The 144,179-nt window shown below is 46.7% G+C and overlaps 3 protein-coding genes across 6 annotated transcripts in view; 2 read left to right on the top strand and 1 right to left on the bottom strand.

The window, feature by feature from the left end:
- The first annotated feature begins 999 nt into the window (after positions 1-999).
- On the top strand, positions 1,000-3,043 carry LOC144119482 (uncharacterized). The gene is made up of 4 exons (XM_077652079.1): positions 1,000-1,244; positions 1,309-1,476; positions 1,661-1,838; positions 1,929-3,043. The coding sequence occupies exons 1-4, from the start codon at positions 1,099-1,101 to the stop codon at positions 2,988-2,990; spliced, it is 1,554 nt and encodes a 517-aa protein (XP_077508205.1). The 5' UTR covers positions 1,000-1,098; the 3' UTR covers positions 2,991-3,043.
- Positions 3,044-55,400: 52,357 nt separating this feature from the next.
- LOC144122204 (uncharacterized) lies at positions 55,401-133,566 on the bottom strand. The gene is made up of 3 exons (XM_077655789.1): positions 133,288-133,566; positions 81,442-81,657; positions 55,401-55,616 (listed from the first exon to the last, which is right to left on the bottom strand). The coding sequence occupies exons 1-3, from the start codon at positions 133,345-133,347 to the stop codon at positions 55,434-55,436; spliced, it is 459 nt and encodes a 152-aa protein (XP_077511915.1). The 5' UTR covers positions 133,348-133,566; the 3' UTR covers positions 55,401-55,433.
- Positions 133,567-140,864: 7,298 nt separating this feature from the next.
- car (vacuolar protein sorting-associated protein 33A) overlaps positions 140,865-144,179 on the top strand; it is a gene marked incomplete at its 3' end in the record, with an annotated part of 181,399 nt that continues 178,084 nt past the window's right edge. For 2 of the 4 annotated variants that reach the window (XM_077655788.1, XM_077655785.1), the window contains 1 exon segment: positions 140,865-141,140. Coding sequence is in view for 2 of the 4 variants with exons in the window: in XM_077655785.1 (XP_077511911.1) it covers positions 141,039-141,140 (102 nt within the window). 4 annotated transcript variants of the gene reach the window in all.

Raw genomic sequence — 144,179 nt, 5'->3', positions numbered from 1 at the left:
ACAAGGTGACGATTGACAGGCGATTGTGTCGCGGGGCACCTCACCAAAGAACATTAGTTCATGCAATTACTGCTTAAGAGATTGGCAAGTGTGTCTGGTATACTGCAACCCCTTCAGTGCAGCAAGCAATAATTAGAATGCTTTCAAGAGTATGCCAGCCACCTGGAAATTGGACTTGGAAGGATAGCTGCATTGCAGTATCTGTGGGTACACACCTCAATTCGCGGACGCTCTCTGAAAAACAAAGGTCGATTGACGCAGGAAAGTTCAGGCTCTGAGAACACCAAGGGGACTGTGTCACTGTCCGCTCGCCTTCACCTCTATCAAAACAGTTCGCAAATTCACGGTCACGTGCAGGAGTTAACTTTTTATACACGACTGTTTGTTTATACACCCACAAATATTGTTGCAAGGCACCACTATATTTGTCGCATCTTGTACTTACAGTCGTCAGCACACCTATTTAAAGCGCTACAGCGCCACCGTGTACCACAAAGAAAGTGAAAGTTTTGAACCTGTACTCGGTTGTCAATATTATGCTGGTGCTAGACCGAAGGCGCACTGGCACGCTGTGCGTCCTGTCGACTGCACTATACAGTTATAGAACAGCTGAGCCAATATTACTTTTATGGTTACTCGGCAAACCGCTCCAGCGCCCGCCAGGCTTGCTGACTGCACTTGCCTCGCACACGGTTAAGACAAGCATGAATCGGTACTCACGTCTGGGTTCAAGAAGCGACGACTTGCCTCGACGGACGTCGAGGCAAAACACCGCGGCAACACCTTTGCCACAAGCACGACAGGTGCCACGTCGCGTAGCAGAAGCAGGACAAGGGCCTGTGATACGAAAAGATGTATGAGAATTCCGTACTGAAATGGACAGCAATTGGAAGTGCTCAGCAATTACGTTCTACTTTGACGTTAACGCATATCGCTTGCGGACTGGCATTATAGGCTCGTAGCGAACGTCGTTCCCGCGCCGACTAGGGCGCCCCTCACGGCGGCGAGCGCACACTCGGAAGGATACGATCGGCCCGCTGGCGTTCGGAAAGCCTGTTTGGTCTCTGTTTCGCGCGTAGCTGTTGCCTTTTCAGAACAATGCCGAAATGCAACACGAATTGCTGCGTCGTGGGCTGCAACAGCACGTACACCAACTCACCAGGAACGAAGTTTTATAGGTTTCCGAGCCGACCGTATGAAATAGAACGGCGTCACCGCTGGATCGCGCTCGTCCGACGGCAGAAGTAAGCTGTTTTATGTTCCGGCGATATGCGAATTGCGTTAACGATGAATGTGTTGCTTTTACAGCGATGACGGCAGCAACTGGAGACCTGCAGTGCATAGCAGGATATGCAGCAAGCATTTCGTCGGTGGTGTGAAATCTAATGAAGAAGGCCACCCTGCTTACCACCCGTCGATATTTGCCGCTGCATATAAAGCGACGAGTGGGCCTCTGTCAAGCGACCGCTATACGAGGTAGAGCATATATTTTTTGAATTTGCCCTCAGCTTGACGTATTGTTGCTAATGCCACCTCATTTTGTGCATTGACAGTTGATTTGGTTGCGTGATCGCGGTGCTTTAGTGAACCAATATTGTTTGGCTGTGACTACCCCACAAATGCAAAGCGACGAGGTCCTTATTTATTTATTTTTTGCCAGAAAAAGAAAGCGCCAGAATCAAAAGATGCAGGAGGAGCGACAGATATCCAGTTATGACAGTCAACAAACAGGGTGTGTCTCAAGCCCCGAACCACAGATTTCAGACTGCCCGCTTTACAGTGACAACGTAGTGGCCTCCGTCGGCGGCCAGTCTGCAGATGACGCACATCGTGTGGATGTAAGCAAAAGTTTACTGCATGTAATTTGTGCTTTTCATTGCATTTAATTTGACTGGTGTGCTAAGCTAATTTTAAAATGCTGGTTTCAGGCCTCAACAATGACTGAAGACGGCAATGTTACTTTCAGCGTGAACTTCACATTTATGTCAGAGTTGTGCGATGGAAATGCTTCATCCTACATAAGTCACAAAGAGGTGTGCAACACAAGCTTGGGCAGCTCATGCAGTCCAGGCTTTTCGGACAAAAGCACTGGACCAGCGTGCAAAGAGCCTTTCTTCGCGGGGTTCAGATCTCTTCAACACGATGAAAACGCCTTTCATGCGCTGACAGCGATTAATGTTTCATTATTTGCTCTGCTTTTAAGCATACTGCCACCTGCTCCAAGAAAGTTGAATGAGTTGTCCATTGAGAACAAGATTCTGTTATTTCTGATCAAACTGAAACATGGGCTGCCATTTTCTGTTCTCGCTGTTCTCTTTGGCGTCCACAAAACAACGGCCTCTCGCATCTTCAAGGGTCTACTTGTAAACATCCATGCTGCAACAAGGAAATGGTTATACTGGCCATCACAAAGAGCCGTTCTGGCCACATTACCTCCATGCTTCAAAGTACACTATCCAAAATGCAGAGTTGTTATAGATTGCACTGAACTTGAAACTGAAGTGCCTCCAGGAATTGAAAAACAAAACCTGTGGTATTCAGACCACAAAGGAAGGCACACCATCAAGTACCTTGTTGGAATAGCTCCGAACGTCCTTATAACTTTTCTTTCAAAGGGGTTTGGAGGTAGAACTAGTGATACTACGCTAACAGTTGAATCAGGTTTTTTGTCTCTTCTTGAACCAGGAGATCTCGTCTTAGCCGATAAAGGATTTCCAGGCATAAAAACAGGTGTTGGCTCGCAAGATGCAACGTTGGTGATGCCACCTTTTGCTACCAGTCCACAATTCACGGAGTCTGAGGTGGATGCCACATATGAAACTGCCTCCGTGCGCATTCATGTGGAAAGAGTAATTCAGAGGCTGAAAATTTTTGATATCATTACACGCAGGATACCACATGAGCTGACTGGTTATGCTGATGAGATTCTTCATGTACTAGCAGTGCTAACAAACCTGAAGGCGCCCATTTTTTCCAAGCCACCGAAATAATGAGGCTGAAAAGGGAAAAAATTTATTGCACGTTTTTTATATACACAAGAAGGGTCAAAATGACTGCCCTTACTGCGACATATATGAGGCTTTACATGTCACTGTATGAAAAGTGTAGAAATTAAATAAAGCAGTTCTCGTTAACAGGCACTGTTTTCTGGTCTCTGTTGGTGATGGGACGGCGACACTTGTAAAATGATATTGCCTCTACACGAACAATATTAAAATAAGTAAACATCACATGTCTGTACATCCATGCAATGCCCTGAGAAAGTGCTCAAAATAAAAGTTTCGCAGTTTGGGCACAGCAGACGACAGGAACTCATCATTTCTTTTTACATGGATTGTGAGTGAGTCCACTTCTGTGTGTACATAAAAGTAGCAGCGCTGCAAGCCTAGCACATGCAAGCAGATTTGTATTTGTGTGAAGTACGAATGGCTGCGTCTTAAATCCAGAATGTCTTCACCGCACAGGTATTTCAGCAGGGGTCTCTTGGTCAAGCTCTGCTGTCTTCTTGAGAATGGACACTTGATTTCAAGTAGCACTACGCTGCCGTCTTCATCCCTGAAAGTTAAACTTTCTATTTGGAAGAACAACCCGATAAAAGTGATCACCTGAAAATGCTGTCGGGGGAGCACGCAAGCCACGGCTCTCCAGGACAAACTACCAGGCCGAATTGGGCGACATTCACGTCGTGCTTCTTTTCAAACGCCTTACGGGCTGATGGCTCCTTTAACAGCCCATACTGCACCTGGTAGCCATTGTACGGCACCTCGGTAACAATGCTCTTTGCACGCTCGGAGAGGCTTTTACAGCAGGTCAGAATCCTGTGTGCCTGCAGAAGACAAAAGGCAAGATTAGACCACGTCTGCCTTAGCGTAATCAGTGTCAGGGTCAGAAAATTGATCAAGCTGCAAGATACTTCTCTGTACCTTTGTAGCAGTAATTCTCGGAAACCTTTCATTAGCCCAAAGACTACGATCAAGCGCCGTCCTAGCTGACAGGTCAGGTACATCTTCAGGCGACACAGCGACGTAGCGTTCATAAATTCGTCGCTCCGGGCCTGACAGCCTTTGTGGGGAGGGGGGGGGGGGGCATAGCGAGCCAGACACAATAGCAGTTACTACATCTTTGTTTTAGTTAGGTTCTCTTAGAGAAGAAAAAATACGAATACTGAAGTACTGTACACTAGGGTACAAACCTCTCTAGGAAGTTAACTCGTTTAAGAAGTATTTTGTTTCCACACTGCATGACAGTAAAGCTGTGGAACTCTTTCTCGATCCTGTCCCATTCAAAAAGCACCAGGGCTTGCGGAGAGCTATGAGGAGGGGTTGTAGCGGGCTCAGCTAGCATACACTCTTCTGCGCTCAACATATCAATTAAGGGGCAGTTGAGGTCACCGAAATATTGTGTGACATGGTTCAGTGGAACCTCCTTTGCACGCACTGAAAAATCGCAACATAAAAAGACTCGAACTTTCAGCAACTTGCGCGAAAATATTTTTCCAGAGTAAACACAGCTGGTAAGTTCCTCACCTTTTTCTTTTTTGGGGACAGCAACGTTAGAGTGCCTCGGGTATGCCTTACGAGACGCCGGTACGCCCCACGATCGTGGATGAGAGGTTTTCGAGTCGCATTTGCCGTCTTGTATGTACAGGGCAACTGCCGCGGCGTGCTTGCACTTCCCTGCGATGCCAGCACGGAAATCGCAGCTCCCCGCGAAGATTCGTCTTCTGCCGTCGATCTGCAAGCATTATGTCATCTATAATTCCATGCTACCACACGGTAAAACGAAGGTACTTACGCTGAGCTTCACGCATCTCGCCGGTGCGTTGATTTTCGTCTGCGGTATGCACCTAGCTGTCACCTCCGATCCTTGCGAGTCGAGCAGTTCCCTCACCTCGTAGACGTGCCCCGCTTCAAATAGAAGTTTTCCTTTCTGCAAATTCTTTCCACGAAAAAAGCTGTCAAGGTCGTGTAGCTCCCGAAACCCGGCTAAAATTAATATCGGCACGTTGTTTGCCGCCATCACTGGGTGTCAAACACGCAGCGCGAGCAGCTGACTGCGGGAGTAATCCTGCCGCATTTGAGCAGCTACTCCCCAGATGGCGCCAGAGGTCCGAACGACGGGGCGCCTCCTAGCACTTGCAACTTGCCTATAGGTTGCAAGAGTGGCAGATCGGGCTAGTTGGTAATTTTCCATAATGCGATACAGCGCGAATAAAGACGGGGACGAAGCGAGACAAGACACCACAGGTCATTCCCTCCTACGTGAAGGATAACAAAATCTGCGGGCTTGAGATTAAGGCGCCACACAGCGCTTGCGAGGTGCACGGCGTCGTAGCCTCCGAAGCTAAACATACAGGTCTCAACCGACGGGCATAAACGTAGGCGACTTCTGCACAATCGCTTGAGTTGACTGTCGCCGACAAGTACGCCCCGCATAGCAATAATGCAACCAATGTGGCCTAGGGACTGTCAAGCCCTAGGTTCAATAAGTAGAGCAGCTAAAAACGCTAGGCTCCACGCGCTAGGGACACTAGAGGGCTGGTGTACGTGTACGAGTGGTAAGTCATGCCTTATGTGCATAAAGTCGCCCACACCATCAAAAAGGTCGCCGGAAAGCAGGGCGTCAATGTTGTGTTTTCAGCTCCCTGCAAGCTTTCACGCCTGTGCTCACGTGTTGCACGTAGCAGGACTTATCGGCCGGCTAGTTTGACGCAACATGAAAACCGCTACGTCAACTGTGCCACAGGTGTTGTTTACAAAATTCCGTTGACCTGCGAAAAAGTGTACATTGGGCAAACAGGCCAATGTATTAATGACAGACTAAGAGAACACCACAACTCTCTGTCCCCTACTGACGGCGCTAACTTGCCTCGGCATTGCCGGGAATGCGGTTGCTACCCGCTATTTTCCAATGTTAGTATTGTCGGCAGAGGCAAGGGAAAAGTTGAGTGCGAAATCCTCGAAGCGTTCCTCATTAGTATTCAAGGAGATGAGTGTATCAGCAGTCCTTCTATCTACCTCATGCAGAAGAAACTTATCTTCCTTTCGCAACGGCGTTAGATTACAGCTTATCTTTTGATGTAGATTGTTGTTAACTGAGCTGCGCTAACTTTGCCACTTTCCCTGGGAGTCTGTTTTCTTCTAACAAGCACAGTTGCTAGTCCAGTCGTCGTGTGTGTGCCTCGTCTCTTCGCTGTGTCCCGTCTTTTGACTGGTTTTACTCCTGAACATGTACCAACTGACCCAGATTTCAACACTACTGCAATGCCTTTCTTCTTCGCTGGGTATCTTTCTAAGTGTGCACGGTCCCGAGAATCAGGCAACGGTTTGTGTCAGCGCAATTGCCATCATCACTTGCCGGGCGCGGACTCTGTCCCATTGCCTCAGGGTGAATTCGGCGCCCAAAGAGCTCGTCGCGTTCTTCGGCCTCTTGGAACCATCGTCGGGGCATTGGAAGTGGATAGTCAAGATTTGGAATTCCGAGTGTTGGAGGCAGGTGAGACTATTGCATGATTGGCTTCGTGTTTTGTGCTACACGGGACGTGGTGAACTCCCCGGCTTTCGCTGCCTTCACGAACACCGACGTTTGGCAGCCCAGGCAACTAAGGCTTACTGGAATCAGGTTCGGAGGCTCTTGCCTAAAAAGGAACGGCCTAAGGTGCACAGAGGTTCTGTCACTTACCTCAATGGAGCATCAGTGCCCGAAGAAATCGATCAGCTTCTACAGAAAGGGCCTAAGTACCGTTTGGAACCAAGTGTCAGCAGCCACGAACTTCTTGCTACTGCACACCGTGTAGCAGAGAAAGCCGACAAAGATGAGAAGCAGAGGATGCCTTTCTGAAGGTATAGACGCCGTTTGCAATGCAGATGGAAAGCAGAAACGGCACAGTAACCACATTCTTCACCGAGTTGTGGACTACTTCACAGAAAACGAGTTGACACTTCTTCAGGCGGATAAAGAAGGCGGTTTTGTGGTGCTTCCCACGGGCGCGTTTGGTAAGAAGGCCTTGGCGGCCATTGACAGGAACTTCCAGCCTGCGAAGCGCAACTCCTCGAAATTGAAGTCCGCAGCTGTGAGACTTCTGTTAGCCAACAACCTGGACAGCCTGTCTCAAAGGGTGAAGAATTGCAAAGGGAATCGCCTCCGCGTGTTTTTCTCTGCAAAAACGCACAAGGCTGACTGCCCTTTGAGAGCCATTGTGACAGAGGCAGGCACATGGCAGAAGTTAGTGGGCCAGGATTCGCAGCGACATCTACAGTCCATCACTGTTCAGGACCCTTACTGTGTTGCGAGCGCGGCTGCAGTGATTGAAGTTCTGGACAAAGGCATCCCTGGAGCCAACAGTGCGTTTTCCATTGACATTGAGGACTTGTTTTACAGCATCCCCCATGGTGATCTATTTGTTGCGGTGCGTGAGCTAATTGAACAGCAGGGTCAAGTCGCCTTTCAAAATGCTTGTGGCGTTTCTGTGGGTACGTTCCTTGAGCTGTTAACGATTTATCTTTCTTCCACAGGTGTTGATCTTAAGGATGGCATGTACGTCCAGAAAAAAGGAATCTGTATTGGGGCAAGCGTAGCACCAGTACTGTGCCATATATATTTAGCAAAGTTTGACAACACGTTGCAAGGCGTTCTTTTTGACAAACATGTGTGCAGAATTTTTAGACATGTTGATGATTTCCTGATTCTTTTGAATCTTTCACCCAGTGACTCATTGCATGTGGTTGTAAACCAGATTTTGACAGCTTTTAAAGCTTGCTCGAGTGCCCTCAGTTTTACATATGAACTACCCGCTAACCACTCGATTAGATTTTTAGAACTTCAATTAACATTTCGTGACGATGGCCATGTTTGCTGGTGCTTCATGCCTAGAACTAAAAAGTCCTTATTACCGTACTCGTCAGCTCATTCCAAGATTGTCAAGAGGGGGATTGCTACTAACTGCTTCCGTAATGCACTGCAAAAGAGTTGCCACCACAGCATGAAGACTAGCTTCGATGACCAGTATGAACGTTTGGAGGCGGCCGGTTTTCCAAAAGAACTTCTGAGGGCAGTGGCCGAAACGCTCTTGCAAAAGATAAAGGTTCGAGACGTCAAAAGGGTTGACCCAAGGACAGTGGAAAAGAGAAATGTTGAAGTCATGCCTTATGTGCATAAAGTCGCCCACACCATCAAAAAGGTCGCCGGGAAGCAAGACGTCAAACTTGTGTTTTCAGCTCCCTGCAAGCTTTCACGCCTGTGCTCACGTGTTGCACGTGGCAGGACTTATCACCCGATTTGTTCGACGCAACATGAAAACCGCTACGTCAACTGTGCCACAGGTGTGGTTTACAAAATTCCGTTGACCCGCGAAAAAGTGTACATTGGGCAAACAGGCTGATGTATTAATGACAGACTAAGAGAACACCACAACTCTCTGTCCCCTACTGACGGCGCTAACTTGCCTCGACATTGCCGGGAATGCGGTTGCTACCCGCTATTTTCCATTGTTAGTATTGTCGGCAGAGGCAAGGGAAAAGTGGAGCGCGAAATCCTCGAACCGTTCCTCATTAGTATTCAAGGAGATGATTGTATCAGCAGTCCTCCTATCTACCTCATGCAGAAGGAACTTAGCTTCCTTTCGCAACGGCGATAGATTACAGCTTATCTTTTGATGTAGATTGTTGTTAACTGAGCTGCGCAAACTTTGCCACTTTTCCTGGGAGTCTGTTTTCTTCTAACAAGCACAGTTGCTAGTCCAGTCGTCGTGTGTGTGCCTCGTCTCTTCGCTGTGTCCCGTCTTTTGACTGGTTATTTATGTGTCAAAAAGTACCTGGTCATATCGCTTTCCTTTCAAGCGAGTTAACCCCGCGAACTTCGAGCGTGCGACCAAATTGGCGATTCTTTTCCTCTCGCTGTGCTAGCTGTCGCTTCCAGCGTTTTAGTGCCGATTTGCAGTGGCGTTGCGCGGGGCACGCGTCAGCGTCATCCAACTGAAGCGATTGTGCAGGTCCCGTCTGCGGTGTTTCCCGTCGGTGGAGACGTGCAGATTCAGCTTTGGTGGCTACGTACGACGTCGTGCGCATCAGTCTGCACCCTGCAGATTTCGCGATTTTGTATGTGGGGGGCAACGACCTGACGAGGTCCAACGCGAGTGCGCAGTTTACAAGCGACAGCATCAAGGTATGTGATTTTACAATGCGCCGAACTTCGGCAAATTTATGTAATGAATTCTTATTTATAACTTTTCATCACAGGCCATCGTCTTGCATCTGCTGCTCGACGTGGCCCCTGTGGGGCTGTCTTCAGGATCTTGCCATCTTGCCCGGCTGGTTTGCCATGGCAGACGTTAAGGCGAGCCGTCGTTGGCTAGACCGCTGTCGCTTGTTCAACCTCAAGTTGACGGCTACGACCCGGACGTCAGTACCCGTCTCATGTATGTCTTTCTATACGCCTTTCGAGTGAACAGAGCATAAAAAGGCAAGTAAAAGGAAGACCGGACGAACACAGCGCTGACTTGCAACAACATTTGGGAATCGACATTTGTGCACGGCAAACAATTAACAGTCGAGGAAGGGTAGTTTATAAGGCCTGTTCGTGCGAACTGGCATGATCTCGGCTATCTGGGCCTTGCCCAGCGGAACCGAACGTCTTTTGTTTGAACGACTGGTCGCCGCGCGATACTTTTCCTTCATGAATTTTCCTGACCAGACGGGTTTTCGTTGATACAGTCTTTGCTTTCTTCTGCAGTCACCTCAGCTTCCATACTTTCTTGCGTCTGGTCATCTTTGTTTCGGAGGGCGAAACAATCCACGAATTCAAGTGTGCGTCGACAGGTAAAAGAATGCAGTTGCAATTCAAGTCCAGCTTTCACCATGACGGCACTCACACTCAACATTTCATAAGAGTGGCTACTGTTGCAAGCATGCTAACTGCTTAATTGCTGCACGAGGAAGGACTGCAGTATACCACATAGTCTACACACGAGTGACTTCAACTCATCATAGCACGTGGCAACTTAGCTACTATGGGGCAGAAATATAGAGGCTAACAAAAAGGGTTCAACTTAAATTCAGGACAACGCAGTGAGCTATGAAAATGAAAGTGATAAATATTACATTAAGAGACAAGAAGAAAGTAGAGTGGGTCAGGGAGCAAATGCAGGGTAACAACATACTAGTTGAAAACAAGAAATGGACTTGCACAGGGCATGTAATGTGAAGGCAAGATAACCGCTGGTTCTTAAGGGTAAAAGATAGGGTTCCAAGGAAAGGGAAACACAGCAAGGAGTGGCAGAAAGTTAGGTAGGCTGATGAGATTCGGAAGTCAGCGGTGAAACGGTGGCCGCAGCTGGCACAGGACAGGGTTAATTGAAGAGATGTGGGAGAAGCCCTTGTCTTGAAGTGGACATAGTCAGGCTGATGATGTTGATGGCCATTTTCGCTCTCAGCGCAACACGAACGGGACACAAGACGAATGACTAGCACAAACAGGCGCTGACTATCAAATGGCTTTTTATTGAAGAACGAAAAGCGTATAAATACAAACAGTGAACTACTTATCAATCAACAAAAGTTATCTGGAAGGCACGTGGGAGCCTGGAAGAAGCCTGCTGTGGGAGCCTGTGTGAGACAGGGGGTCATTTTTCCTGGTGTTTTCATGCTCCATCAAGCGTTCGTTAACGCACCTGCCACAGCAGGCAATGCCAATGTAGGCATGAAAAGGATCATGCAGAAAGGAGAACTAAAGGGGACCCCCTTGCCCAGGCGTCTTTCCAGTGCAAAAAGTGCCAATGTGTTCCCGATTACAAGAATACGTACATCCTGTTCCGACAAAACAATATATTAACACGCGAGGTAATGGAAGCATTTTATATTCACCACAACGGCACAAAATGTATCAGCAGCCCTTCCATAACGCTATCCGAGAGGGAATTGAGCTATCTGACCTCCCACGTGCCTTCCAGATAACTTTTGTTGATTGATAAAAAGTTCACTGTTTGTATTTATACGCTTTTCGTTCTTCAATAAAAACCAGTTGATAGTCAGCGCCTGTTTGTGCTAGTCCTTCGTCTTGTGTCCCGTTCGTGTTGCGCTGAGAGCGAAAATGAACACTTACCAACTCGCCCAAATTTCCGCCTTGTTGATGGCCATATCATTAGAAGAGTTAACTGCTGGGCTAGTTGGTGACCATACATACTAAAAAGATTTTTGCGCCAAAACAGCACAAACAGGAAAGACGACTACACCACAGGCCAAATCATAATTTGCATGTTCCCTGAATTTGGCCTATTTCTGAGCAAATTCTATTTTCTTTCCAGCTTCGTTTCTTGGGTGCAGAAAAAGCGCAGAAGAGGCAACTTAATTTTTGCTGGTGACAGGTACGACCTGTCGGCAGGCAAATGAATTTAGGAGCCAGCCAAAACCCTCATGAGAGAAATGGCAAAGGTATACGTAACAGGCATTCTTGCACCTTCGCCAGCCAGGCAGTTCCTTTACCACTGCCATCACTGTGTTGCCAAGGGCCGCCAACACGGGGACTCCTTTGAGTACCAGAGGCTGTAGAACCTGAACTTCTCCGTGCATTACTCATAGCAGTGGATACTGCAGTGACAGTGAGGCCTCTTTCTGATGTGTTTCTGAGCTGTATATACTGCTTGGAATTTGTTCATTTCAACTGGGGCTCTTTAACATGCAGTGGCATCCCACAGCACACAGGCATTTTTGCACTCGGCGAAGCTGCCCGCATTTGTGGCCAAAATCAATCCGGAGCTCCCCACTCCAGCATCGCATGTAGCCCATGCGGACCTTTGGGACGTTCAGCCCATGTGACAAGGATTATTCACATTGACTGATGTTGTGCTGTCCTCCTTCAGAATTTCTACCAATGGCAAGTTAGAAATCTTGGGTGGGAAGAATAATTGTGAAGGACATGAAGTGTGTGGACCTTTACTGCTCTGTAAGCTGCGTCCCTGCAAATGGCAAGGTGTTTTATTTAATTTATGGTGCAGCCATGTCTTTATTGTTTAGAAATAGCAGCACTCCACAGACTTGTAGCGCTGCGTGTTGGCACTAGTCGGATACTTTTCATGCAGCCATAGCACTCGCAGAGCTTTGTGGTGTCCCTTCGCCAACATCGTCACCTCTGTATGTGGAGTGGAGCCTTCCTGCTGGACATTTTGCGTCAGTGTACTGGTATGAGTCCAGCCACACACACAGAGCGCTTATCCTCGGTCGTCACCTTTGTCACAATCTGCACAGACCTTGGCCTGGCTCCCCATTACATACAGTCTCAGTGAATCTGCAGGCCATCGTACTCGTATGAGCCGTCATAGTAACAGCCATGTGAATGCCCCTTTCAGCCTCGTTTGCTCAAGGTGATCAGTTCTGAAGTTTTCTTTTAACTGAGGGTAATATCAGACATAGCCATGTACCTCTGCTGCATTTCTAGTCCACCAAATCACCTCAGCACAGTGAATGTGCCTTGTGCTATGAAGTAAGCTTGCTGCTTAGCCATTTCCCCGTGTATGGCGCACATGCCTTTTGTCCAGGCCAGTCTTGATTGACTGACACTGCATCGGGTGTCATGGTGAGGGTTGCCTAGCATCTTGGTGGTGCCTAATGAAACATTGCACAACGACAAACCGGTCCCAGAAAACATGTTGTACTGTGTTGGCCATGTGGGTGCTGTGAACATACAAAGACATTCTTCAGTAGAGGCCTGCTGCTTGCATTGTGAACGCTGATGTACTCAGTCATTTACTGGTGACGTCGTCTCCAACTCTGAAGTCTGTCCTGCAGAAGGGTTCATTCTAGAGGAGTCCCACCCAAGGGTGTTGCCTGCCTGTGCTCTGGTTGAGAGAACGGTAAATATGCAAACCCTAGTGAAGCTTTTGGATAATTTTGCCTATACAGTGACTCATTTCCAAACAAACACAAAACCTCCTCAAAATCTCCCAGAAATATCCCATCAGGACATTTGGAATGTCCCCAGGAGGTTCCCATTTTTCCCGAAGACGTCCAAAAAACATCCCCACAACTAGCCGTGTCCAAAAAGTTGTGCGTCCCAGGGACCGCCATAAAAGGTTAATGCTAGATTGACGAGATCCTGTCATCGTGAAGCTCGAGGAAGGGAATCTAAAGTCTGACGATAACTCGTCTGGTCGGGTAGAAGATTCAGGTATGAAGAAAAAGCAATGCCGACCAAAAAGTTGTTGTTTAAAACGAAGACGTTTCGGCTTCCATACGGAAGCCTTGATCACTGGGCGGAAAGCCCAAAGCACAAAGCTTAAGTGCGTCGCAGTAATCGCCCCAAGCATCTTGCGTATGTAGGCGGGAGATTGCCTGCGTTGTGGTTAAGGGTTTTGTCTGTTGTTTGGATTGTCAGGGATTCCAGATATCGACGTGACAGCCAATTCTTTTCTCTTGCGATGACTGATGCTTCTTCCCAAGCTATATTGTGCGTCGCGGCTTCCACTTGTTCCGCAAGTGCATTAGATCCAATCTTTTTGTTCCTGACGTCGTTCTTGTGGTCCCTCACTCGCCTTTCGAAATTCCCGCTCTCGCCGATATAGCAGTAGTCGCAGTCTGCGCAGGGAATCTTATAGATGACGCCAGGAAACTTCTCTTTCTTTATCTTGTCTTTGGCTGCCACCAGCTCATGCCTCAGCTTGCACGCAGGAACGTGAGCGACGTGCACACCGTAAGTGCGCAAAACGCGAGCCAAAGACTCGCTCACGCCCGGCACATATGGGATAGCGGCTCGGGCACGGCAAGGAGGACCAACTGGTTCTGATGGGCGTGAAGACCGTTGAAGAACAGAATCCACGAAGTGCTTGGGGAAGCCGCATTCACTCAATTCTCGGCGCACTTGGCGTAGGTCAGCAGCCCGATCTTCTGGTCTTGGGCAGATGTTTTTGGCACGTCGGACGAGGGAAGCCACGACGGAGCGTTTGTGGCAAACCGGGTGGACAGAATTAAAATGAAGATACCGGCCTGTGTGGGTTTCTTTTCTATAAACTTTGAAAGAAAGGCAGTTTCCACGGCGTTCCACCAAAACGTCCAGAAAAGGAAGACGGCGTGCAGCGTCCTCCTCTACAGTGAATTGAATGGAATCTTCCATGCTATTGATGTGATCTGTGAAATGACCTAAAGCATTCTTTTTGATAATACAGACACAATCGTCGACGTAACGCACAAAAACCTTTGGGCGCGGCTCCAAGGTAGCCAGTGCGCGAGCTTCTGTTGCTTCCATGGTAAGGTTTGCGGTTGTCACCGATATAGATGCGCCCATAGCAGTGCCATGAACTTGTCTATAGACTGTACACCGGAAAACAAAAGTGTTCTCAAGGCAGAACTGCAACAGCTTCAGAAGATCCGATGCTTCGATAGGGGTTCTTTCACACAATCCGTCGTCATTCTGCAGCGCTGAGCGGCACACCTCCACAGCCAGATCCACGGGTACGCTGGTGAACAGCGATTTACCATCAAAGGACACCAAGACCTAGTCGTCCTCCACCGTGATATCACGTACTTTTTCAATAAAATCGAAAGAGTCACGTATGAAAGTCGAGCCCTTTCCAACGAGTGGCGCAAAAACCTTGTGTAAGTAGCCCGACAAGCGGAATAAGGGCGACCGTGTAAAGTCAACTATTGGTCGCATCGGGACGTTTGGCTTATGGATTTTCGGGAGACCATACAAGGCGGGAGCTGACCCATTGTGGCAGAGGAGATTGAAATAAAGTCATGCAAACCTGGCCACTCTTCAATATACTACCTTCAAGCAAATTGGCAAGCACAATGCTTTTCATATAATTTAATCGAATTACCTCCTTTAGAATCTTGCTTGCAGGAAAGAGCAATGATACAATAGTTGGGTATTTACACATGCACTCCACAGGCATGAACAGGAGCAGTTGCACCCACTGTTGCACGGGAAACATCTAGAGACCAAATCAGACGTTGCGTTTTCCTCTGTTCCTTTCTGGTTGAGACGCCCTAACCAAGCACTTCAGGAATTGAGAATAAATAAGTAAAGTACTGTAAATGTTCAGATACACTAAAGGCGGCCAGTGCACCATTAAGTGGGAGATTTTGTTCATTTGCAATCCTGTCTCTTTTAAATGAGATGGATTTTTTTGTACGTACAGGAAAGCATTCAGAGGACAGGGTCCAGCCTCATATCCCTTGAATGAAGGGAAGACCTGGAATGCATCACGAATTTATCTTTATTATCTTGTAATTAACCATAACTGTACCTTTTAAAGGGGTGCGGGGCGACTTAGCTTTAAGAGTTGAATTTATTTTTCTGTCACGAAGGGATGCCAGTTGGCACAAGTATTGGGATGTGAACTAATAAAACGAATACAAATTCGACCAGTTTCGACAGTACAAACTTTTATGTGCTTTACTGCTGTGACATTCCGTGTGTGCTACGAGGATCCACGTTCGACGGCGCGGCGTAGACGGAGACCCGTGACAGCGGCATCATCAATTACCCAGCCATGCTCTTTGTGTGACGACCAGAACAACCGGACCCGCCGCCGCCCCGGGGAAACAGGCTTTATCCTCCCCAATTTCCGGGCACATTCCAGGACAAGGGAGCTGTCAGCGGGCCAGAGCGCGCCGTACCACAGCCGACGCTATGCGCTACCGCGAAGACAACATTCTTTCCCTCCTTCCCCTTTCGACGTGGGCTATCGCCGGGAAGGCACCCACAGCTTCCCGCCGTGCCTCGTGAACAAAAGCGCATTCCCAGAAGGGCCGTGACGGACACCTGTCATGGCGGACAGGCAGTACTCGCCAAGAATGTGGAAAGACAGGCGCTAGTGAATTAGCTCCGAAGAGAGAGCCTGTGTATACTCTCACTTGAGAGAGAGTGGTGGCGTTTTTGTTGTTTATTTAGTTTGTATTGTTAACAGACTCTGGGTTCGAGGCTAAGCCCAACCCAAGGGGTTGTCCCCATCTCGCATGTTATTTTGGATTGGAGAATTGATGCTTTGGGCGGGCCACTGGAAATGACCGCCCTTAGTCCTTTGTTAATCAAGTGCTTAAAAGCACATGTAAACGGATGCAGTCGAGTCGGAGCTGAGGACGACATCGTTCGCCAAGAGGGCCTTCAGCGCCGAAGCCCGACGGCGTGCAGCTTCTGCCAGCAACCGCTCGAGCCCAACTCCGGAGCCACTCCATCGCCCCCATGAAGTCGTCGGCACGTAAGCTCGGACGCCCCAGCCTCTGATGTATAACCTTAATCATGTGTAATTATTGAATATACCTGTTTGTTTAAACTGAGCCATACGGTGTCTCTTTGCCTCTCCGTCCCGTGTGGACCTGCGCATTATGGGGGTCATCACACTGGTGTCAGAAGTGGGGTCTCAAAAGCAAATGTCCTCTGAATGCTGCGACATTCATGACTTCAAAATTGTAATCAAAAGGGAATCACGGGACTGATTGTGGGACTTTTACCCCCATTTGAGAGGCTTGAGGCACCGGAGGGCTTGAAAAAAAAATGTCTATCTGAGGGAGCTCCCACTCCACAGCCGTCGCTCGGAGCAAGCATGCTGGCATTAGGAAGCGTCGTTCCGACGTTTACAGGAGATAAGACAGGGGTTCCAATCTGCGATTTCTTTTCCATGCTAGAAGAGATTGGGAAAATGGGGGGATGGTCCGATGCTCAAATGCTGGGAATGGCGAGGTGTAAGATGGCAGGAGCTGCTCATGATTTTGCATGGCGAGACGAAAAAGTAAAATCCACAAAATCATTTGCGGAATTTAAGAAGCTCGCGTTTGAGCATTTCGACACGGAACCACGTCACGTGCGGGTACAGAGGTTCCGTGACGCCGGACAGATGGTAGGGGAGGACGTGCGAACATTTGCGTCGCGGCTTCAGCGCCTAGCGCACGATACGTTAAGCAGGGAGGAGGAAGGAGACCAGCTTAAGAAGAAATACGCGGAGGATATACTTAAAGAGGAAATGACCGCTTTGTTCGTGGCTGGTCTGCAAGACCCCGTGCGCCGGTTCGTGCTCTCGCGCAAGCCGAGCAATTTCGACCAAGCCGTGGAGGCCGCATTGGATGAGGAACAAAATGAGGCGTTAACGACAGCCGCAGCGAGAGTACGCGTCATAGAGAGAGCGGTGCTCAACCCTGAGGTTGCTCTCTTGACAGAGCGGTTATATCGCTTAGAACAGCTGCTATCTCAGCAGGTAGAATGCCAGGTTGAAGCGCGCGCTCAACAGCGCCCATTCGCTGGAAACCGGAGACCGCCACAAAGCTACAGGCGCGGTATGCGAGATTTTGAAGAAATCGTATGCTTCGCTTGCCAGGGTCGCGGACACATCGCCAGGTTCTGCCAAAACGTGCGCCGTGGGGAGCCACAAAGAGAAGCAGGCGAGACACGCCCTAAGCAAGCCTACAGCGGGGCTCCAGATACCGAGTCAAAAAACTAGTTAGTCCTCCCCAGCCTGAGGAGCGTGGGGAGTGAGCAGTAGATGATGAGGTGGTGGTAGTTTGTGTGGCCGACGAGGCATGCCCTGTTGTGCGTTGCAAGTTAAATGGTTGTTGTATGGAATTGTTGATAGATACGGGGTCAAAGGTGACATTGCTTAAGGAGAGCAGTTTTAACACGCTTCGAAGGAAGGGGGACCGCGAGGTGTTGGAAGCGTCTGGTGGTATGGCAACCAAATTTGTAGGCATAACGGGGGATCCTCTTGGCATAAGTGGACTCTACCGGTTACACTTCTCTCTCGGCGGAATTGCATTGGAGCACCCCTGCTACGTATGCCCGGACACGGTGTCTCTGCCAAACGGAGTGTCAGGTATATTAGGGCAGGATTTTTGAGAAAAGGGAAGGTAGTAGTCTCATTCTCTGAGGAAGAGGTTAATGCGGGCGGCTCAAAAGTTCCGTTTTTGAACAGGAGAGGGGCTGAGATTCGCATTACCGATATTGACACCCGTCAAACAGTGGGATCATTGGAGAAGGTATATTCGCGGGTTGCCGTCCGGCTGGTCGAGGAGGCGGTCGTCCTTCCTTGGTCGGAGCACATTTCGTACGCGTTTGTGCCTTCAGATGTAGAGAGCGGCGCCGTGGGAGTGCTTGAGCCGGTCGACTCTCTCAGCAATGGCCTGAAGGCAGCCGCGTGCCTCGTGACAGTTAATGACGCCCACAGAGTGCCCCTACGGGTGGTTAACTGTAGCCAGCAGCCACTGAGCCTTCCCAAGAACAAAACATTGGCTTTCTTCACCTCTGCGATAGAGCAACGTGAGCCCACCGATACGGTACTCGCAACTGTAGAGCATGCTAGTCCTTCGGCTGCTCCAAAGGTGTCGTTCGATCTTTCTCACGTAAATTCCAGGGAGAGGGAGGCTCTGGCTGGTTTGCTGAACGACTACTCAGAGGTATTCGCCGCGTCCAACCTGGATTTGGGCTGCTGTGGCGTTATAAAGCACAGGATAGAAACCGGCACTTCATCGCCCGTTTACCAGCGTGCGTACAGGATTCCTTACTCCCAACGTGAGGAGATGGAGCGGCAGGTGCAGGACCTGATTGATCGCGGCATTGTCGAACACTCAAAGTCACCCTGGGGAGCACCAGCACTATTGGTGGAAAAGCCAGATGGCTCGTATCGATTGGTAGTGGACTACCGCAAACTAAATGCCGTAACTCGCATCGATCCATACCCCATCCCCAATATACAGGAGACGCTTTCTCAGCTGGGCTCTGCCAGGTACTTCACGGTAGTGGACATGGCGGCGGGATTCTGGCAGATAGCAATGGATCCGGCAGATGCCGAGAAAACGGCATTCAACACGCCCTCAGGGCACTATGAATGGAAAAGAATACCGATGGGTCTGGCCAACAGCCCTGCTGTCTGGCAGAGAACCGCTGATGTTATCCTGGCAGGTCTTCTGGGGAGGCTGTGCTTCGTGTATATGGATGACATTATCATATACAGTGACAGTTTTGAGAACCATTTGCGCGATTTTGAGCAGGTTTTGGTGCGACTAAGAGGAGCGGGTCTCAAGCTGAAGCCCTCTAAGTGCCAATTCCTCAAAAACGAGGTGAAGTACCTCGGGCATGTTGTTTCAGCTGACGGCGTGCGACCGGACCCTGAGAAACCAAGGTGTGTCTCGGATTTTCCATCCCCGACTAGCGTCCGCCAGGTCCGGCAGTTTCTCGGCCTGATCGGTTACTACCGAAGGCACATAGAGGAGTTCGCCAAGCTCGCTAAGCCGCTCACCGCCTTAACAGCCAAAAATGTCGCCTTTCGCTGGGACGAAAACGCGGAGAATTCTTTTGGGGCCCTGAAAAGGAAGCTAATGAGTGCACCGCTGTTGCGCCACCCGGATTTTAATTTGCCCTTCGTTATGGCCACAGATGCGTCAAAGTTCGCAGTTGGTGCCGTGCTATCTCAGGTTATCGAGGGCAAAGAACATCCCGTTGCTTTTGCTAGCCGACAGCTGAGCCCCACAGAGCAAAAGTACGGAGCTACGGAAAGGGAGTGCCTCGCCGTTGTCTGGGCAGTAAAGCACTTCAGATGCTACCTTTACGGCCGCAAATTCAAGCTAGTCACAGACTGCCATCCTCTGAAATGGGTGATGAGTGTCAGGGACCCTAGCTCGCGACTCGCTAGATGGAATCTACACCTGCAGGAATACTGCTTTGAAGTTGAGCACAAGTCAGGAAAGACACATCTGAATGCTGATGCACTCAGCCGCACAGCTGCCGTGGCAGCTATAGATGAGTTTGTCCCCGTAGTCGACCCCGCCGAATTACGCACAGAGCAGTGCAAAGATCCTGACCTGAAGCGAATAATCGAAAGCTTAGAGGGCGCACCGTCTCACCCCGAACAGCTAGGTTATTTCATTGACAAAGACGGCACCCTGTGTCGGCGCACGAGGCCAACCAGGAAAGGGAGACCAGAGAAAACCGCTTGGGAGAGAGTCGTCATACCTCGGTCGTGGACAGAAAGGGTTCTTCGCGAGTTTCACGATGCGCCATGCGCCGGTCATTTTGGCGTAGCAAAGACACGCAGGCGTGTGGAGCGTTTGTACTTTTGGAGTGGCATGCGACAGGATGTTAGAGACTACTGTGCGAAGTGTCATTCCTGTCTCGAAAGAAAAACACCCAAGGGACGAAGACCAGCTCCAATTCAGCCGTTCTCTGAGGTTTCGGCTCCCTTCGAGCGGACAGGTATGGACATAATGGGCCCATTGCCCACGACCACTTCCGGAAACAAGTACATTTTAGTATTTGTCGATCACCTTTCAAAATACGCGGAAGCGGTAGCACTCCCAGATCAGAAGGCAGACACGGTTGCAAGAGCATTTGTCGAACAGATCGTGCTCCGACATGGACCCCCGAGGCAACTCTTGACAGATCGGGGAACGAACTTCGTGTCGCAGCTAATGAGGAGAGTTTGCGAGCTGCTTAAGATCGCTAAGAAGCAGACAACACCGTACCATCCGGCTTGCAACGGCGCGGTGGAGCGACTGAACCAAACCGTGGCCGGGTTCCTGTCGCATTTTGTTTCGCGCGACCAGCGGGACTGGGACTTGTGGCTCCCGTATGCAATGTTTGCCTACAATTCCGCAGCACACGAGAGCACGGGCGAATCGCCATTCTTTCTTCTCTACGGCCGAGACCCGGACCAGCCTAGTGAAGTGCCAGAGGGCCCCCGTCGTGTCCCATACGCTTCACTGGACGACTATAAGGTTGAGCTAGAATCGCGCTTGCAAGTGGCGAGGGACATCGCAAAGGAGTCCTTAAAGAAAGCGGCGAAGCGCAGGAAGGAGGTGCACGATCGCAGTGCTAGAGACGCGCCGTTTGATGTGGGGGACAGCGTGTACATTGAAAACTGCCAAAGGCAGATTGGGCTAGCTCGTAAGTTCCAGACGAAGTGGAGAGGACCGTGCGAGGTTGTCGAGAAGCTTTCTCCGGTAAACTTCAGAGTCCGAGACGTGAACCGGCGTTTGATAAGGATACACGCAAATCGCCTCAAGTCGGCACCGGTTCAGTATTCACGAAATGAGGAAAGGGAAAGCGCGGATTTTGATGGGGACAGAAGTGAAGCGGAGCGCGCAGATAGTTCGCAAGAAACGCCCTCTCCTGCATTTGTTCGGCAGGCGCCCGAGGTGACGGCCGGAATGCCACCGGATTTACTTCATGCATTGCTAGAAGAAGAAGCGCGCGAGGTTGCCGCGCAGATAACGCCAGGAGAGGCTCCTGCCACGAGCCCTCGCGAGTCCCAAAGCAGACAAAGGGGCACAGACTTACTTAGTATGACTCATGAAGGCCGATATCCGCTGCGAAATCGGAAAGCTAAGTCGGACTAATGGCGTAAACAGAGCGGAGTTGTGAACTGGTTAGAATTGTGTAATGCCGCAGCTCATAACATTGCTATGTGCTTATGTGTTAAGTTATCGGAGTTGGTAGTTAAACCTTTCTGTCATTAAGTAACACCTTCACAGGAGAGCATGCGGAGCGCATGCAGAACCTGCCCTACTTCCTTTCGTTATCTATATTTTTGTCTGTGCCGTGATCGTGCTAGAAGTGGGAGCTCCTTTGTAACTGTGGTAAATTTATTTCGTCCAGTTTGGACTAGAAAGGAGAGGCTTGGGTGCTGAGTTTCATGTTTATCTGTAAAAGAAGATCAGTGCTGCCCCTGGAGACGCCAGTATTGACAGCGGAGGCATATGGTGTTGTGCAGTGGTGTTGAGTGCAGCGAAAAGTGTTTTGTCGGACGCACTGTGCGAGGCGATTCAGAAAGACAAGGGGAGCTGCGTGGACTCAAATGTTCGGAGAACATTCTTCTGGAGGGTGAGCGAGTGTGACATTCCGTGTGTGCTACGAGGATCCACGTTCGACGGCGCGGCGTAGACGGAGACCCGTGACAGCGGCATCATCAATTACCCAGCCATGCTCTTTGAGTGACGACCAGAACAACCGGACCCGCCGCCGCCCCGGGGAAACAGGCTTTATCCTCCCCAATTTCCGGGCACATTCCAGGACAAGGGAGCTGTCAGCGGGCCAGAGCGCGCCGTACCACAGCCGACGCTATGCGCTACCGCGAAGACAACATTCTTTCCCTCCTTCCCCTTTCGACGTGGGCTATCGCCGGGAAGGCACCCACAGCTTCCCGCCGTGCCTCGTGAACAAAAGCGCATTCCCAGAAGGGCCGTGACGGACACCTGTCATGGCGGACAGGCAGTACTCGCCAAGAATGTGGAAAGACAGGCGCTAGTGAATTAGCTCCGAAGAGAGAGCCTGTGTATACTCCCACTTGAGAGATAGTGGTGGCGTTTTTGTTGTTTATTTAGTTTGTATTGTTAACAGACTCTGGGTTCGAGGCTAAGCCCAACCCAAGGGGTGGTCCCCATCTCGCATGTTATTTTGGATTGGAGAATTGATGCTTTGGGCGGGCCACTGGAAATGACCGCCCTTAGTCCTTTGTTAATCAAGTGCTTAAAAGCACATGTAAACGGATGCAGTCGAGTCGGAGCTGAGGACGACATCGTTCGCCAAGAGGGCCTTCAGCGCCGAAGCCCGACGGCGTGCAGCTTCTGCCAGCAACCGCTCGAGCCCAACTCCGGGGCCACTCCATCGCCCCCATGAAGTCGTCGGCACGTAAGCTCGGACGCCCCAGCCTCTGATGTATAACCTTAATCATGTGTAATTATTGAATATACCTGTTTGTTTAAACTGAGCCATACGGTGTCTCTTTGCCTCTCCGTCCCGTGTGGACCTGCGCATTATGGGGGTCATCACACTGCTGTACCAAACTTGGAGAAAGCCTGGCATAACAAAACTTGGCAGAAGTTCGAGTCTCACTTAAATTTAAAAACCCGAGTTTTTTTCTACACTGAATATTACATGCATGCTTGCACAACGTGCTCGTTACCCGTCAGTAGACATATCCCCTAACACTTCCAGCACCTCGCTGCAAAATGTAAACTGCTGTTTCCTGTTGAACATTGTTTGAACACTGTTAAACATTGGTTGAGTTATCAGCATATTAATTTTTAGACCTAATGTATTGCTTTGTCTACCTTCAACATTGATGATGCTTAGCAATTCAGACAATTAATGGCCTAGCAAGGCAACATCATCAGCAAATCGCAGAATACTAAAGTATTGTCCATTATTACTTTCCCTAACTGTTCCCATATCAGGTCTCGCAATAATTCTTCCATGCAAATGGATAGCAATGGAGAGACAGTGTCTCATTGTATATTATCGTTCTTTATTGACCTTTTATTGCTTTTTCTATGGAGTCCTAATTCGTTGCGTAGCCGCTGTAAATGTCTTGCAGTATTTTCGCAAATGCGTCTGCACCTTAGTTCCACAATGTCTGTGACTACTGACATTTTGACTGCTATATAAAGGGGTTATTTTCAGTGTATTTCTCTATCAGCTGGTTGATAGTATAGACATGATCTATCGTAGTGCTGTGTACGTGGCTACAAACCGTGGCATCCTACGAAAAGTTTTCTCAACGTACACTCTTCATCTTCAAGACTCGTCTAGGTTCTTCTGGGATCCACCCCGAGCCCCATACTGCAAGAGACATGCTTGCTTGCAAGTAGCACACGACAGTGACAACAGCAGTGCAATATTGGAAATTTTTTCATCCAACTCTGGGCAAGAATGGCGGCAAAAGACGTAAAAAAAAACAAGCGCCAAAATTATACTCAATTTGTGCATGCAAAGCGAAAACACCCCTACGGAAGACGGATGCCAAGAACGAGAAAGGTGTCTCCTTGTTTGCTGCAATTTATTAAGGAGAGAATGAATAAGTTGAGCATTGGATAGGTGTCGGACCAGATTACTTTCCACCCTAGACACGCATCGTAAAATGGTTTTCTCGTTTAAACAGCTGTACAGGCGCGACCAAAATATAGAGCACACTTCGACATGTTACTTTTCTCGTGCGTTCCGCAGAGTCTGCTTTCAGCACTCGCGCCAGCTAGGTCGTGTTATGACGTGTTTCGTATTTTTTTATGGCCGCACTGGTGTTCGCGCCGAATGTTAAGGTGAATGATAACACGTAAGAAATTCAAGTTCGTATAACATTTCCGCCCGAACGCATGCTTAAACCCTATTAAGCAACCCAAGAAAGATTTCGTCCGCTCTGCAGCACTCACGCTACCGCAGCTGCCATCACGGTCTCTCGCATTCGATCCTCTCTGCGCTGCAATTCTGAATCACCAGCTGGGTAACAGTAGCCACTCTCGCTCAATACTCAACAAGTTCACGATAGCTTCTGCTCTTAACCAGAGGAGTTGATTAAACTCCGCGCCGCTATTACTCCGCCATGTTGGTATTCGTTTACCATATTTGTGCTAGGCTTGTGGCTAGTCTTGGCCCTCGATGGATGTAACTTTGCAACGAGATAGTGCATATTTTTTTCTTTCAAGTAATGCAAAAACGATCTTTTAGCAACACAACTTCAGGCCCACTGGAAGGTTTTTTTTTTTGCATTTCTCCGATGCGATACGCTGGTTACTACCGTAGCCTATGAATGAGTGTTATACTTGCGGGGAGACGGAGAAAAATGAAACATCTTCCCGTGTGACTACATGGCAGTCGCATGACAATTCTGCACGTCTAAATGAACCGCTTCTTTTGCGCACCTCGAATTCTGCAAGTACTTTGGCCCTGTGAACTCCACGTCATTTGGGTAAAACGACTGCCAAGAAAAGCACATTGATTTATGTAGCAAACGCATGGTGCCGTTCGTACAGCTCATTTACAGAAAACCAATGTTGGTTCCTGCGTGAAACGCAAGGTCGCTGCGTAAAACGCGATGAACGCGACGTGGCTGACAAGGAGGGAAGAGACGTAGCCTGCACAATTCCACTTACTTTATTAGATGTAACTGTGTAACGCCAGACGAAACAAACAGCACAAATGGGAGTACACAACATGTTTCAAGAAAATGCATGAGATAGGTTTAGTTTGCAGCAATACATACTTTCGAAGGGCTGCATGCACACCTCACCTTTTTAGGGTAAGACGAAGAGAGACACACAGGCACACACACTCTACAAGGCAGTAAACGTGCAATACTGGCTTCAAGGAGGTAAAAGGAACAGCCGAGACTCCATGGATGACTAGCAGCTAAAATCTCATGGTTGAGGTGCAGTTCGTACCATTCTCTCCTCAGAAGCATCCATTGACTACCTCTCCGTAAGGTCTACTTCCACCAGCTATCTATATATGTTTGGTCATACCCATGCTTATCGTTTTTTTTATTGTTCATCTTTGACACCCTGTTTCTAATGTACCCTTCATACCTCATTACTTAACCAAACCAATGAAGAGGCAACCTCTGTTGCTTCACGCCTGTATTTGCCATCGTAACCATACTCCTTATCATGATCTCAGTTCGTCATAGTCACCCCACAGATCTAGGCATTCGAACCCGACACCTCATATAATATGATAAATACATCAAATTCACACTACATTGCAAAACTACAATCGCACATTGCACCACCCTTTTTCCTTTCAGGAGCTGGAGAAAATTATGAGGAGGTACAGCGAATTAGCAATTCATTCCGAAAAAAAACTAGCCGAATAGGAAAATCTCAAATTATTGAATTTTTAACTCTTGTCATAAAAAAAGTGGCTGCAAACACGAACCATAGTACAAAAATGAGCATCTTCATGAAGGGGCACCAACAAAGTCGGCAATTCATGCCACAAGGAATTTCACTTCCATAAATACAAGTGATAAAATTCACACACTGTTCTCACAAGGCACACATTCCAGTTTACCTCCAAGTATAACTATTTAAAAGCATGCAAAGCCATTTGAAGTTTGACTATGCTAACAGAGGACCAGAACATTTGCTTGATTTATTTGTGTAACACCTCCAACATCCTGCACCCTTTGAAAACAACCGAAAACAGAAGCACTGCTCCTGTCAATTTCGGCACATCACACAACGTGACTGGGAGCAGAAATCATAACATAAAAATGTGCACATATATGACAGAAAAGCCATACGAGGTTGACAATTCATACCAAGTAAGAGTCTCATTTCTATACACACAAGTTCTAAACCATTTCACATTAGTAGCACCAGGCATACATTTCAGTTTACTGCTAAAAACCTTTTTAAAGGATGTCGAACTGTTCAGGCTTTACTAAGCTTACACAAGTCATGGAACATTTTAACACATCCATTTTTTTTTACTCAAGCAAGGAAGGGAGTACTGCAGTTCGTCCCTTTTGGGGACACTTTTTCTGTATGCTATGCCCTAGCAAAACAATGGCTACCAGAGTGAGACGTTGCGTCCCTTGGAGCCGTAGAGTCGAAAGGGAGAGTTGCATGGTATGCCCTAAAGTCTATGTGATAAGTGTCCACAAGAGAAATCTACGTGGCCTTCAATAAAGCATTAAATAGCAACAAAACGGTGGGAGTCATCGAACGGGCAGTCCCATCCCAAGTGGCTTAGCAGTGGCTTTCCGAGCTTTCCAAGCAGAGGAGTCGGTAGCCACGACTACCATGCCAAATGTGTAAAAACTGGCACATGCTATAATGGTCTCGTAGGGCTGGTTATGCAATCCAGCATCTCGGTACGTTGAGGAAGCAGACGTGCTGAGCAATGTGTTTGCAAACATCGAGGTGTTTGCAGCATCAGCTAGCCGCAGCTGTTTTCCTTGTCGCAGGTGCCTGATGGTGCATGAACTTCGTCCAAGGAGCACTTAGAGAGGCAGTCGGAGGTCCGCTGCTGACCCACCATTGTAAACTGAGGAATGTGAAACGAAACCAAATGACAATGCCGTAATTAATCTATGGCAGGTAAACAGGCACACACACAAGGATAAGAACAGACCCGGATGTCCCCCTGCGCTAGGAGTGCTTTCTGGCAAGACACTGACATATATTGATACCTTTATCGCCTCCTACTGCAGTCTTCTCAGCTTCTATAGTTTCCTACTTATGTTTTTGAGAATGAGTCTGAGCCAAGGCATGAACCCACTGGAGCTACAATGTGCAACCAAGTCTTACATGGCCAGTTTTCATCCTGCTAGCATGCCACGCGAGTCTTTCATTATGACGCCGCCCAGCCTAGCCCAACGTTACTAGACTAGCTTCAGTTGTCAAACTCTCCGCCTGCGCCCTTACTGCCGGTGTCTCCACTCCCTTGCCCGCCGCCTGATGGCGGCGCCGCTCCATCCAGCTCCACAGCAGACGCCCCGCCGTAGCCTAGCGTTCGTGCAGACGAGCAGCTTGTGTGCGTTTCACGCTCGCTCGCGTTGTTCCTTGTGGTATATGTGATAGTAGGCAAAATCGGTATCCACATACAGGTGCTTGTCACGTTTCCTCGTTGCTTTTACTGGAAGACTAGATCCCTGGCGCTGTTCCAGGTACCTAGCAAAAAATGCACGCGTGTCGCTAAATCAAATTGAATGACGCGTGCACCGGGGTCCTGAAAGTGCAGGCATAACCTGACACGACTGAGCGTATTCTCTGACAGCGCTGAAGCTCTCTTAGTCGGTCCATCCTTCATGCTTTACGGGCTGGTCTCGCGTCCCCGTGCGGCAGAAGCAAATGTGTTCCCAGCACACGTTCGCTTGTTTATGCCGATACCAATTCAGGGCCAATTGCAGAGCTCAGAAGTCGCGGCGCGATTTCTGGGTCTTGTGCTGTGGCCTAATCACTTTGATCTGGAGCAGTTATAGACCAGCGATGGCGTAGAGGTAGAACATCCGCCTCGCGTGCAAGAGGACCGGGGTTCAAATCCTGGTGCCGCGCAATTCTCCACCGGGTTAAAAAAAAAAAGAAAAATCCGCGTGTCGATGGAATTGCATAACCAGGCCTGGAGTGCGGCCTTATCTCGGTGACCAGAACCGACAGCGCACTCTCTCACCAGAGCAGGATTTGGCCACCCTGGTGTAGTACTTGGCCACAACCTTCTATGATCAAACCAATTAACCCTCGGCCCTCAGTCCCCAGCGGCTGCAGAGCAGCTGACCACGGCGGCGGTCAGACCTGTGACGCAGCGGAGGGTGCTAAGAATCTCTGGCTCCGGACAGGCCGCCATTGGAATCTGAACCTGGCAACGTTTAACGCTAGAACTTTAGCTAGTGAGGCTAGCCTAGCAGTGCTGTTTGAGGAACTAGCGGGAATTAAATGGGATGTGATAGGGCTTAGCGAAGTTAGGAGGACAGGTGAGGCGTATACAGTACTAAAGGACGGACACATACTGTGCTATCGCGGGTTAAAGGATAGACGAGAACTAGGTGTGGGTTTCCTGATTAATAAGGATATAGCTGGCAACGTAGAGGAGTTCTACAGTATTAACGAGAGGGTAGCAGCAATAGTAATTAGGCTGAATAGGAGGTACAAGCTGAAAGTGGTGCAGGCCTACGCACCCACATCCAGCCATGATGACCAGACCGTTGAAAGCTTCTATGAGGACGTAGAATCAGCAATGAATAGAGTAAAATCGCAGTACACTGTACTGGTGGGCGACTTCAATGCGAAGGTGGGCAAGAAGCAGGCTGACGACCACACGGTAGGTGACTATGGGATAGGCTCTAGAAATAGCAGGGGAGAGTTATTAGTCGAATTCGCGGATAGAAATAATTTACGGATCATGAATACCTTCTTCCGCAAACGAGAAAACAGGAAGTGGACCTGGAAGAGCCCCAATGGTGAGATTAAAAATGAAATCGACTTCATACTATGCGCTAAACCTGGCATCATTCAGGATGTGGCCGTCCTCGGAAGGGTGCGTTGCAGCGACCATAGAATGGTAAGGTCTAGAATTAGCTTAGACTTGAAGAGGGAACGAAAGAAGCTAGCGAAGAAGAAGACCATTAACGAGTTAGCCGTAAGAGGAAAAGCACAGGAGTTTAGGATAGCGCTGCAAAACAGATACTCGGCTTTAACTGAGGAAGATGATCTTGATGTTCATTCAATGCACGATAACCTGACATCAATAATTACGGAGTGCGCAGTAGAAGTAGGCGGTAGGACAGTTCGAAAAGATACCGGGAAGCTATCTCAGGTGACGAAAGATCTGATTAAGAAGCGCCAAAACATGAAGGCATCTAACACTACCGATAGAATAGAACTAACGGAGCTATCAAAGTTAATAAATAAGCGCAAGGTAGCCGACATAAGGAAGTTTAATATGGAGAGAATCGAGCATGCTATAAAGAACGGAGGTAGCCTAAAAACAGTGAAGAGGAAACTAGGCATAGGTAAAAACCAGATGTATGCATTAAGAGACAAGCAGGGCAATGTCATTAGCAATATGGATAAGATAGTTAACGTAGCCGAAGAGTTCTACACAGAGCTGTACAGTAGCCAATGTAATCAGAGCGCCAATGAGAAAGACAGCAGTGCACAGCAATGCGTCATCCCGCCAGTAACGAAAGATGAAGTAAAGAAAGCCTTAGAAGCAATGAAAAGGGGAAAAGCAGCTGGGGAGGATCAGGTAACAGCAGATCTGTTGAAGGATGGAGGGGACATCGTGCTAGAAAAACTAGCCGCCCTGTATACGCAATGCCTTATGACCTCGACTGTATCAGAAGCTTGGAAGAATGCAAACATTATCTTAATTCATAAGAAGGGAGACGCCAAGGACTTGAAAAATTACAGGCCGATCAGCTTACTATCCGTTGCCTACAAAGTATTTACTAAGGTAATCGCTAATAGAGTCAGGGCAACGTTAGACTTTAATCAACCAAATGATCAGGCAGGCTTTCGTAAAGGATATTCCACAATAGATCATATTCACACTATCAATCAGGTGATAGAGAAATGTGCAGAATATAACCAACCTCTATATATAGCTTTCATTGATTACGAGAAAGCATTCGACTCAGTGGAAACCCCAGCAGTCATACAGGCATTGCGTAATCAGGGGGTAGAAGAGCCTTATGTCAAAATACTGGAAGATATATATAGCAACTGCACAGCTACTATAGTCCTCCATAAAGTCAGCAATAAAATTCCAATAAGGAAGGGCGTCAGGCAAGGAGACACGATATCGCCAATGCTGTTCACCGCATGTTTGCAGGAGGTATTTCGAGGCCTGAATTGGGAACAGATGGGAATAAGAATAAATGGAGAATACCTAAATAATCTGAGATTTGCTGATGACATTGCCTTGCTGAGTCACTCAGGAGGTGAACTGCAAATCATGATCAACGAGTTAGACAGGCAGAGCAGATCGATGGGTCTAAAAATTAACATGCAGAAAACCAAGGTAATGTTCAACAGTCTAGCAAGGGAACAACAGTTCACAATTGGCAGCGAGAGCCTAGAAATTGTGCCGGAATACGTCTACTTAGGGCAGGTAGTGACAGCTGATCCGGATCATGAGAGGGAGATAACTAGAAGGATAAGAATGGGGTGGAGCGCATATGGCAAATTCTCGCAGATCATGAGTGGCAGTTTACCAATTTCCCTCAAGAGGAAAGTGTACAACAGCATAATCTTACCGGTACTCACCTACGGGGCAGAAACGTGGAGGCTAACGAAAAGAGTTCAGCTTAAGTTAAGGACAACGCAGCGAGCCATGGAAAGAAAAATGATAGGTGTAACGTTAAGAGATCGGAAGCGGGCAGAGTGGGTGAGGGAACAAACACGGGTTAAAGACATCCTAGTCGAAATCAAGAGAAAGAAATGGGCTTGGGCAGGGCATGTGATGCGAAGGCAAGATAACCGCTGGTCTTTAAGGGTAACGGAGTGGGTTCCAAGAGAAAGTAAGCGTAGCAGGGGGCGGCAGAAGGTTAGATGGGCGGATGAGATTAAGAAGTTTGCAGGCAAAGGGTGGATGCAGCTGGCAAAGGATAGGGTTAATTGGAGAGACATGGGAGAGGCCTTTGCCCTGCAGTGGGTGTAGTAAGGCTGATGATGATGATGATGATGAGTTATAGACCACATTGTAAGAAAAAATGTGCGACCCACAAAAATAACAGCACAACTTTGTTGTGAATCAACGAACATTTTATTAAAGAAAATGAAGTAAAAAACAACCGTATGGCCCACGTATACAACTAAGATAAACCTTATCATAAGGGAAATAATCTAGGCCAAATGATTTGAGCCCACGTGGGCCATTTACACCTAAAGAAGCTTGGCACGTTTCCTCGCGGCCTTTACTTCAAGGCTGGATCCCCGCAGCTGCTCCAGGAACCTAGCATAAAAATGCATGCGCGTGGCTAAATAAAACTGAATGATGCGTGCACTGAGTTCCTGAAAGTGCATTGGGCACCCTACACGACTGAGCGTATTCTCTGACAGCTCTCCTAGGATGGTCCAGAACAAGTCACCAAACACCTTGTTAGACTTTGTTTGCCGCTCTATAATACATTCAATTCCTGACAACATACAAGTTAGGGCTCCAGAGGGGTTCTTCAGAGCGCCAGGCACAAATGACCTAAGTTCGGTGAGAATGGCTGCCGGTGGAACATCTGATGCAGCTACCAAAGTAGCATGGCAGTCACTGCAGTCCGTCATCTTCGCAGACTTCTTAGCAACGTAGCCGCCAAGATAGTGGAGAACAGCTGTAGATGCAAAAGGGCGGCTGTCGCTCTGTTGGAGGGAATCAGCGTCTGCCTCCTCCTGCAGGTCAATCTGGCTAATAATTGCGGCGAGCTTCCACTGAAGATCTTCTTTTCGGGACAAAGCCTCCAACTTCTTTTTGCTAAGGGTCTCCTCCACAGTCACAAGAACCGGATCAGCATCTCCGGAGCAGTTGCCTTTCAGTGCCATTTTTAATGGTGTGTAAAGGCTCAGGAGCCTGAAAATTTGCCCAAAGTGTGTGATTGTAGGGTGGTCTTCATCACCACCGAAGCTTCTCACCACGCCAAAGAACCGCTACAAAAAAGAAGAGGTCAGTGTTTGGACACAGTCGCCAAAACATGGTAATTTCAAAACAAAGAAACACGATAAGGGTTACCTCTAACGGGTCCTGGTTGAGCTTCGCAGTCAACACATATCTGACGCCCTTGTCATGTAGCCAAGTTACGATGTCGAGGACTGACATTAGCGTCACTCGAAGAAATTCGGTCGTCATTTGAGAGGCAAACAGCTTTGTGTTATTCTTAACACTCTCCTTTTCTGTTGAGTTCAGCATGTCGAGGAAGTCGATGATCACCTGAATTTCAAAGTGAAATGGCATGTAGCATGTCGTTTTGAACTAGTAGACACCCTAAGCACGTAAAAACACTTTTTGTACCTTGAGTTGTGGCGAATTCTTGCGTATGCCTTCGGCTGGGCACTTGGCATTTAATGCATCAAAGAGGTCATTCATCCGCCTTGTGAAGCTCTCCGTGCCTTCTGTACCCTCAAAGCCAGGTTTCTGTTGCTCCCGGTAGAACTTCAGGCCCACAGCGACGCTCCTGCTGAATAGCTGAGAGCAATGTTCATTATCACCTATATGTTTCAGTTAAAACCCGTGATCAGAGTGGACAGTACATTTCAAGGCAAAGGCTTTGCTGCTACCGTGCCAAGATAGCAACTGCAAAAAGATGATACAAAGCAGAAGGCACACTTGTCATACCTGTGTTGCAAGCCGGACGTTCATCTTCTCGAGCTTCTTCGGATTCACATGAGATGCCGTCAACCTTGAAACGACCTTTAGCTGTTCTTTCTCTTCAATGTCGTGAAGTTTCCTGTAGTGCTCGAAATTCACCAAGTCAGAACCAGCCTACAAAAAGCAAAAAAAAAGCAAGCATTCAGGTTAGTGAAACATCGCAACGTTCACATGTACGAGAAATTTCTGAAAAGTTAGACGGGCATTACCTTTCCAAACTTGTGGGTCAAAAGATGGTTTCTCACGCACTTGACAATATGTGGCACGTCGCACAAGAAGGGAAGAGAACGTCCCTCTTCAAGTGTCGGGTGCGGGATCTTGTTGATTGGTTGACACAGATTGCCTGATGTACCGACGTGAGACCACATCGACCTGTTATTTCCTGCGCCATCGCTCACGACAGCTATGATGGTAGAACCATAGCCTTCAAGTTTGAGCACGGACTCCATAACTATTTTGGCCAGTTCAAAGCCTGGAGCAGCACCTCTGGTAGCAAAGCTGGCTACTGGCTGCACCCACCGATGAAAAAGGGGTATGAACATGATCACTAGTGCATGGTCAGCAGCAATTTGCTCCCCTGAATGGCCTCCATAGTTGACGAATCCATAAAACTTCAACGTTGATTTGTTGAAATCGACCGACTCCCGTAATTTGATCTCGTCCAATACAAGAGTGCCGCACCGCACCACAGGACGTACATCTTTGAAAAAGGCCTTGATGGACTCAAGCGCAACCTCGTTGTACCCATACTCACAAGGTACACCAGAAAGAATTTGGTTTAGGCGGCTGGTCGTTGGAAGGGGAAGCAGCTTCGTGCTTCGCAGAAGGTTGTAAGCTTTTGGGCTTGCGATACGAAGAAGGAGGCAGTTCATTACCCACATCCTTGTGTATCGGACACCTCGAGGGCCCTTTATTTTCACCTGCTGCAGTGACGTCCGAAATGCAAGTTGCTGGACTGGTGGTAGTGAGGTCAGTGCCTCCTCAATCGCCGCAGATTCTTGGCCTGCTAGCTGCTTCTTTAGTTTATCCACCTCGGCCATGAAAGAAACTCTTGCAGATGCGGCTCTTAGTGCTTTTTTTGATTTTTTTATCCTTTTCTGTCTGTGCGACGCCTTCTTTTGCTTCTGAAGCATCTGCATTTTCAGCTCTTTCATTTTCTTTTGGCATGGCTTGCACATCGCTTCAGAAGAAAGTACCTTGCACCTGCGTGGAAAGCTTGTAACTTTCAGTGCTCTTAGCCCCGGACAGACATTGAGCTCGTCAACTCTCTCTATTAGAGCCGCTAGGTCATCCAATGTGCGGATGTTAACGCTCTTGAATGCCACGACCACACGGCCGAGAGCACTTGCCGTGGCATTGTTGTCAGTCCCCACTGAAACGCATTTTTCAATTTGCGGGAGCCTTTGTTGTGTTTTCAGAGTGAAAAACATGACATATTTGCCATTGGCGTCCTCAAGACTCAGCATCCGCCACAACGACGGTAACCGAACGCCTTCCATATCACTTAAAGTGACTTCCTTCAAAGCTTCCAGACCGGAACCTGAGCTACAAACGATTTGCATTTCTTATGCGTCTTCACATTGACCGCCACTTGAAGGTGACCTCGTGAGACCTGCTTGTGCAGTGTTTTCCTCCCTTCGTTTCGTTTTTTTTTCCGGCGGCTTCGAAAGGTACGAAGGAAGGTTCGGGAACAATTTCGGCACCGCACCCTCGGCAAGCGTCCACTTGCCTCGTGGCACCTCAACTGTCTGTCCGTTTATAACGTGCACATAACTCTTCAAGATATCGTGCTCATGGAAGTGCAAATCACACACCTTGGATTTTGCAGAGAGTTCCCGGTCGGCACGAGGAATCGCTCTGTTCCACGCCGAGCGAAGCGTCTCATTGCTTGGGGCACAGAAAAAATGGCGCTCCGAACTGTTAACATCGTTCCGGTAGCCGCTTTTGCAGCCCGGAACGCAGCACGTCGGCATCGTTTGCTGATGTTAACACATGCGGCGAAGACTAAATCTCCGTAGATGGCATGCTTGCTGAAATCCGCCGTGAACGAGCACCCGCAAAACACGCCAACGCTGCACCGCGTACTTCGTCCAGCCCGTTCTCCTAACCGGTTAGTTGAGAAGTGAAGCTGGGTGCGACTGCAGCGCCACGAAGGCGCGGGCCGGTGGCGGTTCCGCGCAACGCCGCGGAGTTTGACAACTGAAGCTAGTCTAGTAACGTTGGCCCAGCCTGTATAGCACACTACTTGCTGCAAGAGAAAGGTTTACAACACACCGCACCTTTTACGCAATAAGGGACCTTAAGGCAGGCCCCGGCTTTTAAATCAGAAAAAAATCGGGTAACCTCCACAACGTGGGCAAGGCTCTGGAGGTTCCCGCAACTCAGATAAAGGCCTCCGCCATCTTCTCAGGACTGCGAAAGTGGCTGAGGTTTCAGTGTATGTAGCGAAGCATGGGGCCAACATTTAGAGTTTATGAAGCATGTTTGCTTCCCTTAAAAAGCTGAAAACATCTGGCATATCGACCAGTGTATCTGCACCTTAAATCACGGCTGGAGGAAAAGGAATGTGTTCTTTATAAAATGGGGTAAAATATTTTTTCCCATTCATTAAAGTTTTGTGCATGAACATAAAATGTGGTTTGCTATAAGCTCATCTCTGCATTTTCTGCAAACAGGTTTGTCTTCGCTTGGCAGTAGGAAGTTATGTGTGAGATGTGCATGTCCTATACGAAGACGGCAGATAGCCACTTCCTCAAAACCTTTCAGGCAGGTGCAAGACTTCCATTAATCTAAAACTGGCATTGCAAAGTGAAGTTTGTTATTTGCTTCATTTTTCATTAGAGGAGATATGTGCGTTTTTATTTCCCTGCCACGAGCTTGAGCAGCGCAGACATCTGCTCTCTCGTTGCCTTTAATAACGACATGGCTCGGCACCCAGCACAGTTTTGTTTTGTCCTTGAGCTGTGGCTATTTTATGTTGTGTATGATGTCACTAAGAAGCGGAGAAATTACATATTTAAATTAAAGAGCCGAAAGTACACTCAGAGTGTGTGTGTAAAGAATACTGCCTGTGAGGTTACTGTTAATTTTTTCTACAGCTACACAGACGGCGTAACAATCGGCAGTGAAAATACATGCCTAATGTGGAAGTCTATTTCCCCATTTCCTTTCACCACTGCGCTTCCAACATAAACAAGTTTTCCAGCCATCCGTATAAAAGTCCGTGAACCACTGTATTTCTCTTTGAGTACAAGAAATTCTTCTATAATCTGTTGTAGAGTGTGCTTCTTACAGAAGTTAGCGTGAAATCGCAGATTGCTGGCAAATTGTACCATGCAGGAAGTGCGTCTCGTCTTTGAGCAATGCCGGGTAGCGAGTCTAATATGCCGAGATTCTTGCATATCTCTTCAAAACATAAGAGCAGTGACCTGCTAGCTTGCGGTGTTGAACAGTGTAGCATTCAAGCGATGCCTTCGTCGGTTCGAAGAGGCTGAGAGCTGAGTATCTCCACGACATGCAGCCCGATCACGTTTTCACGCCTGAAGTGATCAAATTGTGGTTTTAAAATGTTCTTTGAACATTTAGCCTTATGCTAGTGTCACCTTCCCACTCCTTTACATCCATATCAGCCGAAACACTGGCTATCTGAGCCAAACCCCCAGAAGCAGCAGCCGTTGGGACGAGGCAGGAGCTCAGCGGTCGGGAGGCATGCAATGGCAGCGTGACCACGTGATCAAAGATGGAAGCCTCCATGACATGGCACTGTAAGTAGTGTATAGGCAACCAATTTCAAATTGATAAGCAATGTGGTTGGAATGTCACTTTGCTGCTTGCTTAAGAGATTTTTGTTTCCTTTGGTCCGAGCTACAGTCTGCTCTGGACTGCAGCGGCGGCCTAGTGGCTGAGCATCCACCTCGCATGCGGGAGGTACAGGATTCGATCCCCAGTGTCGCCGGGTACCCACCGGTGATACAATGGGTACAAGCTTTCCCCTGCTTGGTGCTCGGCTTATTCATGGTGAAATGCTTGGGAAATGCTTCTTTGACTCCACCTTGAGCAAACGAAAATACCTTGTGCCATGGCGCTCTTTGGCCGCAGATGCCCCTGCACCATAAACATTCACTCTCATCATGATCAGTCTGCTCTGTGTGCCAGTGCATCAGTCATTGCCACCTTGAATTTGCGAAGGGAAAAAACTACGTCACTAGCACATGCAACCCCACATATTTTGTAACTCAGTCTTTGCTGCTTTCTTTAACAACGTGTATAATTTCCCAGGAGCACACACTATGGTGTTTGGATGTCTTTTCTCCTGTTTGCACGAGTTGTCACATTCAGTGCCACAGACTTTGCTCTTGGTGTGAATGACAGGTATGATTTTGGTGGTCTAGAAGGTCACTCACTCACTTCTGTTCATTCCTTTGATCATGATCTTTCTCCTTAAAAAAAAGATGTCGCATTTCTTGCAAGTGTGTGCTGATGTTAGAACTTACAAAACCATGGCCAATGCACACGCAAAGCGTTTTTTTTCTGAAATTTTTTTCTGAGCCACCCGCCGCGGTGGCTCAGTGGTTAGAGTGCTCGGCTACTAATCCGGAGTTCCCGGGTTCGAACCCGACAGCGGCGGCTGCGTTTTTATGGAGGCAAAACGCTAAGGCGCCGGTGTGCTGTGCAATGTCAGTGCCCGTTAAAGATCCCCAGGTGGTCGAAATTATTCCGGAGCCCTCCACTACGGCATCTCTTTCTTCCATTCCTCTTTCACTCCCTCCTTTATCTCTTCCCTTACGGCGCTGGGCAGTTAAGGTGGGCGCTGGGCGTTTAAGATGTCCGCTGATATATGAGACAGATACTGCGCCGTTTCCTTTCCCCAAAAATCAATTATTATTATTATTCTAAAATTAGCTTTGCATCGGAACACACAGACACACAAAAGCTTGCGTTTGGCCATGTTATGATACTTAGCTAGAATCTGTGAGCTGCCAAGAGGTGGCCAAGGTAGCTGACCAAACACTGAAGTGTGTGCAGTACATTACAAACAGTGGCATGATACTCGCTCCTCAACCCGGTATGGAAAGCGCACACGTCAATACTATGTACCTGCCTCATTCAATAGTTTACCACCTAGTGTATTTCGCATGAATACTAAATAGACCCTGAAAAAAATTTTGCAATCTGTCTCTCTGTGTTGCTTCCTGCCCTTTATTTCATCTGATGTCATTGTCTTAATTTCAAATTACTGTCATCCCTCTTGATGGCGTAACAGTTGTGTCTACATTTGTCTCTCTGTGTTGCTGACTTTTTTTTCCAAATTCATTAAGTCTTTATTTTCCTTATTGCTTTACCATTGCTCACCGTCTGCCAGGCACTGCCACTCATGCCGTTTGAGGCTTTAGTAGGCATGATTTATGCTGTATGAAAATTGACATGAAAGTGGCGCCCGCCCGAAATCAGCTCACAAGACTATACAATCACCGCAGCATTTGCGAAAGAAGTTTTTTTTAGCATGGTTTCAGCGAAGAAGCTGCGAATGCTCGCTTAATCTGAGCTATAGCTATGTGAAAAAGTTAAGAGAAAACTTGGTGGGCATAATGGAGCAAAGAAGGTCATTTAGGCTATTTATTATTAACTATTATGGTTGTGGGAGACTAAACTCACTTCTTGCCAAATTTTTGCAACACTCACAGCATCCCTTAGAAATACAATATATTACCAGAAGATTTTTCATTAGTACTGTTGTCATACTTCATGGTACTGAGTCTTAAAAACGGGGAGTTAGTATAATTACACTTCTTCAATGCCGTGAGGCGAATGAACAAGGTGACGAGTGACAGGCGATTGTGTCGCGGGGCACCTCACCAAAGAACATTAGTTCATGCAATTACTGCTTAAGAGTTTGGCAAGTGTGTCTGGTATACTGCAACCCCTCCAGTGCAGCAAGCAATAATTAGAATGCTTTCAAGAGTATGCCAGCCACCTGGAAATTGGACTTGGAAGGATAGCTGCATTGCAGTATCTGTGGGTACACACCTCAATTCGCGGACGCTCTCTGAAAAACAAACGTCGATTGACGCAGGAATGTTCAGGCTCTGAGAATAGCAAGGGGACTGTGTCACTGTCCGCTCGCCTTCACTTCTATCAAAACAGTTCGCAAATTCACGGTCACATGCAGGAGTTAACTTTTTCTACACGACTGTTTGTTTCCCCACGCACAAATATTGTTGCAAGGCACCACTATATTTTCAAAAATTATATAAAGCGCACTTAGGACAACAGACAAGGGAGACCAAACAACACAAGCGCTTACTCGCAACTGCGCGTTTATTCGAGAAACACACAAAAGGAAGAACAATACACAAAGGAAGAACAAAAGCCATCGCGCAGGCGTAACAGGAAAAGTGCTCATACAGGTGCGTCAAGATAAAAATACTCTCTTTCATGCAAAACCACCATAGGGTCGGCAACACACGTGTGCTGATTCTTAAGGATGTGATACGCCTCTGAAATCTCTCTGGTTAGCTGATTAGGGTGTCGGAACAAGATTTTAGTTTGGTCAAGCAAAGGCTTGCAGCCGCTGCATTTTGAACAGTGCTTAGCGAGATTAGATGAAGGCGACTTATTCAATGACAAAAAATGCTCTTGCAAGCACTTGTATGAGCACTTTTCCTGTCACGCCTGCGCGATTGCTTTTTTTTTTGTTTGTGATTGTTCTTCCTTTTGTGTGTTTCTCGAATAAACGCGCAGTTGCGAGTAAGCGCTTGTTCTGTTTGGTCTCCCTTGTCTGTTGTCCTAAGTGCGCTTTATATAATTTTTGAAAATGAAAAACCAACTAGCTCAGATGTCAATTCTGCACCACTATATTTGTCGCATCTTGTACTTACACTCGTCAGCACATCTATTTAAAGCGCTACAACGCCACCGTGTACCACAGGTACCACAGGTACCACAGGTACCACGGTACCACCGTGTACCGCAGGTCTCGTGTTAAAGTTCAACCCGAGCGGGACCGTACGCTCAAGGTAGAAAGAAACTTGCAGATTCTTTTGACTGACGTCTTCCGATTTGTTCCACCGGACCACAATTAAGTCACTTTATTTCAAGCTCCTCTGCCACAATGGGTCAGCTCCCGCCTTGTATGGTCTCCCGAAGATCCATAAGCCAAACGTCCCGATGCGACCAATAGTTGACTTTACACGGTCGCCCTTATACCGCCTGTCGGGCTACTTACACAAGGTTTTTGCGCCACTCGTTGGAAAGGGCTCGACTTTCATACCTGACTCTTTCGATTTTATTGAAAAAGTACGTGATGTCACGGTGGTGGACGACGAGGTCATGGTGTGAAATCGCTGTTCCCAGCGTACCCTTGGATCTGGCTGTGGAGGTGTGCCGCTCAGCGCTGCGGAATGACGACGGGTTGTGTGAAAGAACCCCTATCGAAGCATCGGATCTTCTGAAGCTGTTGCAGTTCTGCCTTGAGAAGACTTATTTTGTTTTCCGGGGTACAGTCTATAGACAAGTTCATGCCACTGCTATGGGCGCATCTATATCGGTGACAACCGCAAACCTTACCATGGAAGCAACAGAAGCTCGCGCACTGGCTACCTTCGAACCGCGCCCAAATGTTTTTGTGCGTTACGTCAACGATTGTTTCTGTATTATCAAAAAGAATGCGTTAGGTCCTTTTACAGATCACATCAATAGCATGGAAGATTCCGTTCAATTCACTGTAGAGGAGGAGGCTGCACGCCGTCTTCCTTTTCTGGACGTTTTGGTGGAACGCCGTGGAAACCGCCTTTCTTTCAAAGTTTATAGAAAAGAAACCCACACAGGCCGGTATCTTCATTTTAATTATGTCCACCCGGTTTGCTACAAACTCTCCGTCGTGGCTTCCCTCGTCCGACGTGCCAAAAACATCTGCCCAAGACCAGATGATCGGGCTGCTGACCTACGACAAGTGCGCCGAGAATTGAGTGGATGCGGCTACCCCAAGCACTTCGTGGATTCTGTTCTTCAACGGTCTTCACGCCCATCAGAACCAGTTGGTCCTCCTTGCCGAGCCCGAGCCGCTATCCCATATGTGCCGGGCGTGAGCGAGTCTTTGGCTCGCGTTCTGCGCACTTACGGTGTGCACGTCGCTCACGTTCCTGCGTGCAAGCTTAGGCATGAGCTGGTGGCCGCCAAAGACAAGATAAAGAAAGAGAAGTTTCCTGGCGTCATCTTTAAGATTCCATGCGCAGACTGCGACTACTGCTATATCGGCGAGAGCGGGAATTTCGAAGGGCGATTGAGGGACCACAAGAACGACGCAGGAACAAAAAGATTGCATCTAATGCACTTGCGGAACACGTGGAAGCCGCGACGCGCAATATAGCTTGGGAAGAAGCATCAGTCATCGCAAGAGAAAAGAATTGGCTGTCACGTCGATATCTGGAATCCCTGATAATCCAAACAACAGACAAAACCCTCAACCACAACGCAGGAAATCTCCCGCCTACGTACGCAAGATGCTTGGGGCGATTACTGCGACGCACTTAAGCATTGTGCTTTGGGCTTTCCGCCCAGTGATCAAGGCTTCCGTATGGAAGCCAAAACGTCTTCGTTTTAAACAACAACCTTTTGGTCGGCGTTCCTTTTTCTTCATACATGAAGTTCGAGGAAGTTTTGACGCCCAGAATAGTCGGCTGAAAGCAGCAGTTTACCCGACGAGACTGCTATCCAGTGTCGCAGAAGGGACTCTGCAAGCACCTAGAGGCAGAAAATATGTCACAACCACATCAGATTAAAGGAAGCCGTACGCGGTCATTCCTTGCATTAATGGCATTTCCCACAGTCTCAAAAGGGTAAGAGCAAGAGATGGTGTAAAAGCGCTCATGTCAGCACCCAACAAGTTAAGGAGCCTGTGCGCCAAAGTCAACAGCGAGCAAAGAAAAAAATCAATGCAAGAAAAAACACCTGAAAAAAAAATATGTAAAATGTGTGAAAAGCGGGGTTTATGAAATACCTCTGTCATGTGAGGACGCACCTACATTGGTCAAACAGCGCGCTGTTTGAATAAACAGCTTCGAGAGCACGAAAGATCCCTAAAGGGCGCCATCAGCAGTGAATTAGCAAAACATCGCAGAGAGCATGAATGCGCTCCGCAGCTTATCAACACAATGGTCATCCCGTCGTATTTTAATCAACGGACCAGGGAGATTGAAGAAGCCTTCAACATCGGGCAAAAGAGCGACGTATATGCGTCAGCATACTTTCGATAGCGTTTCGTGACAGCGAAATTGATTATCTGCGTGCGTTGTCCTCATATTTTACCATGTGTACATCTTATGCGTTTGTCATGCTTCTGTCCTTTCCTTATTGCACGAGCGAGATGTATATATTCGATCGAATGTGGATTAAAAATCTGGTTGTTAGTCAGCGTTGATTCCCGCCTCTCTGTTCTTTGTTTCGTGCTGCGCTGCTCCCGCCACAAGAACATGAAATGTGCTAGAATTTAGAAAGGTCAGGGTTCGGGCTAGTGGGTAATCAGCATGAGGATTCATAGCGCACAGAATACACAGGACACAACACAAGCGCTTGTGTTGTGTCCTGTGTATTCTGTGCGCTATGAATCCTCGTGCTAGAATTTTACACCACAAAGGAAATATAATTCAAAAAGTCGCCCGATGCCGCCCATATAACATGAAATAGCAGCGCAATACAGATGTAATTTCAGCTTATTAGATGTGCTCATTGCATTTAAATGAATACAAACAGGAGACGCATAAGTATGCACCATTTAACACACAATGTACGGAGCAAATAATAATGGCCAAAATTTTCTCTAGCTCTGAGAAGTCTGAAAAAATGGAGCAATAAAAACATAATTAGGCTGAAAGTTGATGCACCTTAAGCAAACATTCTAAAGGGTACAAAAGCATATATGCACACGCAAAAGCAAACGCATGTAAAGAGCAACCTGGGTGCCAAAAGAAAAGACGATATGGGCGTACGATACAGATACGCGGTTTCAGGTTACGGATATTCTGCAAGGTGAAACCTCCCTATCGCTTTGCCTCTCGCACGAGCCTCGGAGTAATCTTGAGCGTGTTATCAAAAGAGGAAAAAAAATTATTTCTACAAGGCGAAAATAAAAAACGAGCATAAACCACATACCTTGACGACGTTGCCAACAGAAACCTGGGGAAGAAATAAAATGCTGCAACTATACATATGAGTTCAACGCAGCCGTCTGTCCTGCGCCTTCTCACGGCACAGCGAACGCTCAAACATACGCGTTACATCCTCGTTACACCCCCGTGTTATTTTCTTGTGACTCAGTGTGGAGATAAGACTGCTTGGAGCCGGATGGAAAGGGGGGACGTGTTGAGGTAGGAGCCCTGGCTCGCCGCACCCATGGTACAGCAGACCACGTGTGCGGCACAATACGGCGTGGGAGGCGAGATCGAGGTGATCAGGGCACAAGTAATCCGGTGGGGGTGGGTTGGGAGTCAGCGACGCGAACACAGCACAAACCATACCGCTGCGACAGGACGGCAATGTAGGTAGAGCAGGTTAATCCATGGGCCCTCGCAGCAAGAGTCTGGTGGGCTTCCGAAGATCTCTCCCGCCTATGACCGCAGTGGACGGCCACGCTGCCACCAACAACACGCCACAGTCGTCGGAGGCCCTGAGGGATGCAGAGTGCGCGCTAGGAGTCGCCCATTGCCTTGAAATCCACTGCCGCGAACAACGCCTGTAAGAGCGCCATTATGGTGTAGGGCCGTGAAGCTGTGCAAAAGACTTGCGATGCGCCGCGCGCCGCTGCACCAGTTCCAAAAGGAATTATGTGGTCACGCCGAGGTGCGCGGGAAAGCTGCCATGAATCCGCAGCTACGAGGTTCACAACAGCCCAGCGATGAGAGCAAGAGCTGCTGCGCGCTGGGGCTTGCGCGCGAGCGGATAGGGGCTGCGCGAATACGTGTTCGCAAGATGGCTTCCGTCCAGCGAGGAAGCCTGGCGAGCGACGGGCGGCCCATTACTGCTCCTCTGCTAGACAGCGGCGCAACGAGAACTGCTGGTAGTTGGAGATGCCTGCAGGGACCACTGCACCGTGCTGAAGTTGGAAACACTATTGAAGACGGGCACGTTGGTGACCGCCGCTCCCGGCGATGCGATGAAAAGGCAGACCGCCGTCGCCTGCCTGCAGTATGGAGCAGACGGCCCACGAAAGAGATGCGGGGTGAACTGCGCTTCCTTCGGCTGTTCGAACAAAACTGCTTGATCTCTCAAAACGGCGAGTGCAAGCGCAAAACCTTCTCTCCCCGTAGCTTTTGGCGCGAGGGAGAGAGAAAAGGGAGCGAAGAGTCAATTTGTATTTTTTGTTGAAAAGCGTTGGTCCCAAAAACGTTCTCCCAGTTACCTTTCTGGGACCAAATGCTGATTTGTTTTTGTTTCTGCTTAACACCCTCGAAAAAACGTTTCTAGGACATTAGTGGGCGCACTTCCCTTTTGCTTGTGTTTCTATGTCCTGCCTCTACGGCCCGGAAATGTTCGATAAATGTTGTACTGGGACAGGGACATTCCATCCTTTCTTGGCGCTCCTGGGGAGGTACGTTGTTTGCTGGGTTGATACAGCTTTGAAGCAGTATGCAAGGACAACGTAGCTGTGTTCATGAGAACTGCATATTACTGTGTGCTACAGTCAAAATTGCTCCATTTGTACAGCATGCCATCTTGCAGTTGAGTCACAAAAGACAATGTAGTGTCATTAAAATTAATCTTACAGCTAACGGCATATCGAGTGCTCTTCTGTCGATGAACATACCACTGTCACAGTCTATCACTGGCTAGTATGTCAGGACCATCACAGACCGACGTTCCCTTAGCCATTTCCTTTGTAGCTGCACTTGTGCCTTCTTGTAGAATTTGCAGCACTTACAGGCTGTCTAACGTTCGAAGGAATACCGTCTGGTCAGGATGAAGCATAATAACAGGGTGAAGATTGGGTCACTGACCAAGTCAAAAACAAACGAAAATGACGTTACGGGTCCCTACGGGACCCTTGTTCACAATAAGACTGTCAGAGAAGAAGGCGGGATTATATAGTCTTCAGGATTGTTCCTAATCTTTTTGCGTAGATATGATGAAGAGAGCCTTGATTCCTGTTCAAGGTATCTTTCGTCGTCTGGATGACGAATGATTCTAGATGCAGTCTTTTCAAATTATTCCTTTCTGTGGCTACAATCTCCGCCTCGTCCCAGGCTATCTCGTGGCCAGTGGTCTGCACGTGCTCGGCGATAGCGTTCTTTGATGCGCGATGGTTCCTTACGTCGCCTTGATGATCTTTCATTCGTCGCTGGAAGTTCCCGGTTTCGCCGATATAGACGGATGTGCAGTCATTGCAAGGAAATTTGTAAACCACACCAGGAAATTTGGCGCGTGAAGCACACCACTATGAAGCACACCATTGACTGGGAAAACGCGACAATCTTAGACACAATGAAACCTATATCGTCCCGACTGCTTTTAGAATCATTTTATATTCAGACTGTAGGATAACGTTATTAACAGGACGAAGGGTAATCTCCCGGATAACTACGCCCATTCACTGCGCTGTCAAGTGCGCTTATAAGAAGCGGCCCATTTCGTTTATCTTCATTGTGAACAAGGGACCCGTAGTGGTCCCGAAACGTCATATTTTAAAAAACATTTTGGCGAGTGTACGTTTTATTCTTCCACTAAGTTTCCCCCTCGCCAGACAGGATTCTGTCGAACCCTTGACTACAAGGCCTGTGTGAGCTATGACTTCCATCACTGGCTAAAGGTCAGTACTCCGGCTTTGCAGCGCCGTTTGTCCTTCTCGCACCTCGGTCGCCACCATACTTCCACGGCGACCGGTTCGAGGATGTAGACGGTTGGTTGGCCAGTTCTTAACGTGTAGCCGCATTCAATCGATGGGATGACGAACAGAAGCTGATGAATGCGTATTTCGCCCTGCAAGACTCGGCGAAAACGTGGTTCGAGAACTACGAGGCGTCCTTCTCCAACTGGGCAATTTTTCGCCATGAGTTGCTCTCCACATTCAGTTCGAGCAAGCCAAAGAAAAATGCCGAAATTGCAGCAACACTGATTTGAGCTAGTTGGTTGTAGCATGATATGGTTTACGCAAAAAGTATACAGGCGCTAAAATACGGTGACAGCACACACACAAGACAGGACTGGCGCCAGTCCTGTATTGCTCTTCGCTCCAGGTCACAGCAGTCCAACGAGAGCGTGGCCATGTTTATACAGGACACGACCCGCCTCTTCAATCGGGCCGACTCAGCCATGCCCGAAGCTACAAAAGTGCGGCACCTTATGCGTGGGGTAAAGGAGAAGCTGTTTGCTGGCCTCATGCGCGACCCTCCAAGAAACGTCGCCGCCTTCGCTAATGAAGCAACGAGCATGGAACGTTCACTGCAGGAACGGAGTGCCCAATACAGCCGCCAGGCAAATGTAGCAGCCACTCACTACTGCGCGTCCTTGCCAGCCCCCGGGGATGAAGCGCTGCGAGATCTTGTGCGGAGCATTGTCCGCGAAGAACTGCGACACCTCCACTTGGATGCTCCGTCGGCAAGCATAACTTCTACAGGCGATGTCCTCCGTGACGGAATCCGGCGAGCAGTGCGGTCCCCACCAGCCCCACTATCGGAGCCGCACGTCATGTCTTACAGCGATGCCCTGCGCTGACCTGCCCCCGCACCGCAAGCGTTTCGCCCCGTTTACAGACCACAACCCCCCCCCCCCCCCCCCCATCGATACCTGCGCCCCGTCGAGCAGCAGCAATTAAGACCTGTGCCTTCCTTTCAGCAAAGCGCACGTATGGCGAACATCCAACAATCGTCCGCTCTGCCACCAGTGCGGGGAGCCCGGCCATATTCTGCGGAATTGTCCGAACCATCGCATGGGTTTGAGAGGATTCCCACCGGATGCTCCTCGATTGCGCTATGGTGAAAGACCGCAGGACATAGAGGAGTACCTGGCCGCTCAAGTGCTATCCCCGATCTCGCAATGGCGACAGTTGCGATCGCCATCCAAGAGGCGCTTTGCTTCGCCCAATCGGCCCTCATACTCCGGTCAGTTCAGAGGCACGTCTTCTCGTCGGGAAAACTGAGGACAGCGTCCTCCCGGGGTAGGGCCGCCGCCACTGCACTGAGTCAACAGTCTCCGCCCGACAATTTGACGCGACGGCCCGAGCGGCGTCGACCCGATCCAACGACCTCACCGACGTGCTGCCAACGATTAGAGTCTTTGAAATTTTAGTAACCGCCGACAGTTATGAAGTGACCGCACTCGTCGATACCGGCGCTGATTTTTCTGTGATGAGCAGACAGCTCGCCACGACTCTCCGTAAGGTTCTGACGCCATGGTGTGCACCCGTGATCCGCTCCGCCGGTGGCCATGTAGTGACGCCGATCGCCATCTGCATCTGCCGCATCCAGATCCGCGGTCTTATTTTCACTGGCTCCTTTGCCGTATTACGTGACTGTTCAAAGGATCTCATTCTGGGCATGAATTTCCTTCAAGAGTATGGTGCGGTCATCGACCTTCGGGAGCTCATGGTATCTTTTTCTGCCCAGCGAGCCATTGGCACCAACACCAAGCCCAGCAGAGCAAAGTTGCGTATATGTGACGACCACATAACAATCCCTCCGCGAGCCAGCAGGTTCGTCACAGTCGAGTGTAATGACAGCACCGGCGCTCTTGGCACTGCTGAAGCGAACATGTCGCTGCTCCTCGCTCGGCAAGTTTGTGTAGCTCGAGGCCTAGTAGAACTTGTAAACGGTCGCACCAACTTTACCCGTGAACTGCGATATTTAACGAAGACAGAGGTCGTCGCTTATTTTGACGAGCTTGGGGAGTGTACCACGCAGTGCTCTTTGTCCACCACGTCAGACCTCGACGAGGGGACGGCTACAGCCATTCCGGCCGACGTAAACCCGCACCTCTTGGCCAGTCAGAAACGCTACGTGGAAAGCCTAATCTATTCCTTCCGCGACTGTTTTGCATCAACTTTCAAGGTGCGGCAGACGCCCCTTACCAAGCATCGAATTATCGTTGCTGACGACCAAAGACCGCTATGCTAGCGCCCTTATCGGGTGTCTTCAAAAGAACGTGGCGCCATCCGCCGCCAAGTTACACAAATACTCCAGGACGATGTCATACAACCGTCCTCGAGCCGCTGGGCATGGCCTGTTGTTCTCGTCACGAAGAAAGATGGCAGCCTCAGGTTCTGCGTGGATTACAGGCGCCTCAATAACGTCAGGAAAAAGGATATGTACCCTCTGCCACGCATTGCTGATACCCTAGACCGCCTGCGCCATGCCACCTACTTTTTGTCCCTTGACCTCCGCAGTGGGTATTGGCAAATAGAGGTCGATAAACGCGACAGAGAGAAGACCGCCTTTATTACTCCTGACGGTTTATACGGGTTTAAGGTGTTCCTTTTTGGCTTGTGCTCGGCGCCTGCCACATTCCAATGCATGATGGACACCGTGCTGTCTGGCCTGAAGTGGCAGTCGTGCCTCGTATATCTCGACGATGTCGTGATCTTCTCTGGCACATTCGATGAGCACCTGAAACGTTTGCATGCTGTTTTCGAGGCCAAACGTTCCACTGGTCTCTCTCTCAAGCCAGAAAAATGTCACTTTGCGTCTAATGAGATGAAGTTTCTTGGTCACATTGTCAGCGCTCGAGGTGTTAGTCCAGACCCCGAAAAGACGGCCGCCGTAGCTGCCTACCCCAAGCCAACAGACAAACGGAGCTTGCGTCTTTTTCTGGGCCTCTGCGCGTACTATCGCCGGTTTGTACACAATTTTTCCAAGCTCGCTGAGCCTCTGACCCGCCTGACGAAAGATGCTGAACCCTTCATCTGGGGCCAAGACCAGGAAAGAGCATTCACAGAACTCAAGTCCCGCCTCCGAAGTACGTCTGTACTTGGCCACTTTGACGAAGAGGCTGACACGGAACTGCACACCGATGCCAGTAACGTTGGTCTCGGTGCGGTCCTTGTTCAGCGGCAGGGTGGTCTAGAACGTGTGATTGTTTACGCCAGAAGCACTTTATCCCGTTCCGAAGTCAATTATTCCACCACGGAAAAGGAATGCCTGGCTGTGCTGTGGGCAGTTACGCAATTTCGTCCGTAATTGTATGGCCGTCCGTTTCGGGTCATGAGCGACCATCATTCACTGTGGTGGTGGCAAACCGGAAACATCCTCGGGGCGGCTTGCTCGATGGAGCCTTCGGTTACAAGAATTTGATGTCACCATCGTGCACAAGTCCGGCCAGAAGCACGGCGATGCTGACTGTCGATCCCGCGTTCCGATTCACTGTCCCACGGACGAGTCCGACGACGATTCCGTTTTCCTCGGTGCTCTCACCACGTCTGCACTTGCCCGCCTACAGATGGCCGACTCCGAATTGCTGCCCCTCATCGAGTAGCTCTGCGGAACCGCTCCATCTCCATCCCAACTCTTCAAGCGTGGACTGTCATCGTTTTGCTTGCGCGATGGTGTCCTCTACAAAAAGAACTATGGCAATATACATAAACCCTAAATATACAAAAACCAGCGTGCTCCCAAAGGATACACTGGCGGCAGGGCAGCACCGCATGAACAGATGACCTAAAACAAAATCTACTCCTGTCATTACAGCGCAGCTAGCCGTGTCAATGCCGTATCTTCACGTGTGCTGACGACCGCATCGGGGACATACGGAGCTGCGCTGCATCGACCATCTTCACCCAAGGCGCTGTCGTCAGTAGTTCTGCCTATGTATACAAAAAGCAGCGTGCTCCAAAAGGGTACATTGGCAGTAGGGCTGCACCGCATGAACAGATGGCCTAAAACGAAATCTACTCCTGTCATTACAGGTGCAGCTAGCCGTGTCACTGCGGGATCTTTACGTGTGCTGACTACGGCATCGGCGACATACGGAGCTGCGCGCTGCATCGACCATCTCCACCCCATCACCACAATTTATTTGGGATTTTGTTTTAGAAAATATTGGCATAAGGGAAAGGTTATGCCTGTCTTGCTCTGCGTGTCCTTAGAGGCTTTACATAATGAGGCAGCTGAAGTCCGATTTTTTCATCTTCCATGCTATGTAAAAACTGGAGACGACTAACCTTACACCTTTGCTCTAGTGTAGATTTTATTCGTAAGCAGTAGTAAATACGGGGAATTCTTTTATAATTTGCAAAGATAAACAATTCGCCATCACATGTAGCCCGTCCACTATATTCCTTTTGCTTGGGGCCCTGCCCAAGCGCGAGCCTTTCGTTGCTCAACTTGCCACCAATTTTAGTCCTTCTCAGCGCACCGAGTCTAGCTAAAGGCCTTGCGCACGCTTGCGGACCAGTGCCGGTGTTCTCTTAGCTACATAGTGGGATTATGAACTCGTAATTACTTATGCTAGCTACCAAGCGATATTAGTCACTACAGCACATCACAGTATATAAGTGTGTGGCGCTTGCTCGACTGTTGCCAATTTTCGCAGTTCCCTGTCCAGTCGATATTTCATAGTCCTTACCAACCACCATGGCTCCACCCTGTTGTGCCGGCTGATTAGAGTTTTTTCGTTTTGGAGCGAAGCTCCACTTCTCGCATGCAGAGCTGAAGGTCAAATCTGTTCCTGGAATGACCTCGAACGGGAGGCGCGCCGCCGCCACAGCTGTGAGCTTTGCAGTCACGTCGGCCGCTGCGCCGACCATAGCTCCAGCCATTCGCTCTCGCCAGTTGTGTCACGTGGTTCACCCAGTGACTGGCTTCTGCTAGATAAAAGGGCAGCGTTCGCCGCCCAGATAACGCGACAGTGGGGAGTGCTGCTGCTCCTGGCCCTATGGTGCTGGAAACTCAAAGGGCCCGGCCATGTCGTCATCGCCAGCAAGACGATGGCTGTTGCGAGGCGTTTCCTTTCTCTGTCCTTCTCATCCTCTACCCGCAAGAGACAGCGGAGGTGGTTCAACATAGAGCGGTTTGGCAGGCCTGTGCAACAACAGCCTAGGCAACGCAGAGATATGGAGCCAGAACCGGTCGCTGGGACGAGTTCTTCGACGGAGCATAGGAGGCGCCGGGCTGCTTCTAGCGATCCAGAGAGCGGCATGAAGCCACAGTGGCTAGACTTGCCAAGAGTGAACAGTAAAGAATAACTGTGTGTAAAGATGAACACAGGCCAAACTATGCAAACACCTTTGCCAAAAGCTTCCGCTGCATGAATGATAACCAACAGACTGATTGCATTTTCATCGACTTTTCTAAGGCTTTTGATCGGGTAGCACATTGTCGTTTAATTGCCAAATTCTCTGCTTTAAATATCGACTCATTAACGCTATCATGGATTAGAAATTTCCTCTCATTTCGCAAACAATTTACCAGTATAAATAATTGTTCATCCTCTCTCTCTGAAGTATCGTCCGGTGTTCCCCAGGGCAGTGTCCTGGGCCCGTTACTATTTTTAATATATATTAACGATCTGCCAACCGACATTACCTCTAACATCCGTTTGTTTGCTGACGACTGTATTATTTACCGCAGAATTTCTAATCAAACCGATCATATCGCTTTACAGAAAGATCTAGACCATATAACAAACTGGTGTTCCATGTGGCTAATGCCGGTCAACACTGATAAGTGTAAATTAATGACTTTCAGCCGTAAACTTTCAAACTCTTCTTTCACCTACTCGCTCAGCAGTAATCATGTGACAACAGCGTCCTCATATAAATATCTCGGCATTCACCTAAATCGAAACCTTTCCTGGTCGACACAGATTAATAAAATTACAGCTAAGGCTTCACGAACCCTTGGATACTTAAAGCGTAATCTTCATGGTGCACCATCTGACACTCGAAAACTAGCCTACCAGACGTTTGTCCGCCCACAACTAGAATTTGCATCACCCATCTGGTCACCTCACCAAGCGTATCTAACACGTAATCTCGAATCTATACAGAACCGTGCTGCACGCTTCATCGCTCGTGATTATAACCGGCATTCCAGCGTCACTAAGATCAAGTTATCGCTATCACTTGAGTCTTTAGAATCACGTCGTACCGTAGCCCTTCTTTGCTTATTTCATAAAATGATTTTCAGTCCTTACAGTCACACATTATCTTTGTCACGGCCATGTCGCACATCTCATCGCCTCCATAATCATAGCAGCTTTACGCGTATTTTTGGTCATACAAAAGCATTCAACATGTCTGCTCTCCCACGTGCCATAAACTATTGGAACAGCCTTCCTGACGATGCTACTAATACCAGAAATCCTGCTACATTTCGTGATAAAATAACCGCAATCTTCGCCTAGTTGTCTCAGTTCTGTGTATTCTTGCGAAAAATGTTTTATTGCTGCTTAGAGTGAACTAACTTGTGCACTTTTTAGCCTCTCTGTCAAATCGTGTTCCATTTCCATGTTGCCACATTTTGAAACACGTAATTATTGTGTTGTATTACTTTATTTGTATTCTTCTGAGTGCCTCTTGCTAACTATTGTATAAAGTTTTTCTTCTGTCCTTATTTTCTGTCCTTATTTTGTTTTTTTTTTTTGCGCTGTTCTCTAACTTCTATGTACTGCCCCACTCACACAATGCTCCAATGTAAAGGAGCCTGTGAGTAACTTGAATAAATATAACCTGGCTCAGCTGAGTTGAGCAACATCAATTTTTTTCCTTTCCCTTCCCCATTTCAAAATTTCCCGTTACGACCGCTGATTGCAGACCTTGACTCAGCAAACCAAAACTCCTTACATTTGCGCGAGAGCACTGTGTCGCCGTAGTATCCATTCAGACAGGCTGCACCTTTTGTCCCAGCGGCTCCGCTCGGGCATCTGCCAACCATCGGCCATCATGGTGTGTACGCACGACCAGGTGTGCAGTCATTTTTTTAAGCCCGGTTTGTGCTGCACTGTATGAAGCTACGTTGTCTCTGTGGGAAGGTAGAAAAAGGTCATTTGACCTGCCTGCTGGTGGCCTTCAGCCTTCACTTGAACCTTTATGTCGTATTGTCTCTACCTACTTTCAGACGTCATGCTGAGACGATGAATGGATGACCGTTGTCACCGATTCTATAACCAGGCACGAGTTCATTAGATATAACTTGCGCTAGCAATGATGATTTTCGTCTGCTAGAGGATGTCCTTCATCGTGCTACTCTATGACAATTATATACTGATGAAGGCCGCTAGTTTCTCCAAAAGCTGTTGGTGACATCCTCCACTCATGTTCCAACTGACATCTATAAAAAAAAAACAGCGAAAACGACACCTGTAAGTCCGGCAACAGTGTGTGTGTGCCTTCTTTTTGTCCTGCGTCCTCGCTCGTTTTGATAGAACGTGAATAACCAACTCGCCCAGCAATTCGCGCTTCAGCCTATCACCCCTCGACTGAACATTGATTGACACGCTCTCTTCGAGCAGCCTTTGCAAAAGTAAAACGACGTAAGCACGGGTGGGGCTCCTGGGTCCGTGAAAGTCCTAAAGTGCAGTTGCAAGGCTTCTTATCTTCAAGGCACTGGAACTCTGGCGATGCATAATGAGCCACACGGCAAGGGCACGACGGCCCTGGAATCGATCTAGACTTTTGCAAAGGTCGTATGCTTGAGCCCACCACAGTGATTGGGAAATAGCTATACATTATGTTACGCTCCAAGAAAGGCAAGCATACCAGGGGGCGGCAAAAAGTTAGGTGGGTGGATGAGATTAAGCAGTTGGCGCGGATAGGGTGGCCACAGCTGGCACAGGACACGGGCCTTCGTCCTGCAGTGGGCGTAGCCAGGCTGATGATGATGTTACGCTCTCCTAGTTCTTTCCACCGTGACACAGCTGTCCTTTTGTCATTTTATTCTTTGTTCACCAGGCACCCTGCATTGCCCTAGGGTCTGGACACAGTATGCACGTGATGTCATTGCATGCACGCGGAGCTCACGCGCCGACTCCCATCGTCGCAAACCAATGAGCAGCCGTATGCCGGCATAGGGGAGCCCACGTCATTCCGGGATAGCTCGTCCTCCTGCGGTGTCTATCTCGCAAGGTCGAATTCGCTAAAACTACTCCTCGCCCATTCCCACATGCTCCATCAGGTGACCGACGAAATTGTCCTGCTCAATTTTCCCGACATCTGCTTATAGCAACTGATGCTGTACCACACAGCTGACGCGCTCCCAGCTAAGCACCGGGAATGTCTCCAGAGGGTAGTAGGTGCAAAGAGGAAGAGTGGTTCACATGCTGGGCACTGCTTATGTTACAGTGCAAAGTGAGTTACACAGTCAAGCATGGTATATACTACACGGTTACCGCAGTGGTCCTCACCGGTCAGTTTGAAGGTGCTGTCTCAGTCTGGTCAGACATAAAGTATAAAAAGTTTGAATTTCGGCCACTCGTTGGCTACCGGAGACTGTACCATGAATAAAGGAGGCGGCACACATGCTTTCCCTGACTCACCGGGCTGGCATTGCTATGGCGACTATCGTACCTGTTCGCTTCTCCCAAGCAATGCAGCTCACAGGCTTCTGAAACCAGCCATTCTCCTGACGCCAACCGACACCGTCCGCGTGCTCACGTCGAATTCTCCGTGCTCTGCAATGCGGCACTCAACTGACTCGCCTTGGTGCTCCTCACAGTGTCACTGTTCTCTAGCGACCTCGTCATCTCGAATCCATCGTCCTTTGCTTGACCATTTTGGAGCACTGATCTCGCCCTTAGAAGATGACAAGGCGCCCACATCGCCGCCCGAGTAGCACTACTTCCGACCCGATTTCCTTTTTTCACCATTCTGTTAACCCTGCTCAACAATTTCCTTATAGGCCGTGCGACCACCGTCATCTGTAATCATGTTCCCCTCCTGTATGCCACCCACTGAGCGCCATGTCCTCACTAATGTTGCAACGCGGTGTTATTCAGTCCGTGGTTGTCTCTCGTCACGCCTAAGAAACAAGTATGGCTTGATTACCCTGCTGAACAAAATTATGTGCAAGGACGTATACTCGCTGATAAAGCCCTCGATTGATAGCATGGAGCAGACTTTTAATGCGAAAGCATTTCTTGCCTCGCGAGTGGCGTGGACAAGATGAGTCTCCACGGCCAGTGGACAGAGCGTGTCCTCGTGAACTGTCGATCATACAGCGACAGTGTAATTATGATTTGTAATAATTAATAACGACTGAATGAAAAGACTAAATGAGTGAATTACTAAACAAAGTAAATATGGCAATTATATAGGCTAATTACTCACAGTAATTCACGAAATGGGGAATAGTAACTCGTGCAGAATTGAATGACTAAAATAATGAAATTGCATAATAAAACCAATTAAACAATGATCAATTAATGACTAACAATTAATAACTGTAATAAACTGATGGCTGATTAACTAATTTATTTATTGCCATCACTGATTAATTACATTACAAAGTAACAGAGGAGGCAACGGAACTCTAAATGTTTTTGCATTTCTGCACGTAAGGAGACCTAAGTGCACTTTTTTTTCTCCCTGAATGTGCGTCGCTACTGGAGTCCCCATGGCGGTTTGACTGACCTAAACCAGCTTTTGGCATCGCTGACAGCTTCTGCGAGTTCACCGTGATGGCCTTTGCAACGCTCCCCCATTTGAGTGGATGATGGGAGACATCTCAGGTGAAACATTTGCCTATTTTTTGAGACGATGTTTTTCTCCTGATTTTTGGACGCACCTCACGCGCTTACAGAAAATGGCTGTCTCACAGCAGGTGTAACGTGGGAACAGAGCACAGCAGGTCTTCGGCTGTAATCAAGAAACTTGCAGGAAATGCAACTAATGATGGTTTCGAGAGCAGGGATAAGCTGGTTCTGCAGCAGATATATGCACTACATCTATACAGCCAGTTTTATTGCAGCATAACAAGTCATTTGATGACTGACACCCCCTCCTGGACGTGTGGCTTCTTGTGCGAGCCGTCGCAGTAGGGCCGGTTGGCGGTCTGCTTGCAGTTGCAGAACCAGTAGAAGCGTGTCTCCTCAGCCACGAAGCGAGCAGGCTTCAGGGTGATCTTGAGGTGCGGATTCCGGTGGCTCCCGTCACAGAACGGCTGCAATATGGAAGAGGCATGCATTTGCTGACACTTGAGCACGAACGGGACATACTAGTTTTGACTAATGACAGAGACTGTGCCTGGCAGTGGTGGCAAGAGTGGAATAGCACACATGGGGCGAAAAAACTACCGGCTACGGTTAAAACATTCACTGATAGCCATCGTGCTCTCTCCCCACAACGGTGCCCCTCCATTTTCTCTACTCTTGGCCGCTCGTAGCAGAGACAACAGGTTTCTTTTTCTGTCTCCCCAGCCAATGAACTAAAACTGGCTTCAGTTACATGACAACTCGGGGTGGACTCCTCTCACCGTAAAAAGAGGCTACTTGGTCCATTATTACCAACCCTGTGCTTTCTGTCCTACTGCAATCATAAAGGTAGCACCTGTGTCTGCAGTATGTCTCACATGTCGAGCAACACCACGTGGCATGCAGCCACAAAGCCCACTGCGCATGCGTGCGTTTACCGGAAGAAGCCAAGCGCCCTCTTGGTTGTAGGCCTTCATGGCATCATCTACACGGCAGCCCACTTTACCTGGCACCTTGAAAGGCATTATACCCGGTCGCAGTAGCTTTCCGCACATTTCATTTACTGTGTTGAGCAAAAGAAAAAAGAGGCACCACTACGGAGTGCAAAAGAGGGGTGCAGTGCTAACTGCAGCAGGTGCAGTGCTTAGAGAGTAGTCAGGTGCTGTAGGGAGTGAAGTGACTGCGGCAGCGATGCTGCACTTGTTACTCAAACCTTCGCCACATTTACTCATTTTGCAACTTTTCTATGCATACCAATGCATGCATTTTAACGTCTCCAGACTGTGTTTACCTTTCTTCCCGCCTCGTTTTGCTGTTGTCTCGCTGTATCCATCTAGGCACTCACTATGTCACAGTCAGTTTTCAATTTTTTCCCATCTCGGTCCTTGTTCAAAACTGACCATGCGGTAGTTTTTTTTTTTTTTTCATTCATATAAAAATTTCACAATCTGCTTGGTGGGCTACCAGCAGGTAAGCTGAGCAGCGCGAGCGATGCCGTTTTTCTAAATGGAGTTCTGACAATGTTTGAAGCCAACCAGGGAGGTTTTCAGTGTGCCAAATTAGGGTTGAACGGTTTGTAATTCCATGACCAAAAGTTGATTTTTGAGCGGATGGTTGCAACATTTCTCTTTGATTTAGGGCAATATTATAATCTTTGCTGCCAAGGCACCTCCCAAGGCACCACTGTCATATTTTCTCAGTGCGGATCTGAACACGTTGACTGATGGGTGAACACTAGATGGCCGTTCCTTTTTTATTTTAGGGAATACTGAGTAAACCGGGAAAGATATTCCGGCATAACTGACATGTTAAAATGGGGACATCACGTATGCTCAAAGACTGATGTGGAACAAAATGTCAGGAATTTCCATGGTTTTACAGCAGCCACGCTTTCTCATTCCATGAACTACAGAAAGAACTATGGCAGCTTGGGGTATAATGAGTGAATATGCGCATCAAGGATACACATTACATCGGGCAGAAATTGCTGCAAAGATGATAAAGCAGCACGAAGGTGAATCCAACCGCCCTATTGTTGGCAGTTTAAGAGACTGCCTCAAATTAAGCCGTGCGTAAAAGGCATTTCAGAGCTTCAGACCTTAAAAATTTACCATTTACCGATGTGCACTACTTGAAACGGTCAAGGCAGCCCACTGTGCTGAACAGGACTTCTTCAGCTTCTACGCTCTACCTTAGGGACCTTTTCATGAAAACGAAAAATCTGGGACCCTCTACTTCGTGCAGTTGTCAAAGCACATGACACCTATCAGGTGAACCCATTTCTCTCAAATGCAGCATTTGTGCAAAGAAACACGATATGGCAACACAAACAGGCCTGCTGCTGACGCGTATGCCACGCACCGCGCTGGCCGGAGTACCACAACTTCCAGAGTGCATCGCTGTGGCATACTGCAACTGCTGACAAAAGGGAAACCTAGTGGCAGTAATAATACAGGTGCCCACAGAATAATTCGGCAGCTGGACAGGCCGAAGAATAGAGATGAATCTTAATAAGGTAGAACTTTGGGCTTGTTGGTGCATAACTTTTGAAAAAGACATAGCGCATGAAGACAGACTGCATTATTAAGATTCATTTCTTCTACATAAAAATAGCGCTCATCCTGTGTTGTCTCTGCACTGTCCTGTATTCATGCACTATGTCTTTTTCGGAAGAATAAAGATTGTCTACGCTTAAGCCCCTCCACGGCATTTTCTTTTCTGTCAACCAGCAACTATAGAGGGGCTTAGTCTACACCTCCCTAATGAGCAAACGTAAATTAGCGCTGCCACAGGGGGATTTGGCGGAGCGAAGTCTGTGAGGCACGTTTTGCTGTGCGTCTTGCTCGTGGTGCATTGGCATTGGCATTCATTACGTGCTTACGATGATCCATAACAGCGCAACAGACGGGACAGAGAAGAGAGGACACAACACACACCAACAAGAAATGAATGCTGAACGTAAGAGCGCAAAAAACAAGGACGAGAATAAGACACACAACACGAGCGCTCACTTCCAACTGATCTTTATTACATGCAAGAAACAGATTTTTATACTCTCGATAATGCCTGCAGGGCATTACCACAGAGTAGTGAAAGATAGATGAGTCATCGAGCGTCACACTTGAATGATAAAAGATAGGGCATCTCTTTTTGTGAGAGCAGAATTGAGGGAGCACTTACACAGTCATCCCCAGCTTGCGCTATCTCCAACACCTCAACAATTTCGCGCGTAATTTGGCATTTGTTCCCGTAAAGGATTTTGCACTTGTGAAAAAGAGGACGACAACCCTCTTTTCCTTTGCTTTTGCATTTTAGGCAATGAATGCTCATGTGCCCCCTTTTTTTTTGTTCACAACATAGTCATGCTCACCCAATCGCTCATTTATGCATCTTCCCCTTTGTCCTATATAATATTTACCACAGGATAATGGCACTTTGTAGACAACACCTTTCGTGCATCTCGTGAACGGCTTTTGATGCCTGATCATGCAACCAGTTTTTCCTGGGCTTTCTGATGTGCTAAGCTTGCATAGTGAACTCAGCTTATTTGGGGCAGAGAACAACACGCCAACCTTTACCCTGGTGCCAGTTTTTTTAAAACTGTGCGAAAGCTTATGTTTATAAGGAATGACTGCAAATTTCTTATCGACTTTTGTCTTTTCCTGGGACTTGGCTTCCCATTTTTCCTTTTTGATAAGTCCTTCCGCCACAGAATCCAGCACGTGCAACGGATAACCCACTTCCTGCAACTTGTCGGACTGCAGGAAAAGGCTTTCTTCAATTGCATGTTCGCATGACTTTTTTATGCAGTTCACAAACCCTAAACGAGCTATGTTTCTTTTTATGAGCTTTGAATGCGCCAAACTGAAAGGTAAGGACATTTTTCCATCCCGGGGATGATAAATCCAGCAAGTGTGGTCTTTTAAAAAAGTTAACTTGATGTCGAGGAAGCGTATGCTACCGTTCTCAGGAAGTTCATGCGTGACGACAAGTGGAGATAAGCTATGCTTAAAATGATCTAAAACGCTTCCTACTGCTTCATCGACGGCGATTGCAGTGGTGTCTAAAAAGATTAAAAAATCATCCACAAAACGAAAAACTTTTAACACCCCTACGTCTTCAAGGCAAGCAAAAAGCCTTCTGTCCCGTTCAGCTAAAAATAGGTCACTTAACAAAGGAGCAACGCTGGACCCTATACATATTCCTTGTTTCTGCAAAATGAGGTCATCGCCGCACATTACAAAAGTGGAATTAAGATACGTACTTAGGAGCTCTAAAAATCCCCCAACACTTACTCCCACTGAATTCTGAAAAGCAATAGGGCCAGCGTTCTCAATACATCTTTCAACGCACTGCAACAATCCGTTTTTCGGCAACGAGTAGTACAGGTCTTTTACATCGATTGAGAAGGCAACCATGTTCTTTCCTTCATTTTGCTTCAGAAAATCAATTACACATCCGGAATTTCTTACCATGAAAGGATCATCAACAACTAGCTGTTTTAGACTTTTCTGTAGGAAGTCAGAGACTGATTTTTGCCAAGTGCGCGCCTCCGAAACGATAATTCTTAACGGACATTCCATTTTGTGTGCTTTAGCGGAGAATAACATGTTCATACTTAGACCACTGGCCTTTTCTACAGACTGAGCTAAGCGGGTGAGACTCAAGGAGATGCACAACTTTTTTGCTTTCAATCTTACTTTTGACAGATTTACGCCTTGTTGCCTATCAAACACTTTCTCGACAGCATGATAGACTTTTTCTTTAAAAAGGCTCTTAGGCATCACGGCAAAACCACCCTCCTTATCACATGGAAGACATAAATCGTCTTGCTTCAGGACTCTCAAAACACTTAAAGGGGAAACTTGAGGCTTTGTCGTCGAACACTTCTTTAAAACGTCGATGCCCTGCGACACGCAGCTCCCATGATCACTCGTACGTGCAAGTTTCGAGACAGTTCGGACCACGGCCAAGAGTTCCGGTTTTGACTTCTTTTGTTCCACAGCGAACTTTGGCCCCAGCTGAAGTGTACGGCGCACCTCTTCAGGAAGTGTTACCTCCCCAAACGTTCGGACGTAGTTGTGCGACCTAGACTGTCGTGGAGGGACCAGTCTGCGTAGCCCTGGCAGGACAGTACTACACAAAAACTCAGAGGCCTGGTCGAGCGTTCGAGCGAATTGCTGCCATTTTCTCTTGGCACTCGGCAAGCTCTCGCCTGTGAAAAGCCTTGCTTGCAAGCAGTCCTTGTACAGTCTTGCTTGCCTTCTCCACTCTGCCCGAAGTATCTTGAGAATCCTTTTGCCATGGCTGACCGAAGGTGTAAGGGTTCCAAACAGGGCTGTGACGGCCGGAGGTAGCACGTTGCAGCGAATACAGAAGGAGAGCACGAGCTTGGCAGATGGCATTTGCGGAGAGAGAGACCAGAAAATACGGATCCATATTCACACATGAAAAAGAGCCCATTGTACTAGAAATATAATTCAATAAAGGCTGAGTTTGGGCGAGTTGGTTTACCATGCTGAACGTAAAAGCGCAAAAAACAAGGACGAGAATAAGACACACAACACGAGCGCTCACTTCCAACTGATCTTTATTACATGCAAGAAACAGATTTTTATACTCTTGATAATGCCTGCAGGGCATTACCACAGAGTAGTGAAAGATAGATGAGTCATCGAGCGTCACACTTGAATGATAAAAGATAGGACATCTCTTTTTGTGAGAGCAGAATTGACGGAGCAGTTACACAGTCATCCCCAGCTCGGCCTCGGTCATCCAAACTCGGCCTTTATTGAAGAAATGAATTCCCCCACATTGCCCCTATGCTATCATGGGAGAGAGTCAGGAAGAAGACTGCCCTGGGTCGAAGGGCAGCTACTGTGTACCCCTTCTCGACCTGCTGCAGTCCCGTCTGTCGCGTTCTTATGGATCATCGTAAGCACCAACTCGCCCAACAAATGGTACTGTCATTATGTGCTATAGCCATGCTTGCCATCATTGGCTAGCGTTAAACTGCTGACCATTTCTTAAAGACAGGCCGCCATGTCTTTCATCTGCACTTCTTCATTAAGTCATTTTCTATCGTGAATAAAAAGAGATTTTTTTTAGCAAAATATATGATGACCTTGTTTTGTTGGCAGGAGTAAAAGAGCAGTAATAAAATGGTTTTAGAATAAAATTCAGTGGCCCATGTCTCAGTACCCATTTCATGTGGAAGCAAAACTTCATGCAGCCGGCTCTTTTTACAGCAAGAAAAACTTCCGTACAGCTGGCTCTTTTTATTCATCTATACAAGGTTCCTAGCACAGAGGTCCCACAAGTAAAATTTTTAAAAAAGAAAAAACAGTTTGGAGAACGAAAAATAAGTAAGATCACGAACTCAACTCTGCATTGTCTCTTATTTCTAATATGTGGTAGGCATCTGCCATGATGGCCATAGATAACTGATAAGTGCTGTTGGGACAGGGTTAGCAACATCAGTGCCTCCGGCTCGGTGTCATGCCTGAGAAAACAGAGATGTGAAGCTGCAGGAGGACTCTTTGAAGAGCTTTATGTACAAAAGGTTAAATCTTGTGGGTTATACATGTTAGTGGTGGCCTGTATAAATAGAGCCAAAGTTCACCAGGTTCCCCCCACATTGCCCCTATGCTATCATGGGAGAGGGTCAGGAAGAAGACAGCCCTGGGTCGAAGGGCAGCTACTGTGTACCCCTTCTCGACTTGCTGCGTCATGGAGTCATGGGTGCAGTCAGGTACACACGGCCTGGCACTCACTTGGCCCTGCTGCAACACTTGGAATCCCCTCAAGCGTACACAGATTTTGGAGCACCCAGCTCTGTCTGTGGTTTAGCCGATGTGCCACCGGCATAAACGGGTACACATACCCTTCGGCCACCTAAGAAGCTCCATGTGGAAGCTGGGTCTATGGAGCATCCTCCTATAGAAGGCCCCCCTGTCTAAACGCCAATGGCCTTGTGGTTGAGCATCCACAACAGCTGCGGCAGACATCTCGATGACACCGGCTACCTGCCAGTAAAATAGGTACGAGCCCACTTCCAGCCTGCTGCTCGACCATCATGGAACCTCAACGCTCGGGAAGATGACCCAGCTGGTCATAGGAAACTGCCCTACTGGTAAAGGCAAAACACTGGTCTAGTGGTTCCGCATCACATGCAGGAGGTGCAGGGTTCAATCCCCAGTCACGGTGCGTGCCCACCAATTCTCTCATGGGTACAAGCTTTTCCCCCAACCTGGTACTCTGCTTTTCAGGAGCGAAATGCTTATAAAAAGAGTCTGACCCCACCTTGTGCAGCTAAAAAAGAGGCCATAAATGGGCTTTACCGCATGTGGCAGATTAAGGATTTCGAAAGATCGCTGATGCATTGAAGCTCTAAATCCACCACTAGCGTTTGTTGGGGTTGACTTGGGGAGATAAATACGTTCACCCCACTTAATCGCGGCTGACACGGTTCAAAGCCGCCAGGACCCCACCCCGTGATCGCGTACGCTACCGAGCGCACGCCAACCACGGCGGGCCTTGCTCTGAGGGAACAAAGGAACGACACATTGCCTGACACAAACAGGCATTTATTGCTGCAGAAACAATAACGCCAGTTAGCAACAAAGTACGCTAATGAATCGAGGTCGTCCGACTCACCAGCAAGGTTCCGAGCGAATGTTTGCCCACGCTAGGTCAAGGGATACTCCGAAGGCCGGACGGGACGAGTACGGGAGCAGGTCTCCCCGTCACTTCCTCGCCCCGCCGGCGAAGATCGGAGCCGCGAGCGACATGTCCGCTCGCGCCGACGATCCCAGCCGAAGCACCCCATGCCCCCTCTCCCGCGCGCGGGCTTCAGCAGTCTCACGTGCAGCTGGCGCCCTCCCCTGCCAGTTAATGTAACTGACAAGGGAATGCGTTCCTCTTCGAGGTGAGGCTGCTGCTGCACGGTGCCTCGCGGGAAAGCAAACACAGGGGGCTGCAGGGCAGGTCCCCACATCCCTCCATCATCATCATTTACTGGCCTTTAAAGACCCCTGGAAGGGGCATTACATAAGGGGGGGGGGGGGAGCGGAACATCGAAAACAACAAAGTAGGTCACTGTCAAACATTGACACAATCAGTGAGCAGCAGGATATATGCAACACCTTTAAATAAGCATTAACAATATAAAAACAGCAACAGTAAAGAAAAAACAGAGGCAAACAGAAGCAGGCAAGAAATTCTCCACTCATGTTTTCAAATGGGATGTCAGCAACTGCCGAAACTTATATGGATCGCATTCTATTACAATATAGTCTGGTAATGAATTCCATTCTTCAATGGCAAGAGGCAGGAATGACTTGTTGAATGTGTTAGAAGAGCTGTGCAGACGTAGAATGCTCATGGAGTTGAAGAGGCGGCGTGATGTTCGGAAAGGTGGAAGCAGAAGAGAATCGCGAAGCGAAGGAAAACAGAAGTATAGCTTATGAAATAATGACAAACAGGTGATTTTTCGTCTATGCATCAGAGGCTCCATGTCACGCGATAATTTTATATTGGTAACACTGGGGTAGGTGTCGTAGTTGGAGGAAATATATCGGGCTGCACAGTTTTGAAAGGCTTCTAGGCTATCGATTAGGTAAGCCTGATGTGGATTCCAAATTGGGGAGCCAAATTCTAGTTTGGTTCGGACGAAAGTTTTGTAAGCTAGACTGCGAATAGAGGGAGGGGAGAAACTGAGGTGTCGTCTGATGAACCCAAGTGATTTCGATGCATCAGCTGCAATCTTCGTGATGTGCTCGGACCAAGAGAGCTTGCTGGTGATGTGAATTCCAAGGTAACGGTATGATTCAACTTGGGAAAGGGTGGGTTAGTACAACAAATATGCGTAGCTGAGGTTAGTGCGCTTGCGTGTTACCTGCATGTATTTGCACTTCGATATATTCAGCTTCATTAGCCATGTCGAACACCAGTCTTCAATTTTGTTTAAATCATTTTGAAGTAACAACTGATGATTGTGTGCGGTTATGCGACGGTACAAGACGCAGTCATCTGCGAAAAGACGAATGCACGATGAAATGCTTCTTCCGCTCTTCGCCGAGTACTCTTGACATGCAGAACATTATCACTAGTTACAGTCAAAAGGAGCATGGTTTTTGGAATAAGTACCATGGTAGTACCAGGAAACCGGCAAGCTATACCTGGAGACTAAAGACATGATTAAGAAACGCCACAGCATGAGAGCGCCTAACCCTACAGACAGAATGGAACTAGCAAAGCTATCGAAGTTGATAAATAAGCGCAAGATAGTCGACATGAGGAAGTTTACTATGCAGAGAATCGAGCATGCTCTAAAGAGCGGAGGTAGCCTAAAAGCGGTGAAGAGAAAACTAGGCAAAGGTAAAAACCGGATGTATGCGTAAGAGGCAAAGAAGACAATGTCATTAGCAATATAGATAAGACAAAGTAGCCGATGAGTTCTACAAAAATCTATACAGTAGCCAATGTAATCAGAACACTAATGAGAGAGGCAGTAGCGTACCGCAATGAAACATCCTGCCAGTAACAAAAGAGGAAGTAAGGAAAGCCTTAAGAGCAATGCAAAAGGGGAAAAGCAGCTGTGACGATCAGGTAACAGCAGATCTCTTGAATGACAGGAAAGATTGTGCTAGAAAAACTAACCAACCTGTATACGCAATGCCTTATGACTTCCGACTGTATCAGAAGCTTAGAATAATAACATTGTCTTAATTCATAAGAAACGAAATTTCAAGGACTTGAAAAAGCAAGACATGAAGAAGAAAAGGACTTGTAGTCTGTTGCCTACAAGGTATTTACTAAGGTAATCACTAATAGTCAGGGCAGCCTTAGGCTTCAATCAACCAAATGATCAGGCAGGCTTTCGTAAATGATACTCAACAATAGACCACATTCACACTATCAATCAGGTGACAGAGAAATGCACAGAATATAACCAACCCTTATATAGAGCCTTCATTGATTACAAGAAAGCACAGTAGCCATGCGGGTACTGTGGAATCAGGGTGTAGAAGGGTCTTATGTGAAAATACTGGAAGATATCTGTAACGATTGCACAGCTGCAATAGTCCTTCATAAAGTCCTCCGTAAAGTCAGGCAGGGAGACACGATCTCGCCAATGGTATTCACGACCATTTTGCAAGAGGTATTCCGAGGCCTGAATTGGCAACAGTTGGGGAGTTAATGGAGAATAAACTTAGTAATTTGCGATTCGCTGATGACATTGTCTTGCTAAGCCACTCAGGAGATGAACTGCAAAGCAGGATAAATGAATGAGATAGGCAGAGCAAAACGGTAGGTCTAAAAATTACCATGCAGAAAACCGAAGTAATGTTCAACAGTCTCATAAGGGAACAGCAGTTCACAACTTGTAGCGAGGTGGTAAGGGATCTGTCGGTTTACGCAGAAGCTTCTCCTGAAATAGGTTGCCCATCACTGGGTTCAGAAAGTGGCTATCGATGAAAGCGCTCTGAAATTGTGCAGTGATGTGCAGAAATACGTAAGGAAGAAGAAATTGTGTGTGTTTTTTCAGAGCACTGTTGAATTCAGCCGGAACAAACTAGTACACTCGAACCCCGCTACAACGAACGTCGCTTCAACGAAATTTTCGCTTCAATGAAATATTTCCAATTCCCCATCAGCTCACCATAGAACGTAATGGAACAAATTTCTCATCACAACGAACCATTTCTGAGGCATTTTTTAACTTCAATGAAATTTTTGCTATGCGAAGCTGGGTTTAAAAATTTATCTTACAATAAAACAAGCATATCTCCGCCCATCTGTGTACTTCCATAGGTCCACGCTGCTTTGTTTCACTAAACTTTCACTGGAACCAATTGATCCACTCATTCAAATGCACATGAAGACCGCCATTGCTTAGTGGTGATGATAATCGGGCTGGTTGCCTAGCGAAAAGGTGCGGGTGCAAGCTCTCGTTTTCTTCCAAGATAGAGCTGCAACCAATTCGTCGCCAAAGGATGCAGCAGCCTGGCAACAGCAGCAGCGCGTTTGTCCTAGTTTTTTTCACTCGCGCTTGTGCGCTGCAATCGACACGAGTATGGTGACTTTGTCAAGGAAGCGGAACTTCTTTTCTCTTGAAGAGAAGGCATGAATTATCAGTGCGGCATCCAGCGGCAGGAAGAAGGGAGATTTGAAGCAGACTTAGGCATCTCACAGAACACGCTCCTGATAACGTTTTGGGACTACGTTGTTCAACCTGACAGTGTTTTTGGGCTGATTTCGCCACAACGAAATTTCCGCTTCAACGAAATTTTTCGTGCACCCCGTGAATTTCGTTGTAGTGGGGTTCAACTGTAGCAGCAAAGCTGACCTTTTCTCTTAGTGTTGTGCCACACCAAACAGACCAACCTATGTTATTTCTTCTGATAGGAGACTTAGAAACGATTGTGAGGAAGTTAATTGTCAAGTGTTCATGGATTACCAGCTTACTGCAAATTGATTTAGAGGACATGAAAAATCATGTGCCACTTGAAAACATCGGTCAAAGAAATTGTGAAGAAAAAATGCATTTTAGTTGAAGTTGGAGTTGAAGCAGTTTGCGCAGTGACGAAGAAGGTCCTGGAGGTGTTGGAGGTATTTCCACACTTGACCCTTGCCAAATGTGCTGAAGGCCTCATGAGTGCCTGGCTGGCCCCAAGAAAGAACTCACTGCGGCAGCGGGATCGACCCGCCCTTGCAGGGTACACCGAGCTGTTGCTGGACCTGAGAAGAGAAAGCCACCAGTCTAGACATGTTTTTAGACAGCTTTTGCAGTTCAGTGCTTATGCAGGGCTGTGGAAAACTGTTGCTTGTGTTGAGCCATGGTCAGGCAGCCGCTGAGGAACTTCAGCGTAAATTGACAATCTCTGTAAAGAACTTGAAAGGCCTGTCTTAAATCTCACAACGAATTATGTTTGACGCAGTGCAGAAAGCAGTATAATTTTTAACATCATTATACTTGGAAGCCCAGAAGAGGCAGGAACAGCAGTCATTAAGGAGCTGTGGTGAGGACCACCCTGACAGTCTCAACAAAAAAAAGAGATCCTCAAAGCAGCTCTTAGTGACCTGACTGCATTAGCAGATGGCTATGCTGAAAAAGCGGAAACAGCTAATGACCCCGCTTATGTTATACATGTGTCCGTGATATGCGCTCTAGGTCGTGTTGCGTGACTTGGATTAGCACCAAGCAAACCACACATGCGGTAACATCCCTCAGACTGCTCAGACAGACATGCTGCTGTCCGTTTTTAATCAAAAGCCCCCCAATAGAGCCATGCTGGTTACAACCACAACTTTAGTGGCACATGGGGGCGCTAGCTCCTGCTGCCTATAAATGCCCTCTTTTTCCTTTGTCCATTGTGCCTGGAGGACGAACTTGTATTCCAGATCGGGTACAAACAGCTGCTGGTGCTGCAGGGCACATATCCTGACTAAGAAGTCTCATCCCAGTTAGGCAAACGGCAGAGGTCTTTGGTGGAAAAAGCGCGCAAAGATGAATGAAGAGCCCTCGTCCTTGTAGTTTCTTCGTTCAGGCTCCACTTTTAAGCACCTTTTCCAACATGCATCTAAACTAACTTGCCCAACTTTCTACTCTAGGCAGAGGCATTTCACATTCCTTTCTGCTTGAGTTTATGCAGATGCGCCATTATAAGGTGGTGACGGTTCCTGCGATATCGACCTCCATGGTGACCATCAACGATGAATGAATATAGCTCTTGACCCAAAGCCTTGATGGTTCCCAATTTCCATTCACTGTTCAGTCTGAACCAGACTCGTTGTCCAGGTTCAAGTTGTGTCAAGGGTGACATGTGTTGGTGCCTGTGCTTGTGCTGTCCGAGATGACAGGCCTTAAGCCTTCAGTGACGGGTTTTAGCTTTCGTAGTTTGAAATTAGGAAGGTTAGATGGCACTGGGAGCAACATTTCTGCTGGCAATGCGGACGTCGATGTAGTTGAGAAGTGTCAGGTCCTCTCCCGAATCTTATTTCTCGCAGATTATGTTTTTTTATTGTTGCTCTACCTGCTTGTCTGTTTGATCTGGGGTAGTGCGGTGATGCAGAATGGACCATGAGGCGTTCAAGTGCAAACTCTAAGCTGTCGAACGGGGAATACCAAAGCGGGCATACATTTTCTTAAGGCTGCAGAAAAGAGTGCAACTTAAGTTTAAGGCAGGTAGTAGTCGACTACGAGTAAGTGTAATAACCGATCTTGGTGAAAATTTGAATTCCCAGTTTCTGCCAGGGCAGTGTTGGCAGAGGGATTTGGCAGAGGGATGTCCATCAGTGGCTCATAGTGGCATGTGATGCAGTGCTTTACCATGCTTTCCACATCCTATGTCATCCCTGGCAAAAAAGATTTGATTTGGTTTATGGGGGTTTAGCGTCCCAAAGAGACTCAGGCTATGAGGGATGCCATGGTGAAGGTCTCCGGAAATTTCGACCACCTGGGGTTCTTTAACGTGCACTGACATCACACAGTACATGGGCCTCCAGAATTTCGCTGCCATCGAAATTTGACTGCCAGGATGAAACCCGCCTCCTCCAGGTCAGCAGCCGAGTGCCATAACCACTGAGCCACCGCGGCGGCCTCTTGTGCCCTGGCCTTGCATGCTGACATGCCACGATGTCTCAGATGTCGCTTTTTGAGTGCAGCTGGTCGAGCGGTGGCTGGAAGCATAAGGCGGAGTTCTCGACAAACCAGCCCCTCTCCATAGTGAAGCTCATCTTTGCAGTCTTATCTCAGCAGATGGGTGTACTTCTCGCCTTTCTGGCTGAAGGGTTCTGTCAGCGGTTATTTGCACTCTGATGCAGGTGGGTGTTTTGCAGGATGCACCTACAAGCGTCCACAGATGATATGTCTTCAGACCAGACGGGCTCTAGAAAAGGCATCTGCTGCAACAAACACCAAGTGCGCATCGTATCGCTGCAGGCGTAGTAAAAGACAGAGCCAAGGAGTAAAGGAGGTTCTGCAGAAGACCAAGAAGGGGTCAATCCACTGTTAAAAGACGTCCATAGAAAAAGAAGTGGATGTGCTCTACACTGCACACAACAGCCAAAATTTCTTTCACAGTCTGTTGTTGTGCACTTGAAAGTGCTCACGTATTGCCTCGCTGCAGCAGTACAGAGTCGATCACACTTGTCTAGAGCGCTCGGGCGGTGTACTGCGGAGCAGATGAACTGAAATCTTTTCGCAGCTGCTTTGCCAGCGGTAAGGCGGTGGCGCCTGTGCGGTTCACGTGTCTATTCTGCTGCCCTCCAGCGCAACCATTATCAATGAAAGTCAATACCTGCTTTACAATGAAAGTCAATACCTGCTTTACAATTCCGCTTCATTTCCCCCGGATGGCACCTCTCGAGGACAAGTGTGATCGACTCTGTACTGCTCCCAAACCATATAAACAACAGGCAAGGTAACCTTCTGAGTTCGCGAGAGTGACCGCTTTACCTCCTCAAAGCATTTATATGAGTTGGCGTCCCACAGCCAAGACGTGCTTTTGTGTAGCAGCTGCCTGAGTTGATGGGTTCGATGAGCTAGTCGTGAAGCGAACTTTGTCAGAAAGTTAGCCATGCCAAGAAAGTGCTGAAGCTCCTTTCAGTTGACTGACTGACTGACAGCTTCCAACTTTATTGCACCTGCTCTGACTCCATCTGCAGAAAGCACATGACCACGGTATTTGACTTCAGGCACTACTAATTTCAGCTTCTCTCTGCTGAACCTCAGGGTGGCCTGGTGAGCCCTCTGTAGCACTTGCCGTAACTGTGTGCAGACATAGTATAGAGCTTGAGGTGATCAAGATGTCGTTCAAGTACGAGTTTATGTTTTCTTCCGATGCGAACACTTGATCCGTCACCTGCTGATACATCTCAGGTGCACAACTTAGGTCGAATAGCATCACCAGAAACCATTAATGCCCAAAGGGAGTCGTGAATGTACATAGCTGAGAAGTAGCATAGTTAAACTTTCCTGCCCTCCTCCAGATGGGAACGGCAGTTAGCAGTACGAAGAGCACTTCTGGTCTTCGTCCGCTCGTCCGGCGACACGTTGCCGGTTGGGGCAGCAATTCCAACTTCTCAAAGCAAAACTTATTTATTAAAGACGGGATTGAAATACAAGGTAGTGATGACAAGGCAGTTTAAAGAAAAGGCAGTTTAAAGAAAGGCTGTTAAAAACGGCCAAGCTTGAGACTCGGCGCGCTCCTCCCAAGTTGTCGTTTCCCGCGGGTTTTAACCCCTTCGATAATTGGGCGGAGCTTGAGTAATCTAGCTCTCGCCCAATTTGGACCAATAGCAAAGCAATTGCATCGTATGTACTAGTGGGCGGAGCCCAGGGCTCACCGGTCCGAGCCCAGTGGAATGCGCAGCTCGCTGCATGCGCATTCGATCCACCGGTTGCCACGCGTCCGTCGGGACAGAAAGGATTAGTGCCCGAGCCCAGTGGAATGCGCAGCTCGCTGCATGCGCATTCGATCCACCGGTTGCCACGCGTCGGGACAGAAAGGATTAGTGCCCGCAGCTCACCCTAAGCGCGGGCGTCACGCCTCGATGTACATTCCTCGATTCCCCCCCCCCCCCCCCCCCCCCCCCCCCGGGGCATGACCGCTCCTGGTAACAGGTGCGGGGGGGGGGGGGGTCCATCGGCCCTGTGGGCTTCCACTTAACACCTCCCCACCAAGAATGTTGGGGGGAAACTTGCTGTACACACAACATACCGAAGCCCACAATAGCACAAAGGATCCGGCCTTCAACAGCATACAAATCACGCAAAAGCACAAGGGACCCGGCCCTCAACTGGGCGCTGTACTAACAATAACAAAAAAACCCTTCTGCGTCCTACTAACAATTGGAAGAAAAAACATGATAGGGAAGATACCTTCTGGCATGCAGACGCAAGCACAATTCTTAGTTTAGATATTTCAGTTACAGGACGACAAGCACAAATCAGACCCTCTGGTAAAATCATAAGAAAAATCATACGTGCAAAAACATTGCCATGAATACGGGTTAAAGAAAACATACTACAGTTTTCATGAAGTTCTATGTACATCACAACACAATCCCGACGAGGGCAAGACACATAATAACACGGTGCTCTTCGTCAGAGATGGATTAAATATAATCACAACGCGAACAGTTCACACAGGACACAATTTGCCCACTGGCATGAAACTGTCCGATCACTTTCAGAGTCACTCGTCACGTTCCCCCACTCTCAGTCACTGCCCCATCATGTGCTCGAGCCACAAGTCGTTTTCACAGTTATTGCAACCTGGCAGTGGCAGAGTGGATCAAGGCCGGGCATTGGGCGTTTGTCTCTATCCACCAGTATCGAACACGTTGCTTGGTCGCATCAAAGCGAACAATACTATCTGCACATATGGGGTGCAAGCCTCCGCGAAAGGCTTTCGAAAGGCTTTAATTGCTCGGGTCTAGAGAAACTCTTAGAGCGTGGCATGGCCAACTGAATGAATTCGTCATCAGAGACCTCCATGTTCTCGATCTGCCTGTCGCCCAGACCCGCACGGAGATCGCAGCATGGGTTGCGCTTCGCCTCTATCAGCGGTAGTGTAACTTCGCTTCTTCCAGGGCATGAGGCGAATCCCCCGTCGTCACTGCTTTGATTCCCCTCATCTAGAGCCAAGCTTATTGCGGCTTTGAACGAGTCTGAGTTCTCCGGCTCAGAACAGCCTAGCCTACCCAGCTGTGCGGGCTTCCCCGACGCCGTTGTAAATGCTGCGCATGCCGTTTTAACGCGAACGCACATGCCACTTTCGCAACTCTCTGCCTGGCATGCTGGTGCTTCAGCTGGCAACAAAATGTCGCACGGTGCAACCGGGCCGTCCGAGCAGTTCATGCCGTTGCGCTCATCAGTGCCATTAACACCGCTAACAACTTGCTCGGCTGCCTCGCCAGAGTTGACCTGCGCAGGTTTGTCATGCGTCGAATTTTTGCCAGCCACGTCTGTGGAGCTCACTTCCACCTCGGGAATAAACGGCTGCTTTTCTGTGTCGACAATTGAGGTTGACTGCACAACGTGCGGCTCCTCGACGCTGGTGGTCGCTGCACTATCTGCAGGAACCCGGGATTTTTCTCGACTGCTCTCAATAAGCATCGATTGAATGCCGCTGCCGCTATCCTCTCTAATCGCCGCATCGATCAGCGTTTGATCAGCGTCGTTCACGATGATAGGGCATGGCTGTGTCTGTGCCGTCTTCGGCAGTACACGCGCCGCTCTCCGAGAGCGTTTCTGTTGCTTAATTCTCATCCTCTCCTGCCGTAGCTTCTCTTCGGCTACCGCCAACTGGCGCTTGAGGTCTCCAATAATGGCGTCGCCTCTCTCCTTTTCTATGGCCTGCTCGGCCTCTGACATTTCTGCGCGCTCAGCGCCATACTCGTACTCATATTCAAACCCATAGCCACAGCCACTTCGCCAACTAAATGTAGCCATTGTGCCTTGCATAATTATAACCTTACGGCTCAAGCACTCCCGAGGCAAGTAAAGTGAGAATGGGGAAACTCACTCCGTTGTCGGGCTGTCGGTCATGCTTCGTGGCAGCAGCAGGTCGCGTCCTGAGGTGCAGAAGGGTGGCCGGAATCTGTAGCTTGAAGCAGGCCCTTCACGTCCTCCCGGCCTTCAAAGTCGCCAGCCGCGGGTGCCGCAGAAGTCGCCAGCCGCAGACGCTGAAGAAGTCGCCGCGCTTCGCTCCGTCGGTCTCGCCTCACTGGCCCCTCAGCGCTGACGTGGAGCCTTGACTCCGAGGCCTCGCCTGGACTTTGGTCCCCGGGGCTTCTCCCCAAGATTTTGTGCTACGTCAATCTTCAGGAAGGTACTGCCTCCAACCGCTCTGCAGGAAGCCGTTCAGACGATCCTGGTCACGGCACCAGTTAAACTTCTTGCCCTCCTACCGATGGGAACGGCTTTTAGCAGTACGAAGAGCACTTCTGGTCTTCGTCCGCTCGTCCGGCGACACGTTGCCGGTTGGGGCAGCAATTCCAACTTCTCAAAGCAAAACTTATTTATTAAAGATGGGATTGAAATACAAGGTAGTGATGACAAGGCAGTTTAAAGAAAAGGCAGTTTAAAGAAAGGCTGTTAAAAACGGCCGAGCTTGAGACTCGGCGCGCTCCTCCCAAGTCGTCGTTTCCCGCGGGTTTTAACCCCTTCGATAATTGGGCGGAGCTTGAGTAATCTAGCTCTCGCCCAATTTGGACCAATAGCAAAGCAATTGCATCGTATGTACATGTGGGCGGAGCCCAGGGCTCGCCGGTCCGAGCCCAGTGGAATGCGCAGCTCGCTGCATGCGCATTCGATCCACCGGTTGCCACGCGTCGGGACAGAAAGGATTAGTGCCCGCAGCTCACCCTAAGCGCGGGCGTCACGCCTCGACGTACATTCCTCGATTCCCCCCCGGGCATGACCGCTCCTGGTAACAGGTGCGGGGGGGTCCATCGGCCCTGTGGGCTTCCACTTAACAAGCATCATCAAGCCTCATGTGATGATAGGCATGTGACGTGTCTAGCAGGGTGAACACTGAAGAGCCATGTAATTTTGAGAGGACAGTTTCAAATGTTGGCAGTGCGGGCACTTGATTTGTCTTGCTGAGCTTTCGTGGGTCAAGGCAGATCAGAAGAGAACCATCCTTTTTGTTTAGGACAACCACTGGGCTAATCCAACCCATGAGTTGACACGTTCTTCCTCCAGGCTGCTGCAATTATTGCCTAACCTTGTCTTAAGTGGTCGATGGGAAATTAAATGGCTGAGCATTTTTGTTTAGCATTATTGTGAACTCTCCAGGGAGACATCCAATTCTCTCAAATATGTCACTGTACTCTTCAATAATGCTCTTACAGCAGGCATCTAGGCCCAAGATGGAAGATGCTGGAAAACCAGTTTCAGCGCTGCTGATGTACCTGACAAGCTGCACTAGAAAAAGCAGTCTACCCGTGAGTGGTTACGCACGCACCGGGATCACTCAGCAGTGGAGGACTAAGCCATGTCTGCAGAGTTGAGGCTGACATCAGAATCAGCATCCAGTTTGAACGAGACATCACATCCATTCACTTCGATCGGTTGGAACCACGAACGGTGAGTACACCTAATAAGAGGAGCGTATCTTCATAAAATGCTCGCACAACTCATAACTTGTCCGGGTGCCATTGGCGTGGTGGCTCTGACTGCTGACACAATGCAGCAAAGTAATTGGGTTCGCCACATTTGTGGCATTGTTGGCTAAATGCTGGCCACAGCTCGAGTTCTTTGTGCACTAGCATGATGCTGTGGCAGTTGGTGGTATGCTGGTGCACCTCCCCGGGGTTGTTTCCGCTTGTCATCGGTTGTGAGCCCGGTTGGTTGTGCCTATCCAGTGCGAGCACCTAGCTTTTCTGCGGTTGCATTTCTTGGGCGTATATCTTGGACAATTGTGCTGCCATGCACTGGTCCATCACTTCCACCAATGCAGGTGTTTTTTCACGCAGAAGACATTCTCTGCGTGTACTGCCGTTTATTCCATGGACCAGCCGATCCGTGATTATGCGGTCACATGCGGTGCCAAACGCACATTGATCTGCATATCTGGCAACTGCCTGTGCAAATGCTTCAAAAGTCTTGACCTGCTTGGCTCATGCTGGGGAACATGAAAGACACATGCGTCATGTTGTGGTACTTTACAAAGTGCTAGTTGAGGTGCACCACGACGACTTTGAGCTTCTGCTCCACTGACAGGAATGCAAGGGTCTGGTACCTCTGCAAGAGCTTCAGATCTCCAAATGTGTAGCAGCAGCACGAAGCCGCGGTTTGTCATAATTCTTCATGTATTTTGTTGCCACCTCAAAGATATCGAACTTTTGTTTCCAATGTCTCCAGTTTTCCTGCGGGGTTGGATCTCAACAACAGTGGGATTGGTGGCAGGAACGACGCCATGGCACAGAAATGTAGTTACTGTTCCAGCGGAGAAACCACTGTTATATGTGGGTCCGTGACACGCCGTGTTGCATGACTTCGATTAACACCAGTCAAACCACACTTGTGACTATATTCTTCAGACTGCTCAGACAGACATGCTGCTGTCTGTTATTTCTCAAAAGACCCCCGATGTAGCCAGGATGGTCACATGCTGGCACGTCTTGGCAGACACTTTATTGTGTACCGTATTTTCCGGTGTATAAGTCGCACCACCCTTCAACGGAAGTTTTCGCGAAAAAAAAAATATATAAGTCGCACCGGTGTATAAGACGCACCTATTCACTTGATAGAAAGCTTTTCGAGGATCATGTTGCGAGAAAGTGTGACGAAAATATACGATTGCGGCGGCCGCCGCATATGCACATATCCCGTCATATGCTGTGCTGACACACGTGCATATGCTGTCCAAAGTCTAGACTACTTTTCAAAAATGATTTATTTGATACATACAGATGGTATGCACTTACAAACAGCGATTAAACGAAACCATCAAAGCCTTCTTCCTCCGAGTCGCTAACAAATAGTCCAGCAATTTCAGGTGTGAGGTCCGCTGGCGCATCACAGTCGTCCTCAGACTCGCTGCTGTCCACTTTGCCAACATCGTCACCGTTGGCTAACGGGATCAATCTGGCCATTTCGAACCCAGCTACAACTGTTTTTGTGGAAATGGAGTCCCAAGTGTCAGAGATCCATCTGGCCACTTCTCCAAACGTTGCACGTCTCATGTGTCCTGTTTTCGTAAAGCTGTGGTCCCCTTCGGACATCCACGACTCCCGCAACCGTCGCAGAACCGCTTTAAAGCTGCAGTTCACAGAAATGTCCAGCGACCGCAGCATCTTCGTCATGCCGCCGGGTATGACCACTGGAACGCAGTTCTTCGCACTAATCTTCTTTTTTATGAAATCGGTGATGTGCGCTCGCATACTGTCCATCACGAGCATTCCCTTATTGACGTGAAAAATCTGTCAGCTCAACGCGAAAAACATTGCTCGAGCCACACTCATATTTTCATCCATCCATCCTTTGGCATTAGCCTGTACCACCACAGCGGGAGGAAAGGAGTCCTTTAGTACCGTCTTCCGCTTAAAAATTAAGTTAAAATTTTTTCCCCTTTCTCAGCGACGCTCCTTCCAAGGTGAATATCAAACGTAAGCGGAACTTCGTCCATGTTTACAATGTGGCTCGCGTTGATATCCTTGATTGCAATTTCTCTTCTCACAAACGCACTGAAGTTTTCCAGTTGTTCCTGAAAGTCGTCACGGAGCTTCTGACACACTGTTGTGCGTGCTCGTATCACCAACTTATTTCTCTGCATAAAGCGAAAACACCAGGACGGACCACCCTTAAATCCAACAGTATTCATTTCTGTTGCTAAGGTCTTTGCCTTGAGACGGAGTTGCACTGTAGACAGCCCCCTGCCTTCGGCTCGTTGCTCGAGGACCCACGCGCGCAGACGATCTTCGAGCTCCAGCCAACGTGCCTTCTTGCCACGGTTGGCCATCTTGGTCGACTTCATTGTCCGGAGCACCCTAGTGGGTTTGCGCCAGTCCCGGAACAATTTCTCACTGACCTCGAACTGCCTTCCTGCAGCCCGGTTCCCATGTTCCTGTGCAAATTCAACAGCGCGCAGCTTGAATTTCGCGTCATAACTTTTTCACCTCGCAGGCGGCGTCATTGTTAGCGAGAAATAAGACACGACAGATGTGAAGCACGCAGCAACGATGAGTGCAATGAAGGTGTCACTGCGGACGGAAGTGACCTGAACGGAAGCGGCTCGAAAATACAAACTTGTTTTCGGCAAGCTGTGATTTTAAATATCAACAACACATGTTATTCTTTCACACTAAAAGTGTCTATAAGAATGTATAAGCTGCATTTCGTTTTGCAAGTCAATTTGATGTTACTTTGAGTTTTTTCCGAAATGTAGCTACTGTGCGCGTCAGAAGATGGCGTGCGGGTGTCGCACGTCATGTGGCAAGTCATATCTAGGTGTCGCGAGTCGCCGCCCGATTCAAAGTGTTCAGCCACATCCACCATGCATCCATCCTTCAATTTTCTGGGCTAGGGCGCATGCCTGCATCGATCCGATATTTTGCCATTTAAAAACTGCAAAATTCTTGGGTTCAACGTTCCGGAGCGACATATGGGCTATGAGGGACGCCATAGTAGTGGGCTCCAGATTACATTAAACCATCTGCAACTCTTGCTGACATCGCGCAGCACACAGGCACCTTTCCGGGCGCGGACCAGGCACGGCCGCCACAAGCCGGATTTATTTCATACATAAGCCACACCGGTGGATAAGACGCACCGACTTAAATTTCAGAAAAAAAAACGTGACTTATACACCGGAAAATACTGAGTGCAATGAACATGATGGTTACATTTTCATAAAAATACTGTTGTAGCAAAACTGAAAAATAGAGCTACGTAGTAGGTCCTTGAATTTTTTTCAATGTACGAACCCTGTGTCAGTGCTCTTTCATACATCTACTTGGCCAAGCGACAGCCGTGATGAGTCTGTGTGCTTGGTGAGGAGGTGGAGCCTCCTTATCTGCGCTGACGTGTAGCAAAGCAGTCCTCCAAACTCACTACCATGATGATGATCATCATCATCAGCCTGACTACGCCCTCTGCAGGGCAAATGCCTCTCCCATGAACAGTCTTTTGCCAGCTGCAGCCGCCATATCCTCGCAAACTTCTTAATCTCATCCACCCACCTAACCTTCTGCCGACCCCTGCTACGCTTTACTGTTCTTGGAATCCACTCCGTTACCCTTAAGGACCAGTGGTTATCTTGCCTTCGCAGTACATGCACTGCCCAAGCCCATTTCCTCCTCTTGATTTCAACCATGATGTCATTAACATGCGTTTGTTCCCTCACCATGTTCGCTTCACCTATCATTTTTCTTCCCATGGCTCGCTGCGTTGTCCTCAACTTGAGCTGAACCCTTTTCGTTAGCATCCACGTTTCTGCCCTGTAAGTGAATACCAGTAAGATACAGCTGTTGTACACTTTTCTCCTGAGGGATATTGGTAAACTGCCGTTCTTGATCTGAGAGAACCTTCCATATGCACTTCACTCCATTCCTATCCTTCAAGTTACTTCCGTCTCATTATCCGGATCAGCTGACACTACCTGCCCTAGAAGTAGACGTATTCCTTTACCACTTCCGGCACCACGCTGCCAATTGTGAACTGCTGTTCCCTTGCTAGACTGTTGAACATTATTTTGATTTTATGCATGTCAATTTTCAGACACACCATTCTGCTCTGTCTGTCTAACTCATTGATCATGCTTTTGCTTTGCAGTTCACCTCCTGAGTGACTCAGCAAGGCACTGTCATCAGCGAATCGCAGATTATTTAGGTATTCTCCATTTACTCTTATTCCCAACTGTTCCCAATTAAGGCCTCGGAATACCCCCTGTAAACAGGCGGTGAATAACATTGGCGAGGTCGTGTCTCCTTGCCTGACGCCCTTCCTTATTAGAATTTTATTGCTGACTTTATGGAGGACTATGGTAGCTGTACAGTTCCTATATATATCTGCCAGTATTTTGACATAAGGTTCATCTACACCCTGATTCCGCAATGCCTGCATGACTGCTGATGTTTCCACTGAGTCAAATGCTTTCTCATAATCAATGAAGGCTATATATAGGGGTTGATAATATTTTTCGCATTTCTCTATCACCTGACTGATAGTGTGAAAATGATCTATTGTGGAATATCCTTTACGAAAGCCAGCCTGATCATTTGGTTGATTAAAGTCTAACGTTGCCCTGACTCTATTAGCGATTACCTTAGTAAATACCTTGTCGGCAACAGACAGTAAGCTGATCGGTCTATAACTTTTCAAGTTCTTGGCATCTCCTTTCTTATGAATTAAGATTACGATTGCGTTCTTCCAATCTTCTGGTACAGTCGAGGTCATAAGGAATTGTGTATACAGGGCGGCTAGTTTTTCTAGCACAATGTCCGCACCGTCCTTCAACAGATCTGCTGTTACCTGATCCTCACCAGCGGCTTTTCCCCTTTGCATTGCTCCTAAGGCTTTCTTCCTCTTTCGTTACTGGCAGGATGTTGCATTGCTGTGCGCTACTGTCTCTATCATTAACGTTCTGATTATACTGGCTACTGTATAGATTTCTGTAGAACTCTTCGGCTATACTATCTTATCCATATTGCTAATGACATCGCCCTCCTTGTCTCTTAAAGCATACATCTGGTTTTTACCTATGCCTAGTTTCCTCTTCACTGCTTTTAGGCTACCTCTGTTTTTTAGAGCATTCTAGATTCTCTCCATATTAAACTTCCTTATGCCGTCTACCTTGTGCCTATTTATTAATTATACACTGAGAAAATAAACAACCTTCTATTTTGCATGAGTCTTGCGAGTTCCTTTAGCGTAAATCACAATTTCCATTTTTAGAACAAGGCTTGGTTTTGGGGCTTTAAGGTCTTAAAGCGACTCTGCTATGAGAGACGCCATAGCGAAGGTCTCCGGAAATTTCAACCACGTTGGGTTCTTTAATGCGCACTGACATCGCACAGTCCATGGGCCTCTAGATTTTTCAAGAACTTTCAAAGGTTATAAAAAATCAAGTAGTTTTAGAACCCTTGAAAATAGATTGTCAAATTCAACAGATTTCTAGGGTTTCAAGGATTTGTGCACACCCTGTGACAACTTCTGTGACAGTAACAAGCCAGTGTCAACAGAGGGGACCAGCAATTCCATCGTTGCCATCAGCATGTGGACTACATAAACTGCAGGCCTCTTATTCAACACAAAGTACAGAGCGCGGGTGACATATCTGTGAAGGAACCGAACTGCCCAGTCATCACACGCGACTGAGCCCATGCGGGCCGCAATCACGAAACCATGCGAGGTAACCTGAAAGATTCCCTCTATTTTCATGTGCACTTCCCCCCTTTTGTGATTTTCACCCCCTTATGCAGGCAGAGCACTTCCGCGCTACAGTGGTGGTTTGTTTGTTGCTGTATTGTATCGCTCGGGAGCAATAAATGCTCTTTCGAGTAGACGACTTGTCACACCGCTGCTTGGGGGTCTGACTGCAGAGCTGGTGCTAGACTACTGATAGCAGGAATAACCCACACAAGGTTTATCCACATCTCGCTTCCCATGCACAGAGAACAAGTAGGCCTTGCCACCATGTTCACAGCAAAGACAGCAAAGAGAGAATAGAATTGTGCAGCGGGACTCCCAGATGCCACACCCACAACACATTTAGAAGATTCCTAAAACTAGGGTGCTCAACATGGGAAGAAATCCTTACAAACTGCCAGCCGTGGCAGATATCAGTTTGAAAACTATGCCAATGAGTTAATTAACTGATATTTACTAATTAGCATAATGCGGTGGTTGGGTCAATGGAGAGCTCGTAGCCCCGGAAAAGACGATGCCATATGAGTGTTTGAATGGAAGAAAAAGTCATTCTCCAGAGTCCTGCAGTGCAAGGAAATGTGATGTTATCGGAACAGCGCAAAGACATGAGAAAGCATGATTTACACAAGAGCATACTGGTGCTAAAAGACGGAGACAACACACACAAGACAGGACTACTTTTCTTATTGGGCCATTGTCAATGTTGTAATCATTTCTTTCGTCCTTTCTGGCACGTGTGCTTTTGTTCAGTCACCCTTTATACCTTTTTTGCTTGGATCTCTTTGCCTGCTCGTGTGGCTATTAAGTGGTCTTTTTCATTAATAAACTTAGCTGGAAGTTGGCGCCAGTCCTGTCTTGCATGTGTTGTCTCCATCTTTTAGCGCCAGTAGGCTTTTGCGTAAACATTGTCATGCTACAACCAACTAGCTGAAATGAAAGTCTTGCTGGAACCTAAGATGAGTCTGTGCCCTCATTTCAAGTCCACATCTTTGTGCTGTTCTGACAATGCTCGTCCAACCTGGTCAAGCTTCCATGATGCTTTTTCTGTGCAAAACTGCATCAAGTGTGCAGGAAAGTACGTGTAAGCACATTGTCCACTGGTGACGTGTTGCAACGCCTATAGTGCCAATATGTGCCATGGCACGCCCTTTGTTTTGCTTTATCGGCATAATTAGCGCATTTCTCACGATTACACTTTTTCATGTGTCAAGCGCACAAGCAAAGCAAAACAAAGTGCAAATGAATCGGCACTTGAAAGTGGACATCCTCACAAAACAAGCAACCAAAACACACTCAGTGGAGCCATATCAGACTGTCCATTTTCAAGACGTTGCATGCTTGGCTCAACGCATGGCCTGAGCACATGCTGCTGCACCTCTGGGCGCAATAAAAGTGGTGAGGCTCAGACGCACCTGCATGTGGCTGAATCCACAGGTGCACCAGTGGTAGACGCGGCCCTTCTTCACCTCAAACCGAAATGGCTTCTTGTCATAGATACGCCCAGTGGCTGGCTGGCTGTAGGCCGAGTGGTACGCCTGCTCGGGGCGCGGCGACAGCTCCGGGAAAGGTGGCGCATCAGAGGAGGTGCCACTGCACCGAGTGTCCGGTAAAGCCACAGCCCAACGCACCTGCAGAGACCAGTCACTGATATGATCTGAACACAATGGCATCACTCGTGATGTCATTCGCTAGATCTTAACCCTGGCACAGAAAACGAGTGTAGTGGCAGAACCCAGACTGGATAAACATTCCAAATGCCACTTGGCACCCCAGGTGCTCTGAAATTTGCGTTACCGCAAGGGTCCATTTCGGCCAAGGCAGTGATTACCATCCACAGCAGTGCACCAAAGTAATGTAAGCGGGTACAGCAACTGCCCCTGGTGCTGGAGGAATTCCTGCACAGCACTTTATTACTCTACTAATTTAGTCTCACTTAATTATAATCACTGAATCTCCCCCAATGCTCTTTAACCTCTTCATCATCACCATCAGCGTGACTAAGTCCAATGCAGGACAAGGGCCTCTCCCACGTCTCTCGAATTAACCCTGTCCCCGCAACCTTCTAAATCTCATCAGCCTGGATAACTTTCTGCCACACCCTGTGATACTTGCCTTCGCAATTAGATGCCCTGCCCAAGCCCATTTCTTCTAGTCATTAACCTACGCATGTTCCCTTACCCACTCCGCTCTCCTACTGTACCAATCATTTTTCTTTCCGTAGCTCCATAGAATTTTAAGTTGAACCCTTATTTTTTGCCTCCACGCTTCTGCCCAATAGGTGAGTACCAGCAAGATACAGGTTGTTATGTGTTCTTTTCTTGTGAGGGATATTGGTAAACTGCCATTCATGATCTGAGAGAACATGCCAAATGTGCTCCACCCCATTCTTATTCTTCTAGTTATTCCACTCTCATGATCCGGATCAGCTGTCACTACCTGCCCTAAGTAGATGAATAACACCTCGCTACCAATCATAATCTATTGTTCCTTTTGATACTGCTGAACATTACTTTAATTTTTTGCACATTAAATTTTAGACCCACCATTCTGCTGTGACTGTCTAAGTCATTGATCATGCATTGCTTTGATCATCCCCTGATACACTTAGCAAGGCAATGCCATCAGTGAATAGCACATTTCTAAGGTATTCTCAATTAACTCTTATCCCCAACTGTTACCAATCCAGACATCTGAAATGCTTCAACAGCATGTTTATAGCACTAAAATGGCTGTGAAAACATTTTACAGCACAAAATAATGTTTATTAGCCATTATGTATTGCACACTGTTCCCACAAAGCATAAAACGTCTTAGAAAAGTCCTAAAATAGCTCGAAATGGCTTCACATGCCTTGAGCTAGATCAAAATGTTTCGTAGACGTCGATGGCAAAAAGTCTTTTTAGACACTCCTTTACAACGTCTGCAGTGACGTTTCTTCAGAAAAGTTTCTAGAACGTCTAACCCAAGACTATGTTAAGAAGACTGGCCTATAGACCTTGTGCAAAAATGCTGCCATCTACCGCAAAAAAGCCGAAACCAGCAAGCAACGCCATGTTGGGGGATTGCGGTCGCAGGATTGCCTGGTGAGGACCGTGTGAGCAGCTTTTTCGGTTTGGTGATCTTTTTAACGTTTAAGAAAAAAATAACGAGCGATGAGTGGTCTGCTGACCTTTCTGTAGATACCTATTATGCGTCGAAAACGCAGTCAGGAAGGCATCAGCAGCGAAGCTAGAATTCACAGCGGAGTATTATGTCAGCCTGCCGACGTTGAAGACCAGGGAGTGTACTGGGCAAGTATATTTTTTTCTTTTCATTTTAAAATGTCACACTAAAACCGTTCTTCAGCAGTTGTGCTCTGTTCGTTTGTTTTCTTCTTGCATGACGGCATTTCGCGATTGGGCACTCGATTACGAGTATGCCTTGGTGAAGCTTGCCGACTGCTGGTTTTTCTCAAGTGCTTAAGGCCGTCCGATGGTGCTGTGACAGCTTAGTATCTATGACCTTTAGATTATGTTGTACCGTTTCACTGCACGCAGAGTGCATATGTGTAGTGGGGTCCAGTGCTAAGAGAACAAGGGGACCAGCACTCTGCAGAACACCTGCTAAAGCTAAAGTGTTGGCCCGCAAGAACCAGCAGACTGCATCAGAAATTTGTTCTTCCGCGCAACTCTACTTTGCTCTTAGTCTGATTTGCTTTACGCAAGCTGACCATATGACAACAGATGAACTCTCCAATCTGTCTGCAGATCCATACGTGCCACTTCTGGCGATGCAGTTTAAAGTACAATTTTCATTTCAGAAACATACCCCTGATTGCAGCTTTGTTGCAAATGCGCAGGGGATTTCAGGGGAGCAAGCTGCTGAGCTAGTTGGTGATGCATGTTTTTGTAGAAGGCAGCGCAAAAAATGAACGAGGAACAGAAGAGAGGGCACAATTAGACGTTCATGAGCGCTAAAAAGCACTCGTGCACATCTGTGTCTTCTCTTCTGTCCCTCGTCCATATTTTGTGCTGCCGTCTATAAAAGCACAGTGATTTGTAGAAACAGTTTACACTTTGCTTGCATGCTTGGATATTATGGTTTTCTCTTTTTTGCTAAGAGGCAGAACATTGCCCCAATTAACGGAAGGGCATGGAAGTGTAGACTTTTGGCTAGTTGGTACGTTTCACACAAACGAGAAACAGCACAACTACAAGAGACTAGAAAAGGAAGTACATAGACACAAAGGTACATAGACAGCGCTGTGCTTGTCTATCTTTCTTTCTAGTCGTTTGTGTTTTCACTGTTTGTATTTTGTTTGACATGTAAGTAGTACACTGTCTACGTTTTACTGAAATGGTACTTGCACAAAAGCCTGCACTTTTGCTTCAGTACGATTTATTAACTTGCCATAGGTAACCCTGCCAGGAGGTCTAAATTAATCTGTGGGCTTCCATTGTGCTTTGGCGCGGCAAGCCTTAAAATCAAATCACGCTACAACAGTCCGGCCATTGTACGAATTGGTATTACATGTCGGCTGCTCATGACTGAACTGCTTACACTGCTTGCCTTTGCTTTTTTTACAGTGGCACTCGTTTTGTAGTTGCTATTTGTTGCTTATGCTACAGAAGCCGGAAGAAAAATGCCGACCTGTACACCATGCACCTTGCCTTCAGGAGAAACTGTAACTTTGCTGTCAGGAGAAACTGCAGCTGTCCAGCAGGAACATCTGGCTATTATCACCTGATGGCAATGCTGATGAGCATTCACCTCCAGAACCTTGGATACAAAGAGCTCTCTCCTACTGAGTTGCCAAAGCAGTGACAGCGGCCAAGAAGGACAATGGCTCCACAAAACATCTTAGATATTAACTGTAGAGGAGGGACGCCCAATGGTCCAGCTATAGCGCACCGCACGTAAGTTTGTACCACCAGCCCTTAAAGAACAGCAACAAAGGGAAGCAACAGTGAGGCTCTCGAATGAAGGAGGTTAATGGCTGCTGGGCAGCCATTCTAGCTGAAGCTGCTGCCTTGTTCAGGCGCAAACAGATTTACGCGGCCTACTCCGTATGCTGGTTACTAACACTTGGGATATGTGAAGGTCGATCCATTGCGGATCAGATCACCCGTGAGACTTGGCAAACAGAAGAATGCATATGACTTGAATACAAGCAAAACAACCATAAGGATAAAAAAAACTGGCACGTGAAGCTGAGTGGCAGACTCAAAACAAATCGCGTATGAGAAACTACTAGCTGACTGACGCAGTGCACCATAACCGCTAGCAGGCAGGAGTGCTCGTTAGCAAATACAAGAGAAGCAAACAGCTTGGTTTTGGGCCTTTTTATTTCTGCACAAGTTATTTGCTTTGCGACTTCGCCAATGATCAGATTATCAACTCTCAAAAAGCACTCAACGCTCGCAAGCAGCTTCCCGCTGGCCTCGCCTCGTGCTCCCGGCGAGAAATAAAATAAAGTGTATGAAGTTGGTACCCTCATCTTGTTTCTTGGTTATCCTTGGGTCCTTTTTGTATACAGCAGGGTGCAGAGCAGTATTTTGGCATCTTGGATGGCGATAGATGCCAACGTGCGCATCGCTAATCCCGTAGTACCTTACACGGCGGTATCCGGAGTCCCCCAACATGGCGGAAACATGCGCGGTCAACGCAAGGGGGTGCCAGTTTTTGCATAAGGCCTACATGTTCTGGCGATTGGCAGAAAGCTGTCACCGTGGATTAAAGAAAGCGTTTTCAGCCTTCATGTTGTATTTCATCCAACGAATGAAGCATGCAAGTACAACACATAAACTATTAGATGGCTGTGCGTTACACCAGTATTTTCACTTTACCTTTTGCAGAGCAGGCACACCGGTGCAAAGACTGCGCTTTGTACTCAAACTCTGACAGCGCGCTTTATCCTATACAGCCTGAAATCACAATAATCACGGTTCACATCGAGTACAACTAGCCAACCACTTGTAAGGCTGGTTTCTCTCTGTTCGCCCAGCAGCCATGGCCTTTTTTTTATGTCCACTGTGGAGTGCGACTGCAAACTTCTGTGTTGGAGCCTTCATGGGTGGCACGATCCTGGTACCTACCATGTATACCTATAACAGATGGCTGTCAACTGTCAACAGTTCCTTCCAGGCGGCAGTTTTTGTTCCCTTGAGGTATCTGCCATGCCATGTGCTTTGATCCAATATTACACTGTTTTTAACCTTAAGTAGCAGGTATGTTTTATTGAGGCAATAAAATGTTTGATTCTTTATTTGCAGCCATTTCTTGCTCCCACATTTTTTTTTATGTTACTGTGCTTTATGGAAGCCACATAATTTTGCCAAGAAGTTTTTTTCGCCTCTCTGACATCCATATCGGGCTTAATTAAGCTTTTGCCTTTTTGAAAATTGTGATTCTTGCGAGTTGGACACCTATGAAAAACACCCCAGGCCCTATTCTGTTGCTTTTTGGATTCCTTACATTCTTACATCTACCATACCTCGCGATTCTGGCGCACCACTCCTCTGGACTGGGGAGTAGCTAGGCATGCAGCACCGATGATACACTTCGTGAGAATTTCATTTAGTTCATCCATGCTAAGTGTTTCTGAGAAAACGGTTTCTAAACTAGCTTTTTCTCTGAACAATGCCGAGTCAGCTAAATGCAGCTTCCATCATCGTGGTTTAGTTGGCATAACTGCAAGTGAGGATGACAGGCTGATAAAAACTAGCAGGTGATCACTCCCATACGAGTTGTCTAAAACATCCCATTTAAAATCACTAAAAACAGGCAGAGAACTAAAAGACAGGTCTAGACAGCTCATTTTCCTAGAGGTTTGGAAACAGTATGTGGTCTTTTCCGTATTCAAAAGACATACATTATTTGTGAGGATAAAATCTTTGATTATTTGGTTCCTAGAGTCCCAGCGTTTGCTTCCCCAAAAAGGGGAACGAGCATTAAAATCCCCAACTACCAGATATGGCTCTGAAAGTTCATCGATCAGTTCTTGTAGATCATGGACTTTTAATGTTCAATGTGGAGGAAGATATACAGAACCGATTGTTATTGTTTTGTAGCTAACGATGCCTACCACCATCACCTCAAGTATTGTTTTGGGTTTGATTTCTTGAGCAGGGACGCCAGTTTGAACGACGATTGCGAAGCCTCCCGAAAGTCTATTTGCCTGCTCGGGATCGCATCTGAAAAGATTTATATTTTATAATGTTTCAGGATAAACACACGTTGCGGACCAAGACTGGTTTCCTGAAGACATAAAGACAGGCAGCATTGACCCTAAAATATGTGTTGAAATCATGAGTTCGACGAAAACTCGTCTGGTCGGGGTGAATCATAAAACGTGACATTGCAGACACCGACCACAACATAGAAAAGACGTTTCGGCTCCCGTACGGGAGCCTTGTTCAAAGTAAAAACGAGAAGCGGGTGCGCGAGCTTATGTATGCTTGAAAAGGGAGCGCAGGGAGCATGCATAAGCAGTTGTCAGATTTCCGTAGTTTCGGTTCAAGGTGTGACAGGCCGTTTGTATCGTTAAAGATTTCAGGTGAAGGTGAGGGAATTTCTTCTTTTTTGTCGCAAGATCTTGTGCCTTGTCCCAGCCGATAATATGCTGTTTCAATATGGAGTGTTCGGCGATAGCACTTGAATCCACTTTTCTGTTTTTAACATCGTTTTTATGATCTTTCAGGCGCCTTTCGAAGTTACCAGTTTCGCCCCTGTAGACGCAGTCGCACTCGGCCAACGTACAGGGATCTGGCGCCGCCATGGATGCCAGGAGCTTACACACTGTATTTCTACAGCTTCTGCAGGTGGTTGCTGCTATTCATCCGCTGTTCAACGCAATGTGTTTCCTTATCGACATCATCTACCTGGACCGTACTTGCCCGGATTTCATCGATGCCTGGTTTTGCCAAGAGCCAGCGCTGTCAGTTGTTGACTGCCTTACGTGCTGGCAACCACAGTCACCGGAAAACGGAGAACTACTTAAGCAACTGCCCCTGTCTGCCACTTCGGGATCTGGTGCCACCAAGGACGCCAGGAGCTTACACGCTGTCTACAGGTTCTGCAGGTGGTCGCTGCTATTCCTCCGCCGTTCAACGCAATGTGTTCCCTTATCGACATCATCTACGTGGATTGTACTTGCCCGGCTTTCATCGATGCCTGGTTTTGCCAAGAGCCAGCGCTGCCAGTTGTTGACTGCCTTACGTGCTGGCAACCATAGTCACCGGAAAACGAAGAACTACTTAAGCAACTGCCCCTGTCTGCCACTTCGGGATCTGGTGCCACCAAGGACGCCAGGAGCTTACACGCTGTCTACAGGTTCTGCAGGTGGTCGCTGCTATTCATCCGCCGTTCAACGCAATGTGTTCCCTTATTGACATCATCTACGTGGATTGTACTTGCCCGGCTTTCATCGATGCCTGGTTTTGCCAAGAGCCAGCGCTGCCAGTTGTTGACTGCCTTACGTGCTGGCAACCATAGTCACCGGAAAACGAAGAACTACTTAAGCAACTGCCCCTGTCTGCCACTTCGGGATCTGGTGCCACCAAGGACGCCAGGAGCTTACACACTGTATTTCTACAGGTTGGTGTTTCCTATCATAATGTACATGGCAAAGCGTTTAAAAAACTGGCATCAGATCCCTCATCTGTATACATTTGCTCTTGACTTAACTTTTCTTTGGTTTTGTTGTGAAGGTTCTGTTGAAGTTATCAAATGTGTTTGCTTTGTTGTGGAGATATCGAGGAAAATCCTGAGCCTCTTTCAGCTGAGCAAGAACAGAAAATGTTTGAGGCTATCATGCAGATACTGTCGTTGGTACAAACACAGGCTGACATTCTTAATGAAATTCGTTCGCTTCGGTCTGACCAGCAGGTACTCGAGAAAAAAGTAACTGACCTAGCCGCCAAGGTCGAAAGCGCAGAAAGTTGTGCCTTGTCCGTACCGCTCTTAAAGGACGCAGTAGAAAATATTTCAACGCGTGTTGAAACAGCAGTCTCTTTGCTTGCGGCATTGCACGATAGCCAGATGACTTGGATAAACGGTCATGAAGGAACAATTTGATAATTCATGGCCTCCCGGATGCAGAGAAAGAAACACGGACAGAATCAGAGGCAACAGTTGTTTCATTCCTTTCTGAAAAGCTAGACATTTCGGTTAGTCCGCAGTTTATAGAAAGAGCGCATCGACTAGGGCAGTATGAACCAGAAGGTATAAGGCAATTGATTGTCAAATTCTTGTCATTTAAAGACAAACAGCGAGTGCTTGCTGCTGCTCCTAAACTAAAAAATACGGATTTTTCTATCACCCAAGATTACTCGAAAGAAATAAGAACTGCTCAAAAAAAGTTATGTCAGTTTGCACGCGACCATGGTGGCTCATTTAAATTGAACTTTAACAAGCTCACCATGTCAAATGAAGTTTTTTCATCTATGACAGTACGAATGATAAAGTAACCAGTATGGGCCAATAGCCACCACGGAATGCTCCAGTAAGAAGATTGCAGCCAGCAAATGACTCAAAGCTCATTGTCATCAATTGCCGTAGTCTTAAAAACAAAAAGGATGAATTTGCTTCACTCTTAGATTTGGTTAACCCACACGTAGTTATTGGTACTGAATCCTGGTTAGACAGCACTATAAGCAACGAGATATTCCTGTCTAATTACACCGTTTATCGAAAGGACCGTAACGCACACAGCGGTGGTGTTTTTGTCATCGTGGAGAGCAGTTTGAGTAGCATACATATTAATGTCGAAAGCAAGTCATGTGAGACAGTTTGGTGCAAGGTTATTCTAAACAATGGTACCTCGATGGAATTTGGGTCGTTTTACAGGCCACCTGGTTCCAACACTCCCGAACCCTTATTCCAGTTAAGCGATATATTATTATCCTTAAATGCAATGAGTATTGTTCTCGGAGGAGTTTTCAACTTACCTAACATAGATTGGCTCTATCTTCGGCCGAAAATCAACACTAGTTTGCCTATTTACTCTGCCTTTCATGAAATGATCAATGCGCATTCCCTGTTTCAATTTGTAGGAAGTCCTACGAGAATAACCTCCACTGGCGCAACTCTGTTAGATTTACCGTTTTGCCCCGATCACACCCTCATTGCTTCTGTCGATTTAATACCCGGAATAAGCGACCATGAAATTGTCGTTGCAAGCCTTCCTTGCATTGCAAGCCGTCGCCGCAGTCTGCCACCACGACTGGTATTCCACTATGACCGAGCAGATTATGCTTCACTATCTAGAGATATTAGATGCATTCCTGTCCGATTTTAGACAACGCACCTCTTCCCTTGATTTAAACTCTGCATGGCATCTACTGAAAACCAAACTTTTATCGCTAACAAAGTCATTCGTTCTGTCGCACCGATAAGCCTTGGATAAACAGGAATGTTCGGGCATTGATAAACAGGAGACACCGCTTGTACCGCCTGTACTGCAAATCACCGAAACCTGAATTACGTGGCAAGATGAAAGAACTCAATAAAGAGATAGCAAAAGAAGTGTGCAAGGCGGAAAGTACGTATCTGGGCGTTCTGGGTGAAAAATTAAAGACCAACCCAAAAAAAGTCTGGAAGTACTTCAGAAGCAAGCAAGGAGCAAAGGATGCTATTCCGGATATTATAGATGACAATAATTATGCCGAAGACCTGAAAGGAAAAGCTGAACAGTTTAATAGCTATTTCGAATCTGTATACTTACATTCCAATCCCGAGGTTAGCGGCATACAAACTCTGCAGAATTTTCCACAAATGAACGAAATATCCTTTTCAGAACTGGGCATAACAACACTACTGCAAAAAGTGAACGAGAACTCTGCACCCAGTCCAGATCATATTTCAAATTACATAATAAAAAACTGTGCTGCGTCAATTGCCCCATTCCTAATGACTCTCTTTTAGAAATCATTCCGTCTTGGTGCCTTACCAGATGATTGGAAAACTGCAAATGTGGTTCCTGTTTTAAAAAGTGGGGACAAAACAAAATCCAGAAACTATAGACCAATATCCCTCACCAATGTTTCATGCAAAGCACTAGAACACATTATTTACTCCAATTTGGTGGCTCATCTCCAAGAAAACAATTTTTTTCTGCCCAACACAGCATGGTTTCAAAAGGGGACTTTCCTGTGACACCCAATTAATTGAGCTTTCTCATGATATAGCTCTATCAATTAACAATGGTAAGCAGGTTGATTGTATCTTTTTAGATTTTCAGGAGGCATTTGACTCTGTAGCACATAATTTGTTAATGGTAAAGCTGTCTGCGCTGAACATTTCCGTTGATCTTTTACGTTGTATTGAGGCCTATCTAGCTGACCGAAAACAGTGTGTAGTGCTTAACAGATTAAGTTCATCGCATAAAGCAGTCCTTTCAGGTGTCCCCCAGATATCTGTCCTGGGGCCCGTTCTCTTTTTGATATTTATTAATGATATATGTGAACAGGTATGATGTCATATCAGATTGTATGCTGATGATTGTTGTCTCTACCGTGAAATTAATGGCTCACATGATAGTGTACAATTACAAAGAGACCTTGACTCTATATTACTGTGGTGCAAAACGTAGAATTTGACATTGAATTTTACCAAATGCAGAGTTGTCCAGTTTACTAACAAACGTCATGTTCTGCATAGTGCATATTCTCTCGAAGATGAAAATCTGTCGATAGAATCAAGTTATAAGTACTTGGGTGTTTTGTTTAAAAATGACTTCTCCTGAAATGAACATATAGACTACATTGCAGCTAGGGCTGGCCGTGTCCTAAACTTATTAAAATGGAATTTCAAGCAAGCCCCTGCTAGAAACACTTTACTTTTCAAACATGCGTACAATATTGGAATACGGATGCTCCGCATGGTATCCTGCCACAAAAATATCTATTGCCGAATTAGAGCGCATACAAAAGCGTGAAGCATGATTTGTCTCCTCAAATTATAATTTCACCCAAAGCTCATCTGACATAATGATCAATCTGGGCTGGCCCCTTCTCCAAGAAAGAAGGAAATACATCCGCCTAAAGCTATTTCATAAAATTTATTCAGGTGCAACAGGTATAAGGAAAGGAACATATATACTTGATCCTACTACATATCTGCCAGAATAGATCCCTCATTAAAAGTTTGTGAATACAAGTGTTGAATCTACATATTCAAATGTGTTTTTCGCAAAATTAATTCTTGATTGGAATGGTTTACCGGAGCATATTGTGTCAGCGCCATCCTCTAGCTTTGACGGTGCTCTTGCCGAATTTTTGTTTACTGAGTGTGCAAAATTTTCTTCGTGTGCTTTGTGTACACAACTGTAGTTTTTGTATTCAGTTCTTGTATATACGTTGTTTTGAACATTTTTTTATTGTTCGAATATGCTGTGTATCTTGCGTTATCTTTTGAACATAGCGTTACATTTTTTTGTCGCTGAATTGTGCTACCTGTACGATTTTTCTATGTTTTCCCCCCTACAATAATGCCCGTTTCAGGGCACTGTAGGTATCTGAATAAACAAATAAAAGTAAAAGACGTTCTTCCAAAAGAAAAATATCCCGGCGTGGTTCACAGCATTCCCTGCTCCGAGTGCGACTGCGTCTACATTGGTGAAACTGGTAACTTCGAAAGGCATCTGAAAGATCATAAAACCAACGTTAAAAACAAAAAAAGTGGATTCCAGTGCTATCGCTGAACACTCCATATCGAAACAGCATATTATTGACTGGGACAAGGCACAAGTTCTTGCGATAAAAAAGAAGAAATTCTCTCGCCTTCACCTGGAAATTCTCTCGCCCTCACGATACAAGCGACCTATCACACCATGAACTGAAACTGCGGAAATCTGACAACTGCTTACGCATGCTCCTTGCGCCCCCTTTTCAAGCATACATAAGCTTGCGCACCCGCTTCTCGTTTTTAACAAGGTGATGGTTCGGGCTAGTGGGTATGCATAATGTTCCACAGCGCTTGTGTTTGTCCCCCGAGTTGTTGCTGCACTATGGAACATAATTCTCGTTTTTACTGCGAACAAGGCTCCTGTACGGGAGCCGAAACGTCTTTTGTGTATTCTTTTTCTATGTTGAGGTTGGCGTCTGCAATGTCACGTTTTAAAATATGTGTTATGTCACTGTAATTTCCCAGCAGTTCTATGAGAAGCAGTTCCACTAAACTAAAAAAGTCATAATTCTGTTTTGGGGTGGGAATGAAAAGAGGATTATTTCTGTTCTAGGCCTGTTATCAGGGCTCTGTCTCTTTTCCACTCATGAGAGCTGTTCCGCTGCTGCAAAGCAGGAGGAGTGGGAGTTATATCCATCACCTCGCCAGAGGCGCTGGAGGACCGCGGGGAAGCCGCGGGTGTGTGGGTTTCAGGCCTCCCCCATGGGAAGTCCTGCGGGATGCCGACCCATGGATCGGCGCTCCCTGCTTTGGAGATGGCAGAGCAGCCTTTGCTGCCCTTGCCTGGGGCATGGATGGCCTATCCATAGGCTCGATGAAAGTGGCCTGGGCAGATGACGGAGTGCTGTGTGGTGGACCGCCCCTGTGCATAACAGCGAAATTTGTTCTTGCAGTGAAGGAGAAGAAGTTTTGTGAGAGTGCAAATCGCCTTCGTGCTTCCTTAAATGATAATGTTACGACCAGGGTCTGCTTGCAGCTGGGTCGGCTTGCCGAGCATGAGACGCATCCACCTTGTTCTCATCTTCTGCGTAGCCAGCAATGCCGACCAAATAGAATAGGCATCGACTCTTCATAGGTGTCACACTTCCCCCTAAGCAGTAGAAGCAAGCAGAGCGATTAAAAAGCCCCGCACAAATGGTAGCGCTTCAGCCGGGACATGAGTTATTTCAGTTCATGCAGAACGATGGCCACCTGCCGTGAGACATGCTATGAGGTAATTGAGCTCACTTATTTGGTCAATAACAACATAGGGTCCATCGTAGTGGCACTGCAGCTTCTGGGACAATCCCCACTTTGACAGGCCGCCACAAGAAGACCAAATCACAAGGGCTGTAAGTGACGTGATGGCGGAGGGCATCGTAGCACGCTTAGTGCCGATCTTGGGAGGCGAGAATACGAAGGTGGGCAAGGTGCCGGGCCTCTTCGGCGAGACAAAGTGTCTTGGCGATAGAGGGATCTTCCTGAGGCTCGGCAGAAAATGGTAGTATGGTGTCCAGGGTGTAGCGTGGGGAGCGAGCATATAGCAAAAAGAAGGGGCTGAAACCAGTAGTCTCATGGCGTGCGGTATTGAAAGCGTAGGTGATGAACGGCAGGACGCTGTCCCAGTTTTTGAGCTTTGAATCAACGTACATTGACAGCATGATAGTGATCATTCGGTTCGTGCGCTCATTTAGCCCATTTGTCTGGGGATGGTAAGGCGAGGAATGGCGAAAATGCGATGCATAGGAACGGAGAAGCTGCTCCATGATATCAGCGGTGAACTGCCAACCACGGTCACTGAGAATTTTGGGGGGTCCATGGCAGAGAACTATGGAGCGCAGCATAATACAGGACACATGATATGTTGTAGATGAGGGTAGGGCTGCTGTTTCGCAATACCAAGCAACGTAATCAATGCAAACCACTATCCAGCGGTTCCAATGATAGGATTTGGGAAATGAGCCCAGGAGATCTATGCCCACTTGCTTGAACAGTGCGGCGGGTGGTGTCACAGGGTGAAGCTGACCAGATGTAACGCTAGTAGGGCGCTTGTACTGTTGACACTGAGTGCAGTTGGGGTGATGTACCACTCAATCGTGGCCTGCATTTTTGGCCAATAGAAGCATTCCTGGGTAAGGTGGAGTGTTTGTGCCAGCCCAAGTGTCGTGCACGGCCTGCAAGACGGAGGTGTACAGGTTCTTCAGAACTACCAGGAGGAAGCGCTGGCCTGTCGAAGAATAGTTTTTTTTCCATAGGAGACCATCTCACACACAGAAGTGGTTTGTACCGGAGGGGTCTTCAGCCTCCACAAGGAAAGACCGCAGGGTTGAATCTTTCTGCTGTTCTGCTTTGAATGCGGGGAAATCAGGAAAAAACGGTAAAACTGACGCGACGTAGTGGTCGAAATTATCGATGTTAGATGCCGTCTCAGGAAGGGGCAACTACGAAAGACAGTCCGCGTCAGCGTGTCGGCGATCGCTCTTGTAGGCAACTGTGTAGTCAAACTCTTGCAGCCAGAAAGCCCACCGTGCAAGGTGCCCACACGGGTCACGAAGGTTAACAAGCCAGCAGAGGGCATGATGGTCGGTGATGATGGTGAACGGGCGTCCGTATAGATAGGAACGGAAACGCTGCATGGCGAAGATGACGGCAAGGCATTCCTGCTCAGTGACCGTATAATTGCTCTACGGCTTACTGAGCGAGCGACTCGCATACACAACAACGTGCGCTTTGTTGTCACAGCGCTAGACAAGCAGAGCCCTGAGGCCAGCACTGCTGGTGTCAGTATGAATCTCTGTGAGGGAGGGATCGAAGTGGCGAAGTGCAGGGTGGGACGTGAGAAGGAAGTTTAGTTGGCGAAAGGCGGAGTTGCACTCAAGGGTTCACTCGAAAGCCACATCTTTCTGAAGCAGGCATGTCAGAGGGTATGAGATGCCCGCAAAGTGATGAATAAAGCAGCGAAAGTATGAGCATAAGCCCAAGAAATTTCGCAGCTCTGTGACAGACTGTGGTGGCTGAAACGACTCAACAGCTGCAGTATTGGCTGGATCAGGTCTGACGCCGTCTTTGTCAACGAGGTGTCCAAGCACTAACGCTTGATGCGCACCAAAGTGGCACTTTTTATAGTTAAGCACAAGGCCAGCTTTGCACATACAGTCCAGGACGAGAGCTAAACGATCGCTGTGCTCACTGAACGTCTTTCCGAAAATAACAACATCGTCTAGGTAGCGCATGCATATTTCCCAATTCAAACCACGGAGTATAGTGCCCATAAATATCTCAAAGGTGGCGGGCGCATTACAAAGGCTGAATGGCATTACATTAAATTCATAAAGACCGTCAGGTGTAATAAACGCTGTTTTCTCTTTGTCCGCGGGATGCATAGGGCCAATACCCCGACCGGAGGTCAGTAGAAGAGAAGTAGGAGGCTGAAAAAAGGCAGTTGATGGCACTGTCGATTCGAGGGAGGAGATATACGTCTTTTCTTGTGATGGCATTTAGACGACGGTAATCTACGCAGAAACGCCATGATCCATCCTTCTTTCGAACAAGAATTACTGGAGCAGCCCAGGGGCTCGACGACTCTTGTATAACACCTTTGGTTAACATTTCCTTCACTTGTTCATTGACCACCTTGCGTTCAGACGGTGACACTCGGTAGGGCTTTAGTCGGATCGGCTGTGAGGCGCCAGTGTCAACCCTGTGCAGGGTCCGAGACGAGGGGATGGAAGATGGGCTGCTGGGCTGAGAAAAGTCAAACAGTGGAGTGTCGCCGGAGGATGGCCAACAGAGCACGGCGCTTAAGCGTAGAAAGCGAGTTGTTGATCATGCGAAGTAATTGCGACTCGTCGTAAAGCTCTGGCGCTGCTGCGCCCAAGGCGTCAGTAACCAAGGCAATGAATACCGGCGAGTCATGGCTGCATGACACAAGCTACAAGCCTTCGGTCAAACAATTCACTGCCCACAGTTCAGTGTGTCCGTTGGTGACAGAAACCATGGCATGAGGAACCAAGACATTCTTCTTCATGCAATCAAAATTGCCGTTTGGGCGAGTTGGTGTGACATGATTCGAAAAGACCAGCGCGGAAACAGACAGGGACACGAGAAGAAAAAACACTGACGACAGGACGAGCGCTGACTAACAACTCTTTATTGTTGAGGAACACCCAGCACAAAACACCACGTGACAGTCAGGGGGCCAAAGATTACAACCTAATCCACAGTCATCGAGGGGCGGCCAACACATGCTTGAACCTTGTTTGAACCTTGTTTGAACCTTGAACCATGGCCAACACATGCTTGAACACTTGTTTTTTTTTTTCCTTGGTTTTTTGCTTGTTAAAGTAGCTTTGATATGCTCACTTCATAAAGTTTCACCCCTTTTTTTCACTTTTTGTGGTTTTTCCTTCTGGTTCAAGCATGTGTTGGCCGCCCCTCGATGACTGTGGATTAGGTTGTAATCTTTGGCCCCCTGACTGTCACGTGGTGTTTTGGCATATATTGTGCTGGGTGCACTCCTCGACAATAAAGAGTTGTTAGTCAGCGCTCGTCCTGTCGTCAGTGTTTTTTCTTCTCGTGTCCCTGTCTGTTTCCACGCTGGTCTTTTCGAATTCTTCATGCAGTTCAAATAGTTAGGCTCCACAGTCACATCAAACACGTCAAGAGTGGTACAGGGGCAGGCATACAGCCGAAGGAGGAGGCACGACAGTATCACACAGAACACACTCTCTCCACTGAACGAGCCTTGCACATTGCCAGTGGTGAAACATTTGCTGACACTGAGCTCACCGGTGTCACAGTCGACTTTAGCGCCACGTATCTTTAAAAGTCGAGGCCAAGAATAACGTCGTGCATCGATCGGGCGAGCACCGCCATTTCCGTGCTGAACACTTCACCACTCAAGGAAACCTGAACACTACACACTCCAACTGCAGGCAACAGTTTGCCACTCACCACAAAACTGGACATTTTTGTCCGATCAAAACAAAACTTTATGTCCAAGGAGACACTCAAACGCAGCACTCATAACAAACAGTAGCATCGGTATCCACTAAAGCCTCACAGGTACACCATCCACAAGCACATTCACTTTGTTCCGTAACATAACTACAGGCAGGGGTATCTCTTCCGGCGGCAGACTTCCAGCGCCTCACCCACATCGGTCGCGCCGCCTAGTTTTCTGGTGGAGGCGAGGAGTGGCATCGGGGTGATGGAGATCAACGAGTGCGGAAAGCTGGAGGCGGCGTCACACTTCTATCCAATGCCGGCGAACAATTCTGAATTTGTGCAGGCCTTGGGTTGCAGGAATCAAGCGGGTAGGATGGTCATGTATAAGGAACAGGTTGTTAATCCGGCCACAGAGGATAGGTAGAGAAGCGACAACATGATGGTTGTCATCATCTTCTGCCTGACTACACCCACTGCAGGGCCTCTCCCATGTCTCTCCAATTAGCCTTTGCCAGCTGCGCCCACCCTATGCCTCCTAATCTCATCCACCCACCTAACTTTCTGCCACCCCCTGCTACGCTTGTTTTCTCTTGGAATTCACTCTGCTACCCTTAAGGAGCAGCGGTTATCTTGCCTTCGCATTGCATGCCCGGCCCAAGCCAATTTCTTCCTCTTGATTTTGACTAGAATGTCATTAACACACGTTTGTTCCCTCACCCACTCTGCCCGATTCCGGTCTCTTAACGGTGCACCTATCATTTTTCTTTCCATGGCTCGCTGCGGTGTCCTTAACTTAAGCTGAACCCTTTTCGTTAGCCTCCACATTTCTGCCCCGTAGGTGAGTACTGGTAAGATTAAGCTGTTGTACACTTTTCTCTTGAGGGATATTGGTAAACTGCTATTCATGATCTGAGAGAACCTGCCATATGTGCTCCACCCGATTCTTAGCCTTCTAGTTATTTCCCTCTCATGATCCGGATCAGCTGTCACTACCTGGCCTCAGTAAAAACTAAGAAGTGATTGGTTTATGGTTTATGGGGATTTAACGTCCCAAAGCGACTCAGGCTATGAGAGACGCCGTAGTGGAGGGCTCCTGAAATTTCGACCACCTGGTGTTCTTTAACGTGCACTGACATCGCACAGCACACGGGCGTCTAAAATTTCGCCTCCAAAGAAATTCGACCGCCGCGGCCAGGATCGAACTCGCATCTTTCGGGTCAGCAGCCGAAAGCCATAACCAGTGGGCCACCGTGGCGGCAAAAAAAAACAAAAACTAAGAAGTGAATAGGAGACAGGAGAGATGTGGGAAACAAGATAGGAAAGTGAAAGATGGAGGGGAGGATAGGAAAAGGTGACTGCCGATTTCCCATGGTCGGGTCAGACCGAAAGTGTAGTCTAAGGAGAGCTGGGGCCAAAGTGGTGTGTTGCCTCTGCCGAGGGGCCTTAAAGGTACAAACGCTCGGTATCAGCTCAACCACCATGATCCCCTTTTGCCCGGACATGGCGATGCCATGCACGGCAAGTGCGGGTGCTCAGGTCCGTGGTGACACACTGCTCACCATCATCCTCATGTGAGGATGTCCCTGCGGACGCTCAGGAACCCGTGGTGTCGCAACTCACCAACATCTGCACACTGCAGATGCCCCTGCGGGGAGAATAAGAATGGGGTGCAGCGCATATGGCAGGCTATCAGTTTATAAATGGCAGTTTACCAATATTGCTCAAGAAAAAAGTATACAACAGCTGTATCTTACCAGTACCTGCCTATGGGGCTTAAACATGGAGGCTAACGCAAAGGGATCAACGGAAGTTCAGGACATCGCAGGAAGCTATGGAAAGACAAAAGATAGGTGCATTGTTAAGAGGTAGGAAGAGAGTAGAGAGGGTCAGTGATTAAACATGGGTTGATTCTAGTTAAGAGGTAGGAAGAGAGTAGAGAGGGTCAGTGATTAAACATGGGTTGATTCTAGTCCAAATCAAGTGGAATAAATGGGCTTGGGCAGGGCATGTAATGCGAAGGCAAGATAACCGCTGGTCCTTAAGGGTAATGGAGTGGATTCCAAAAAAGGGCAAGCGTGGCAGGGGGCGGGAAAAAGTTAGGTGGGCGGATGACTCGGGACCGAGCACAGTTTTATGCTTTGTCCTTGAGCTGTAGCTGTTACAACGTTGTGTATGATGTCACCAATCATAGAGGTGATTGCATTTCTAGAGTGGAGAGCAATAAGTAAACTTAAGGAGTCTGCGCTTGGGTGGATTCTAACTCCACCCTGGGGGATTTCCATAAACATTTGACCAAGACTGACCATCTGTGTAAATAACACTGTTTGGGAGGTTCTCGTATGCTATTTGTTCAATGGCTACACAGATGGCATAAAATTCGGTAGTGAAAATTGATGCACACTGTGGAAACCTTACTATTTCATTCCAATTCACTTGTATCGCTGCGCTTCCAACTTAAACATCTGCTTTTGAGCCATCTGTATAAAAAGCTGTGAAAGTGCTTTAATTTGCCTCAAGTGCAAGAAATTCATGTATAATATGTTGCTGTGGAGTTTGTTTTTTACGGAACTGTGTAAGAGTAAAATCACAGATTGTAGGAAAATGATACCATGGAGGCAGTGGATCTCATCTTCGAGCAATGTCAGGTAATGTGTTAAGTAGGCCGAGGTTTTCCTACATCTCTTCAAAATGTAAGAGCAGTGGCCTAGTAGTCTACGATTTGTTGTTAAATAGTGTTCTAGATGGACACTTTGTGACTATTTGGTGATAGATGTGTTTAGGTAGTGAACGGATTTGTAGAATGTATGAACATGTGAGGACTGTTCTTCTGTCTGTAAGTGGTGGTTCGTTAGTTTCTACATAAAGACTGTCTATGTGCGACGTCCTGTATGCAGCAGTGAAAAGATACAAACCTACTTACGGTATGTTGACGAAAAACAGCGCAAGGAACGAGACGAAAACACGAAGGAAGAAGACACAGACACGGGCGCTGACTAACAACTGAAATTTTTATTTCGATGCAGGACACATATATAAAGTACAAAGATGGGGGTGTGTCCAAGGCGATCCTGCACAATCACCGAAACAGTGTGGTCACGTCCAAGGGTACAAACGATAAAAAGGTGAAAAGGCCGAAAGAAAGACAAAGAGGCGATAAAACCACGGTGTAAGCGGCCGGGACGGAAGGTGGAAGCGATGAAAACGATGAAAACAGATATGCACGCGCCAAAAGGGAAAAAAAAACAGCGTTAAACTAACGGTAAAAACGGGACTAAAATCGCGGCACAAGGTGATTAACAAAAAAGACAGAGAGGGGCATTTAAGAACAGGATTAAACGTTTACCCTGCCTCTAAGAAAATCCAATTCTTTTTGCGACAAGCACAGGGAGGGTGTACTCACACATTGTTCCTTTGCGTTGTGGATTTCGAATGCTTCTACGATTTCCCTGGATATCCTATCCCGTCCTTTAGCAAGAATTGTGCAGCGAATGAAATCTGGGTAACAGGTTTCGTCCGGATCATCATCCTTACGTTTGCACTTTTTGCAGTGCTTGGCAAGGTGCCCAGAAATTGCCAAACTGTCTACATTATTCCTGTGCTCTTGAAGCCTAATGTTGAGGCACCTGCCTGTTTGGCCAATATATCTCTTCCCGCAGGATACGGACAGAGAGTAGACGACGCCGGTTTTGCAGGGGACGAGTTGTTCCGAATGAGTCTGCCCACACCCACGGGCGATCAGAGGTTTGTTCACCTTCGGGCATAGGGCGGAAAGCTTGTTTGGCGCTGAAAAGACGACGTCAACCCCTGAACGTTTCGCGACCTTTTTGAGGCGGTGGCTGACCTCATGAATGTAGGGCATTACGACCACTCTTCTGTTCTCCCTGTTGGACGCCTCCTGCGCGTCATGTCGTCCTTGTTGTCCGGTATGTACTGGGTCCAGTCATTTAAGATACGACAGTCTCACTGACCCATACACTATACATCCATTATCCAGGGTAGAGCGTACTACAGAGCGGTAAATTTGTAATAGACATGCCCTGTAGGCACGCCAGTGTTTTTGCGACAGCACTTCGTGTATATTCAGGGATCGAGAGGCTTTCTTTTTCAATGCTTTTATATGAGGCAGGAAAGTGAGCTTTTTTTGTCAAATGTTATTCCTAGAAATTTATGTTCATTTTTTACAGGTAATTATTTCATTCAGGTGTAGGGTGGGATCTGTGTGTAGGCCTCGTTTGAGTAAGAAAACAATGGCCACCGATTTCTGTGCAGAAAACTGGAAACCATTTCAGTCTGCCCATGTTGCTAGTTTATTTATTGTTAATTAATTGTATTTGTCTTTCACATGTTGATTGGTTGGAGGATGTGCAAGCCATCTGGAGATCATCTACATAAAGTGAATACATAACCGACCTTGGGATTATTTTGCTAAGAGAATTAATTTTTACAACGAGAGTAGTGCTTAAAATACACCCCTGAGGTACTCCATTTTCTTGAATGAAATTCCTAAAAAGACTTGTACCTAGGCACATATGAAATGAACAGTTAGATAAGAAGTCTTTTAGGCAGTTCAACACTCTTTCTCAGATGCCAAGCTCGGCAAGGTCTTGAAGAATCCTGAACCTCCAGGCCATGTCGTATGCCCTCTCTAAATTGAAAAACGCAGCAAGACAGTGTTGTTTATGATCAAAAGTTCCTCGGACAGTATTTTCAAGACGAACTAGGTGATCTGTAGTGGAGCATCCCTTTTTAAAACCGCACTGATGGCTGTCAAGAAGTTCAGAGGATTGAAGGACAACAGTTAATCTTATATTAAGGACACTTTCGAAGGATTTGGCGAGGCGACTGGTAAGGGCTATGGGTTTATAACTGCTAGGAGAGGTTGGTGGCTTGCCGGGTTTAAGAAATGGTACAATATTAGCTTTTTTCCAGGCTTCGGGAAAGAATCTTAAAAGTGCTTCTACGGCAGGCTTGGAAAGATGGGCAAGCATTTCATAGTGTATTTGGTCAGGTCCTGGAGTGGTTTTCTTGCCGGCAGACAGTACAGTATTGATTTCTTGGAGTGTGATAAGACTACTGCATTTTCAATCACACCTCCACTTGTTGGGAACCTGTGTTTTTTGATGTGGTTTTGTATTTTAGAAATGACTGGCTATAGTGCGAAGAACTTGAAACCGCAGCGAAGTGCTCCCCCTGCTCGCCTATGCTTGCTTTTGTACCAGTGTGTTGTCAAATGAGGAATTACGAGTGGTGAGTAGCTGTCATTTAGTTTTCGAACTTGCTCCCACATTTTTTTCAATGTGGTTGATCTGTTTATGAAAGAGACATAAGCTTGCCATGATGTTTTCTCGGCCTTACGCCAAATACCCCGTGCTTGCGCTCGCGACTTTTTGAAAACAATAAAGTTCTCATGTGTTGGGTATATCTCAAAGACTCCCCGGGCTTTATTTTGTTTTTTGCCTGCTTACATTCTCGTGAGTGCCACACTTTGTGGTTCTGGAGCGTCACTCCTATGCATTTGGGAATTGATAAATGAGCAGCAGAAAGAATGCGTGTTATGAACATTTCATTTATCTCTTCTAGCTACGATTTTCTAGAATTATTTTTTTTTTAGCCCAGTCAGCTAAATGTAGCTTCCAATGCCGTGGTTTTTGTCGGAATGACTGTTGACGAGGATGACAGAGTCATGACAGGGAGATGACCGCTTCCGTAAGGATTGTCTAAAACACTCCAGTTAAAATCATTAAAAACAGAAGGTGAACTAAAAGAAAAATCTGAAACACTCATTTTCCCCGAGGTTGGGGAACAGTATGTGGGTTCACCCGAGCTCAGCAAACAGACATTAGTGGATAGAATAAAATCCTCTATAAGCTGCCCTCTAGCGTCGGTTTTCTCGCTTCCCCAAAAAAAAGAATGTACACTAAAGTCTCCAAGGTATGGCTCTGGTAGCTGCTTTAACCTTCAGCTGTGGCTCAATGTGTACCAAGCACATTGTAATGGTTTTATGTGCAAGCAGAGTGGCTGCCACAGCCTCAAGTCCTCTTTTTAGTTTCAGCTCATTAGCTGGGACAGCATTTTTCACTATGATGGCTATGCCTCCTGACAGCCTGGTCGCCTGCTCTCGGTCGCAGCAGAAAGCAGTATAATTCTGAAGAATGCCATTTTTTTTAGGACCTAAATTTCTCTCTTGTAAACATAAAACGACAGAAGTGCGTGCTCCTAGGGTATCTTTTTTTAGGGCAGAAACTACTTGTCGACGTGTTCCACTTCGTACCGCCTCACCATAAGTCACTGTACTTCAGGCTCCTCTCCCACAATGGGTCCACGCCTTCGTTGTATGGCTTGCCAAAGAACCACAAGGAGGGCGTCCCTATGCGACTGATAGTAGACTTCACCCGTTCCCCCTTGTACGAGCTCTCGGGCTACCTTCACCGCGTCTTCGCGCCGCTAGTCGGGAAAGAATCCACGTTTACATGGAACTCGTGCGAGTTCATCGAAAATGTGCGTGACATTTCCGTGGATGACGATGACTTAATGGTGTCCTTCGACGTCAAGTTTCTGTTCACAAGCGTCCCTGTAGATCTAGCGGTGGATGTATGCGGCGCTGCCCTTCACTCAGACGAGAAGCTCGGCGAAAGAACACCTTTCGAGGCACCGGACCTGTTGAGGCTCTTGAAATTTTGCCTAGAAAACACGTATTTCGTCTTCCGAGGCACCTTCTACAAGCAGGTGCATGAAACAGCAATGGGCACGGCCATTTCGGTCACGGCTGCTAACCTGACCTTGGAAGCTATAGAAAACCAAGCTCTGGCGCCTTTCCAACCTCGGCCTAAGATCTTCCTGCGATATATTGATGATTGCTTTTGCATCATAAAAAAGGATGCACTCACCGCCTTCACAGAGCACATCAACAGCATCGCTGAGGCCATTACGTTTACTGTTGAGGAGGAGGTTGCCAACCGTCTGCCTTTTTTGGACGTGTCAGTAGAGAGAGACGGTTGCTGCCTTTTGTTTCAAGTCTTCAGGAAGCCCACCCACACGGGCAGATACCTGCATTTTAACTCTGTTAACCCGGCACGTGACAAACGTGCAGTTGCGGCTTCGCTAATTCAACGATCCCGAAAAATCTGCTCAAGACCTGAAGATAGTGCCTCGGACTTGATACAAATGCGTCGTGATTTGATGAACTGTGGCTACCCTAGTAATTTTTTGGACTCCGTTGAACGTCGCTCGGTGCGGTCATCGGAACCGATCGGCAGCCATTGCAAAGCACATGTCGCCATACCTTATGTACCGGGCATAAGTGAAGCACTGGGACGTGTCCTGCGCACATACGACATGCACGTTTCCCATGTTCCCGCCCGCAAGTTACGGCACGAGCTCGTGAATGTCAAGGACAAACTAAAGAAAGAAAAATTTCCGGGTGTTGTGTACAGAATTCCCTGCACCAAATGCGACTATGTTTACATCGGCGAGAGCGGAAATTTTGAAAGGCGTCTGAAAGAACACATGTCGGATGTGAAGAAAAAGAAAGTCACTTCCAACGCACTTGCAGAGCACGCCATATCGGCAAGTCATGATATCTGCTGGGAAATGGCTTCTATCATCGCCAAAGAAAAGAACTGGCTTTCACGCCAGTATCTCAAGTCCTTGGCGATTCAGACCACCGAAAAAAGACTTAATCGTAAATTCGGCAATCTCCCGCCAACCTATGCAAGATGCCTGGGACGATTATTGAAAACCTATTTATGCGTCGCGGTTCTACAATAAAAAATTTAGTGAACAAAGCTTCCGTATGGAAGCCGAAACGTCTGTTTTGACAAAAACCTTTGGTCGGCGTCTGCCTTTTTTCTGTTGAAATTAGTTATCTTTTATGTCACTGTAGTTGTTTAGAAGTCCTCTACAGTTCCACTGAACTATGAAAGCCATCTTAATTTTGTGTTTGTATGGAGTGAAAAACTAGATGAACTTGTTTACGGTCCTGTGACTCGGGGTCCGTCTCTTTCTGACCGATCCAGAGAGCTCCGCTGACTGTCCTACATGGGCTGCCCTGGGTCGTGTCCATCGCCTCTGCAGAGATGTTGGACAACCATGCAGAGGGCACGTGGACGTTAAGAGTTAGACCTCGAACTGTGGGAGGAAGTCTTGAGGGCCACCAACCGGGGGGTCTGTGAGGCCTCCTTCTAGGTTGGCGGAGTAGTGTTAGCTACTCCACACGACGCTCCTACAGGCTCCACCGGCTCATTGTGAGTGGCCTGGGCAGGTGCCAAAGCCTGGTGTGGTGCACCGCGCCCATGCACCACATCGGCAAAGTTTGTTTTTGCAATGAAGGAGAATCTGTTTGTTTGAGAGCATCGCTTTCTTGCTTCTTTGAAGGAATTGTTTTCAACACTTTTCAGTGTAATTATATTTTTTTTCTTTCAGGAGGACAGACACAGGAGTATTCAGCACGGTCTCCTTCACAGTTTGCGCAGAGTGGGGCGCCGTTGCATTCATAAGAAAAGTGATCTTTCGAAGCGCATTTTGCACAAGTTTTCTGACCGCAGCAACTCTGTAAATTGTGGCCGAACCTCTGGCAGTTAAAGCATTGTTGCAATGTAGGGTCTCACATTTATTTTCAGATAACCGACTTCAATTAAGTCTGGGAGAGTACTATGCATAAATGTCAAGACTGAGTGTTTAATCAAAATTTTTTTGCCCTCTTTTATTTTGATCCTGTGAACATCAACGACGTTTCATTCAGCAAGGCCTTCTTTAATTTCTTGTTCAGTGAGGCGGAGGAAATCATTCTCTGAAATTACCCCACGGACTGTATTAAGGGATCGGTGGGCAGATATGGAGACAGGTACGTCCCCCATGGACACAATATTGGAAAGATTTGAGTGTTGGATGCTATCTCGGTGTTCGAGTAACATGTTTCCACTGGCCATTTTTAAGAGGCACCCGTCAAGCATTTTTCGACAATGAATGGGGAGATTATGCTAGCGGATTTCTCTGTTTATTCACTATGTATTACCTGAAGCATTGGGAAACCTTGCTTCTTTTTTTGCAGGAACTGTTGAGTTACATCGGTCCACCCTCTCTTGAGAGGGCGATCAGTTGATAAGAGAAGGTTAGCCATAGAATATGTGTTTTTCGGCTACGGTGCCAGCCACCCACCACGGACCCAAGAAGAAGGCGGGACAGGAACTTGCAAGCAACTCCTGCCCACGCCAGCTGTACACCACAACTACAACTAAATACGACGCAAATCAGGGTGGTTGGCCACACAAGGTTAGCCCTCGCCACCAGGGAAAAAGGAAAAACCAAGAACTGAGTAGGAAACAGGATAGTTGTGAGAAAGGGGTAGGAAAGCAAAAGATAGAGGGGAGGATAGGAAAGGGCGACTGCCGATTTCCCCCGGTCGGGTCAGGCCGGAGGTGCCATCTACGGGAAGCTGGGGCCAAAGTGGTGTTTTGCCTCCACCGAGAGGCCTTAAAGTCCAAACTCTCGGCATTGGCTCAAGCACCAGGATCCCCTCTTCCCCGGACATGGCGATGCCACGTACGGCTAGGCATGGGTCCATGGTGACCAGAGATGGGCATCCTCACGAGGGCAAGCCCTTATGAGGGCGCCCTTCCCCTCATCTCATGAGGATGAGGGAGGATGGGCACATGAAAATTCGTGAGGGCGAGTGTGAGGGAGGAAAGACATGGTGGGGTGAGGGTGAAGGAAGACATGGTGAGGTGAGGGTGAGGGAGGAAAAATATGATGAGGTGAGGGTGAGGGAGGGCAAGATACATTCTCTGAGGGCGAGGGTGGCGGACCACGCCGTACTCCGGGCTAATACTTTTGTTCTGTGCAGCCCATTATGAATGCCCATTTTAAAATGCTATTTCTTAGGGCGAAGGTTCCTGGAGAAGATGTAGTTTCTCCAGTATGAAGGTACACGAGGCGAACACGAAAGGCGGGGAGCCGCACGTCTTCTTCGACGCCGCGATGTACTACACCGCTGCGAATACTATGGCGAAAAAAGCGCTCTTCTAACTCAAAAAGCTTTTTCTTTTAGAAACTTTGTAAAGACTTGGTGAAACACCCTTCATAGTGCGATAACAAGGGGGCACTGGCCGAGCCGTGCGGGTGGCTGCCGGTCCAATGGGAACCGTGGTACCGCAGTGAACATTTTCATTACCTGCCCCGAGTCTGTCAGATTATCAGAGTGTAGAGTAAAACATGTAAAAATTATACCTAGTAAGGCTTAGAAATTTCCAATTTCTAAGCCTTGTTTCCTGGAACGAAGTCTGATTTCAGCTCAGTGAGGTTTAAAGGAATTGGCTGCAGCGTAGAAAATGTTTCTACGAAATTCCACTGTCAAATCAAAGCCAGCTGGTGGCGTTGGTGTGGAATTTTTTCATTCACACTCTGAGTAGTTCAGTACAGTCGCGCATCTTCTATCTACTTTCTTTGGAACTGCGGTATAGAAAAGTGGTGCCGCTATGTGGTGGCCAAAGCCAACCACTATGGATATCCTTACCATGGAAATAAAGCAGCAGCTTAAAAACCTTGGTCTCAATCGTCACTCGCTTGGCCTTGCATTGTACAATGTGCTAAAAAAGAAAAAGCTGTACTGCTCTCCAAATAACTGGAACATCTCTTGGTTTATTTCTGTCCTTGGTGAGGCGTGTGACCACGTAATCGCATTCCTGATTTTATGAACTATATTTCTCGATGGCATGGTAGGGAATTGACACTCCTCGTTTGGGTAAACGTAGAAATGCAAGCAAAAAAATCACGGTCATGTTAGCCTGGGGTTAACCACGAATTATAATGCACAAGCACCATCAGATCTGGTTTTTCATAGTTTATCTTGACTTTCTATGCGTTTGCTTGACCTCAACTGGCCTACTTTTGTTAATATACCATATTATGTAAGTTCCCATGATATTGCGTCATTTTATACATATACTGCGGTAGAATTGGTCATTCTCTACATTCATAAATCTCTGGGAGACCTGATACCGCTCCTGAGCAGAGGTGCTATGCGCTACTGCCCTGCGATGGCAGGTGCTGCTCCCATTGGTGGGGCTTGTGAGACCCATGTTGACCCTGAGGAATCTCTCGCGACTAATCATTAATTTAACTGCCACGGTGGGCAGCTTTCTCACAATTCAGTGGGCAGATTGTGATGACGTCACAGTGTCACGTGACCAAGGTAGCTCACGTGGTAGAAGCACGCTTCTGAGAGACAGACAACCGCTTTTCGATGGAGTGGTAGCGCTAGGGCACTACAATGGCAACCACAGGAATCGTTTACTCCAGACTCGGGGAGTTAATGATTACCATTATTCAGCCAAAATTCTGCACTTTAGCGACCCGTTTGATATTCAAGTGGCCTGAATAATGTTTTATTTTAAGCAAGAGCATAACAGCTTCACTGCAGCGGAAAGCCAGCATCGCAATGGGTGAAGACACTAAAGAAATAAAAAAACTTAATAGCTGAGGAAGCGGGATTCGAAATCAGTTCCGCTGGCCGCTGCTTCTGACCACTACGCCATCGCCACAGCTTTTTTTAAAGCATGGTATTTATTGCACTGAAAATGTATTCTATTTACATTAAATTATTTACAAAGGTTTTAGGAAAGTACACGAAACATATCACAGATAAATGAGCCGATACTGAGGCAGCGATCGAATATCGTGCGTTAAGACACCTAACGTAGGTCACCGGTTCGAATCCCTGCCGCCAGCTAGGCCCTAACTAGTAAATTTATGCTGCACGAAACGCCAAATCGAATACCACCACCCCAAAGACACTGTGAGAACCGGTTGAGCCGAAATGGTCATATGAAGATTCCTAAAGATGTGGAATTGGGGGTATCTAGGTTGCTGGTTCGAATCCCTGCCGCTAGCTAGGCTCTAACTTAACTAGTCAGCTTTTGTTGTACAAAACGCTGAATCGTATGACACCACCTGGAAGATTCTGCGGCAAACGGTTGGCCCGCAAATGTTACATGAATGTTGAGATCAAGTGGCCCGACCTGACGCATATTCATATTGCTCGCAGCACAAAGAAGATGGCACGAAGGATGAAGGAAAAGACGAACGGGATACATATACACCGGATCGATATAGTTTAGTTTTCAGTTGGAGGGGTGTGCGAATATTCGGAAATTTCGAATACCAAATCGAATATCCTCGCATTCGATTATTCGAACGAAAAACAGGGACCAAACGTGCTGCATTATCATGTTGCCGTGATTGGTATGCTCGGGATGGAGGGTTCAGCACCATGGTGTGGTCAGTTAGCGTGGCGGTGTTTGTAATCCTCATACATAGCCTCAGAGATTAGACGACGCAGCAGGGCCTAGGCAAATTCAGCAAATCCAGCCTTAAAGGGGTTGCGAAACACCACTTGAACAGATGCCGATTACACTTCAGATGGATTCTTTATGTCACACAGACGCTGGCTCAAAAAGAATTACGAGAATCGATGCATAGGAACGGGAGTTATTGAATGAAGGAATTTCAAAATACAAGCAAACAAAATGCTGCCCTCAACTCGATTTTCGCGCAGCTTCCCATTCCCATTTCACTCTCCCAATGACGACAATTAGCGCGACCAATCAAAACAGCCTACCTGAGCACGTGGCGGAAGTTTGCACTCCATGGTTGCCTGTTCTCTGCAACTCGTTCATGCCAAGGCTGGCAGCGTAGTTTGCATGATTACAACAACCATGTGAACGCCCTACTGACCCAGCGATGCTTCACCGTCACGTCGACGGCGCAGAAGGGAACACTGATCAGTGACGTTCTCTTACTTATGGATCCAAACTCGAGCGCAAGATACTGCGACAGTGTGACAGCCTGCGCAAAATATCAGACACATATAGCATAGCGCGTACCGCTACTGCCTACCGCTAACCATCGCTCGTGACTCCTAGCGCGCTGGTTGATCACGGCGAGCAAGGAGTGCGCGCCATTGACAGGAACGTAGCACCATCTGGCACCGCCGCCCGGTGATCCTCCACAAGCTGAGGATCCGCACTGCCTGCTAAATATGAAACAAACATATCCTTCCTTGCAACCGAAACGAACGCTTATAGAGTGCAATGGCTCGATCAAATCGATTCCGTAAAGCCGCTCTCAGATACATAGAGAGTAGCCATAAATGATGAGTGCTAGGTCGTAGGATGTTTACTAAGAGGCGCAAAGTCCTTCGATGCAAAAAGTAGCCAGAGCATCTGGTGGTGTATTTTTGCTTTACTTTATTTTCTGTGCTTTTATCTAGGGCAAACAAGTTGGTTTTGTTAATGTAATAAAAACACAAAAACTTGACAAAACGTATCTCTAGTTATTAACACAATTTGCAGTATATTTACTCTTTGTCCAATCATCAAGCTCGCCCTAAGCGATGTCATATACGCTGGAAAGAACCGCCACTGTATGGTGACACCGTCAGCGCCGTGAATTTGTTTTTGCAAGCTAATTAAAATATTAAAAACCGCAGTATACATGGTACGACCGATGCTAATAGCATCACTACAACTCATTCTACGCAACCAACAGGCAAAACAATGTGCTGAAAATGTGTTTTGGAGCCCCTTTAATGCCTGAGCTTGAAAGCCATGCCTCGTATCCATAAGCCCTCACCCATCTCATGCACTACGATGTGGCGCTAGTTTATTACCTTCCGTTAAGAAGAGCAAAAAATACTTTTTTCTATGTGCACAGCATGTCAGTGACAAAGTTAACACTCTTACTTTGTTTTGCGAACCCCCAGATTGAGATCAATGTTGCTTCTTTTAAAAGATAAGCTATAACTGCGAAGGCAGCGCGTCACTGTTCTTCACGACTGCTCATTGAATATTTGCGCAGGTAGCGAATATTCGTCAAAATACCCGTATTCGATTCAGGTCCCTCATTATTCGATTAGTATTCGATTCGGTTTTCAGCCAAACTATCCGTATTCGATTCGATATTCGATTCGATTTGGAAAAAGTACTGTTCGCACACCCCTATCAATGAGTTGTGGTGCTCGGGCATCACGCTGGCGCCTGTTATGATTTTATTCCGTTTTATAACCACCTCAGTTACAATAGCAACCGCTGGGTTACGGTTGGTGTTATAACGCATAACGCTGAGACCCGAAACGCGAGAAGTATAGAGCTTAGCGCTCTAAAAGACAGAGCACATTAAGAGGGAGTGCCTCTCCGGTTTGAAGTCGGTCGGTTCATAAGCTCTCCTCAGATGAACAATCAGTTGGGAGAAATCAAATCTTATCATCCTGCCTGAATGAACTGCCGAGCTCTCGAGCTGTGACTGTAATGTCGTCGTCTTCGTCACATACCTGCGCTCACGCGTTTTAAACTGCCGCTCTCTCATGCTGTAGTTTGAAAGCATGGTCTTCATTGTGTTCCATCCATGTGCGTGGAAGCGTCATCAGACAAGCGTGCAGCAAACCACGCGAAATGCTGGGAGATTAGAAGCAGTCAAATTCAGAAGACCCAGTGCTGTCAAATGTCATCGGATTGTGGTAATTAAGTGACCTACAAAGTTTTTTTTGTTCCGAGTCTATTATGTCTTTAGCACTTATTGTAACTGTCGTGGTAAACGCTACTGCATTGTTTTCTGAATATTCTTGGCGTACATCAGTTCTTGTACATAGACACATTAATGTGCTGACTCATTTTAGCAGTGGGTATAGATAACAATGAAATATTATGAGTACAGGGCACATGTATGCATGCAGTGCGTGCCAGAAGTAAAGGCCGAGTGATATTTTGCGGCTGAACTCGCAACTGTCTGTTTTGTCTCGCATACTCAAACAGCACACGTACACGCACACTCACCACAGTATAAGCATCTAGCCTCTCATCCAATAGTGCCTTTAGGGCTTGTCTTATATGTTTATTACTCATTAATATAGCCAGAAGTTGCAGACTACAAAAATAACTAGGGTTTAGAACTAATGTTTTAATATTTTAATATTCCGGCCATTGACTGGGAAAGCGAATTTCCTGAACCTCTGTCCAAATCAGCAGAGCCCTTCGTAGACATAATTCTTTTCCATAGTTTAACCCAGCTCGTAAAGCAGCCCACACGCATTCAGAACGACTCAGCGTCCATTTTAGATTTATTTCTTTTATCCGATGGACTACTTCGACGTGGTCCAGAACTGCACATCATGGAAGGCATATCAGACCACAAGATGATATGCTTAGCCTTCAAACTAAACATCGTTCCTAACTACAGGAAGCATAAACGTGCTTTTCCAAATTTTTCACGTGCCGATGACGTTGGCATTCTGGATGCTTTGGACGGCTCCTTTTCTAACTTCCTCTCTCTTTCCGAGACATGTCGGGTGGACCGCTTATGGTTAATCTTTAAGAGTTTGGTGTTAAAGTGTATAAATGATTTCGTACCATGTACTCAAAAAATTGTACATAACACAAATCCCTGGATGTCCAAAGAGATTGTGCGCTTAAAGCGGAAAACAGCTGATGGGATGCATAAGAAAAGCAAAATATAATTATCATCATGTAACCATAAAAACTTTCCTTGTCTCATCCCCTGCCAAGTTCTGGCGGCATTTTAAACCCAGAAAAGACCAATTCTGTAGTATGTGTATCGACGGTGCGACTGTGACTGACAAGTCCCATATTGCGAACGGATTCAACAAATTTTTCTGTTCCATATTTACATTGGATGATGGCAAAAGACCATATTTTGCATGCCATGGTAACTCCGCTATCAGTGATGTATCCATATCAGAACAAGGCGTCTTATCGCTTTTACTGAACATCGATACAAAAAAGGCACACGGAACTGACGGGATCCCAAACGCCTTCCTGTACAGGTACGCAGAGTGGTGCTCCAAATACTTATCTGTTATTTTTAGAATATCCCTATCTCAAGCAGCGCTTCCAGTTGACTGGAAGTATGCGAAAATTACGCCCATACCGAAAGCGGAAAACAAATCACTTCTAGCATCCTAGAGACCAATTTCTCTATTGAGCACAAGCGCTAAAATAATGGAACATATTATTTTCAAACACATATCTTCTTTCCTGGAGGAGCACAACTTAGTCGATTCCCGACAGCACGGCTTCCGCAGGGGCGTATCTACGGTCACGCAACTTATAGAGGCAGTGCATGGTTTTGCAGCAGCACTCGATAAACAAAGCCAGATCGATACTATTTTTTTAGATTTTGAAAAAGCTTTCGACTGCGTGTCCCACCCAAAGCTGCTATTAAAACTGCGAACCATACTCAAGAACGACACATTGCTTGCATGGATAGCAGCTTATCTCTCCTGTAGAGGCCAATGTGTGGGAATTGATGGAGTGTGCTCGAGCTATATGTTTGTCCAGTCGGGTGTTCCACAGGGATCTGTTCTTGGGTGCCTTTTCTTCCTAGTTTTTATTAATGATATTGTTAGTGTAGTACCCGTGAAAATAAAACTTTTTGCTGATGATTGTATTATTTATCAAGAAATTAAAAACTCGAATGACCAATCTCAACTAAATTTTTCGCTAGCTCAAATAGAAAACTGGTGCTCAACGTGGCAAATGAAAATAAACAGGAGGAAAACGGTAACAATGACAGTAACACGCAAAAGAAAACCCCTCCTATTTCCCTATTCCGTCAATGAACACCCTTTATCTTCCGTTAAAAGCCGTAAATACTTAGGTGTAATCCTCACCTCAGATCTCAGATAGAATGAACATGTTTCATACATTACAAAAAAGGCTATGCAGAAACTAGGTTACATGAGAAGAACCCTGCGCAATTCTACACAAGAGATAAAACTCCTTGCCTTCAAAACTTTTATCAGACCCGTTCTTGAATACGCTTCGTTAGTCTGGGATCCGTGCACTCAATTAAACATTGCAAAACTCGAAAGCATCCAAAAAAAGGCAGCTCGATTCATCTATAACTCATATAGTTGGCGTACCTCAGCAACTGCACTTATGGAAAAAGCTAATTTAGAACCATTACAATTGCGACGGTATTTTGAACGAATGAAATACATGCATCTACTCTACAATAGTAAGCTAGGTATAGATAGTAGCATTTATATCGAACATGTTATACGGCGATGTACACGATCAAACCATTCCAAAAAAATTAAAAGAATATATGTGCCGAACAGATACCTTTCAAAATTCCTTTTTTCCGAGAACCGTCCGTCAGTGGAACGCTTTGCCTTGTGACGCTGTGGAATGCCCGACTGTCGAATCTTTCTTATCAAAATTAAGTGCATAAGTTAACTCAACCTAAGCGTTTTTGGTTCCCGCTATTGATATTGCTTTGTGGTTGTGATTATTGTCATTGCTGATGGATCAGCGCATGTCTACCGTCAGTGTTTATTTACTAAAGCGTGCTATTGATGCCAGTGTTCTTGTGTTATGTGCCAGTGTTGTTTCTATATGCCTGAACAGCGCGAGCTCGCACAAAGCATTTTTCTTTCTTATTTTTTCTTTTCTTCTCAGTGTTAATCTGCTCAAGCAGGCAGATGACACCACTGTTATCATTATCATATCTTGTAACGCTTTTTTGTACTTTCTTCACCATGTATGCTCACTCCTGCCAAAGGCCTTCTGCGAAGGCTGGCAGTACCTCTGAAATAAATAAATGTTAGTGAGGGTGAGGGAGGGCTTATGATATGAGGGTGAGGGCGAGCGAGCAAATTTTTCGAAGTGAGGGTGAGGGAGGGCTGGATAACTTTTCAAAGTGAGGGCGAGGGTGAGGGAGGACCATGGATTCAAGAGCGAGAATGAGAGAGGAAGAGTAAAAATGAGGGCATTTCCCCTCTGATGGTGACACACTGCTCACCATCATCCCCCTACGGATGCTCCGGAACCCGTGGGGTCGCTACTCACCAACATCTGCATGAAGCAGTGCCCCCCTGCGGGGAAATTTCAAGCCTTGCTTTAACCACTGATCTCATGCACAGGACTGCATTGGCGAAAGCCAGACTAGGAACCACCACGCCTTCCAAATCACTCTTACCACTTCACACATACTTCCACAGTGCCCTATTTTTCATCACAACTGTATTTCTGCTACCATTAGTCGCTACATATTTATCAGTTATGAGTTGTGTTGTGTTTTATGGCACATAGGCAACTAAGGCCATCATGTGCCAAGCACAAGGTATCGGAGAAGTTTTTTGCTGAATTTTATAGAAATATGAAAAACATCCTTGGTGTAGAGGGCCTCAAATGTTAGTGCTATCTAGTGAACAGATAGGGAAGTTTTTTAGAAATAGCTGCTACGAAAAGCTTTCAAGAGGGTTGGGCAACCTCAGCAGCTATCCTTGGCTGGGCAAGGATCTTGAGGTTCCCAATAAAACAAATAAAAACCTCAGCCTTTTTCTCAGGGCTGAGAATGTGGCTGAGGTGTATTAAAATTTTGAACAGACCAGTGGGAAAAAGATTTAGAGTTTTCCGAGAAATCCCGTTTCTCTTAAAAAGCTAAAAACGCAAGACGTGTGTACAATTCCATTATCTCCTAAAAGTAGTGTAGGATGGAAAGGAATGTGTTCGTTATAAAATTTATTAAAGTACTTTTTCCTTTGTTTTTCGAGTTTCATGCAAGAAAATAAGATATGGTTAACCGTAAGCTCATCTCCGCATTTTTCGCAAAGACGTTTGTCTTGTTTTGTTAGCAGGAAGTTGTGTGTAAGGTGTGTGTGGCCTATTCTAAGACGGCAGAGAATCACTTCCTTGACACGTTTTTGGTGCAGACATGACTTCCATTCGCCTAAAACCGGCTTAATCAAATGTAATTTGTTATTGAGTTCGTTGCTCCAAGACGACTGCCATTTTTCTCTTAATTTACGCTGTACTGAGTTCATGCAATCCCTAAAAGGTATATTAACTTTATTTCCTTGCCACGAGCTTGTGCAGCACACAAATCTGCTCTCTCATTGCCTTTTATTCCGACATGACTCGGGACCCAGCAGAGTTTTATGTTTTGTGCTCGAGCTGTGGCTGTTGCTATGTTGTGTACGATTTCACCAACTAGCGGAGTGATTGCATTTCTATGGTGAAGAGCTGTAAGTACACTTAAGGAGTGTGTAAATTATACTGTTTGTGAGGTTTTCGTTTACTATTTTTTCTGTGGCTATGCAGACTGCGTAACATTCTGCTGCGAAGATGGATGCACACTGTGGAAGTCGTACTGTGTCTTCCGAATTCCCTCGTACCACTGCGCTTCCTACGTGAACATTAGTTTTCGAACCGTCAGTACCAAAATCTGTGAAGCCGCCGTATTTTTCTTCGAGTGCAAGAAATTCTTGTATGATATGTTGTTGTGGAGTCTGGTTTTTGTGGAACTGTCCAAGAGTAAAATCGCACTGTAGGAAAATTGTACCACGGAGGTAGCGGATCTCGCCTTTGTGCAACACCAGGTAATATGTCCAGTATGTCGAGATTCTGGCACATATCTTCAAATCGCAAGAGTAGAGGCTTGGTGGCTTGTGGTTTGTTGTTGAATATTATTCTGGAAGGGCAACTCGTTACAAGTGGATAGCAGATGTGTTTTGGTAGTGACCTTAATTTAAGGATATAAGAACAAGTCAGAGTGGTTCTTCTATCTTCAAGAGGAGGTTCATCAGTTTCTACAAAAAGGCTAACTATGGGAGATGTTCTCTACGCGCCACAAGAGAGGCGTAGGCCTGAGTTGTGTACTGGATCCAACTTTTTTAGATATGACGGTCTTGCAGAACCGTACACAATGCACCCATAATCTAGCAACGAACGTACCAAAGAGCGGTATATGCGCAGAAGGCATGTTCTATCGGAACCCCAATGTTTCCTTGAAAGCACTTTCAGTATGTTTAAAGATTGGGAGGCTTTCTTTTTTAGTGTGTTTATGTGGGGTAGAAATGTTAGTTTTTTGTCAAATGTTATGCCTAAAAATTTATGTTCTTTTATTGGTAGCATAGTTTCATTTAGATGTAAGGTGGGGCCGTTGTGCAAGCCTCTTTTGAGCGAGAAAAGAACTGCAACTGTTTTTTGTGGGGAGAACTTAAACCCGTTTTTGTCTGCCCAAACCGCTCGTCTGTTTAGTGTGAGTTGTACCTGTCTCTCACAAGTTGATAAGTTGGATGATGTGCATGCAATCTGAAGGTCATCAACATATACAGAATACATAATGCAGATTTAAATTATTCTCTCTATGGAATTCATTTTTACAACAAAGAGCGTGGTACTCAGAATGCACCCCTGTGGTACTCCGTTTTCTTGAACGAATTCTTCGGAAAGTGTTGAACCCAGGCGTACATGAAACGAACGTTCCGACAGGAAATCTTTCAGGCAGTTCAGCATCCTTCCGCGGATACCTAGGTCTGCTAGGTCACGGAGAATGCCAAACCTCCAGGTAGTGTCGTAAGCCTTTTCCATGTCAAAAAATACTGCTAGACAGTGTTGCCTGTGTATGAACGCTTCTCATACAGTGTTTTCAAGGCGCACGAGATGGTCAGTTGTCGAGCATCCTTTTTTAAACCCGCATTGGTGGATGTCGAGAAGTTCACGGTTTTCGAGGGTAAACATTAACCTGATATTCAACACACTTTCGAAAGATTTGGCAAGGCAACTTGTGAGTGCTATGGGTCTGTAGCTAGCAGCGGAAGTGGGTGGCTTTCCAGGCTTCAGTAATGGCACAATAACTGCTTTTTTCCAAGACTGGTATTTTTCCTAGTTTCCATATTTTGTTAAAAAATTTTAGAAGTGCTTCTACTGATGCTTCGGAAAGGTGTGCCAGCATCTCATAATGTATTTCATCAGGGCCGGGTGCTGTCTGTTTGCCAGCCGACAGTACTTTATGTATTTCCTCGAGTGTAATTAGGCTGTTATACGGCTCGTTCGAACCGCCACTTGTTGGAAGTCTTTGTTTTTCAGCTATTTTTTTTGTGCCTTAAAAATGACTCTGTATAATGTGCGGAACCAGAAATTGTAGAAGAATGTTTCGCTAGAACGTCTGCCTGTTGTTTAATACTTGTTTGTGTGCCTGGGCCTGTGAGAAAAGGGATTGTGAAGGGAGAGTAGCTGCCATTTATTTTGTGAACTTGCTCCCACATTTTCTTCGATGTTATTGAACTGTTTATAGATGTTATATATTTCTGCCATGATGTTTTTTCGGCGCTTCGACGAATATACCTCGCTTTGGCTCTTGCTTTTTTGAAATTTACAAGGTTTTGATGAGTAGGGTAACTACGAAAAATTCCCCATGCTTTATTTTGTTTCCGTTTCGCTTCTTTACATTCTTGTGAGTACCACGGCTTCTGACATTGTCTAACTAGGCCCGACGACTGAGGAATAGATATGCGTGCAGCAGTAATTATACAGGTTGTGAAAATCTTATTTAGTTCGTCAACACTTAGATCATCCGAAAATAGTTTCTCCAGACTAGCATTTTCACGAAACAGTACCCAGTCAGCCAAGTGTAATTTCCAACGACGAGGTTTGCTCCGAATGATTGACGGAGAGGATGACAGGCTAATAGTTATTGGTAAATGATCACTTCCCCGTGGATTATCAAGAACATCCCATTTAAAATCAGTAAAAACAGATGGCGAACTAAACGATAAGTCTAAACAGCTCATTTTTCTAGTGCTTGGGGTACAATATGTGTGTTTTCCCGAATTTAGCAGACAGACATTATTGCACAGAATAAAACCTTCCAAAACGCGGCTCTAGTCTCAGTTTCTTCCCTTCCCCAGAAAGAGGAGTGCGCATTAAAATCCCCGGTTAAAAGATATGGCTCTGGTAGCTGTTCTAGAAGTGTTTCCATGTCTTGAAGTGTAACTGTTTGGTGTGGCTCGATATATATGGAACATATCGTGATAGTTTTAAAATGAATAACAGTGACTGCAACTGCTTCAAATCTGGTTTTTAACTAGATTTCACGGGTTGTAAAACCAGACTGGATGATAATCGCAACACCTCCAGAGAGCCTACTCGCTTGCTCTCGGTCACACCGAAAGACTTGGCATTTTTTTTAAATGTTTGTATGTTTAGAACCTAAGTTCGTTTCCTGTAGGCATAACGCCACAGGGGGAAAAGAGTTTAAAAGATCTGTTACATCACTGTAATTTCTTAAAAGTCCTCGGCAGTTCCAACTAATTAGGAATGTCATGTTGGATAAGTTTTGAGGGAGTTAAAAAAAAAAGAACTTGTTCAAGTTTTTAAGGGTCCTGTAATGGGGGCCCTGTCTTTTCTTTTACGCTCAAGAGAGCTGTTCAGCTGTTGTAGCGGGGGCGAGTTTTGAGTTGTGTCCATTGCCTCACTAAAGGCCCTGGACGGCCGCGGAGAATGCACGGGTGTGCGGTTTAGAGGCCTCTCCCGACTGGGGGAAGCCTTGAGGGCAGCCGGCTGAAATGCCGGCGTGCCCTTTTTTCCGGATGGCAGGGCAGCCTTCGCTGCTTCTGCCGGGGGCGGGAATGGCCCTGCCGGAGGCTTTGCCTGGGCAGTGGCCAGAGCCGGGTGTGGTGTTCCGCCCTTGCGCACCACATCCGAGTAGTTTGTCTTTGCAGTGAATAGAAACGGGCTTGTAAGTGCCAACTTTTTTCTAGCTTCTTTGAATGATATGTTTTCCTTTGTTTTCAGAGTTATGATCTCTTTTTCAGTTTTCCATCTTGGACAAGACCTGGAGTAAGCAGGGTGATCGCCTTCGCAGTTGGCACAGAGGGAGGCCACTGCATCGCAGTTCTCAGTTGCATGTTCTTTCGAGGCATATTTTGCGCAGGTTTCATGACCGCGGCAGCTGGTTGACCCATGGCCGTATATTTGACAGTTAAAGCATCTGCGAGGGTTAGGTATGTATGGTCAGACTTGTATTTTCAAGTATCCCACTTCTATTGTCTCAGGTAGTGTGCTTGCATAGAATGTTAGGATCAAGTGCTTTGTAGGAATTTCTTTATCATCTTTACGTATGGTGATTCTCTGGACATTGACGACGTTTTGTTCAGAAAGACCATCTAGCATTTCCTTCTCGGTGATGTGGAGGAAGTCCAGGTCGGAGATTACGCCATGGATGGTATTAAGGGTTCGATGTGCAGTGACGGTCACGGGAATATCCCCAATAGATTGAATGGTGGGAGCTTTGCTTGCTGTGCTGCGTTGCCAAGTTGGAGTAGAAGGTCTCCACTGGCTGTTTTGCTGACTTTGTATTTTATGCCTAAGGATTCCGTCAAGCATTTTGACATGAGGAATGGGGACAATATTCGAGCTGGTTTTTCTTGGATTTGTGAATGGATCACATGATATTTAGCACGATTCTTTTTGGTTCTCTGCAGGAACTCTGCTGTGGCTTCGGTCCGCCTCCTTTTATCGGGGCGATCAGATGCTGAGCGAAGGTTTGCCATAGATTAAGTATGTTGTTCGGCCGTGGTGCCAGCCACCCACCATGGAGTCCAACAAGCGGACGGGACAGGAACTCGCAAGAAGTCCTGCCCACGCCAGCTGTCCACCTCAACTATAACCCAATATGACGCAACTCAGGGTGGTTGGCCACACTAGGTTAACCCTCGCCGCCAGGGAAAAAAGGAAGAAACTAGAAGTGAGTAGGAGAAAGGAGAGTTGTGAGAAAGGGGTAGGAAAGTTAAAGATTTAGGGGAGGATAGGAAAAGGCGACTGCGATTTCCTCCGGTCGGGTCAGGCCGGAGGTGCCGTCTACAGGAAGCTGGGGCCAAAGTGGTGTGTTGCCTCCGCCGAGGGGCCTTAAAGGTCCAAACGCCCGGCATCGGCTCAACCACCAGGATCCCCTTTTCCCCGGACACGGCAATGCCACGCACGGCTAGGCGCGGGTGCTCGGGTCCGTGGTGATGCACTGTTCACCATCATCCCCCTGCGGGGATGTCCCTGCGGATGCTCGGGAACCCGTGGTGTCGCCACTCACCAACGCCTGCAAGCTGCAGACGCCCCCTGCGGGGCACATATTTATCACACTCGGCAGATACTCAGCATCATTATTTGTCCACATCCCAAGACATTTGTACTTATCCACTACTTCTTCATTATTGTTATAAATCATGACTGCCAATTTTTCCTTACAACAGGCCTAATCTATCTCCCTCTGCACCGCAGATGTCCATCAACCCCTGCAAATCTTTTTTGTTGGTAATTAGCACTATATCATCCACAGTGGCGTTATGAAGAGAGTGCAGTCCGCACCGGGTACACAGCTTTGAGGGTTTGGTGAGGGGGGGCAAAATGAATTACTGTGTGAAAACGGGAAAAGGCGCGGGATGGTGGGTCTTTACGTAGAACAAATTATTCTGTTGCAAGCACTCCTGCAGAACGCATGCCTAAGCCTCTACGCCATTGTCTCAACGTCGGCCTGGCCATATGTTCGTGTGTGTACCCTGGAAACACGAGCATTAACCCGATACTCATCGGAGGCCCCGACACGGGAGCGTGTAAGACGACACTGGTCGGCCTCTCTTTTGTGTACGTGCAGTTCACTCTCTTTTCCTAAGCGAGGGCCGCTGGCAGTATTTCTCCACCAGTTTTTAGCTTACTTCTAGTTCATTTATTGCCTGTGCCTTTCTCAGTCCTCGGCCCAGCCCCTCATACGCCTCACACTTTGAAAACGCGAAAAGGAGCCTGTAGCTGACTGGAAGAATGGCAAGTCCCCTGATCATTACACGCTGACAACAAAAATGAAAAAAGATAAGTAACGGGGTGCCCTCAGCAAGGTCAGGTGCACAGGGAATTGAGAGGAAATATAACCAAGGTTATTCACGTAGTACATTATGTGGTTCTTACCTTTTTCACTCTGTGAACAAAACAAAGTCTTTGGCAAAATGAGAAATACAACTGAATATGCAAAAAAAAAAGAATGAGCACGGGGACGCCCACGTACCCCAGCTCCAAAAGGTCGTTTCGCGCTTAATATTCTCTTGTGGTATGGCATCAGTGCACGTTGGTAACTTTGCAGCCTGGATGTGGAAGTCCACTTGCACCTTTCGGTAGAAAGGAGAGGTGAAAAGTGAAGTGTAGAGAATGCAATGTAAAAGGTTTTCACCTGTGCATGTGGCATGTGAAAGGCTTTGCTTGGGATCTAACTACAACGCCGCAAGATTGAGAATATTTGAGGAACAAGTTCAAGTATCAAGTCAGCTGAAAGGGTGTTTGTCTGCGGACTCCCACTACGAGACTGCGCTTACCACCTCCGCCCCCCTGGTACCAACGCATACAGCCCAACACACCAAGCCTGTTAGCTGCAGCCACCTAGTTAACATGCAACGCACGCTTGCAAGGATGCTCTTCATTTATATTCAAGTAGCTGTTATTGTTATCCACGTTAGCTGCATTGCGGACGGATCCGCTGCTCAAGCCCAAGAACGTAATGCTGCACTAAAAATGCATAAATGCAACTAAGTATGGGCATGGACGTATGCAAGGGCCTGCAGTGGCACCGCTCAGATGAACCATATGGCCGTCTCGATATCCGACACTTGACAAGGCAACTAAAGAATTTTTGAAAAGGCAACCACAAGCGGCATGCCATGCTGCCCTATGTGCAAAAAGAAGCTAGTGACACGCTGGGCTCATCTAAAGACTCTTGTCGACGCTCTCCAGCTGAAGAGTTTTCTGGTAGCACCGTGCAATCAGAAGATTAGGAACAACTGCAAAAAAACAGAGGAAGCTGGGGAGACGACTGACAGTGAATCGGGCGATGACAATACACATCGTACAACTGAACTGACGTTCAGGCATAAAGTTCCCAAATGTTTCATGACATCTCTTTCTACCCAATGCCACTTCTTGCTTTATGCCTTTTCTTGTGCATGTGTTCCTTTTGGTCTTTTCTTGACTGCACCACCATTCCTATCTTGTATATCTTGTCTTGCAACCACCCTGTAATGGCCTCCGGCCAGCAGTATCGATAAATAAATAAATAAAATAAAAATAAACAGATAGTCATCGAATTTAAATCATGAAAACAGGAAATCCTTCTTTTCAAAACAAAGAGCGGCCTTTTGGCTCAGTGTTGAGACAACGGACAAAAGCCAAAGGACGGTTGAACCAGCTTTCCAAAGATTGATTTTACAAAGCAATGCCTAATGGCCAGAAAATCTTGCGATTTTGGATGGTATCCTCACCTGTCAGCAAGAAGTTGTGCTGTTTTTGCTGCCGCCTGTTCGCCAGTCATGCTACAGAAATGTCTAAATTTGTGAGTGGGTTTCAGATGTGGTGAAAGCTTAGCCCAATTTGAGCGAGAAGTAGAGGCATATTTTATTAAGAAAGCGGGAAGCGCATGCGTTAATAAACCGTCCATCCCAATCAGTGACGCTGAGGTGGCTTTTCTCGAAGGGTGTCTTTTGGATTTAATGCATTGAAGTTTTCTCTGCATAGTTTGTTGTTCCTGGATGTGTTTTATTAACAGCCAAATGAGAATTGTGTAGAATCCAATACATTTAGGTCTTTGACACAGGAGGATTTCTCGAAGGTTTTAAGTTTTGACACTTGTGTTAGTACTTTGACGCTGAGGGGATTTCTCGAAGCTTTTAAGTTTTCATGTCCACCATTTTTTCCGAGTTTGTTAGTCATTCATTCATTATCACACAATGTGTTAAAGCAGGAATTTTTATATTGCAATCTGTTTGCCTTGGCCAAGCGTGAGTCTTTGTTGTGAGGATGAATTGCTTTCCTGTTCGTTTTCGCTCGGACAATCTTGGGACTTCGTCCAAAAAAGTTTGCTTTTATCAGGAGTGTAGCGCTGAATGCATGAATGTATCTTCCGGTCTGTTAGAAGTAGCACCTACTTCCTGAATTCTGATTGTTGTTTACAATCTCTTATTCTTGTGTGATAGGCTTCTGCAATACGGCTCAGGTGCTTCATAAAATGTAAGGGTTGGGCGATTAAACCTCAGTTGCAAGTTGGTGCCTGACCTGCTGTGTTCTTGTGCCTCTTTCGTCCTTGTTCTTTTCGCACCGTCCTGACATTATCCAGAAGCTATGCACCACCTAGCCCAAACCAAAGTATTTCCAGAAGTTGAAGACGATGAAAGTTCTGGGAAGCACCTACGTTGCCTGAAACAGTAGAAAACTTTACTGACAAGGTTGAGGCTGCAGAAAAGCAATTATGCTGAAATCATCAATCATATGGAAACTGAGCAAAGGAAGTGGAAGGATATATTGCGTCCACTGCTTAACATTCCAAGGTTTCATTCAAACCAGAATCTGGCATTCCGAGGGCACAAGGAAGATGAAGTCGCGGTGAACAAAGGAAACTTATTGGAAATGGTTGAAACCCTTTCTATGCTCAAAGAAAACATATTCAGGCTAAAAGAGACCGAAGACAAAATAAAAGGCCTGGTCGTCTCTTATTTTTTCCCAGCAACACAAAACGAATTCACTGGCATGCTCGTAACACATGTGAAAGAGATGCTTGCTTTGGAGATCAAATCCGCGCAGTACTACGTGATCATGTTCGACAGCATGCCAGACGTATCTCATTGCGACCATACGACGTCCGTGATCAGGTACGTCAGAACAGAAAACAGGAAGGCAGAGGTGAAAGAGGTATGGTTGAGATTTATTCCACTAAAGGGGAAAAAAGTTTCTGATCTTGCTTCGGCAATACTACAATGCTTAGAAAGTGATGGACTAGACATAACAATGTGCCATTCACAAGGCTACGACAACGCTGCCAATGGTGCCCAAGCAGGCGTGGAAAAACAAAAAAGCTACCTTCCATGGCTGCGTAGACCATTATCTTAACCTGTGCAGTCACCATTTCTTTGCCCAGAATTGATATTGCGTGAAATTTTTTGGATACATTAAGGCACTCTTTTCTTTCTTCACGGTGTCAACCCACCGATGGGATCAGCCGCACCGGAGTGGATCTGAACAGGCAACACGCTGGAGCGCCCGTTATGCTGCAGTAAAGCCAGTGAAGGAACATTATGATGAACTGGCAGCAGCCATGGCAGCCCTCTGTGAGCCACAGGAAAATGTGAACAAAACGGGTGCAGCGCAATGCATTGCAGTAGCTGTTTGCGACTTTGCTTTTTCTATGTTACTTGCACCTGCGGTGCGCAGCACTTAACGAAGTCACTGCTGCACAACTGTATTTGCAGACAAAAGGACTATCCCTTGACAATGTGGTGGCAAAGCTGGCGGCCCTAACGCTTTTCCTCAAAGAAGAACGCAGTCACCTAGTGCACGATGCAATTGTGCAGGCACTTATAAAATCAAATGAACTCGGAATTGCAGTTGAGAGACGCCCCAGGTTAAGGAAGAGGATGGCAGGTGAACAAGCAAGAGATTCGGGACTTCCATTGCAAAATGAAAATAAGAGGGTGGTGCATAAGATCAAAAGCGAGGCTAGAATTGGCAACTTTGTTTGCACCTCTTGAAGCGAAAAGCCTTTTTTATTCAACTGAGGAGGAGCTCAAAGTTTCCATTTCGAAACTGACAGTCTTCTATGACGAGCTGTCTGACAGCGCACTTTTTATTTATATTCCTCAAATTGACGAGAGACCACAATGCAGCTGGCATTGGCCTCCAAGACACTAGCAGGCAGGACTGGACTCCCTAACATTCATTACGGACTGAGATTAGACTCCCTTCCCAGTCTTTCATTAGGACTGCAGCTATTTCTCACCATATGTGTCTGTGGCATCGTGTGAGAGGAGTTTTTCCAAACTCAAACTAATCAAAAACTACTTGAGATCAATAATGGGTTAATCTAGGCTTTCAGATCTTGCATTATTATCGAATGGAAGTGAACGGACAAAAGCACCGATTTTGATCAAGTGCTCAGCAGCTTTGCAGTTCTCAACGCCAGAAAAGGAAAATTCTGATTTGAGTCTTCATTTTTGCTCTGCACTCTTTGTGTGAATGTCCACTTTTAAAAAAAACCATGATGTAAGTTACATGAAAAGATGGCTTCTAAATGTTTGCCCCTTTTGTACGTCGGTGGGTTCTTAATCGTTTAACAGATGCATTGATGATATATGCTAGCCTGTTCCGTATGTGCGACAATCTTAATTATTTGTTCCTTGTGACTTTTGCCAGTTTCCTGTTTTCTGGTATGTCCATTAAAAGTCTTGGCTTGTTTGTTTCTTGACTCTCTTTCCTGCATGCTCAAATTGTCCTTGGGCTTATATAGAGTTGTCTCTGTAGTTCTCACTTGTGTATCCCTGATAATGTGCACAATCCGACACTGTTTGTGTTCGCCATTTGTTTGCTCTTTGCATGTTCGTTTGCTCTTTGCATTCGTTTGCATGTTAAAAACTTCCATTATTTTTTACGCTGATCGTCGGTGGAACCAGCGGAAGAAACTCGAACCCAAGTGGGACACAGGAAGGCGCTTCTGCTTGTTCTCAGGTTTTCTTCGCTGGTTTCGCTCTGCCAGAGGTATGTGAAATAGCCCGCACTGCCACTCTGTTATAGTCCTTGTGGCATCTGCCACTTCCCGTCTCTTGAGCTAGATGGCTACAAGTTTACATATCGTGTGGCCCCTTTATTCTTATGGTCTCATCCTGGACATTCACCTGTCCAAAACAGCTTGCTGTATTTATTTCATCGCAACTTATAAGTGCTTTTTTTTTAAAAGAAATAATAAAACAGTATGTGCTTGATTTTCTGTCTCTCGGAATTATGCACTTTTGATGTGCTGTTTTGCTGAATTATCAGTCGTGGGGCATGTTCGCTACGTCTAGGTGCTAAAAAAGAAAAAAAAAAGCCTTCGCTAGCACCAAGTTGTTGGGTGCTCGACTTCAGAGCAAGCCATGAGGTCAGAGGAAGTGGAAATTTGGCACCTGAAAGGCGATCGGAGGGGGTGTCGCACAGCGCCTCCGCACTGGGTGCGGCTGACCCTGGTGACACCATTGATTATCCACATACATCTATGGTGGTAATGCCTGTTCAATCCATTCTCCTTGCTTGAAAAAAGAACGGCTGAAGCCAAGTCCACTCCTCTCTAGCCTGGTCTCTGATCCTTGCTGGTACAACATGCACCCTTGCCTAAGCCCCGCTGTACCTCCATTGGCCGTGATACATTGTTTCCCCATTTTGCAAGCACTTTGTTACTTTTACAGATATTTTTTAAAAGATTAGTCACTTCATCTTCCACACCTAATGTGCCTAGTATGTCTCACAAATTGGCTTGAATTACACTGTGTTAGGCTCCCTTGATATCCAGAAATGCTTGTCCTTTTCTGCTATTTCGATGCACTGCACCAATGAGAACACACTGTCTTCCAACATTCTTTGTTTTCAGAATCCATTTTGTAGCTCCTCTAACACTCCGCTAGGGAGCTTTCAGTTTAAAAAGGTATGACAGTCTGGTGGAGGAAACTTTCACGCTTTAATTAGATGCACTAATAATACCTGTCAGAGTGTTTACCAACAAGCTTGATAGTGCGAGATTCGTTGTGTTTGGTTTATTGTTAATAATACCTCAACCATAATATCTGTGCTAACCAGCTTGCTTTAGCGAAATTTCCATGCTCTTAAATCAATTTGTAGCTTTGAAGAACCCCACTAGTCAGCTGAAGAAATCTTTCCCAATTTGTTTTTGCATGGTAATAACAAAGAAAGGACAATCTGCAACTAAAAGCCAGAATACGACTAGACATCTCCAGGTGCACTGCAAAGGAATTTGTAGCCTTACACTAAATTAAGAGTCAGCTAGACTAATCATTCTTGCTTTGTTTATTTCTTGTACCAAGGAAATACGAATCACAATATCTGAAAAATAAAAAGCACGAGTTCAGTCATCCAGCCATATCTGTAGTTGCAGCACTGTGTTTGTCCTTTTCTTTGGCCGTGTGTTGTAGCGCTGAAAAACTATGTGCTTTGTTTTCTTGTACAAATGTAATATCAGCCACAATAGCTTTACTAACTTCTTTGCTTATGTGGGACTGAGCAAAGGGCAAACCAGCACAGTTACCCGAACGGACGAAGTTGCACCTACTTCCAGGTCCGCATAGTAGTTTGCTGCATTCAGCTTCGCCCTTACTGCATGTGTGTATATCGTCAAGGCTCTTCCCTTTTTCAAGACTGCCTGATCTCCGTGTGACTACTTAAGCTTTGAAAGCCACGGCGCTGTTCAGAGGCAACGATGGTCTGTGGCGTGGTGCCATGCAATGGGCGCCTATACCAGCAGCTGTCAGACGGGGAATTCTGAATGGGGAGTAGCTGCCATTCAGCTTTCGAACTTTTGCCCACATTTGTTTTGATGTGGTTGAGCTGTTAACTGATGGCATGCAGATTTTCCAACAAGTTTTTTCGGCACTGCGGCAGATACATCGGGCTTTCGCTCTCGCCTTTGTAAACTTTATTAAATTCTCCTCCGTTAGATACCTACGGAAAATTCCCCAAGCTCTGTTATGTTTCCTGCTTGCTTCTCTGCATTCTTGTGTAAACCAAACAGATTTTGTTTTACTACTCTAGATGAATGACAGATGGCTAGGCGCTGCGGTAATACAGTTTGTGAAACGTTCATTTAGTTCATCTACACTGAGGTTGTCGGTAACTATTTTTTCTATGGGAACAATGAATAACTGCGCAAAAAGGACGGGACAAGGGAGAAGAACCACAAGAGACAAGCGCAATGTCGTACCAACTAGCCCCTCACCGCACTCTTCTAGATTTTATTTCTTCTAGGCTGGCCTTTTCTCGGAGCAGTACTCAGTCGGCTAAATGCAGCGTACAAGGTCGTGGTTTTGTTGGGACGACTTCTGGTGAAGATGTTAAAGTGATCAGAACGGGCAGATGATCACTTCCATATGGGTTGTCTAGGACATCCCATTTAGATTAAATCTGTAAAAACAGAGGGTCATCTAAAAGACAAATCTATACAGCTCATTTTTCTTGAGCTAGGATAATAGGTTGGTTTCCAGTTTTTAACAAAGGTTATTTCACAATATAAAATCCTTAATAACTTGTCCTATAGTATCACTTTTGTAACTGCCCCAGAAGGTGGAATGTGCGTTAAAATTTCCTAATATTAAATATGGTTTTGGTAGCTTTTCTAAACGATCTTCTAAATGATGAATGCTTACGTTGAGATGTGGCTCCAGGTATATGCAGCACACTGTAATTGCTTTAAATGTGTACAGGATGGTCGCCACAGCTTCTAATCTGGATTTGAGTTTAGTATATTTTTAAGCCGGGACTGCATTTTTAACTACGATGGCAATGCCAGCCGAGAGCCTGTTCGCTTGCTCTCGGTCGTGGCGGAAGACTGTATGCTTTTGAAAATGTCTGTGTTTTCAACCTAAGTTTGTCTCCTGCAAACACAAGGCCACAGGTGAGTATGTGCCTAGAGTGTCTTTTATGTCACTTATGTAAAATTCTTCTGCAGTTCCAATGTATAAAAGCCAACTTGTAATATAAGTGTGCCCTGATTCGGGGCTCCTCTTTGTCAATCTAAGGAGCCCCACCGTCCACCCGATGCTGACGTTACAGGACTGCCTTGACTTGTGTCTATCGTATCCTCAGATATGCTGGACGCACGGTTGACCTGGAGGTCCCTGTTTTGTGGGTGGTGGTGCAGTGCTAGCCACTGCCACCAGGGTCATGGGTGGCCCTGCTCCAGGCTCACTGCGTGTGCCCTGGGCAGGCGCAGAGGGTCGCTATGATGCTGTGCCCTGCTGCACCACGGAGGAGTAGCTTGGAATTTGCAACGAAAACCGTTTCCACGCTTCCCTAAAAGATATGCTCTCTTTGACTCTCAGCGTTACTATGTCTTTCTCCTTTTTCCAGGCTGGACATGACATTAAGTAAGCCGGACGGCTGCCCTCAAAGTTTCGCAAAGGTGCAGTTCAACTTGAAAGTTCTCAGCGGGACCGCCATGGGAAGCAGATTTAGCACAGGTCTGTAGGCCCCGGCAGCTCTGCGTGCCATGGTCATACCTTTGGCATTTGTAGCATCGCCGTGGGTTTGGAATGTATGGTCTTAGCTTAAATTTTGTGCATCTGACCTCTACAGAATCTGGGAGTATGCTTGAAGCAAAGGTAAGGACAATGTGCTTTGTTGGAGTTTCTTGATCATCTTGTCCGATTTTAATCTTATACATGTTCATGACATTTTGTACCTTTAGACCTTCCCAAAGTTTCTCCTCAAGTACCTTAGGTCATCATCTGAAATGACTCCATGGACTGTGTTTAATTATTGGCGTGGGTTGACTGTTACAGGGATGTCTCCAAAACATGTGACTTCTTGCACTTTTTCGTGCTGGTGGTTGTAGAGAACTTTCAGTAGAAGGTCTCCATTTGCTAATTTTTTAATTTGTAGCCCCGGCCTATGGTATCTGTGAGCGTTCTGTCTTGTGACAAGGAATGGTGAAAGGAGTCTAGCAGCTTTTTCTTCATGGTTAGAGTGAACCACGTGGAATCGTGGAAAGTTGTTGGCATTCTTTGCAAAGAATTTTGCTGTGACCTCAATGTGCCCTCTTTTCCGAGGGCGATCAGAGGAAAGAAATGAAGTAGCCATAAACTATGTTCGGCCACGGTGCCAGCCACCCACCACGGAGCCCAACAAGGAGACGGAGCAGGAAACATGAGGATCCATAGCGCACACAATTGAGGGGACACAACATGAGCGCTCTTAGCGCTCGTGTTTTGTCTCCTCAATTGTGTGCGCTATGGATCCTCATGTTGAATACCCACTAGCCCGAACCCTCACCCTTCTAAGGGGCAGGAAACTGTAAGCAAATCCTGCCCACGCCAGCTGTACACCCCAACTAAAACCAAATATGACGCAACTCAGGTTAGTTGGCCACACACTGCCAGAAAAAAAAAACAAGAAGGGAGGACAGGAAAGTTTTGAGAAAGATGATAGGAAAGTGAAAGATGGAGGGGGATGACAGGAAATGGCGACTGCCAGTTTCCTCGAGTCGGGTCAGGCTGGAGGTGCCGTCTACGGGAAGCTGGGGTTAAAGTGGTGTGTTGCATCCGCCGAGGGGCCTTAAAGGTCCAAACGTTCGGCATCGGCTCAACCACCATGATCCCTTTTCCCCGGACACGGCTGAACAACGCACGCCTAGGAGTGGGTGCTCGGGTCCGTGGTGACGCAACTCAACAACATCTGCATGAAGCAGACGCCCCTGTGGGGCATGCAAAAGGTATGTCTGGCTTTGCTTCTTGTACGGGTGGTTATATTTTTATATATTCTATTTTTGTAATCAGCGCACTCGAGAGATCACGGAAGCGTATTTTATCGGGAAGAAAAAAGATATCTGTATTAGCACTCCTTCCATCATGTTGTATGAAAAAAAAAAACAGGATTTTTAGACGCCTCATGATGTGGCGCCTGTTGATCTGTGGCGCAAGTGTACTCCAGTTTGTTTTTCATTGCACGTTGGGGTTGATGGTGCCATCCATGCTATTTATGCACTGCGTGCCTTTCATACCTACGCTGTTTATCTGTGTATATATATTGCGTTCCTTCACAATAAAACTTAGTTGCGAGACAGCACTTGTTTTGTCTCCCTTCCAGTGTCTTTCGTCCCTCCGTGCTGAATTTTCAGCCAGAATGAACTACATCCAACTCGCCCAACTCACTATTCTTCTGCAGATTTTAAGGCAGTGAAAGTGTTACAGCAAAACTGAGTGCCCCTGGTGGCCAATCAGTACACAAAACGTGTTGCTGCTGATAAGAGTAGCTGTTGCATATCTTTTAAGGAAGCAATTAGAATAAAAAAATTTCTCAGCTCAGGAAATGAACAGAATTCCCCATTTTAATTTTAAAACTCTCACTTATGCCGCCTCAAGCAGAGCAGCCGGTGCTAAACCTCAACGAATGTGTCACCTTTGGGCTGCACCCTGTAGCTGCATCACTGCTCCTCTGAGCTTTCGGTCATTTGGTGAAAAGAAGTGTGTTTGCTGGAAAGGCCTTTGAGGAATGCCGTGTGACGGTGGTATTAGTCCCGTCTTGACTTGAAACAACGAAGAGCTTCCCTTGGAATTATCATTTGCAAATTTCCTGCTTGAACGTTTTGTATATATATTTCCAGTGCTCATCTCGTCTGCATCCTTGTTTTCCACAGACCCTTTTCCTCAACCGATAACACCCGGTGTGCCGCCCCCTTCGCTGCCCAAATATTTTTTTCGCTTTACACGTCACTGCGTGGGAGTGCCGGGGGTCCCGCTCCTTGTCCTTTTACATTTTTCCGGCTTGGACGATGCAAAGGGCGGGATATCAGCATCGGTGCGTGCACAAACTTGCACATTTTGCATGGCGTCCACAAAATCGCCACTTTTGGATTTCGCCTCCATCGAAATACAGTCGCCGCGGCCTCCTGGGATGGTATCCGTGACCTTGGGATCACAGGTTGGATGATGCGAATACACGGGCCATGAGACGCGCCGGTGTACGTGCCAAAAACATTCGCAAGGCGCTGCTAAGCAGACAGCTCAAACACCCACCGCATGCAAGACCGTAACGCTGATCATGACTTCCGAGCTGGTTTGGTTTATGAGGGTTTTGTGAGGGATGCCGCAGTGGAGTGCTTCGGAATAATTTCGGCCACCTGGGGTTCTTTAGCGTGGACTGACATCGCACAGGCCTGCATCGAAACTGCACCGGCGCGGCCGGGATCGGAACCGCGTCTTTCGCGTCAGCAGCCATCCCGGGCCAGCGCTGGGCCACCACGGCCCTTCCGAGCTGGTTTGCACTGCATGCGCGGTGACAGACTCTCCACAACAGGTCCTGCACAGATGCACTCACCCGCACCAACGGTGAAACGACGCGGCTCCATCCGCTCACGTGCCACCGGACCAACGCCATGGCAAAGCGCGACGATGCACCTACCACTACACGGCCGCAGTAACGGTCGAACCGGGTACACCAGTGGCTGTACTAAGCAATGCTCGGCTCGACTCAAACATGGCTCAAACAGCAAAAAATTTGCCGGACGTGACGTATTTTTTAAACCAGATGCGACGTCATTGGTTGAAATAACGCTTTCGTTATTTCGACGTGGTTGTAGCAGCCACTGCCGCACTATAGTGCCTAGAATCCATGGAGGAGAAAAAATGCCTAGAATTTCCTACTAGTGTGTCGAGCGGAGCGCTCTCCCAATGGGAGAGGGTGGCAGCGCGCGCGATGCCTGCCAACTTTGGCCGCGAGGGGCACTGCTCGTCGTAAAGGTGCCGTCGTCGCTACCGGACATGCCGCAGTCTGCCGCAGTCGCTGCAGTTGCGTTGGTCGTGCGCGGTGTGGATTATAACATTTTGGTCGCATCTGCGCTTTTTTCTGTTGTTTTGTCCGTGCTGTTCCATGTGAGGGAAAACCACAGCGACTAATGATGGTAAAGTCGAAGCATCAAGGCCGGGAAACAACATGTTTCGTGCCGCTCCGTCGGAGTGGCTACCGGTCGAATCCGAGCAAGGCTTCCATGTTCTGTGTGTCCTCGGACCCAACACAGCTTGCGGAGTGGGAGCGGCTGATCAAAAGACAGGACCGCAACTTGACTCCAGCGTGTGTTTTCTGCGAGAAACATTTTGGAGACTGCTACATCTAGAGACGGTGAACGGTGTCGTCAACGAGCTCGCCAGATAGACTACGTCTGACGCCCGATGTCATGCCAGCAGTATTCGACAGCTATCCGAAATACCTTCTGCCTAAGAAGACATCGAAAAGAAAAGCGAGGAACCTGTGTGACCAACCTGTCACTAAACGGCAAATGCGCAGTGCCGGTGGAGGACCACCAAGCACGCTCGACGATGTTTCCGACGGGCCGGCAGCAACAGAGCAGCCCAGTGATGCCCGCAGCAGCAGATGGGTTGTATTGCTATTGAAGATCAGCATCCGTTGGACTCAATTTGTATTCCTGCAACCTGGACCAAAATATCTGTAGCACCTGCTGGCTCTGTAGCCTACGCACGTTATGGAGCGGAAAAAAAAACAACTTTGCCGCTTTGTATATAGAAAGAATGGTAACATTTGGAAGCTTGATGCCAGGACGCAGCCTTGTGGTCGCTACAGTGTATTTTCTCGGAAAAGAACAAAGCAAGCGCGTGCTTACAACAAGCTCTGTTTTTTATCTGTTTTACTGTATTCCAGATTTGTAAGTAAGAATCAATGGTACAATTACCATTTTCTTTTGTTCCATTACAAAGGGAAGCTCAAGCTCATACACACCTGCATAAATTGTATGAAGCAAGCTGTGATTTGCAAATAAAACACATCAGTAGTGAGACCTATTCCAACGGCTTGTGTTGATCGTCGCATGCGATTTTTGAAGACGGACCCCGTGGTGGGAAAGAGCGAGAGTGCCCTGCTTTTCTTTTACCTATATGCGACGCCATTCCGGGTTTGATGTTCTGCTCGCCATTGAGAATTAATGGGGGCCTTCGACTCGGTCTTTCCACCTGGACAGAGCTAGCCGAGCGCTCACTCTGCATGAAGGTGTATACGATATCCTTCGCCCGCGATCGCGATGCGTGGATCGCAACTACTTGTGTTCCCCCCATTTGCCTAGGCCCGCACGTCATTCCAGTCAGCGAATCATCATTGTTTTTAGCAGAATTAGATCGCCATTTAAAATTTCGTTCCCATATTTCTGGCATTAAATGGAAGATAGCATATGGCTTAAGAATTCTCATCAGAACTCGCCCTTACTTTAATCAGTCTGTACTTTTAACCTTGTATAACTCATTCATGCATTCCCATCTCTCTTATTGTATAACATGCTGGGGTGACACCTACTATACTCATTTGACATCGTTACAAGTAGTTCGAAATCAAGCAGTCCGAATACTAACACACAGCCCCTTCGATTTTAATGCTCAATCTTTACTCAATTCACTGCGAATTCTCTCCGTACCTAAACCTGTCCAACTTAACCTTGGTATCTTCATATACAAAGTAATTAATGAACATATTTAATTTCAATCCATCCCAAGGCCAGAGCTCACCAACACCAGCACCACGAGATTTGCGATCAACAGGAACCTAATTCTGCCTCAAGTACGCACCAATTATGGGAAGCAAAAAGTTTATTTTCATCATTCTCCTTGTGGAATACCTACCGGTGGAATTAAAAAACACTAAACCTGTATGTAAATTTAAAAACGAACTAAAAGCCCCGCTGCGGTGGCTCAGTGGTTAGGGCGCTCGACTACTGATCTGGAGTTCTCGGGTTCGAACACGACCGCGGCGGCTGCGTTTTTATGGAGGAAAAACGCTAAGGCGCTCGTGTGCTGTGTGATGTCAGTGCACGTTAAAGATCCCCAGGAGGTCGAAATTATTCCGGAGCCCTCCACTACGGCACCTCTTCTTCCTTTCATCTTTCACTCCCTCCTTTATCCCTTCCCTTACGGCGCGGTGCAGGTGTCCAACGAATATATGAGACAGATATTGCGCCATTTCCTTTCCCCAAAAAAACAATTATTATTATTAACTAAAAGCGTTAATAGTTCACAATAGCTGTTAGACAAGCAACCACATTTTAGAATTATAAGGTGCTACATCAGATGTACACCACATGCTTTTAATATGTGCACTATTTTTCCTATCGCCAATTTTCTGTTCAGTTTTTCGCTTTTTTAGTAATATTAAAATTTATAAGTAGTACTGAATAACTGTATAACTTAAACACTGTATATCTTCTATTTTCATTATTCTGCTTGGTTGGTCTATATGCCTACTCACCCCTGTATATAATATGTGTGTCGCCGCGGAAATATGTAACGGCAAGATTGTTTCATCAGCTTCTTATTACTACTGCTATGTTTGCATTTATTTTAGCATTTTGATAAACAATATAGGAGCGGTCCCAGTACTGTCGCTGACTACGGGACCTCCTTCTGTACACATTTATTCAGGCTGTATTTCCTTCTTGTATAAATAAACATGATTCTGATTCTGACTGGCCCCTAGTCGAATAAAATATTGATCGGAAGTTTCCATGTAGCAATAATGAGTCCGGACCATACTCGATCGTTCAATCACAACAACGCAATGCGGCCAACGCATCACCTTTCGTTGCTTATTTCAAGTTGGGTAACTCGCTGAACATTAGGCAGTCAATATGACTTCTGCTTAAGTCCTTCCGCGGCTCACAACAAAGAATAAACGAGTAAAAATTTAGCAAACTGGACCTAGTGGTACGTGTCAAACGCTTCGGCGAGCGCTGTTTCAGTCAAAGTCAAAGTCAAATTTATTTTTCTCCGAGAGGAAGAAAGGGGGCAACGGAAAAAAGCTGCACATGCGCAGCTTGACGAAGCCCGGCCCCCTTGGGTACAGTTCAGCAGCAATTCAAGAAAAATAAACAAAGGACGCTCAATGACAAGCATTGTACAAGATATATACATATGGACGACAATGTCAGGGTTTTATACGTGAGATGCAAAAAGTAAGCGGCTGACATAATACAATGCACGTGGTACAGGGCGTAGTTGCAGCACTATGTAAGCAAAAATGTCGTTAGCTGCACGATATAAAGAAAAAAGGAAGGGATATAAAATCAGACAGGTGGGCAATAGCGCAGCGGAGGATAAGAAATGAAGCCAGAGACAATGGTGAGGGTATTAACAGAAAGCGGATGCATTACGATCTAATTTTTTGAAGAGTGAGCGTGCAGATTCTGTATTTGTATCAACACCAACGCGACTGAGTGCGTTCAAGAGGACGGCGATGTGGTACGATAAAGATTGATTGCCATATGTTGTGCGGCAGAAACGTTCGACCCATGAATTATTGTGTCTGGTGTTATGACTATGAGTGCGTATGTCAAGGTTGAATAGCTGAAGAAAATATTGATTATTAGTGCGAACAGCAGTCTTGTACTGGCAAAGAAGGCGGAACGAATACATGGTTTCAATTGGAAGTATGCGATAGGATGCGAAGTATGCGGACGTATGATCACGGTATGAAATATTCGCAATGGCTCTAATTGCGCGTTTTTGACATATTTTTAGTTTATGAATGTTTTCTTTGGATGTGGTCGCCCATACAAGATGACAATAATTAAGTGCAGATAAAAATAAGGCGTTGTACACCATCCTTTTTACTTTTGTAGGTAATATATGCCGATTCCTACTCAATATTCCCGCGATTCTGTTTAATTTGTAGCAAACGTGTTCAATGTGCTTATCCCAGGTTAGGTTTTCTGAGAAAAAGACCCCAAGTGATTTAACGTGCGTTCGTATATCAATTTCATCATTCGCTAGAAATAGCTTTTCTGTGGGAGTGACAGTGGTGTTTCTTGCACGAAAAAGTATTGCTTGAGTCTTTTTTGCATTAATTCTCAGGAAGTTATTTTCGGACCAACGCTTAACAAACTGTAATGCTATATTTGCTGTGTGTATCAAATTGTTTGGGTTATCTCCGGTAATGAAGAGCGCGGTATCATCTGCATATCCGATCCATTGTACCTCGCTTATAGTGGAAAAGATGTCATTTATGTAAAGAACAAATAGAAGGGGACCGAGAATACTGCCTTGAGGGACATCGGAAGTAAGTTTTTTGACGCTGGAATTTTTATTATTATGGCTAACATACTGAGAGCGGTGTTGAAGGTACGATGATAAGAGAGCATTGGAATTTCCCCGTATGCCATAATGCTGAAGTTTCATTATTAACGTTTTGTGACACACGCAATCAAATGCCTTTGAAAAATCTATATATATATGCCTAAAACTAGTTTCTTATGCTCTAGAGCGTTAATAATGATTTCTTTTTGCGTTAAAAGAGCTGATTCTGTGGATTTTTGTTTCAGAAAACCGTGTTGGCAAGGTGAAATGAGTGAATGCTTGCCTAAAAATGAATAAAGACGAATGTGCATAATTTTTTCTAAACCTTTTGAGAACACTGGGAGAATTGAAATGGGTCGAAAGTTATTTATATTATTTTTTTCACCTCCTTTGTGTATTACAGTCACCTTGGCTATTTGCATTAGCTCTGGAAATGTATTTTGCTCAAAGGCTAAGTTATACATGCTAGTCAACACTGGAGCGATGATATCAATAATGTATTTAATAGGGGCAATTTGCATGTCATTTGCATCACGAGATTTAGAATTTTTGAGGTTATTATATACATAAATCACTTCACTTTCATTAGTGGGAAAGAATACCATACTTCCAGAGATATTAGGGATGCAATCTGCAGTGGGAGAGTAAGCTGTGCTTGCGCAGTCAGTTTCCCCAACGGAAACAAAATGCGCATTGAACGCATTAGATAGATCAGTGCCGCTTATGTCTTCATTGTTGATTTTTATGCTGGTGATGTTGGAATGACTGATTGGTTTAATGATCTTATTTAGGCGTTTCCACAACAGCTCGACGTTCCCGGATGCATCATGTAGATAGGTAGCAAAGTATTCGTCCTTGGCAACTTCGAGCTCTTTATTTACCCCATTTCTATATGTTTTATACGCTTTTAATAAATTTATGTCCTTGCTTTTCACAAATTTCCAGTAAAGATGTTTTTTTATGTTAATTTTATTGACCAGATCACGTGTTACCCACGGTTTCCGTGATTTCCTGTTCCTTCGTCGCGCTACAGATGGAAAGTGCTTTTGGTAAAGATCTGTAATTTGACACACAAGGGCTTTGTACATTGCATTTACATCAGTGCTTGAAAGAACATGGCTCCAGTCATGACACTGAACATCGGCTCGAAAAGATACCAAGGAAGGTTGGGTTATGTCTTGTCTACAAATCGGCGGATCGTTTGAAGGTGCAGGATAATCTTTTACATGAATGAAGGCGAAAATGGGCAAGTGATCACTGATGTCGCTAGCAAGCGCACCGCAAGAAGAAACACTTTTATCAGTATTAGTGATGAACAGATCGAGTAGAGTTGCTGACACTGATGTAACACGTGTTGGTTCATTTATAATGTTTAGAAACCCATATGACTCTAGAATGGACAGGAAATCATTTTTAGCCTTAGATGTTTTGAGGATATCAATGTTTAGGTCACCGCCAAGAAAAAGAGAGTATTTGTTAAGAGATATAAAATCTAAAAGGCTTTCAAGAAAAAGTAGGAAATTTTTCAGATCACCCTTTGGAGGACGATAAAGAACTGAGAAAAATTGTGGATTGTCACGCGCTGTCACTATTTCGTAGTCGTCAGTCGACTCAGTAAACTCAGGAACAGGGTACACGTTAAAGCTGTTTTTCATCAATAGCATAACGCCGCCACCATTTTGCAGGAGGCGATTTAACGCAAATGTTTGGTAGTCGTGCGACAAGAACGGGACAGAACTATTTTTGTACCACGTTTCACATACCATAATCGCATCGAAAGAAATGTCAGTTGCATTAATTAAATAATGAAGGTCATCGTGCTTGTTTTCTAATGAACGTGCATTAAGGCGAAGAAAAGATAAAAGACCTTTATGATGAAAATTTTTCAGATCGGAAGGTTGTACTGCCATGAGGGCGGTAGAAAACTACTAAAGACTGCAGGTACAGGGCCACGGACAGGATTGCTAGCCTGATCAAAGTGTGTCGGTTTGCCTAGCCATTTTTTCCAAGTCGTCCAAACAGTTGATTCGGAGTACAGTGGTGTTTTCAGCTTGACGCGCGAAGATTTTTCCATCTTTCGTCCATGCAAATTTCCAGTTAACCTGTTTTTTCTTTGTGATGGCAGCACCTAGCAGTTGCTTGTTTTTGCGCGTTAGATGTTCATTAACAAAGACGGCGCTTTCGGGGCTGTAGCCGAGGTCTGTTGTTGTTATTCGCGTTTTCTTCGCCTTTGCTGATACTAAAATGCGTTTCTCCCGCCGGGCAAAGCGCACAATGATGTTCTTTTCATCTTCTTTTGAGGTGGGTACTCTATGGCAGATATCAATGTCAGTTTTTGAGATAGGTTCGCCAACGAGTGTTCCTAGTTTGACCACAATGTCTGTTGCGTCACCGTCCTTAGGAACCCCTTTTATTTCAAGGTTATTTATTCGGGAATATTGTTCCAGTTCATCTACTCGTCGAGCAAGCTTGCGGTTTTCCTCTTTCATTGCATGATTAGTGTCTCGTAACGCTTTGACTTCCTTGATGAGTTCCTTAACATCAACCTTTGTTTCGGATATGTCATCACATGATTCGCTACAGAAGTCGACGCTTTTCTTCAGCTCCAGGACTTTCTCCTGGTAATGCCAGACCGGTAAGATTATCTGCAGCCATTAGTGTTTTTATGCCAAAAGTGCTCTCAAAGCGTTCAGAGACAGGCTTTCGTAGTGAAAAGCGCAGCGCACCAACGCCAGACTTGCCGCACCTACGCTGCCTCGGCAGCGAACGCGGCGTGGTGGCACCTTAGCGACTGGCAGCGCCACCACGCGGTGGCTGCAGGAAGGCATCACCGCAGCGAGTGCGCACCCTCGGCACACTAGCAAGTATATTTGCGTGTTTCCAAAGGACCGAAGGTGCAGCAGCGGAAGTTCCGGTGACGTCACTAAACACAAAAAAACAAGCAAATATTGATCTAGCCACCGCACAGCCGATTTTTGTTTTAGGGGGGCGGATTCGAAAATGGCCGCGCACCTGTCGAACGGTCGAGTGAATATCGCGTTGCTGCGCGAGGCTGCAAGAAGAGAACTTATTGGATTGCTCGACAAGTGCAGTGGCACCAAGGTGAATACGCCTGTTTGCATGCCTGGTGCAGTCAGAGCACCTCTCGCGTTCGGCGACCCCGTTTCTCTGAGGTGCACGCTTTCGTTTTTGCCCATCGGTGGCCGAGCTGTGTGTGTGCACTGCCCACCGCTTCTCGCCTGCTCACCAGTGTGGCAATCCACGCGTGGGCAGCACAGGATGCAAGGGATATCATGCATTTACTTCAATCCCCGATAGATTTCGGTGGTATGCGGTGAAAGCGTCTCGTGAAACCAGGGGAGCCAGTCAGATAAGCTTGTTTATTTACTACAGCGCCCTTCCAGGCATTAGTGTAGGGGGAAAGTATGAATCATGATAGGCAGTAGGCACACGAGAATTTGTAGTGCAAATGAGGAACAAACGATGCAACACTGTGATGCGCAGTACACACCATACATAATACATTCATAATGCAACCCGGAAACATTTCATGGATGCGGAGGCTTGCAGATGTTGTGGTCATGCAACAATGCATGTCAAAAAGGGCGAAGCAGGTGCAGTTATACTGTATGATCCGGCAGACAGTTCCAGTCGTCTGTAGTGGGGGGAAAAAGGAAAATTTAAGAACATTTAGGCGGCAATTAAACTCGTACTTTCATAATGTTGTCCACGCGGGCATGCACATTAGAGGGCTCCTTTAAGTAAACTTCACTATTCCTTTTTCGAATATTTAAGTTCAACCTGAACCAACCAGTCTGACTCAGCCCTCTCCTTATAAGCAATGATATTTATGAGTACTTGCTTGCTCCCGTCAGAGACCAAGGCCCACCCCAAACGTTTGTCAACATCGGATGACCGGTTCCTGAAATCATAGTAGATCATTTCAAATCGAGCATTTTAGCATTTTAGGACATGGAGCTTGAAAAAACATTGGCTAGGTAGGTAAACTTTGTCACAACGAACAAACAAATGCCATCGGTAATATAATGTTTAATGAAAGGCTGCTTTCTTTATTTGTAAAGCTAATCAGATTGCTCGTTAAAATATTAAGTTTCATGTTCCACATGTTGCACCACGAAAGAACAGAGTTGAGTTCATTCTGCTAGCAGTCGTGATCAATGCAATAGATGCAACATTCATTGATGTATAGTCTGACTCTTCTTGGAACAGTTTCAGCACATTCATTCTAGGGGAAAACAAGCGGGCTCAAAACAGATGTGTGCAGGATGCCAGATAAGTCAACTGCATAAGATGACGATGCGCCATCAAGAACCACATGCTGCCTTCTTTCGAGCGGATAAGCTTCAGTCGAGATCAAAAGTATAGCAGGTATGTTAAGAACAGACAGCTTCTGTAATAGCAATGTATGTAAGACCGAATCAGATGCCTTGCGGAAAGCCAAAAATATACAGCCTACTCGCTTGCCTCTTAACTAAAGAGGCAGTGTCATGTAAATACTGCGGCTGTGGGTTGCAAGAAAATCCGGCTCTGAAACTATGTAGCGTTGTGCTGTTAAGATGGCTCATCAGGTTGGTGTCAGTGATAAGCTCTAAAGTTGTACTTAGGAACCTCTTGCTGAATATTATCCTCATATGTATTTTGTACAAATCAAACAATAAACCGCTGATTGATTGATCGATTGATCGATTGAGTACACGTTAGAGAAACGGTTTATAGGTAAGCTTGTTTTTTCACTGCTCTTATTCCGATCAGAAGGTAGTGTGCCTTGGTCAAAGGCTGTTGTAAATAGTGTAGTTCAAAAAAGGGGCAGTAGAGGTAGCTTATATATATGATCCTTACATATATGATCTGGCGTGTAAAAGCAAGCCAATGGTGGTTAACCCAAGGGTTCCTGTTCTTGTTTGCTACGCAACTGAATTAGCTGGGTCAAACACAGCTGTATGCTTCATCTCCTGAGGTTTTGTGCTTGTAATTGCCATGTGTTGTGATATATTTTGGTGGCATGCCGTTAAGTATTTTGATGTTAGCCATGCATTGTTTCTTGCGTTTTGCATATGTTGTGGCAGCTGAGGACGCCTTGTTAAGCAGCCTTCCTTTTTGCAATAGAGAACCAGGGAGTGATTGATGGAGCTCCTATGGAATTACAAAAAGGGCAGTGATTGAAGTGCATTGAGGAATGTTAGCACGTCGCCTAATTTTGGCAGCGAAATAGCAGTAGGCAGACGTCAAATAGGAGCCTGCATCAGCTCACATCTAACGAAGAGACTGCGTTAATCTGCACAGCTGGTGAGAATATTGATGTGTTTGAGCATCCTGAGATCCACCAACCAGGATACCTGAAGGGTACAGCCTCCACCACGAAGACATTGCATATTGAATGCCTTAGGAGCCTTTTGTGCGAGTAATTTTTATACAGGCAGGTTTTTTAAATTTTACTAACAGCCTGACTGAACTGTAACTTATCACTAACAATGTTTTTAAGTAACTAAGCATTTATGTGCAAATAGATTAATGTTTACAGTGTGTTAAAGGTTCGTATGTTAAAGGCTAGAAAGTTTAATATTTTGAACGAGCACTGATGGGCTCTGCAAAGAAAATGATAATGTTATGGGAATCTATAGAATATGTTTTGCACTTCTTTCAATATTTTCACATAATGCTCTTCTACATCCTGATTCCGCAATGCTTGCATTGCTGCTGAGGTTTCCACTGAGTCAAATGTTTTCTCGTAACCATTAATGGCTATATATAGGGGTTGGTTATATTCTGCGCTTTTCTCTATCACCTGATTGATAGTATGAATATGATCTGTTGAGGAATATCCTTTTCAAAATCCTGCCTGATCATTTTGTTGATTGGAGTCTAAGGTTGTCGTGACTCAATTAGCGATTACCTTAGTAAATGCCTTGTAGGAAACGGACAGTAAGCTGTTTGGCCTGTAATTTTTCACGTCCTTGGCACCTCCTTTCTTGTGAATTAAAATACTGTTTGCGTTCTTCCAAGATTCCGGTACGGTCGAGGTCACAAGGCATTGCGTATACAAGGTGGCTAGTTTTTCTAGCACAATCTCCGCTCCATGCTTCAACAGATCGGCTTTTACCGGACCCCCACCAGCTGCTT

This window comes from Amblyomma americanum, chromosome 2, assembly GCF_052857255.1.
Source record: "Amblyomma americanum isolate KBUSLIRL-KWMA chromosome 2, ASM5285725v1, whole genome shotgun sequence".
NCBI lineage: Eukaryota > Metazoa > Arthropoda > Arachnida > Ixodida > Ixodidae > Amblyomma > Amblyomma americanum.
This window is presented reverse-complemented; position numbering and strand designations above follow the sequence as displayed.

Coding starts and splice junctions, on each gene's coding strand:
- LOC144119482 (XM_077652079.1), top strand. CDS start 1,099: ATGCCGAAATGCAACACGAATTGCTGCGTCGTGGGCTGCAACAGCACG. Junction 1,245..1,308: donor GCGCTCGTCCGACGGCAGAA/GTAAGCTGTTTT, acceptor TTGCTTTTACAG/CGATGACGGCAGCAACTGGA. Junction 1,477..1,660: donor TCAAGCGACCGCTATACGAG/GTAGAGCATATA, acceptor ATTTTTTGCCAG/AAAAAGAAAGCGCCAGAATC.
- LOC144122204 (XM_077655789.1), bottom strand. CDS start 133,347: ATGGCGTTGGTCCGGTGGCACGTGAGCGGATGGAGCCGCGTCGTTTCA. Junction 81,658..133,287: donor TCGTTTCACCGTTGGTGCGG/GTGAGTGCATCT, acceptor TGGTCTCTGCAG/GTGCGTTGGGCTGTGGCTTT. Junction 55,617..81,441: donor GTGGATTCAGCCACATGCAG/GTGCGTCTGAGC, acceptor TCCATATTGCAG/CCGTTCTGTGACGGGAGCCA.